The sequence below is a fragment of the Triticum urartu genome, chromosome 7A (genome assembly GCF_056163025.1).
Source record: "Triticum urartu cultivar PI428250 chromosome 7A, HENAU_Tu73, whole genome shotgun sequence".
Taxonomy (NCBI): Eukaryota; Viridiplantae; Streptophyta; class Magnoliopsida; order Poales; family Poaceae; genus Triticum; species Triticum urartu.
Window position 1 is genome coordinate 233852160 of NC_141879.1, and position 144179 is coordinate 233996338.

Below are 144179 nucleotides of genomic sequence, written 5' to 3' on the forward strand. Positions count from 1 at the left end.
CCAATGGGGGCACGCTGAGTGCACCCACTGGGTGTAGTCCCCGAGACCATAGTTGGCTGCGGGTAGTCGACTGTGGTATGAGAATCTGAACCTCTCTCTCTTCCTTTTTTTACAACATCAGTGGGGACACGCTAAGTGCACCCACTGGGTGTAGTCCCCGAGACTGCCATTGAATGTTTGATTCGGTGGTAGTCTTAGAGTAGCTATCATTGTGATGTCTTTTTATCTCTGTCGACTGATATGGCTTTAACTGCAGAAATCTTGTGATCTTGGGGCTCAGCTTTCTGCAATGAACAAACAGCAAATCAGCCTCAACCTTGATCTAAAATTGGCCAGGAAGAATCTCAAGACCGCTCGTGACGAAGTAGCTGCCATGGGAGGTAACCAATCGCTAGCTGTATATCCCACTAATGGCACTTTTCCTTTCTATTTTTGAACTGAGTGACTCCACTCGAGCAGATGTATGTAGAGAAAACCGCCAACTCCAAGCCCATCTGAAGAATATTATTTCTTTAGAGAAAATGAAGCAGGCTTTGGAGAAGAAGGATCTAGATCTTGCTGCAGCACAGAAGGAGGCGCGAGATAAAACAACACTTGCTGACAAGAAGCTTGCTTCAGTCGGCAAGTTAGAAGAAGAAAACTCCAAGCTGAAGACTGCTGTTTCTGACGCCAATCGTGAGGTCGAGCAACTTAAGAAGGACAAGGAGAAACTGACCGACGAGCTTGGGAGTCTCAAGGCCAAGAATGGCAAGTTGGAGTCTTATCTGGGCCAGCTTGCTGCAAAGCTGGTTTTGAAACTTGAAGGTACTGATTAATCTGTCTTATTTCTGTCGACCCCCAAGTCTAATTATACCATCGGCTCACCATTCACTCGACTGTGCAGAATTTTCCCAAGACTTTGAAGGAGAAACTGGGCGGGTCGAGATGGGTCTTGATCCCATAAACTGTCCAGTCAAGGATGATGTTGCGATGAATGTGCTGTGGTTGGAATCTCGTATGGACAGCGCGGTTGCTTTTCTTGCCCGCCTGAAAGCTGTGATGACTCGGGTTGATGACGAACTCTGGCCTCAGGTGGAACTGTCTCAAGATCTCGAGTCCCTGATGGCTCGACTAAATGAACTCCCTGAGCGAGTGCAAGAATGGAAGAAGTCATCTGCTCGCTGTGGTGCTGATGTCGCGTTGTCTTTGGTCCGAGTGCACTGCAAGGACGTCAAAGAAGACAAGCTGGTGGAACTCAAGGTTGCTAACACGAAGAGGCACACTTTCTAGTCTTTCATGGACACCTTCCTTGATGCCGCCAATCGCATTGCAGACAGCGTTGACCTTGACAGTTTTGGCGACCCAGCCAGTCCTTCTCCCGACGCGTGACCGAAAAAACATTATGCATCACCTTTATTTGCCTCGGAATGCTGAGTGATTGTGTAACCGTTAAACTTCTTCGGGCTTTATGCTCGAATACTTTTGATCCGTCATCCAATACTTTAGGATTTATCCGAACTTGGTTTGTTTCCGAATATGCTTGCGTTTGCCTTCGAGTGGACTTTGTTCTTCACTCGGAATAATCTTTGTGCTTGAGATGCAGCTCCGAGGTGGTGACTCCAGTCGACCTGCACTTCATCGTCGTTGCGGATAGGGACGGAGCACGCATTGCAGTCGACCTGCACCCCGTCGTCCTTGCGGATAGGGATGGAGTGCACGTTGTATTTGTGGCGTAGTTCCGAAGGGAAAGGTTACAGTCGACCTGCACCTCGTCGGCCTTGCGGATAGGGATGGAGCGCACATTGTACTTGTGGCGTAGCTCCGAAGGAGAAGGTTGCAGTCGACCTGCACCTCGTCGTCCTTGTGGATAGGGATGTGTTTCAAACTTAGGCGAGTACTGGTCTGCAACTAAGCCTCCGAGTGGGAGGGTTGCTCAGGATTTTTCAAACTTAGGCGAGTACTAGACTGCAGCTAAGCCCCCGAGTGGGAGGGTTGCTCTCCACTCGGTAGGATTTTTCAAACTTAGGCGAGTACTGGACTGCAGCTAAGCCCCCGAGTGGGAGGGTTTCTCACCACTTGGTAGGATTTTTCAAACTAAGGTGAGTACTGGACTGCAGCTAAGCCCCGGAGTAGGAGGGTTGCTCTCCACTCGGTAGGATTTTTCAAACTTAGGCGAGTACTGGACTGCAGCTAAGCCCCCGAGTAGGAGGGTTGCTCTCCACTCGGTGGGATTTCTCAAACTTAGGTGAGTACTAGACTGCAGCTAAGCCCCTAAGTGAGAGGCTTGCTCACCACTCGGTAGGATTTTTCAAACTTAGGCGAGTACTGGACTGCAGCTAAGCCCCCGAGTGGGAGGGTTGCTCTCCACTCGGTAGGATTTTTCAAACTTAGGCATGTACTGGACTGCAGCTAAGCCCCCGAGTGGTAGGGTTGCTCTCCACTCGGTAGGATTTTTCAAACTTAGGCGAGTAACTGACTGGAGCTAAGCCCCCGAGTGGGAGGGTTGCTCACCACTCGGTAGGATTTTTCAAACTTAGGCGAGTACTGGACTGTAGCTAAGCCCCGGAGTAGGAGGGTTGCTCTCCACTCAGTAGGATTTTTCAAACTTAGGCGAGTACTGGACTGCAGCTAAGCCCCCGAGTAGGAGGGTTGCTCTCCACTCGGTGGGATTTCTCAAACTAAGCCCCTGAGTGGGAGGGTTGCTCTCCACTCGGTAGGATTTTTCAAACTTAGGCATGTACTGGACTGCAGCTAAGCCCCCGAGTGGGAGGGTTGCTCTCCACTCGGTAGGATAATTCAAACTTAGGCGAGTACTGGACTGCAGCTAAGCCCCCGAGTGGGAGGGTTGCTCTCCACTCGATAGGATTTTTCAAACTTAGGCGAGTACTGGACTGCAGCTAAGCCCCCGAGTGGGAGGGTTGCTCACCACTCGGTAGGATTTTTCAGACTTGGGCGAAACGGATTCGCAGCAAAGTCACCCACTGGGGGATTTCAAACAGAAACAAAAGCAACAACAATCGTTTAGAAGGATTATAAAGCTCTTGTCTTTGATAAATAAACTACAAAGGTATTTCTTGTTACATCTCATCCGAGTGAGTACTTAAGTATAAAAGGGGTGGAGCAGCTCCACATTCCAAGCTCGTGGCTCGTCTTTCTGATGCTCGACATTGTAAAGATGTTATGCTCCATTGTGGAGAACTCTGGTGATAATGAAGGGGCCTTCCCAAGCAGGGGCGAGCTTGTGTGGCTTCTGTTGATCCACTCGAAGAACCAAGTGTCCCTCTTGAAAGGCTCGACCCCTCACGTTTCTGGCGTGGAATCGACGCAAGTCTTGCTGATAAATGGTCGACCGGATCAAGGCCATCTCTCTTTCCTCCTCTAAGAGATCGACTGAATCCTTCCGGGCCTGTTCTGCTTCTTCTTCAGAGAAGAGCTCGACTCGGGGTGCGTTGTGGAGCAAGTCACTTGGCAGAATAGTTTCGGCTCCATAGACCAAAAAGAAAGGAGTTCGTCCAGTCGACCAATTGGGAGTTGTCCTCAAACCCCAAAGATCTGATGGAAGTTCATCGACCCAAGCGCCTGCTGCGTGTTTGAGATCACACATCAGTCGGGGTTTCAGTCCCTTGAGAATTAGGCCATTTGCTCTTTCTGCTTGTCCATTTGACTGCGGGTGAGCGACTGAAGCATAGTCGACTCATGTGCCTTGAGAAGCGCAGAAAGCTCTAAACTCATCAGAATCAAAGTTTGACCCGTTGTCAGTGATGATGTTGTGTGGAACTCCATATCTGAATGTGAATTCTCTGATGAAACTGACAGCGGTGCTGGCTTCAAGATTCTTGATAGGTTTAGCTTCAATCCATTTGGTAAACTTGTCGACTGCTACAAGCACATGAGTGAAGCCGCTCCTACCAGTTATCAGTGGTCCAACCATATCCAATCCCCAAACAGAAAAGGGCCAGACGAGGGGAATGGTCTTCAGGGCTGACGCTGGCTTGTGAGACATGTCAGGGTAAAACTGGCAGCCTTCACATTTGTCGACTATATCTTTTGCCATTTCATTTGCACGCGACCAATAAAACCCGGCTCGGTATGCTTTAGCCACAATGGCCCGAGAGGACGCATGGTGACCACAGGTTCCCGAGTGGATGTCATTGAGGATCATTCGACCTTCTTCTGGCGTTATGCATTTCTGACTGACTCCAGTCACACTTTCTCTGAACAGTTGTCCTCTTATCACAGTGAAGGCCTTGGATCGACGAGCGATCTGTCGAGCCTCTTCTTCGTCCTCTGGGAGTTCCTTCCTAAGGATGTACGCAATGTATGGCACCGTCCAGTCGGGAGTGATGACTAGAACCGCCACGATTAGGTCGAACACGGCTGGGATCTCGACTTCAGTCGGATCTGTGGTGCTCTTAGGCTGCGGGGGCTCTTCAGTGAAAGGATCTTCCTGAACTGACAGTGTGTGAATATGTTCCAAAAACACATTGCTGGGAATGGCTTCACTCTTGGAACCTATCTTTGCCAAACATTCGGCTGCTTGATTTTTTAGTCGGGGTATATGATGGAGCTCTAACCCCTCAAACTTCTTTTCCAACTTCCTCACCGCATTGCAGTAACCAGTCATAGCTGGGATTCTAACATCCCATTCCTTCATCACTTGATTGACCACCAAATCTGAGTCGCCGTAGACCATGAGGCGACGGACGCCAAGTGAAATGGCCATACGTAACCCATATTCTGCTTCGTTATTGGAGGAATCAAAGTGAATCTGGAGGACGTATCTGAGCTTGTCTCCTCGGGGGATACCAGCACCACCCCAGCACTAGAACCATTCAGCATCTTGGAACCATCAAAGAACATGGTCCAGTGCTCCGAGTGAACTTGAGTCGGCAATTGTTGTTGGATCCACTCGACGAGGAAATCCGCTATTGCTTGGGACTTGGTAGCTTTCTTTGCCTCAAACTTGATATCTAAGGAAAGGAGTTCAATCGCCCATTTTGCCACTCGACCAGTTGCATCTCTATTGTGCAGAATCTGCGACAATGGAGCGTCGCTGACGACTGTAACTGAGTGATCAGAGAAATAGTGTGCAACCTTCTTCGTGCTCATGTAAATCCCATAAACAAGCTTCTGATAGTGTGGATATCTTTGCTTTGACGGAGTCAGAACTTCAGAAACATAATAAACCGGGCGCTGAACTTTATAGGCTTTTCCCTCTTCTTCCCGCTCGACCGTAAGTACTGTACTGACGACTTGTCCAGTGGCTGCTATATAAAGCAGTAAAGGCTCTTTGCTGATTGGAGCAACAAGCACCGGCTAGGTGGAAAGCAGGGCTTTTAGCTCTACAAATGCTGCATCAGCTTCAGGAGTCCACTCAAACATATCTGACTTCTTCATCAGTCGGTAGAGAGGCAGTGCCTTCTCGCCGAGTCGAGAAATGAAACGACTTAGGGAGGCCAAACAACCAATAAGCTTCTGGACATCATGCACACGCACAGGGTGTTTCATCCGAAGTATGGCACCGAATTTATCGGGGTTAGCGTCGATCCCTCGTTCGGAAACGAGAAAACTGAGTAATTTTCCTCCTGGAACTCCGAACGTGCACTTCGATGGATTAAGCTTGATAACATACCTTCTGAGGTTGGCAAAGGTTTCAGCAAGGTTAGCCAGTAGGTCGGAACCTTTACATGACTTGATCACAATGTCATCCATGTACGCTTCCACATTCCGACTGATTTGAGTGAGTAAACACTTCTGAATCATCCGCATGAATGTGGCTCCAGCATTCTTTAGGTCGAATGGCATAGTGACATAACAGAAGCACCCGAATGGGGTGATGAAAGCTGTTTCAATCTCATCGGGTCCATATAGACGGATCTGATGATACCCGGAATAAGCGTCCAAAAAGGACAAACGCTCACACCCCGTAGTCGAATCAACTATTTGATCGATGCGAGGGAGAGGAAAATGACCCTTCGGGCAGGCCCGATTGATATGCTTGAAATCAATGCACATGCGAAGTGAGTCGTCCTTCTTAGGGACCATGACAACATTAGCTAACCACTCGGAGTGGTAAATCTCTCGAATAAACTCAGCTGCCAAGAGCCGAGCCACTTCTTCACCGATTGCTTTTCTCTTCTGTACGGCGGACCGTCGGAGATGTTCTTTGACCGGTTTCACTTTTGGGTCGACTCGCAAACGATGCTCAGCCAGTCCCCTGGGAACACCTGGCATGTCAGAGGGTTCCATGCAAAGATGTCCCAGTTCTCACGGAGGAACTGGGTGAGCGCTTCTTCCTATTTGGAATCGAGTGTTGTTGAAATGTGAGTCGGAGCAGCATTGGGATCAGTCGGGTGAATATGAATCGGTTTCGTTTCACCGGACGACTGAAATGCTGAATCCATGGCAGGCTTCTTAGCTCGCAGCAAATCACTCGGATCTGCATTTTTCTGATATTCCTGCAATTCCACTACTGCCATCTGCGCATTAGCGATCTTCGAGCCCTTATGGAAGCATTCTTCTGCCTTCTTTCTATTGCCAGTGATAGTGATCACACCCTTAGGACCAGGCATCTTCAATTTGAGGTACACATAGCATGGTCGAGCCATAAAACGTGCATAAGATGGCCTGCCCAGAATAGCGTGATAAGCACTCTGGAAATCCACAACTTCAAATGTCAACTTTTCTTTGCGGTAATTCTTTGAATCACCGAAAACCACGTCAAGAGCAATCTGGCCGAGTGATTCAGCCTTCTTGCCTGGAATGACTCCATGGAAACTCATATTTCTCTCACTGAGTCTGGACATCGGAATGCCCATTCCTTTCAACGTCTCCGCATACAGTATATTCAGGCCACTGCCACCATCCATCAGAACCTTAGTCAATCGGGTGCCTTCGACCACTGGGTCGACCACCAACGCTTGCCTCCCAGGGGTGGCTATGTGTGCTGGGTGATCGGACTGGTCGAATGTAATGGCAGTCTGAGACCACTTCAAATAACTGGGCGTCACCGGGGCGACCATGTTTACTTCTCTGTTGATGACATTCAGTCGACTCTTACTTTCAACGTCAGCGAAAATCATCAGAGTGGGATTGATGTGGGGGTAACCATCATCGTCCTCCTCCTCATCCTCAACCTTGTCTGCTTCCTTCTCCTTTTCCTTAGGCTGTTTCTCTCGGAATTGCTAGATTAGGAGTCGACACTTTCGAGTGGTATGCTTTGGGTAAATGAAATTACCCTCTTCATCCTTCTTGGTGTGAATGTGGCATGGTAAATCCAACACATCATTTCCATCTTGATCTTTTACTTTCTTGGGGTTCCACGGTCCTTTGGATTTCCCCTTGAACTTCCCTTGAGTTACGGTCAAGGCTTCTCTAGGAGCAGCTGGCTCGGCTTTGCGCTTCTGCTTCCGACTGGAGTTCCCTCCTCCGGTTTCGTGGGCGACTGTTTTGTGCTTGCCACTCCAGAGTCGGTCGTCTTCTTCACCATTGGCGTACTTGGTGGCAATCTCCATCATCCGATTCAGAGTCATATGTCCTATCCAACCGAATTTTAGATTCAACTCCCGATATTAACGCCTTCTTTGAAGGCACAAATTGCTTGGTGATCTGACACATTCTCCACTGTGTGGTGCAACGTGATCCATCTCTGGATATAATCCCTCAAATATTCATTCGGTTTTTGAACGCAACACTGTAATTTTGTCAACCTTGCTGGCCACTTGCATGTACCTTCAAATGTTCTGACAAATACTCGAGCAAGATCTTCCCAAGTATAAATACTAACAGGAGCTAACTGATTCAGCCACGCCCTGGCCGAGCCCTCTAGCATCAAAGGAAGGTGCTTCATGGCCACTTCATCGTTGCCGCCACCGATCTGTACAGCCACTCGGTAATCTTCAAGCCAAGTGTCAGGCTTGGACTCACCAGTGAACTTACTGACTCCAGTCGTCAACCTGAAGTTGGGAGGAATCACTGCAGCCCTGATGGCTCTGCTGAAGCACTCTGGGCCTGAGACGTGCACTATGCTGCTGGTTGGAAAATCTCTGTCGGGGCCTTCTCTGTGCGCTCTGTTTCTGTTGACCAGACCCTGAACGAGAATAGATCTTGCATCAAAGCCCAGTTCCCTGGGGTCGACTGGAATGCTTCGCCCACCACTGTGAGGGCGTCTGTCATCCAGTTGCCAAGGCACGTATGATCCACTCCTTGGGGGAGGTGTGGGCACTCGACGACGATCATCATGATCGAGTCAATGATCATACTGCTCACGGTTTTTGTACTGATCTCGTCGGTCTCCACGTCCCTCACGTCTCGGGGGCGATCTTGGGTTGTGAGCCGACTGGACTGTGTCTGCAACAACGAATCTGCTGTGAATCCCATTCCGCGACTGAGATACAACTGTATTCTGCTCTCCCGCGGCTCGGAGCAAGGCCCAGATCTGCACCAAACCTCGACCAGCTTCTGACTGGGAAGGTTGGATTGACTCCATTATTCGGGCCGCAGCTGCGAGATTCTGGATTGGAGTTCGGTATACCTGAGTCGGAGGTGGAAAAAGTTAATGTCGACTGGATTCGGGAGCACGCTGTCGAGCACGCTCGTCGAATGCGCGCTGGAGGTTCTCTAGTCGAGTGCGCTCAGCCAAGTTGGCCAGGCGCGCCTCCTCTAAGTCCTGGGCCTCGGGGGTTTCTCCAACGATGGGAGTGTGAAGTGCATCCATGTTCCGACGGCGAAGTTCCTCCCTCCTCTGCGAAGAGAGGGGTTCGGGTCGGTACTCTTCGTGGACATGCAACGGATCACCGCCACCATCGCCTCCGTCTTCGCGGGTGAAGCCAGGAAGACTACGTGGTCCATTGACGATCAAAACTTCCGCCACGGGGTCGCTGCTGTCGCACTCGGATGCAGTCTCTACGGAGCCAGTCGAACAAGCCATAGAGACTTTCGTCAGGCTTGATTGCCGCGACCTGGGGGGTGGCTGATTGGTGAGCCACCGCATGGCTCACCCACCGCTGAAGCCTCGACCGACCGGAACATTTGCTCCGGCGGGCTGCAGGGAGGGAGGTCGGCACAGGAGCCGACCGATACTGAGTCGACGGCTTTCGTAGGAGAACGCCACGGACGCACGCGCGAAAGTGCGTTGCTCCGCGGACGGGGAGCGCCTCGACGTCGAGTGGCACTTCCTGGAGCCAAGCAGAGTCGTCGACGGTGAATATGAGCGCACCGAGGCGGATCTTGTGGCCCTTGGCCAAACCTCCGCCTGAAACCATATTGACGAGGATCGGAAAAAATCACAACTTCTCCAACAAGTCGCTAAGACACCTGACCCATGGTGGGCGCCAACTGTCGTGGTTCTAAGTCTGACAGTAGAATGGGGGGTAGGAATGTAGAGGCAAGATCCTAGCTATGGAGGAGTTGTACGCGCAAGTTTTACGAGTTCAGGCCCTTCTCAGAGGAAGTAATAGCCCTACGTCTCGGAGCCCGGAGGCGGTCGACTGGATTATGAGCGTGTGAGTTACAGGGGTATGAACCCTTGTCCCAGAGGAGGGGTGGCTTATATAGAGTGCGCTAGGACCCCAGCTCCCCTCCGTTACATAGGATTCAATGTACATAAAGAGGTGGCGTTACAGGTAACACATGTATTGAAGCACTACAAATGATCATTAAATATATGAGTAAATACCCGATGGTTGCTGCGTAAAGCGGCTTTAGGTCTTCTTATATGTCGAGAGGTCTCCGAGTGAATGGTAGGTCGAGTGGGCTTCACTCGACACCTTTCCTGGATCCCTTCTTCTGATTCTTGAACTTCTTTGTTCTTAGGACAAGGACCTTATGTAACACCCACGATGCGGCTATATCTCCCACGTGTCGGAGCACGACTTAGAGGCATAACCGCATTGTAGGCAATGTCGCAAGAGGGGTAATCTTTACACATCCCATGTACTGAATAAGAAAGAGGTACATAGTTGGCTTACAATCGCCACTTCACACAATAGCATAAATATAGCATTACAATCATCCAGGTGCAATCAAGGTCCGACTACGGAACCAAAATAAAGACACCCCCAAATGCATAAGATCCCCGATCGTCCCAACTAGGCTCCACTACTGATCGTCTGGAAAGGAAACGTAGTATCGTCCTGAGTCCTCATCGAACTCCCACTTGAGCTCAGTCAAATCTCCTGGAGTGGAATCATCGGTCCCTGCATCTGGTTTTGAAGTAATCTGTGAGTCACGGGGACTCAGCAATCTCACACCCTCGCGATCAAGACTATTTAAGCTTATAGGTAGGGTAAAAGGTATGAGGTGGAGCTGCAGCAAGCACTAGCATATATGGTGGCTAACATACGCAAATGAGAGCGAGAAGAGAAGGCAAAGGCACGATCGATAAACTATGATCAAGAAGTGATCCTAGAACAACCTACGTTCAAGCATAACACAAGATCGTGTTCTCTTCCCGGACTCCGCCGAAAGGAGACCATCACGGCCACACACTATGTTGATTCATTTTAATTAAGTTAAGTTTAAGGTTTTCTACAACCGTACATTAACAAATTCCCATCTGCCCATAACCGCGGGCACGGCTTTCAAAAGTTTAAATCCCTGCAGGGGTGTCCCAACTTAGCCCATCACAAGCTCTCACGGTCAACGAAGGATATTCCTTCTCCCAAGACAATCCGATCAGACTCAGAATCCCGGTTACAAGACATCTCGACAATGGTAAAACAAGTCCAGCAAGACCACCCGCTGTGTCGACAAATCCCGATAGGAGCTGCACATATCTCGTTCTCAGGGCACATCGGATGAACACTACGTACAACTAAAACCAACTCTCAAGTTGCCCCGAGGTGGCGCTACAAGTGGCTCTATTTTGGACCAACACTCAGAGGAGCACTGGCCCCGGGGGGGGGGGGGGGTTAAAATAAAGATGACCCTTGAGTCCGCGGAACCTAAGGGAAAAAGGGGCTAGGTGGTGAATGGTAAAACCAAGGTTGGGCCTTGCTGGAGGATTTTTATTCAAGGTGAACTATCAAGGGGTTCCCATTATAACCCAACCGTGTAAGGAACGCAAAATCAAGGAACATAACCCCGGTATGACGGAAACTCGGGCGGAAAGAGTGGAACAAAACACCAGGCATAAGGCCGAGCCTTCCACCCTTTACCAAGTATATAGATGCATTAAAATAGACAAGATATAATAATGATATCCCAACAATAAACATGTTCCCACAAGGAACAAACTCCAATCTTCACCTGCAACTAGCAACGCTATAAGAGGGGCTGAGCAAAGCGTAACATAGCCAAACAACGGTTGCTAGGACAAGGATGGTTAGAGGTTTAACATGGCAATATGGGAGGCATGATTAGCAAGTGGTAGGTATCGTAGCATAGGCATAGAAAAAGAGTGAGCATCTAGCAAGCAAAGATAGAAGTGATTTCGAGGGTATGGTCATCTTGCCTGCAAAGTTCTCCGAGTTGACGTAAGCTTGATCCTCGTAAACGTACTCAACGGGTTCCTCGATCACATACTCGTCTCCTGGCTCTACCCAAAGCAAGAACACATGCAAAGGGAACCACGATCAACCACGGTGCAATGCGCAAGCAACATGATGCAAAACATGGCATGATATGCGGGACATGATATTCGATGCATATGCATGTCTCGGGAAGGAAAGATTCAACCTGGCCTTAACTTGGCAAACCAAGTGCGCCGCTGGAAAGATGAGTTGATTTCGGTCAAAATCGATATAAAGATCACCAGAATCGGATGCACGGTTTGCAAATGGCAAGCAAAACAATAATGGCACAAAGCTGCGATTAACAGCACGATGCCATCTAAATGCATCAAGGAAAATAAGCTACTGCACTCTAACATAGCAACAAAGCACATGGTAGTGATCCACTCAAGATGCTTGACAAAATATGAACACTGAGCTACGGATAAATCACACAATAGCAGGTTCAAACAAGCATGGCAAAAGTGCAAAAGATATCAGGTTCACAGACTTAGTGAAAATAACATCTCAGGATTTAACATCAGGAAGCAATGTTTAGAGCAAGATAACAACATGCCACAGGAACATATCACGGCAAAGCAAGGCACGACATGAAACTACTCAAAACATATAACAAAAGTCCCTTACTGACCATAAGCCAAAAAGGATCAGAAGATACAATGGCAACCATGTGAATGTAGCAACTTTCGTTAACAGATTCAGACTTAGTAGAAAACTGGAACATGGCAAAAACAGATTCACGTAGGCATGTTTACAAGCTCGATGCACTCACCACAAGGCATTTCATGACAAACTAAGCATACACCCAGCAAGTAGACATGGCATAGAAGCTAAACATGGCAATAATAACTTCATAGCATGCACGAATCAACTACAACAACCTCGACAAAATTGCTTAACATGTAAACAATATGCCAGGAACATTTTATAGCAAAAGTAGAGCTCGATTGAGTCATGCTAGGATACTCCATAATTGCAAACAAAGACATGGATGGATAGAGCATAACAATAACTCAAAATCATGCTTACTGAACATGCTCAAAAGAGGCATGGATCACTATGTGGCAACAAGAATACATGGCATAAAAATATCATCAGGGAAATGACTTAGAAGAATTCTAAGTCCCTGAAATCAGCAACATCACAAGAGCTACTTTGCATGCTTGTGCTAGTCACCACATTGATCAAAAAAATACATGGAATACACCCTTGTAAAGATGGCATGGCATAGCCCAAAACACATGTAGGGATCAAGTTCATAGGAGGCACATATTAAACATGGCAAAAATGACAAATGTCCATAATCTGTTAAGAATCAGAACCTAACGTTACATAGCACTCTTGCAACATCATTTAGGGCATCAAGATGAACTCAAATGAACATGGTGCAATGGAATGAAATGAAGTGCACATCCATATGAACAATTTGATATGCTACACGCCCAAAACGGAGCTACAGATGCAAAGATATGAAATGATGAAGTTGCCTAAAAATAATGCAAACTGGGGACTTAGAGACAACGAAAGTCAACCCTAATCCTGGATCTAGATCTGATTCATGCGAACCGAGGTCCGACGGCGCGAGCTCGCCGGAGTTGCGTCGCGGTGGCCGGGACTTGCCGGGGAGGAGGAAGAAGGCCGGAGTTGAGGGGACGCCGGATCCGGTGGAGGCGGCGGCGGCCGGTGGTGACGGGGCAATGAGGCGGCGACCGGGCGGCACGGCGAGGCGGCGGTCAGAGCTACATACCACGGAGGTGAGGGTCGCCGGCGTGCGGAGGCGGCGAGGTCGCCAGGCGGCGAGGCGAGGGAGCTCGGGCGGAAGCTCTCCCGCGGGCGGCGGCGGCGGAATGGGCCCCGCGGGCCGGATCTGGACCGCGCGGGCCCGCGGCTGCGCGCGGTGGAATCGGCGGCGGTGGGGACACGTGTCATGCGTCCATTGGCTGCGGGTGGCGGTACAAAGACGTCCAATGGCGGCGGGAGCGATTTTTAGGGTCTGGACTGCGGGAATTTCGGAGGGGAGCACCTATTTATAGATTCTGGGAGTTAGCAGAGTCCAAATGAGGTGCGGTTTTCGGCCACACGATCGTGATCGAACGACTGAGAGGATGGAGGGGGTTTAGGTGGGTTTTGGGCCACTTTGGAGGGGTGTTGGGCTGCAACCCACACGAGGCCTTTACGGTTCCTCGGTTAACCGTTGGAGTATCAAACAAAGTCCAAATGTCATGAAACTTGACAGGCGGTCTACCAATAGTATACCAAGGCCGCTTGGCAAGTCTCGGTCCAATCCGAGAATGTTTAACACTTGCACACGAAAAGAGGCAAAAGGGGGCGCCGGAGGACATAGGAGTGCCGGAATGCAAAACGGACAACGGGGAAAATGCTCGGATGCATGAAACAAACACGTATGCAAATGTGATGCACATGATGACATGATATGAGATGCATGACAAAGGCAAAAACAAAAGGAAGACGAAACCCAACAACAAGGAAATACCATAACTTAGTGCCGAAAATGGCAAGAGTTGGAATACAAATATAGCAAGTTACATATGGGGCGTTACACCTTAGGTAGGACGTATAGGTCAGGCCTATTACCCTACCCCAGGTTCGTGTCCTCATCACTATGTCCATGGCTCACGCTCATATATTGCGTGAAAGTTGAAAAAGTTTGAGAACATCAAAAGTATGAAATAATTGCTTGGCTTATCATCGGGGTTTGATACGTCTCCAACGTATCTATAATTTTTGATTGCTCCATGCTATATTATCTTCTGTTTTGGACATTATTGGGCTTTATTATCTACTTTTATATTATTTTTGGGACTAACCTATTAACCGGAGGCGCAGCCCAGAATTGTTGTTTTTTGCCTGTTTTAGGGTTTCGAAGAAAAGGAATATCAAACGGAGTCCAAATGGAATGAAACCTTCGGGAACGTGATTTTCTCAACGAACAAGACCCGGGAGGCTTGGACCCTACGTCAAGAAATAAAAGAGGAGGCCACGAGGTAGGGGGCGCGCCTACCCCCCAGGCGCGCCTTCCACCCTCGTGGGCCCCCTGTTGCTCCACCGACGTACTCCTTCCTCCTATATATACCTATGTACCCCCAAACAATCAGATACGGAGCCAAAACCCTTAATCCACCGCCGTAACTTTTTGTATCCATGAGATCCCATCTTGGGGCCTTTTCCGGAGCAATGGGAGAATTGCTTAGATTTGGGTTCAATCTCCCGGTGTCCTTTCCGAGTGATAGTAGGGGCAGCAAGGCACGTATTGTATTGTTGCCATCGAGGATAACAAGATGGGGTTTTCATCATATTGCATGAGTTTATCCCTCTACATCATGTCATCTTGCTTAAGGCGTTACTCTATTTTTTAACTTAATACTCTAGATGCATGCTGGATAGCGGTCGATGAGTGGAGTAATAGTAGTAGATGCAGGCGGGAGTCGGTCTACTTGTCTCGGATGTGATGCCTATATACATGATCATACCTAGATATTCTCATAACTATGCTCAATTCTGTCAATTGCTCAACAGTAATTTGTTCACCCACCGTAGAATACTTATGCTCTCGAGAGAAGCCAGTAGTGAAACCTATGGCCCCCGGGTCTATCTTCATCATATTAATCTCCTACTACTTAGTTATTTCCTTTTGCTTTTACTTTGCCTTTATTTTACTTTGCATCTTTATCATAAAAATACCAAAAATATTATCTTATCATATCTATCAGATCTCACTCTCGTAAGTGGCCTTATAGGGATTGACAACCCCTATTTGCGTTGGTTGCGAGGATTTATTTCTTTTGTGCAGGTACGAGGGACTCGTGCATAGCCTCCTACTGGATTGATACCTTGGTTCTCAAAAACTGAGGGAAATACTTACGCTACTTTGCTGCATCATCCCTTCCTCTTCGGGGAAAACCAACGTAGTGCTCAAGAGGTAGCAGGGTTGTACATAATTTGAATATTTTGTGTGATGAAGATGGAGCATAGCCAGACTATATGATTTTGTAGGGATAACTTTCTTTGGCCGTATTATTTTGAGAAGACATAATTATTTTGTTAGTATGCTTGAAGTATCATTGTTTTTATGTCAATATTAAACTTTTGTTTTGAATCATATGGATCTTAACATTCATGCCACAATAAAGAGAATTACATGGATAAATATGTTTGGTGGCATTCCACATAAAAGATTATGTTTTTATCATTTACCTACTCGAGGACGAGCAGGAATTAAGATTGGGGATGCCTGATACGTCTCCAACGTATCTATAATTTTTGATTGTTCCATGCTATTATATTATCTGTTTTGGATGTTTTATATGCATTAATATGCTATTTTATATGATTTTTGGGACTAACCTATTAACCTAGAGCCCAGTGCCAGTTTCTGGTTTTTCCTTGTTTTAGAGTTTCGCAAAAAAGGAATACCAAACGGAGTCCAAACGAAATGAAACTTTTGCGATGATTTTTCTTGGACCAAAAGACATCCAGATGACTTGGAGTGCAAGTTAGAGAAGCCACGAGGCGACCACATGGTTGGAGGGCGCGCCTAGGGGGTAGGGCGCCCCCACCCTTGTGGGCCCCTCGTGACTCCATCGACCTATTTCTTCCGCCTATATATTCTCAAATACCCCAAAACCTTCTAGGGGAGCCACAAAACCACTTTTCCACTGCCGCAACCTTCTGTACCCGTGAGATCCCATCTAGGGGCCTTTTCCGGCATCCTGCCGGAGGGGGATTCGACCACGGAGGGCTTATACATCAACACCATTGCCTCTCCGATGAAGCGTGAGTAGTTTACCACAGACCTACGGGTCCATAGCTAGTATCTAGATGGCTTCTTCTCTCTCTTTGATTCTCAATGCAAAGTTCTCCTCGATGTTCTTGGAGATCTATTCGATGTAATACTTTTTGCGGTGTGTTTGCCGAGATCCGATGAATTGTGGATTTATGATCAGCTTATCTATGAATACTATTTGAATCTCCTCTGAATTCTTATATGCATGATATGATATCTTCGCAAGTCTCTTCGAACTGTCGGTTTGGTTTGGCCAACCAGATTGGTTTTTCTTGCAATGGGAGAAGTGCTTAGCTTTGGGTTCAATCTTGTGGTGTCCTTTCCCGGTGACAGTAGGGGCAGCAAGACACATATTGTATTGTTGCCATCGAGGATAACAAGATGGGGTTTTTCATCATATTGCTTGAGTTAATCCCGCTACATCATGTCATCTTACTTAATGCGTTACTCTATTCTTATGAACTTAATACTCTAGCTGCACGCAGGAGTCAGTTGATGTGTGGAGTAATAGTAGTAGATGCAGAATCGTTTCGGTCTACTTGACACAGATGTGATGCCTATATTCATGATCACTGCCTTATATATCTTCATAACTTTGCGCTTTTCTATCAATTGCTCGACAGTAATTTGTTGACCCACCGTAATATGTTCTATCTTGAGAGAAGCCTCTAGTGAAACCTATGGCCCCCGGGTCTATTTTCCATCATATAATCTTCTATTTTCCATCATATAAGTTTCCGATCTACAATTTTAGTTTCCTATTTACTTTCTTTGCAATCTTTAACTTTCTGATCTATAAACTAAAAAAACCCAAAAATATTACTTTACCGTTTATCCATCTATATCAGATCTTACTTTGCAAATAACCGTGAAGGGATTGACAACCCCTTTGTCGCATTGGGTGCAAGTTGGTGTTTGTTTGTGCAGGTATTCGGTGGCTAGTTGTGTTGTATCCTACTGGATTGATACCTTGGTTCTCAAAAGCTGAGGGAAATACTTACTCTACTTTGCTGCATCACCCTTTCCTCTTCAAGGGAAAAACCAACACAAGCTCAAGAGGTAGCAACAAACTACAACAAAGAAGACTCCAAAAACATTAGCAACGTCATGTTTATGTTGACGATTCAAGGCACTTGCCCGGGTGGTAGTTATCGTGGACTTCATACCAAGCTGCCTGGCAGCGTAGAAGTACGAAGCCTTGTGATGCTCCGACCGTGGCGGCTGATGTCTACTACGCAACTTTATTCTTGTAGACATGTGTTGGGCCTCCAAGCGTAGAGTTTTGTAGGACAGTAGCAATTTTTCCTCAAGTGGATGACCTAAGGTTTATCAATCCGTGAGAGGTGTGATAATCCCCAAGTGCAGGGAATCATCGTAGCAATTTACAAAGGTGGAAGTGATAAGTATGGAGTGTCGAACCCACAAGGAGCTAAAGGTAAGATCAATATTCTCTCAAGCCCTATCTGCCACTGATACGACTCTACGTACACCGAACGTTTGCTTCCAACTAGCAACGAGAAATAAAACTATGTTGTGGGTATGAAGTGGATAACTTTGTATGATATCAGAGAGATAAAATATAAAAGTAGGTGATGTTATCATAAAGTTAGAATATATTACTAAATATTATAAATAGCGAGTGTGGAATAATGGTGGATCAGTGTGCGGAATTGTCCTAGGCAATTGTTAACAAAACCGGTAATCACTATTGCAGATTCATATGAGGGAGAGGCATAAGCTAACATACTTTCTCTTATTGGATCATATGCACTTATGATTGGAACTCTAGCAAGCATCCGCAACTACTAAAGATCATTAAGGTAAAACCCAACCATAGCATTAAAGCATCAAGTCCTCTTTATCCCATACGCAACAACCCCCTTACTCGGGTTTGTGTTTCAGTCACTCACGCAACCCACTATAAGCGAATCATAAACATATTGCAACACCCTATAGTGGGAATCCCTCACGCTTGCGCGACACGGAGGGCACCATAGGACATCACCAAAGTAAAACATACAACTCATACCAATCTAGATCATCAATCATCCGAAAGACAAGGGATATCTACTCAGAACATCATAGGATGGCAACACATCATCCGATCATAATATGTGGCATAAAGCACCATGTTCAAGTAGGGATTACAGCGGGGTGCGGGAGAGTGAACCGCGTAAAAGAGATGAGGATGGTGATGATGATGGTGACGTTGATGAAGACGATCACCTCGGCGATGATTCCCCTCCCGATGGCACTCCGGTGCCACCGAGAGAGAGGAGGATAAGTTCTCCCCCTTGTGCTTCCTCCTCCATGGCCTCCCCCCTGGATGGGGAGAGGTGCCCGAGGTGTCCACGAGGCAGGCCCACACGCCTGGGGGGCACCCTCGTAGACGCCCCGGGACTCTCCTGGCCCAACTCTTTTACTCTGGGGTCTTCTTCTTTTGGTACATAAAAAATTATCAAAAATTGGCACGTCAATTGGACTCCGTTTGATATTCCTTTTCTGTAAAACTCAAAAACAAGGAAAAAACATAAACTAGCACTGGGCACTAGGTTAATAGGTTAGTCCCCAAAATTATATAAAATAGCATATAAAACATCCAAGGTTGATAATATAATAGCATGAATACTTCATAAATTATAGATACATTGGAGACGTATCAGCATCCCCACGCTTAATTCCTGCTTGTCCTCGAGTAGCTAGGTAAATGATAAAAGAAATAATTTATGAAGTGTGAATGCTAGCAAGTGCATATGTTTCATCAATGATAGTTTCAATCACTTTTTATAGCATCATTATATATCATAACAGTAGCTCATCTTCATAAAACTTTTCATGATCAAGTAACAAGCTATTCACATGTTAAAGTATAGATCATAAACTTTCTTGAAACTAACAAACTATATTCTCAGTCATCAAACAACTGCAATTCATCTTATTTTTAGGAAGGGTCTATGTCAGAGCTTTGATTTAGCAAACTCCACATACTCAACTATCATTTAGTCTTTCACAATTGCTAACACTCACGTGATATTTATGGGTTCAAAGTTTTAATCGGACACAGAGAAAGATAGGGGCTTATAGATTCGCCTCCCAACCTTTTACCTCAAGGGTAATGTCAACAATAATAGTTCATGATACTTACATCCAATTGGATATATATATCAGAATCTTTCCAACACAGTGTGCATTCATCGATGACAACTTACTTGAAGGATCTTACTCAATCCATAGGTAGGTATGGTGGACTCTCATGGCAAAACTGGATTAAGGAATGTTTGGAAGCACAAGTAGTATCTCTACTTGGTGCAAAGAATTTGGCTAGCATGAGGGGGAAAATCAAGCTCAACATGTTGGATGATCCAAGACAATATACTTTATTTCGGATATAAGAAAATATAACCCATTACGTTGTCTTCCTTGTCCGACATCAACCTTTTAGCATGTCATATATTAATGAGTGCTCACAATTACGAAAGATGTCCAAGATAATATATTTATATGTGAAATCTCTCTTCCTTCAATATTCTTTCAAAAATTGTTCAAGTGACCAATTCTACGTTTGCTAATTTTCAATAAGTTTACTACATATACTTATTCTATGTGAAGTCATTACTCCCCATGGTATAAGCATATGAAACATATATAAATTCAGATTTATGATATTCAATTATTCAACCATTTACTCATAGGATATACGTGAAGCACGTGAGTAAATGACAAACTACTCCCAAAGATAATAGTGAAGGACACTGAGTGGTCAAATAATTAACTAGCCATGGGAGGATTCTTTTTCATTTAATATTTCAGATCCAATTATTTTATTCAAACATCAAGTAAAAATGAAAATACGCTCCAAGCAAAACACATATCATGTGACGAATAAAAATATAGCTCCGAGTAAGGTATACCGATAGTTTTGAAGACGAAAGAGGGGATGCGTTCCGAGGCATCCCCAAGCTTAGGTGCTTGAGTCTTCCTTGAATATTACCTTGGGGTGCCTTGGGCATCCCCAAGCTTAGGGTCTTTCCACTCCTTATTCTCCTCATATCGATATCTCACCCAAAGCTTGAAAACTTCAATCACACAAAACTTAACGGAACTTCGTGAGATAGGTTAGTATGATAAAGAGTAAACCATTCACCTTGGTACTGTAAAAGACAAAGATAATAATTGTTCTCACACAATTCCTACTGTACCATATCATTTCTACAATTTATATTGAGGAATATAAGTCATAGAAACTAGAAAACAAGCAAACTATGCAATGAAAACAGAATCTGTCAGAAACAGAACAGTCTGTAATGATCTGAACACTAACCATACTTCTGCTACTCAAAAAGTTATTAAATAAATTGGTTGACGTGAGGAATTTGTCTATTAATCTTATTCAAAAAGAATCAGCACTAAATCACTCTTCTGTAAAAAATGGCAGCTAAACTCGTGAGCGCAAAGTTTCTGTTTTTACAGCAAGATCACATTAACTTTCACCCAAGTTTTCCCAAAGGTCTTACTTGGCACTTTATTGAAACAAAAGCTATAAAACATGGTTACTACCGTAGCTTAATCATGTAAACACACAAAAACATTAAGGGTAAATATTGGGTTGTCTCCCAACAAGCGCTTTTCTTTAATGCCTTTTAGCTAGGCATGATGATTTCAATGATGCTCACATAAAAGATAAGAATTGAAACATAAAGAGCGCATCATGAAGAATATGACTAGCATATTTAAACCTAACCCACTTCCTATGCCTATGGATTTTGTGAGCACATGATTTATAGTAACAAGGATCAACTAGCATAGGAAGGCAAAACAAGTATAACTTCAAAACTTTAAGCACGTAGAGAGGAAACTTGATATTATTACAACTCCTACAAGCATATATTCGTCCCTCATAATAATTTTCAGTAGCATCATGAATGAATTCAACAGCATAACCATCACATAAATCATTATTTTCATGATATACAAGCATAGAAATTTTTCTACTCTCCACATAAGCAAAATTCTTCTCATTCGGAATAGCGGGATCACTAGTTCCTAAAGTTGACACTCTTCCAAACCCGGTTTAGATGATAGTATTATTCATACTCCAAAAGATATAACTGAAGTTCATGGAGCATTCTACAATTAATATAAAGTAACCAATATCCAAGCTCAAAATGTATAAGTGAAGCACATGAAGCATTCCATAAAACTATACTCAAAAGATTTAAGTGAAGCTCACAGAGCAATTCTATAAGATCATACTTAAAAGATATAACTGAAGCACATGAAGTATTCTACAAATTGATGAAGTGACATTCTCATACTAGCATGGTTCTTAAAGAAAAATAAAAACACAAAGGACACAAATCATGTGAACAAAACAAAAACCGAGGTATACCGATATTTGTTGAAGAAGAAAGATGGGATGCCAACCGGGGCATCCCCAAGCTTAGATGCTTGAGTATCCTTTGAAATATTTACTTGGGGTGCTTTGGGCATCCCAAAGATTGAACTCTTGCCTCTCTTTATTCTTCTCATATTGATAGCTCCTCGATCTTCGAACACTTCATCCACACAAAACTTTAACAAAAACTTTGTGAGATCCGTTAGTATAATAAAGCAAACCACTACCTTTAGGTACTGTTTAAAACTCATTCCAATTTCATATTAGAACTATATCTACTGTATTCCAACTTCTATATGGTTCATTCCCTCCGATACTAGCCATAGATGCATCAAAATAAGCAAACAACACACGAAAAACAGAATCTGTCTAAAACAGGACAGTCTGTAGTAATCTGGAGGTTTAGTAAACTTCTGTAACTCCAAAAATTATGAAATAAATTTAACAATTTGAAAATTTTATACAGAAGTAATTAGCAAAAAGTTTCAGACCCATTTGACCTTCCAGTAAAAAATGTAAAATCACGCGCTACAGCCAAAGTTTCTGTTTTTGTTCTGCACATAGTAAACAAGCAATCTAATCATCCTAAAACCAAAGCTTGGCACATTATTTTTATAATACAATGGATATATATAAGGGGATAATTATTTACAGAGAAACTTCCATGAAAAATTCTACATTGTTTCCGTGAGCATGAACACGAGTGCTCAAGGTCGACCCTCACTTCTTCAATGCATAACTTCCAATCACTTCTCTTTTTGAAAAACTTTTTAGGCATGAGAGGCAAGTAATTTTTTCTTTGTATTTTCATTCTTTAAAAAAACGTATGTTTCACCCACAACTAAACAGAAACAAAAAGGAAAAAAAATATACTTAGTGAAGAAAGAAAACAAGCACACACGAGAATATTAACCCCATGCTATTGCTCCTCGCAATGGCGCTAGAAAAGAGCTTGATAATCCCCAAGTGCAGGGGATCATCGTAAAAATTGCCAAGGTGGAAGTGATTAGTATGGAGGTTCGAACCCACAAGGAGCTAAAGGTAAGGTCAATATTCTCTCAAGCCCTATCTGCCACTGATACGACCCTACGTACACCGAACGTTTGCTTCCAACTAGCAAACGAGAAATAAAACTATGTTGTGGGTATGAAGTGGATAACTTTGTATGATATCGGAGAGATAAAATATAAAAGTAGGTGCTGTTATCATAAAGTTAGAATATATTACTATATATTATAAATAGCGAGTGTGGAATAATGGTGGATCGGTGTGCGGAATTGTCCTAGGCAATTGTTAACAAAACCGGTAATCACTATTGCAGTTTCATATGAGGGAGAGGCATAAGCTAACATACTTTCTCCTATTGGATCATATGCACTTATGATTGGAACTCTAGCAAGCATCCGCAACTACTAAAGATCATTAAGGTAAAACCCAACCATAGCATTAAAGCATCAAGTCCTCTTTATCCCATACGCAACAACCCCCTTACTCGGGTTTGTGTTTCAGTCACTCACGCAACCCACTATAAGCAAATCATAAACGTATTGCAACACCCTACAGCAGTAATCCCACACGCTTGCGTGACACGGAGGGCACCATAGGACAACAACAAAGTAAAACATACAACTCATACCAATCTAGATCATCAATCAACCCAAAGACAAGGGATATCTACTCAGAACATCATAGGATGGCAATACATCATTGGATCATAATATGTGGCATAAAGCACCATGTTCAAGTAGGGATTACAGTGGGGTGCGGGAGAGTGAACCGCGTAAAAGATATGAGGATGGTGATGATGATGGTGACGTTGATAAAGACGATCACCGCAGCGATGATTCCCCTCCCGATGGCACTCCGGTGCCACTGAGAGAGAGGAGGAGAGGTTATCCCCCTTGCGTTTCCTCCTCCATGGCCTCCCCCCTGGATGGGGAGAGGTTCTCCCTCTGGTCCTTGGGCTTCATGACGATAATGGCCCCTCCGGGATCCTCCATGCCCTCCGGCGATGATGGCCCCCTCCGGCAGGGTGCCAGAGAGGGCCTAGATTGGTTTTCGGTGGCTACGGAGGCTTCTGGCGGCGGAACTCCCGATCTAGGTTAATTTTCCGAGGTTTCTGTATTTATAGGAATTTTTGGCGTCGGTCTCACGTCAAGGAGGTGCCCGAGGCATCCACGAGGCAGACCCGCGCGCTTGGGGGGGGGGCACCCTCGTGGACGCCCCGGGACTCTCCTGGCCCAACTCTTTTACTCCGGGGTCTTCTTTTCGTCCATAAAAAATCATCAAAAATTGGCACATCAATTGGAGTCCATTTGATATTCCTTTTCTGTAGAACTCAAAAACAAGGAAAAAAACAGAAACTGGCACTGGCACTGGGCACTAGGTTAATAGGTTAGTCCCAAAAATCATATAAAATAGCATATAAATGCATATAAAACATCCAAGGTTGATAATATAATAGCATGAATACTTCATAAATTATAGATACATTGGAGATGTATCAAGGTGCAAGATGAGGATGGTCTCTCTCAAACGACCCTACAACCAAATACAAGAAATCTCTTGTGTCCCCAACACACCCAATACAGTGGCAAATTGTATAGGTGCACTAGTTCGGCAAAGAGATGGTGATAAAAGTGTAATATGGAGGGTAGAAATATATTTGTATAATCTGAATAAATAAAATCAGCAAGGTAGCAAATAGTAAACGGGCATAGAAACGGTATTTCAATGTTTAATAACAAGGCCTAGGGTCCATAGTTTCGCTAGTGCAATCTCTCAACCATACTAAATAGTTGGATCATATGATTATCCCTCAAAGTGTAACGAAGAATCACTCCCGAGTTCCTATTAGCGGAGAACAAAAGATAGGAATTGTTTGTAGGGTACTAAACCACCTCAAAGCTATTCTTTCCGTTCGATCTATTCAAGAGTTCGTACTAAAATAATGCAAAGCTATTTTTTCCGTTCGATCTATCCTAGAGTTCTTACTAGAATAATACCAAATCATATTCATATTCATAATAGTCAATCCACACAAAGAACTACAAGAGTGCCCCAAGATTTCTACCGAAGAAACAAGGACAAGAACGTGCATCAACCCTATGCATATATAACCCCAATGTCACCGCGGGAATCCGCAAGTTGAGTGCCAAAACATGTATCAAGTGAATCAATACGATACCCCATTGTCACCACGAGTATTAAATTGCAAGACATATATCAAGTGTTCTCAAATCCATAAACGTATTCAATCCGATAACAACGAAATCTCAAAGGGAAAAACACAATTCATCACAACAAGATAGAGAGGGGAAAACACCATATGATCCATCTATGCTAACAAAGCCCATGATATAGATCATGAGAGATAGAGAGAGAGAGAGAGAGAGATAAAACACATAGCTACTGGTACAAAACCTCAGACCCGAGGGTGGACTACTCCCTCCCCATCATGGTGGCCACCGAGATGATGAAGATGGCCACCGGAGATGATTCCCCCCTCCGGTAGCTTGCCGGAATGGGTCTCGATTGGTTTTCGGTGGCTACGGAGCCATGCAGCGGCGGAACTTCTGATCTAGGTTAACCTCGAAGGGTTTAGGAATATTTGGGAATTTATAGTGCAAAGAAGGGGTACGGGAGGCCATCGAGGTGGGCGCGCCAGGGGGCCCTGGCGCGCCCTGGTGGGTTGTGCCCCCCTCGGGGCACCCCCAGGTGCAGCTCTGGCCCATTGGGTTCCTTCCGGTCTATAAAAAATCCACAAAAAGTTTCGCGGTGTTTGGACTCCGTTTAATATTAATTTTCTGCGATGTAAAAAACAAGCGAAAAACAACAACTAGCACTGGGCACTGGGTCAATAGGTTAGTCCCAAAAAATGATATAAAGTTGCTATAAAATTATTGTAAAACATCCAAGAATGATAATATATTGGCATGAATACTTTATAAATTATAGATATGTTGGAGAGGTATCAGCGACATCTGTACGGTGGGTGACACTATCAGTACGCCCACCGCCACCAGCACGCCCTCTGTCGACCTTTTGCTTCTTGAGCCTCTCCTCCTTTGCGGCCTTCGCTTTGACGCAGCGATTTTGCCGTGATACGTCTCCAACGTATCTATAATTTATGAAGTATTCATGTCATGTTTACAACAATTCTATATGATTTTGGTATGATTTGATTAGAACTAACCCGGACTGACGTTGTTTTCAACAGAACTACCGTGGTTTCGTTTTTTGTGCAGAAATAAAAGTTCTCAGAACAAGTTGAAAATTTTCGGAGAATATTTTTGGAAAATATTAAAAATATTGGAAGGAAAAGATATCGGAGAGGAGTCCCGAGGCAACCACAAGGGTGGGGGGCGCTCCCCTAGGGCGCGCCCCCCTACCTTGTCGCTGACTCATGGACCCCCCTGACATGAAACCGACGCCAAAAATTCCTATAAATCTAGAAACCCCCAGAAAGAAACCTAGATCGGGAGTTCCACCGCCGCAAGCTTATGTGGCCACGAAAAACCAATTGGGAGCTCGTTCCGGCACCCTGTCGGAGGGGGAAACCATCACCGGTGGCCATCTTCATCATCCCGGTGGTCTCCATGACGAGGAGGGAGTAGTTCACCCTCGGGGTTGAGGGTATGTACCATTATCTATGTGTTTGATCTCTCTCTCTCTCGTGTTCTTGATTTGGCATGTTCTTGATGTATCGCGAGCTTTGTTACTATAGTTGAATCATATGGTGTTTCTCCCCCTCTACCTTCTTGTGATGAATCGAGTTTTACCTTTGAGGTTTCACTATTATCAGATTGAATACTATTAAGGATTTGAGAACACTTGATGCATGTCTTGTGTGGGATACCCGTGGTGACAATGGGGTGTCCTATTGATTCACTTGACGTATGTTTTAGCACTCAACTTGCGGATTCCCGAGGTGACATTGGGGTAATCTATGCATATGGGTTGATGCACGTTTTCGTCCTTTTTTCTCCGGTAGGAATCTTGGGGAACTCTTTGAGGTTCTTTGTGTTGGATTGAATATTATGATTATGAAGTTGTTTGATGCATATCGTATAACTGACCCACATATACTTGTGGTGACATTGGAGTATCTAGGCGACATTAGGGTTGATTGATGTGTAACATATGGTGTTATTTTACTAAGAACTCTAGGGCTATTTGTGACACTTATAGGAATAGCTCAATGGATTGACCAGAAAGAATAACTTTGAGGTGGTTTCGTACCCTACAAGAAATTTCATCTTATATTCTCTGTGATAGGAACTTTGGATTGACTTTTGTCACACATGGAGGGATTGTCATATGATCTAGTTATGTTATCATTGTTGAGAGAACTTGCACTAGTGTAAGTATGAACCCTAGGCCTTGTTTTCAAGCATTGCAATACCGTTTTTGCTCACTTTTACCACTTACTACCTTGTTGTTTTTATATTTTTCATATTACAAAAACCTATATCTACTATCCATATTACACTTGTATCAACATCTCTTCGCCGAACTAGTGCACCTATACAATTTACCATTGTATTAGGTGTGTTGGGGACACAAGAGACTCTTCGTTATTTGGTTGCAGGGTTGTTTGAGAGAGACCATCTTTGTCCTACATCTCCCATGAATTGATAAACCTTAGGTCATCCACTTGAGGGAAATTTTCTACTGTCTAACAAAACTCTGCGCTTGGAGGCCCAACACGAGTCTACAAGAAGAAGGTTGCATAGTAGACATCCAGCTCTTTTCTGGCACTATTGCCGGGGAGGTGAGTGATCTTGCAATCGAATATTTTAGTTTCTTGTTTCATCACTAGTTTAGTCTACAAAGGAAAGCAACAAAAAATGGAATTGAGGCTGCCTCATATGCTTCATCTTTTTAATATCTTTCGTGAAAATGATGGAGAGGAAAATTGTGCTCAAGTGCTAGAAGAGGAAGTCAATAAAATGTTTGGCACTAAATCCTTGTATCATGAGCATGATTGCAATGTTGTTAGGATGAATTCCTTGAATATCCATGATGGTAATGATATGCGAAGCTACAAGCTTGGGGATGCTATGCTTGATGAAGATGATATTTTTAGTCTCCCAAGTTTTGATGAGGAAATTTATTATGATGAAAGCATGCCGCCTATCTATGATGATTATTGTGATGACATGTATGCTATAAATAGTAATGATAACCATGAAACTTGTCATCATGATTTTAATTTTCAATTGGATTATGCCTCCCATGATAGTTATTTTATTGCATTTTCACCCACAATTCTGAATGAGAAGAATTTTGCTTGTGTGGAGAGTAGTAAAATTTCTATTCTTGTAGATAATGAAAATAATGCATCATGTGATAGCTATATTGTTGAATTCATTGATAATGCCACTGAAAATTATTATAAGAGAGGAACTTTTGCTTTTACATATTGCAATAATATCATGTTTCTTCTTCATGTGTTGAAAATCTTGAAGTTATGCTTGTTTTGCCTTCCTATGCTAGTTGATTCTTGCTCCCATAAATTGTTTTCTCACAAAATACCTATGCATAGGAAGTGGATTATACGTAAATGTGCTAGTCATATGCTTCATGATGCTCCCACTATGTTTCAATTCTTATCTTCTATGTGAGCATCATTGAAATCATCATGCCTAGCTAAAAAGGCATTAAAGAAAAGCATTTGTTGGGAGACAACCCAATATTTTTAACTACTGTTTTCGTGTGTTCACATGATTAGTCTACTGTATTAATCATGTTTCATAGCTTTTGTTTCAATAAAGTGCCATGTAAGACCTTTGGGATGGTCTATGGTGATAGTTGATTTGATCTTGCTAAAAAACAGAAACTTTTGTGCCCAATAAAATAATTTTCATTTATTACAAAAGCATGATAAAATACTGATTCTTCTTGCACAAGATTGATGTACAAATTCCCCAGGTTGTCCTAATTTTTCAGAATTGTTCGAGTTACAGAAGTATACAAAGTTTCTGGATTACTACAGACTGTTCTGTTTTCGACAGATTCTGTTTTCATTGTGTTGTTTGCTTATTTTGATGAATCTATGGGTAGTATCGGAGGGTATGAACCATAGAGAAGTTGGAATACAGTAGATGTAATACCAATATAAATTTAGAATGAGTTTGCAACAGTACCTAAGTGGTGATTTGCTTTATTATACTAAAGGAGCTTACGAGTTTTTTGTTGAGTTTTGTGTTGTGAAGTTTTCAAGTTTTGGGTGAGATATCGATATGAGGAGAATAAGGAGTGGAAATACACTAAGATTGGGGATGCCCAAGGCACCCCAAGGTAATATTCAAGGAATATCCAGGCAACTAAGCTTGGGGATGCCCCGGAAGGCATTCCCTCTTTCGTCTTCAACATTATCAGTAACCTTACATGGAGCTATATTTTTATTCGTCACATGATATGAGTTTTGCTTGGAGCGTCATTTTCTTTTATTTGTATTTGCTTGCTAATATTTACAGTAATGTTTTTCATCTTTTAGTTCAATAAAAAGGTCAAGTATATCCTTTACCATGCTTATTTTGCAAGTCTATATGTTGCTATTTAAAAACAAAAAGTTTGTTGTTGTGTTTTGAATATTGATGAATAGTCAGAACACGATAAAATCTTGAAATTTTTACACAATGAGTGACAAAAAATTATCTACAGTGTGGTAATGTTTCAGAATTTTGGAGTTAAAGAAGTATGATTCCTCTTGCATTCTTTACAGACTATCCTGTTTAGACAGATTGCTGTTATGTTTGCATTGTTTGCATATGTTTGCTTGTTTAATGACTCTATTTGAGAATAGGAGTATTAAATATGCAGAGGTATTTAGTATGCAATGTTAATTAATAATTTTAGTGATTTTCTATAGTAGACAATGATAAGGTTTTGCATTGATTTATACTAACTTATCTCACGAGTTCTTGTTGAGTTTTGTGTGGATGAAGTTTTTAAGAATTAGGGAAACCGTGATATAAAAGGAATTAAGGTGTAACACCCACAATGCGGCTATATCTCCCATGTGTCGGGGCATGACTTAGAGGCATAGCCGCATGGTAGGTTTTCCGCAAGAGGGGTAATCTTCACACAATCCCATGTACTGAATAAGAAAGGGATAAAGAGTCGGCTTACAATCGCCACTTCACACAATACATAAATAATCCATACATCATCCAAAATACAATCAAGGTCCGACTATGGAACCAAAATAAAAGAAGACAACCCCAAATGCTAGATCCCCGATCGTCCCAACTGGTCTCCACTACTGATCGACCGGAAAAGACACAAAAACAACGATCAAGATCTTCATCGAGCTCCCACTTGAGCTCGGTTGCGTCACCTGCACTGGCATCATCGGCACCTGCAACTGTTTGGAAGTATCCGTGAGTCACGAGGACTCAACAATCTCACACCCGCGAGATCAAGACTATTTAAGCTTATGGGTAGGATAGGGTAATGAGGTGGAGCTGCAGCAAGCACTAAGCAAATATGGTGGCTAACATACGCAAATAAGAGTGAGAATAGAAGCAACGCAACGGTCGTGAAGCTAGAAGTGATCAAGAAGTGATCCTGAAACTACTTACGTTCAAGCATAACACAAGAACCGTGTTCACTTCCCGGACTCCACCGAAAAGAGACCATCACGGCTACACACGCGGTTGATTCATTTTAATTAAGTTAAGTCTCAAGTTCTCTACAACCGAATATTAACAAATTCCCATCTGCCACATAACCGCGGGCACGACTTTCGAAAGTTTAAACCCTGCAGGGGTGTCCCAACTTAGCCCATCATAAGCTCTCATGGTCAATGAAGGATATTCCTTCTCCCGAGAAGACCCGATCAGTCTCAGAATCCCGGTTACAAGACATTTCGACAATGGTAAAACAAGACCAGCAAAGCCACCTGATGTGCCGACAATCCCGATAGGAGTCGCACGGATCTCGTTCTCAGGGCAACACCGGATCAGACAAGCTACGAGTAAAACCAGACCTCGAGTTTCCCCGAGGTGGCCCCGCAGGCGGCTCGGTTCGGACCAACACTTAGAGAAGCACTGGACCGGGGGGCTAAAATAAAGATGACCCTCAGGAGTGTGACTCCCAAGGGAAAAGTATGTGGTGGTGAGGCAAATGGTAAAACCAAGATTGGGCCTTGCTGGAGGAGTTTTATTCAAAGCGAACTGTCAAGGGGTTCCCATAACACCCAACCGCGTAAGGAACACAAAATCAAGGAACATAACACTGGTATGATGGAAACTAGGGCGGCAAGAGTGGAACAAAACACCAGGCGTAAGGTCGAGCCTTCCACCCTTTACCAAGTATATTGATGCATTAATTAAAAAAATAAATATTGTGATATCCCAACAAAACCATGTTCCAACATGGAACAAACTTCAACTTCACCTGCAACTAGCAACGCTATAAGAGGGGCTGAGAAAAAGCGGTAACATAGCCAAACAACGGTTTGCTAGGAAAGGTGGGTTAGAGGCTTGACATGGCAATATGGGAGGCATGATATAACAAGTGGTAGTTAGTGCGACATAGCGATAGAGCGAACAACTAGCAAGCAAAAATAGAAGTGATTTCGAGGGTATGGTCTTCTTGCCTGCAATGTACTCGGAGTTGACGAAAGCTTGATCCTCGAAAGCGTACTCAACAGGTTCCTCGTCACGTACTCGTCTCCCGGCTCTACCCAAAGCAAGAACACAAGCAAAGGACCAACAATCAATCACGCTGCAATGCACAAGCAACATGATGCAACACATGGCATGATATGCAAGATATGATATGTAATGAATATGCGAGCTACCGAAGGGAAAGAATGATCAAGGCATCAACTTGGCAAACCAAGTATGCCTCTTGAAACATAAGGCGATTTTGGTTGAAATCGATATAAAGATCACCGGAAACGGATGCACGGTTTGCAAATGGCAAGCAATACAAGAAAGATGCTAATCTGTGATTAACAGCATGATGGCACTTAGAATGCAACAAGAAACTAAGCTACTGCACTCCAACATAACAACAAAGCATATGGCAGTGATGTACATGAGATGCTTGACAAAACATGAACACTGAGCTATGGCCAAATCACAATAGAATAGGATCAAACAAGCATGGCAAAAGTGCAAAAGATATCAGCTTCACAGACTTAGTGAAAATACTAACATGTCAAAACAACATCAGGAAGCACTGTTTAGAGCAAGAAAACAACATGCTAAATGAATATATCATAGCAAAAAAAGGCATGGCATGATTCTATTAAATGCATAGAACAAAACTCCCTTACTTATCATGAGCGAAAAAGGCACATAAGATATGATGGCACCCATGAAAACGTAGCAAGTTCTTTTAACAGTTTCAGACTTAGCAGAAAAATAGAGCATGTCATAAACAGATTTATGATAGCAACTTTGTGAGCTCATGCCACTCAACACAAAGCATTGCATGACAAAATAATCATACCAATAGCGAGATGACATGTTCATGAAGCTAACCAAGGCAAGATCAAGTACATAGGATGCATGGATCACTAGCAACAACCCAGGCAATATTGATTAACATGTTGATATTCTACCAGGAACATTTTATAGCAAAAGTAGAGCAAGCAAAATACATGCTAGACAACTCCATAATTGCAAACAGGGGCATGGATGGATATAGCATAACAACGTGTTCAAAACATCCTTACTGAAGTATCTCAAAACAAGCATGGATCTCACTGTAGGATCAAGTTTACATGGCATCAAAATAACACCAGGAAAAGACTTGGCAAAATCATAAGTCCCTGAAAACAGCAACATCACGAGCCTAGTTTTCATGCTTGTGCTAGTTACCACATAGATCACAAAAATACAAGAGAAGCACCCATGTAAAGATGGCATGATGTAGTTCAAAACACATGTAGACCTCATACTCATACGATGCACACATCAATGCAACAAAAATGACAAAACCTCGTGATCTGGTAATCACCAGCAGCTAACATTTTATAGCACTCTTGCTTCAATCAAAAAGGCATCATAATGTATAGTAACATGCATGGAAATGCTACTGGCATGAAGATCTCAACGGTACGAACAATTCGACATACCATATGCATGATTCGGAGCTACGAGCACCAAGATGTGACATGATGAAGTGAGGCACATGATATGAGCATTTCGGGACTTAGCAGAAAAAAACAGGTGAGCGTAGAATAGTAAATGCCGCACGGGGCGAGAGATAAGGGCATCAACGGTGGGCTCACCCCAGGAAGGAGGAGGAGGCAGGCGGGCCTTGGAGGCCGGTTAGGCTGGGCCGAGGAGAGGTCCGGGAGCTGGGCCGGCTCGAGGTGCGGCCCATGTTGCTGAGGCACCGACCCATGCGTGAGGTCGGGCCCCTCTGTCCAACATGGTGAGCGGAGGCCGATGGTGGCGGACGACAGGACGGCGGCGCCGGTGATGAAGAAGACCGGGGATGGAGGCGCAGGGCGGATCCGGTCGCTGGGGCCGGATCTGGAGACAGGGTCGACGACAGAGCTCCATAGGGTGGCACGGAGACGGTGGTCGGCGGGGAAGCTTCAGATGGCGGCGGTGGCTGGTCGCAGGGCTCACCGGTGTGGCTGCCTGAGGTTGAGCGGTGATGACACTGGCGCTCGGGCGCGGAAGGAGTTGCTGGCGGCGCGGGTTGCCCGCGGGGTCCAGCAGGCGGAGGCCAACGACGGCGCTGGAGGTGCGAGGCGGCGGGGATGAGAAGTCGGCGAGGTAGACGGTCTCCGGTGAGGCATGGGTGGCCGGCGGGAGCTCGAGCGGCGGCGGCGGAGCGCTCGGGCTCACGGGGCGTGGCGACGGACACGGTCAGGTTTGCGCAGGCCCTGGATGGGCTCGGCGGGCCGCGCGGTGGTGGGAGGCGGCGGCGACAGGTGGCGGCACCAGATTGGATGTGGGAGGCGGCGGAGGTGAAGTGGAGGCGTCTCGTTGGTCAGAGCGACGTGGCAGCGGCGGTGGACGCGTCCGATGGCGGACGGACATGTCCGGTGGCGCGGTGGAGGTGAGATCTAGGGTTTGGACCCGAAATTTCGAAGGGGGAGGTGTTTATATAGGTAGAAGGAGCTAGGAATGCCCAAATGAGGTGCGGTTTTCGCCCACATGATCGTGATCCGACGACGGAGGACATGGAGAAGGTTTAGATGGGTTATTGGGTGGTTTTGGAGGGGTGTTGGGTTGCAACACAAAAGAGGCTTTTGCGGTTACCCGGTTAACTGTTGGAGCATCAAACGGCCTCCAAATGAAACGAAATTTGACAGGCGGTCTACCCGTGGTGTACCAGGGCCACTTGGCAAATCTCGGTCCATTCCGAGAACGTTTAACACCAGCTCACGAAAAGAGACAAGAGGGGCGCCGGTGCATGTGGGATAGTCGGATTGTGAAACGGACAACGAGGAAAATGCTCGGAAGCATGAGACGAACACGAATGCAAATGTGATGCACATGATGACATGATATGAAATGCATGACATGAACAAAATGCAAAACGAAAGACAAAAACTCAACCACGAAGGGGAATCTCAAATCGCTTCTCCGGAAATGCCATGAGTCAGAGTTACAAATATGGAAAGTTGTATCCGGGGCATTACATAAGGAGACACAAAAGCTCAAGCTTGGGGATTCCCAAGTCATCCGTAATTAATATTTCAAGAAGTCTCAAGCAGCTAAGCTTGGGGATGCCCCGGTTGGCATCCCACCCATGTTCTTCAATAATGGTCGGTCAGTTTTGGTTGAACCTAAGTTTTTGCTTCTTCACATGATATGTCCTATTCTTGAAATGTCATTTTATTTTGTTTTACTTGTTGTTTGAATAAAATATTAATATCTGAAATTTTTAAATGAGAGAGAGTCTTCACATAGCTACATAATTATTTGACTACTCATTGATCTTCACTTATATCTTTTTGGAGTAGTTTGTCATTTACTCTCGTGCTTCACTTATATCCCATGAGTAAATGGTTGAATGAATTGAATATCATAAATCTGAACTTATATATGTTTCATATGCTTATACCATGGGGAGTAATGACTACACATATAAGAAGTAGAGGTGGTAAATCTATTGAAATTTAGCAAACATAGTATTGGTCACTTGAACAATTCATGAAAGATTATTGAAGGAAGAGAGATTTCACATATAAATATACTATCTTGGACATCTTATATGATTATGAGCCCCATTAATTATTTTCAAACTCTAACAAATTAGTTGAAGTTGGACAAGGAAGACAACATAATGAGTTATGCTTGGGTATATTTGTATAGGAGTTATATTGTTATGGATCCTCCAACATGTGGTGCTTGCTTTTTAGAATATTTTACTGGCCAAAAATTCTGTACTAAGCGGGAATACTACTTGTACATCCAAAATCCTTGAACCAAGTTTCTTCCATGAGTGTCCACCATATCTACCTATATGCGGTATTTATCTGCCGTTTCAAGTAAATTTGCATGTGCCAAAGTCTAAACCTTCAAATAATAATCTGTTTTGTATGTCTGAATCGCTCATGTAGCGACCAGGGGCTGTTGGTATCTTCTATGCTAGGTGGGTTATTCTCATGATGAGTGGACTCCACTCATCATTCACGAGAAAATGGCCGGTGACCGGGATGCCCAGTTCCATGCTCAAATCAAATCAAAATATAACCAGGATTGTTGATAGTTGGACGATACCCGTTGTTTCCGACCATCCATGGAATGTGCTTGTTGGTGGTGGGGGAGTAAAAACTTTACCATTCTATTTCGGAACCGCCTATAATGTGTCTAGCATGGAAGATAGTGAGAACTCTTGGTTGTTATGCTGACAATGAAAGCATACCACTCAAATTATTTTCATCTTTGTTTTAAAAGCTTCGAGCTCTGGCACCTCTGCAAATCCCTGCTTCCCTCTGCGAACGGCATATCTTTTACTTTTATGCAAGAGTAAGTAGTATTCCTTCTCATTCCAACCTACTCTTTAGTTGGCAAGCAACATGTGATGGGGAAATATCTAAGCATATATGGCCATTCAAATATATTTCATCATGAATTATTATTGTTGACAACTATCTATATGATAAGTTGGGAGGCGAAACATTAAGCCCCTATCTTTCTCTGTGTGGTAGAAATCATGGAAGACTATATGATAGTTGAGTATGTGGGATTTGCTGAATCAAAGCTCTTACATAGACCCTTCCTGAAAATAAGATGAATTGCAATTGTTTGATGACTGAGAACATAGTTTGTTAGTTTTCAAGAAAGTTTATGGTCTATGCTTTAACATGTGAATAGCTTGTTACTTGATGACGAGAAGCTTTTTAATATAAGATATTGTTATGATATATAATGATGCTAGAAGAAGTGATTGAAATTATCAGTGAATCAAACTTGTGCACTTGCTCGCATTCACACTTCATAAATTATTTCTTTTATCATTTACATACTCGAGGACGAGCAGGAATTAAGCTTGGGGATACTAATATGTCTCCAATGTATCTATAATTTATGAACTATTCAAGCCATATTTACATCAATTCTATATGATTTTGGTATGATTTGATTAGAGTTAACCCAGACTGACGATGTTTCCAGCAGAACTACCGTGGTGTCATTTTTGTGTGCAGAAATAAAAGTTCTCGGAACGAGTTGAAAATTTATGGAGAATATTTTTGGAAAATATAAAAAATATTGGAACCAAAATATATCGGAGAGGAGTCCCGAGGCAACCACAAGGGTGGGGGCACGCCCCCTGCCTTGTCGCTGACTCGTGGACCCCCCTGATGTGAAACGAACGCCAAAAATTCCTATAAATCTAGAAACCCGCAGAAAAAAAACCTAGATTCGGAGTTCTGCCGCCGCAAGCCTCTATAGCCACGAAAAACCAATCGGAGCCAGTTCTGGCACCCTACCGGAGGGGGAAACCATCACCGGTGGCCATCTTCATCACCCCAGCAGTCTCCACGATGAGGAGGGAGTAGTTCACCCTCGGGGCTGAGGGTATGTACCATTAGCTATGTGTTTGATCTCTCTCTCTCCCTCTCTCTCTCTCTCTCGTGTTCTTGATTTGACACGATCTTGATGTACCGCGAGCTTGGTTACTATGGTTGAATCATATTGTGTTTCTCCCCCTCTACCTTCTTGTGATGAATTGAGTTTTACCTTTGAGGTTTCACTATTATCGAATTGAATACTATTATGGATTTGAGAACACTTGATGTATGTCTTGCATGGGATACACGTGGTGACAATGGGATGTTCTATTGATTCACTTGATGTATGTTTTGGCACTCAACTCGCGGATTCCCGAGGTGACATTGGGGTAATCTATGCATAGGGGTTGATGCACATTTTTGTCCTTGTTTCTCCGGTAGGAATCTTGGGGCACTCTTTGAGGTTCTTTGTGTTGGATTGAATATTATGATTCTGAATTTGTTTTATGCATTTCATATAATTGACCCACGGATACTTGTGGTGACATTGGAGTATCTAGGTGACATTAGGGTTGATTGATGTGTATCATATGGTGTTATTTTACTACGAACTCTAGGGCTGTTTGTGACACTTGTAGGAATAGCTCACTGGATTAATCGGAAAGAATAACTTTGAGGTGGTTTCGTACCCTACAAGCAATTTCATCTTTTGTTCTCCGCGATAGGAACTTTGGAGTGACTTTTGTCGCACGTTGAGGGATTTCCATATGATCTAATTAATTATGTTATCATTGTTGAGAGAACTTGCACTAGTGTAAGTATGAATCCTAGGCCTTGTTTTCAAGCATTGCAATAACGTTTTTTCTTAGTTTTACCACTTACTACCTTTCTGTTTTTATATTTCAAATTACCAAAACCTATATATACTATCCATATTACACTTGTATCACCATCTCTTCGCCGGGCTAGTGCACCTATACAACTTACCATTGTATTGGGTGTGTTGGGGACACAAGAGACTCTTTGTTATTTGGTTGTAGGGTTGTTTGAGAGAGACCATCTTCATACTACGCCTCCCACAGATTGATAAACCTCAGGTCATCCACTTGAGGGAAATTTTCTACTATCCTACAAAACTCTGCGCTTGGAGGCCCAACACGAGTCTACAAGAAGAAGGTTGCATAGTAGACATCAAGCTCTTTTCTGGCGCCGTTGCCGGGGAGGTGAGTGCTTGAAGGTATATCTTTAGATCTTGCAATTGAATCTTTTAGTTTCTTGTTTTATCACCTGTTTAGTCTATAAAAGAATAGTACAAAAATTGGAATTGAGGTTGCCTCATATGCTTCATCTTTTTAATATCCTTCGTGAAAATGATGGAAAGGAAAATTGTGCTCAAGTGCTACAAGAGGAAGTTAATAAAATGCTTGGCACTAAATACTTCTATGATGAGCATGACTGCAATGTTGTTAGTATGAATTCCTTGAATATCCATGATGCTAATGATATGCAAAGCTACAAGCTGGGGAATGCTACATTTGATTTGGGATTTTCTCTCATTTTTTTATTTTGGGTCTTCTCTCTTTTTTTGGCCTCTTTTTTCTCCCGTAGTATCATCCCGGCTTGTGGGGGAATCATAGTCTCCATCATCCTTTCTTCACATGGGACAATGCTCTAATAATGAAGATCATCACACTTTTATTTACTTACAACTCAAGAATTACAATTCGATACTTAGAACAAAATATGACTCTATATGAATGCCTCCGGGATGTGCAATGAATCAAGAGTGACATTTATGAAAGAATTATGAACGGTGGCTTTGCCACATATACGATGTCAACTACATGATCATGCAAAGCAATATGAAAATGATGAAGCGTGTCATAATAAACGGAACGGTGGAAATTTGCATGGCAATATATCTTGGAATGGCTATGGAAATGCCATAATAGGTAGGTATGGTGGCTGTTTTGAGGAAGGTATATGGTGGGTGTATGGTACCAGCAAAAGTTGCGCGGTACTAGAGAGGCTAGCAATGGTGGAAGGGTGAGAGTGTGTATAATCCGTGGACGCAACATTAGTCATAAAGAACTCACATACTTATTGCAAAAATCTATTAGTTATCAAAACGAAGTACTACGTGGATGGTCCTAGGGGAATAGATTGGTAGGAAAAGACCAGCGCTCGTCCCCGACCGCCACTCATAAGGAAGACAATCAATAAATAAATCATGCTCTGACTTCATCACATAACGGTTCACCATACGTGCATGCTACGGGAATCACAAACTTTAACACAAGTATTTCTATAATCCACAATTACTCGCTAGCATGACTCTAATATCACCATCTTTATATCTTAAAACAATCATAAAGAATGAAACTTCTCATATTATTCAATGCACTTTATATGAAAGTTTTTATTATACCCCTCTCGGGTGTCTATCATATTAGGACTAAATTTATAACCAAAGCAAATTACGATGTTGTTTAGAGACTCTCAAAACAATATAAGTGCAGCATGAGACTTCACTAATTTCTACAAAATAAAGCTACCGCCGTGCTCTAAAAATATATAAGTGAAGCACTAGAACAAAATTGCCTAGCTCAAAAGATATAAGTGAAGCACATAGAGTATTCTAATAAATCACGATTCATGCGTGTCCCTCTCAAAAGGTGTGTACAGCAAGGATGATTGTGGCAAGCTGAAAAGCAAAGACTCATATCATACAAGACGCTCCAAGCATAACACATATCATGTGGTGAATAAAAATATAGCCTCAAGTAAAGTTACCGATAGACGAAGATGAAAGAGGGGATGCCTTCTGGGGCATCCCCAAGCTTAGGCTCTTGGTTGTCCTTGAATATTACCTTGGGGTGCCTTGGGCATTGTCGTGGTTCTAAGTCTGACAGTAGAAAGGGGGGTACGTATAAGGAGGCAAGATCCTAGCTACGATGAGGTTGTGCTTGCAAGATTTACGAGTTCAGGCCCTTCTCGAATGAAGTAAAAGCCCTATGACTCGGTGCCCGGAGGGAGTCGACTGGATTATGTGTGAAATTATAGGGGGTGCGAACCCTTGTCTCAGTGGAGGGGGTGGCTTATATAGAGTGCGCCAGGACCCCAGCAAGCCCATGTTACAAGGAGTTCAATGTACATTAAGGTGAGACGTTACTGGTAACGCCAACAATAAACACATATAAATGATCATTAACACTACGAAGTGAACGCCTGACCGTTGCCATCCTAAGTGACTTTAGATCTTCTATACTCATAGTGGTTTCTTGTACGGTCGATTGGTGATATACTGGTCGAATGGAATTGGGTTATCCGAGTGGAGTTGTTGGTCGAGTGAGTTGCACTCTGAGGTGATTCCAATCGATGGATGTTGCTGTACTTTAAATGTTGTTGATCTTAGGATAGTGTCCTTGGGAACGGCGTCTAGGTCAGGCCTATTACCCTACCCTAGGTACATGTCATCGTTATTAGCCCCCGAATGGATCGAGGTCCGAGGCGAGAAGAGGTTGAAGATGGTTCCGACCCAATTCTCATGCTTCGGAGGCATCTTACCTGGGTTGGTGAACCATGCTGGAACTTCAACTTTATTTTCAATCGCCTTGATCTATTCAAAATTTGTCGACTGAACTTATCCTGGTATGCTTCGAGTGTCGGATGGGTATGAAATCTTGGGCGTGACTGGTTGCGTTGTTGTTCCCGGATCTCACGGGATTCGAAATTTGGGGAAGTGCATGGAACGGAGAGTGCCGCAGTAGACGGGACGGATTAGGCAGGGGCGCCTCAATCTTCGCGCCACCTTTTTTGCCACGTACCAAGCGCGCGGCTGTTGCGGGATTGGACAGGATCTCTCGGGCCCGCATGTCAGCCACTCGGAAGTGGGCAAATAAAAGGCTTCGTGGCCGGTGCGTCTACACAGCGCATCTCATTCTCCTTCTCCTTCCTCTGTTTCTTCACCTCGTCCTCCGCCGCTCTCAACACAACTGCACCACCCGTGAGCAGCCCGCGACGATGGGGAAGGACAAGATGGCGGCCCCGGAGCGTGCCAAGAAGGCGACGGCGATGGTGACGGGGAAGCTGAAGGGCAAGAAGATGAGTCGGGGGGGTCTTCTTCTAGGTCCGGACTGCCGCCCGGCTGGATCCAGGGCGACTGGATTCGGTCCACGATTCAGTAGGAGGATGTGGAGGATCTGGCCGAAGGGGGCTTGATTGCCCACGGATCTTGGAGGCTGCCGGGCAACGAGACCGAGCCGCAGCCGCAGGAGGGTGAGTGCGCCCTCCTCGCGACTCACGTTGACCGTGATTTCTCTCCGCCCCCTCATCCTTTCTTTCGGGGTTTTCTGAACTTTTTTGGAGCCCAACTTCACCACTTTACCCCCCAACACCATCACGTACCTCGCTGCATTCGTTTCCATGTGTGAAAGTTTTCTGGGCTGTCGACCACACTGGGGTCTCGTCGAACACATCTTTACCTGTCATTCTCAGTCTATGAAAAAGGCTAATCCGAGTGATGAGAGGACGCACGTGATCTAGATGTGTGGAGGTCTAGGTATTCAGACGAGAGGCAAAAGTACTTTTTGAGCTATGATTCTTCCCGAGTCAGTTGGATGGTGGCAGTCGACCTGGTTTTACTGCAAGGACCAACCGACTCCTGGCCAGTCGACCAGCCTTCTTCCCTTCTCCATGGAGTGATTCCAGTAGCCCACTTCTTTGAAACTAACTCTAGCAGAGAAAACAGAGGTGAACATGCTGATGGAACGAGTAGTCCAATTAGTCTGCGATGGCGTAACTGGTATGGACTTGCTGGAGGTGTTTCTCAGTCGACGCGTCCAGCCAATCCAGGCCCGCGATCATCCTATGTGGATGTACTCGGGTATTGAAGAAACCAGTCGGATCCACCCGGAGGAGGTCACCGAAGAAACGGTGGAGCAGTGGTTGCAAGGCATCGCTAGAAACAAAGATAACCCCAGGGGGTCCAGAAGAGTCCAACCATTCGGCGCTGACCATGAACCTGAAAAGGTCTGTCTTTACTGTCGAGTGTTTCTTCATTCTGATTTGCAACTGTCTGTGTGTCCGAGTGATGTCTATGATATTCTTTGCCTTGCATGTTTACACTGAGATGTACTCGATGCCCAACGGAGAGCAGGACCAGGAAGGAGAGGTGAGTGGAGGCGAAAGTGACAACTAAAAATCCAGTGACGAAGATGGGGAGGAGAGAGAGGACTCAAGCGACGGAGAGGAGGTCGACTCCCCACCCCGCACTGAAAGGCGCTCCAAGAAGACCCATGACCCAGCGAGTATCCGTGGCAAGGCAGTTGCGCAGACCTTGAAGCGCACTCGGACTTCCTCCCCTGTTCCGACTAAGAAGGCCCTGAAGCAACCCAAGATTGCGGTTCCCAAGCCTCGGAAGACCCTGCCTAAGATCAAGGTTGACGTTCCCATCGCCTTCGGGTAAGTGTTTTGTTTTCTCTTTTTACGCAAGAACTTCTTAAGTAGCCGTCGACTCATTTTCTTACTTGACCGAGTGAGTTCGGGAACTTGCAGTGCTGCTACTTCTGGGACCTCCATGGATATTTACAGGGATGAAGATGATGCGGAAATGGAGGATGCGGCCACCTCCAAAGCAGGTGTGACTCTGCCATCTTGCCTCCACTTTGTCAATTAATTTGCAGGTCGATTGATATCTTACGGTCGAGTCTTTTGCAGCGCCGCAACATGTGATTGAACTTCCAAACGACGATGAAGATGTGCCCCAGAGGCCTACGGGAATGAGAGGCAGGAGCTCGGGCAGGAAGGCACCGGCCGGCAAGACAGCTCAGACGACATCAATGCTCGAACTGGTGATCCAGCAGACTGGAGACCTCAATCGGGCCTTTGTCACTTTTGCCGATCCTGTGTCGACTGAACGTCCTTCAGCGTCGACTGCTCAAGATCCTGCTTCATCTGTACAACTTCATACTTCAGATCCCCAGACTGCTGCGACTGTTCCACCGTCTCCGCTATTCGTCACGCATCATGTCCCGGAGGATCAAGCGAGCGCTGCTAAAGAAGCTATACGCCAAGCAGGCCTGATGATGGAGCGGATGAAGATGGTGCGTGAGCCTATGACGCTAATGCAGCTCTCCAAGCCAACGTCCAGGTTAGTTGATTTCCGACCGATATCCTAGCTTGACACTTGAAAACTGCTGCCTTATTATTTGTAAGATGTCCGTGGATGAGCGTTTTCAAACCTTTTCAAACTTCATGTGCATATGTTCACCCGCTAGGTGTTTTCTTTTATTTTGCAATCTTGTTCTCTTGAGTTGACTCTATCTCGTCGAATGAACTTTCAGATTTGTGGGGGCACACAGAGTGCACCCACTGGGTGTAGTCCCCAAGACCGTCGTCGAATGTTCGATTCGGCGAGGGTCTTAGATCTTGTTTATAATATATCCACTCGGTCTTGAACGGATCTCATCGAGTGAATTCTCGAACTAGTGGGGGCATGCCAAGTGACCCACTGGGTGTAGTCCGCGAGACCGCAGTTGACTGTGGGCAGTCGGTGGTGGTCTCAGAATCAATGTTGCAGTTGCTTTTCTCTTCCTTCTTCTTTTTTGCCGAATGGGCTGACCAAGTCGAGTACCGAACCGAACTAGTGGGGGCACGCCAAGTGCACCCACTAGGTGTAGTCCTCGAGACTACTGTTGGATGTTTGATTCTGCAGTATTCTTAGAACTCTTTTTGTCGTAATATCCCGAGCTTGTACCTTCATTTCCATCAACTGACATATCTTATTTGATGACTTCAGAAATCATGTGAGCTCATATCCCAATTTGCTGAATTCAAGAGGAAGCAGATCCAGCTCAATCTTGACCTAGACTTGGCCAAGCAGAACTTACAGAAGGCTAAGGACGAAACAATTGGTATGGAAGGTAAAAGCTTGCCGACTATGAGATTGGACTGTCTCTTGTGTCATCTTTCCGTTCTTCCTTCTGAACCGAGTGTTGTTTATTATTTTTTAGAGAAAATGAGGCAGGCTCTGGCATAGAAGGACCTTGATCTCGCAGCGGCACAGAAAGAAGCCCAAGAGAAAACAGCGCTCACCGACGAGAAGTTGGCTTCAGTCGGGACGTTAAAGGAAGACAACGCCAAGCTGAAGACTGCTCTTGTCGAAGCTAACAAGGAAGTGACACGTCTGAAGAAGGACAAGGTAGCTCTGAATGACAAGATTGAAGATCTCTCCCGGAAGAGGAATGAACTGGAGGCTTATCTCGGGGGACTTGCCAAGAAGTTATTCCTCATGCTTGAAGGTATTTTCTCCTCCTCGACTGGTTTCTCTAGACATTTATTGATTCTTCAGACGTCTCTTCGACTCATTATTTTCCTGTGCTGTGCAGAATTTTGCCAAAACTTCAAAGAAGAGACTAGGTGGATTGAAATGAACTTGGACCCCATCAACTCTCATGTTAAGGATGAAGCCGCCATGAATGTTCTCCGACTGGAATCTCGTCTTGCTAGCGTCGTGGATTATCTGGCTCGACTGAAGGTGGCGGTTTCCTGAGTCAATATGGAGCTCTAGCCAAAGGAGAGGTTCCAGAATGACCTCCAGTCTCTGATGACTCGACTCAATGAGATCCCCGTCCGAGTGGAGGCATGGAAGAAGTCATCTGCCCGATGTGGTGCTGATGTGGCTTTGTCTCTGGTTCATGTCCATTGCAAAGAGGCTAAGGAGGAGAATCTAGTAGCGCTCAAGGTTGCTAACACCAAGCATCACCAGTTCCAGTCCTTCATGGAGACCTTCATTGAAGCAGCCACTCGCATCGCAGACGGAATTGATCTGGACGAATTCGTCGAGCTAGCCAGTCCTCCTCCAGAGGAGTGAACAAACTTTATGCCTTAAATAAATTTGCCTCGGAATGCCGAGTGATTTTGTAACCGTTAAAACACGTTCAGGCTTGATGCCCGAGCGCTTTTATCTGTGGTTCTGAACCCTGCGAGATTTATATGAACTTGGTTTTTCTTTGGATATGTTTGTCTTCATCTTTACTGCTTTTGAATCTCTTGACTCTGAGTGAAACTTGATTCTTCAGTCGGAATTGTCATTGACTGTGTGGTGCATCTCTGTCGCATGGGTCATGGACAAGAGCACTAGGTGATGTGCACGACCTGCACTTTGTCGTCCTTGCGGATCCGGATGGAGTGGACATTGTACTTGTGGCGCAGCTCCGTCGAGTGGGTCATGGACAAGAGCACTAGGTGCTGTGCACGACCTACACTTCGTCGTCCTTGCGGACCGGGATGGATCGGACGTTGTACTTGTGGCGCAGCTCCATCGAGTGGGTCATGGACAAGAGCACTAGGTGTTGTGCACGACCTGCACTTCGTCGTCCTTGCGGATCAGGATGGAGTGGACGTTGTACTTGTGGCGCAGCTCCGTCGAGTGGGTCATGGACAAGAGCACTAGGTGCTGCGCATGACCTACACTTCGTCGTCCTTGCGGATTGTGATGGTTTTTAACTTAGGCGAGTACGAGACTGCAACTAAGCCTCTGAGTGGGAGGATTTCTCTCCACTCGGTAGGATTTTTAGAAACTTAGGCGAGTACGGGACTGCAGCTAAGCCCCGAGTGGGAGGATTGCTCTCCACTCGGTAGGATTTTAGAAACTTAGGCGAGTACGGGACTGCAGCTAAGCCCCCGAGTGGGAGGATTTCTCTCCACTCGGTAGGATTTTAGAAACTTAGGCGAGTACGAGACTGCAGCTAAGCCCCCGAGTGGGAGGATTGCTCTCCACTCGGTAGGATTTTAGAAACTTGGGCGATTACGGGACTGCAGCTAAGCCCCCGAGTGGGAGGATTGCTCTCCACTCAGTAGGATTTTAGAAACTTAGGCGAGTACGTGACTGCAGCTAAGCCCCCGAGTGGGAGGATTGCTCTCCACTTAGTAGGATTTTAGAAACTTAGGTGAGTACGGGTGGCGGTGTCAAAATTGGTGGATCTCAGGTAGGGGGTCCCGAACTGTGCGTTTAAGGCGGATGGTAACAGGAGGCAGGGGACACGATGTTTACCCAAGTTCGGGCCCTCTTGATGGAGGTAATACCCTACGTCCTGCTTGATTGTTCTTGATGATATGAGTATTACAAGAGTTGATCTACCACGAGATCAAAGAGGCGAAACCCTAGAAGCTAGCCTATGGTATGATTGTATGTTGTCCTACGGACTAGAACCCTCCGGTTTATATAGACATCAGAGGGGGCTAGGGTTACACAAGGTCGGTTACAAAGGAGGAGATATACATATCCGTATTGCCTAGCTTGCCTTCCATGCCAAGTAGAGTCCCATCCGGACACGGGACGAAGTCTTCAATGTTGTATCTTCATAGTCCAACAGTCCGGCCAAAGGATATAGTCCGGTTGTCCGGAGACCCCCTAATCCAGGACTCCCTCAGTAGCCCCGCACATAACGCAAGGCGGTTTCCTTGACACGTCTTGTCAAAGCAGAGATCGTGTTCCCCTTATCATGGGATTCTCATCAATACAAACATGGGTAACCCAACCGTGCCTGTTGGTATGACTCCTAGATATTAGGTAAGTCTCAAACGGCCATGAGGGGGACGCCTGATATTCACCCTCTTTATAAAGGGGACAAGGCTTTTTTTCTTTTTCCCCTCCTGCGCTCAATCGAATCCTTCCCCCGCCTCGAGTTCCAACGCCCAAATCTCGGGTCACGTGCTTCGGACCTTCAATCATGTCCAGATCCAACATTGAAGGCCGGTGGATGCCTTCCTCCATCATGGAGGAGGACATCAAGAAGTTGAGGGAGGCCAGATATCTGACCGCCGAAATTGCGCATAGGCTGCCCGCCCGAGGGCAGGTCGTCCCTACTCCTGAACGTAATGAGAGCGTTGTGTTCGTCTCCCACTTCCTCCGAGGACTAGGCCTCGCTCTGGATCCCTTTGTTAGGGGTCTTATGTTTTATTACGGGCTGGATTTTCACGATCTAGCCCCGGATTCCCTTCTTCACATCTCGTCATTTATTGTCGTATGTGAGGCCTTCCTCCGCATTACCCCTCACTTCGGCCTGTGGCTCGAGACCTTCGATGTGAAGTCGAAGACGGTCGAGGGGTAGTACGCAGCGTGCGGAGGTGCTTTAATAAGCAAAATTGCTGACGCTCCATGGCCAAAGGGTTCCTTCCCAGAGGTGTCCCGATTGTGGCAGCGGGAGTGGTTTTACGTCACAGCTCCCCGAAGTAACAAATGGGTGGCTGCCCCACCTTTCGCTCGGGCCCCCCACCACAACTGATGTCATGGATTAGCAGGGGGCTGAGCTGGGGTCCAGCCAAGGACGTGCCAATACTGCAGAGCCGTATCCGAGATCTCTTCGAGGGAGATTTCAGTCTGGTTATGGTAATGCAAGTTATGCTGGTTTGTCGAGTCCAGCCTTGCAAACGCCAGCCCCTCCGCATGTGGGAATTCAACTCGAAAGGACCACGCACTATTCAGCATTTCCTCGGCATGACGCACGAGGATATGTACAAATCGTTCTTCGGACCCCAAATAGAGTGTTCGGACACCACCGAGGACGTGGGCCTGAGCTGCAACCGCCCCGCTGCCCCAGTAAGTAATCCCATGGCCAAACACACTGTCCTTTTATTTATCATGACATCATTCTGAAGAATCGCTCTTTGACCAGGAGTCGATAACAAAGGTGAAGATGATCCGGTGTTCAGCCCCCTTCCTGAGGGCTTGGACAATCCGGTGCTGGAAAAGATGCTCGAGCCAACACCTTGTCTAGTGCCCTTAAAGGAAGATGAAGGGGGAATAAAGAGGGCGAAAGCGGGCCTCCTTCGCTACCTATTCCAACCAAGGGAATGAGCACCTCCGTGAGGGAGGATAACCAAGGGGAAGAATCTGACATTCTCTCTCCCCGGGGAAGGAAGAGGACTACCTCTGAAGATCCGGAAACTAAGTTTTCCAAACGGGAGAAGAAATCTCCGCCAGAGGGTCCTGCCTCGGAGGGTATTCTTGCCGCACAAAGTCTGCGCGGGGATCGGCCTCTACCGAGCTGTAAGTAATCAAAAAGTACTTAATAGTGAAGATATCCTACCTTACTTCCGAATACAATAACCGATGCTTATAAATTGTAGTCCGGATCGCAGCCCTTCTCGACAGAGTTCATCCTCGGGGGATCTTCTTCCGGAGATGATGGAGAGAGAAACGCCTCCCCCGGACTCTCCAGCTCAAGAAGCGGGCGACCACGAAGTGTCGTCGCGAAGGGTATCTCCGGATCCACTAGGGCCAGAGGATAACCCTTTGGCTGCCCAGAATCCCCAGTATCCGGCTCCTAAGGAGAGCGACAGCAGGGGTCCGTACAGTGTGCGGTCGGACGCACTGAAGGATCTTCTGGGGCAAGCTGCCATCTCGGAAGCGCATCGTACGCTAATGGGTACGGCAATGGAGGAGATTTCATCCGCTGAAAGCAGTTTGCATGAAGCTTTTATGAGTCTGCTGAAAGGCTATAAGGTACATGAAATAATGTGTGCTTTTAACAGTACCGCATACGTTAGGTATGCCCATGCAGATAGTAGCCCCTGAGACTCTGGTTGTCGTCGAGAACGGCGGCAAACAGAGGATCATAGTCCCAGGTAATAACCAGACCGCCTTTATGTACAGGTAGTTGAAGCTCCGGTGGCTAGCCGGACTGATGGGTTTGCCGAACTAAAGCGGCAACTGGATGTCCGCTGAAAGCAGTTTGCATGAAGCTTTTATGAGTCTGCTGAAAGGCTTTAAGGTACATGAAATAATGTGTGCTTTTAACAGTACCGCATACGTTAGGTATGCCCATGCAGATAGTAGCCCCTGAGACTCTGGTTGTCGTCGAGAACGGCGGCAAACAGAGGATCATAGTCCCAGGTAATAACCAGACCGCCTTTATGTACAGGTAGTTGAAGCTCCGGTGGCTAGCCGGACTGATGGGTTTGCCGAACTAAAGCGGCAACTGGATGCGGTAGATGCCGGCATCGTGCTTGTCAACAAGCGGCTTGACGAGGCATAGGGTGAGTGATTTTTCTGGTGATCGTCACATAATAAGAGCAGCATGATGCCAGTATCTTTAATATGTTGTGACTGCAGATGGAGCTGCCACCGTGGAGACCCTTCGGGCGGAGCTTGCCCGAGCCAAGGAGCAAGCGAGGAGTAGTAATGCGGCCGTTTTAAAGGCGGCCGAAGAGTTAAGGGCCGAACAGGCCGCGCATTGCGAGAGCAAGGAAAAGTTAGCCAAGATGGCTGTAGAGTTAAAAGATGCTGTTGATCGTTACCAGCTTCTTGAAGAAGAAAACCGGGCGAAGGCGACGGACCTGGAGAAGGCCCGGGTGGCTGCCAAGGAAGCCCGCTCCAAAATTAGAGCGACGAAGGGGGAGTTGAATCAAGCTGCAGATATCGTGTCTGGGAGGCCCTTCTTGTTGCGGACTAAGTTCGGAGATCCGAAGTATGCTCCTCTGGACCAGCTATGGAGTTTTGCGGACACCTACATGGATTTGGCTGCAAGTGCTGCTGATGCGGCCGAGTACTTCAAGGATCAGAAAGGTCCTGAAGTGGAAAAGCTGTTCTGGTCACAGTTTCACGCTCCAGTCCGCCCGCTGCTGTTGAATGAGTGATTGGCCGGGTGGGCCGAGCTCCATAGGTTGTCCGGACTTGCCATGAGGTCCGTTGTGGATCACTGTGGCCGGGAGGGCCAAGGACGAATAGCTACTTTAGCTTAGTGCAACAATTCCTTGGTGATGCGCCACGCATCGATGCTGTAAAGAGATCGACATGCATAGAAGGTGCGCAGATGGCCCTTGCCCGTGTCAAGACATACTGGGCGGAGATGGAGGCCACCAATGTTGCGGCACAGGGTTCGACCATAGGCCGAGTGGCTGCCGAGCACTACTTTGAAGAAGTCCTTGAAGGAGCTCGTTTGATAGAGGCTTAGTTCTCGAAGAATCTTATTTTCCAGTGACATGTAGTCCCATTGTACAAACAATGTTTTACTGAATTAATCAAGGCTATATTTATACTTTTGCCTGAAAGTACTATGATGCCTCCTATGCGGCCGTTTATGTATATATGTATATAACCTGAAAGTTTGCAGTCGTCGGCTTCCGCTCCCATGCATATAATGCGGGGGTGTTCGCAAAAGATGCATATCCACACTTTGATCCAACGTCTTGGTCCGTTAAGGAGGTGATAGCGTAGCGAACGAGGCAATAGGACTATATTGCTTTAAAACTTTCACTTAGCCATAGGAGTTTGACAGTTGGGCTACTAGATAGCACCTGGTACTTCTGCGCTCGTCCGAATACGGGGCGCGTACCTACATGACTGGGAAATGGCCCTTCTTTAATGCGGAAGAATCCCAAAGATTCCGATCAGTCATCGAGTGGTTGACCAGTCTCTCACTATATCATGACAGTCAGTTTTCGGCTTTCTCTACTGAGGTGCTCATCCGGATGAACCAGGGCACAATCGCAGCAGTTCTCCCAATGCTACCTTAGCCGATATAACGGAACGTAAGGTACCAAAATGTGGGAGCCGGGAAAACCCAACATTTGACCAAAGACATGATTCGAAGCTAATGCATATAGGGCCAAACTCACGACGTTGAACACTCCCCAAGGTCTTTGGTCTTTATAATCATATACCGGGCTAAACAATGCCCTTTATAAGAAACCCCATGTGTCCAGGTACGTGCAAAATCCTGGCGTGGCCACATGCCAATAATGCCGGCATCCTTATCGGTTGTGTGGAGTATCCGGAGGACGTGAGCAACAAGAGATAGTAAAAAAGGTTTGCGCAGGGTCATAATCTAAAAAGAAACCTTTGGGCGGGTCCCTGCTGCACGTCTGCACATGTATCTCCGTTGTGCCGTGTCCTGGACGGGTGTAGCACGATTGTCATCTGCAAAAGGAAAGAACTTAGGTGAAAGTTGTCGTGCCAAAAAGAAGAATGAATTATCAAAATTCCAGAGAGGCCTAGTTGAGCCGGGCTGGCCCTGATTACACGCGGGAAGCCCCTGGTATCATTTTATGAGGGTTCGAAAACCAATCTCATGCATGTATGATGGAATGCCGGACTCGTCTAACCGTGTCTGTGGTCTTGACGACCTGCCATTTTTTCTGGTTGGTGAGGCCGTCTCGTGTGCGGCTGTTAGAGCCGCCGCGTCCTCTTCCGTACGTAAAGGACGGTTGGTATTTCCGCTAACTGTGATGACGCCTCATGGACCGGGCATCTTGAGCTTGAGAAAAGCATAATGCGGTATTGCGTTAAAACGAGCGAAAGCCGCCCTTCCGAGTAGTGCTTGAAAATCACTTCAGAATGGAGTGATGTGAAAAGTTAACGTTTCACTTCGGAAGTTACCGGAGAACCGAATACCACCTCTAGTAGTAGAGAGCCCGTGCAGTGGGCCTCTTGGCCTGGTATTACTCCCTTGAAGGTAGTATTACTGTGGCTTATTTGTGTCGGGTCTATCCCCATTTTGCGGACTGTGTCCTAATATATTAGATTTAGACCACTACCGCCGTCCATGAGGACCCTTGTGAAATGGTACCCATTTATTATTGGGTCTAACACCAAGGCCGTCAGTCCTTCGCACCGGATATGTGTATCGTGATCCCTACGATCAAAAGTGATCGGGCAGGCCAACCAGGGGTTGGACCTAGGGGTGACGGGCTCTATGGCGCGTGTGCATCAGAGTGCGTGATTGCTTCTCCTCTTTGTCACATGGATCATGTTTACTGTTTTAACCTCTGGTGGGAACTTTTTCTGTCCTCCGGCGCTTTGCTGGCGAGGTTCATCCTCGTCTTCGCTTGGTGTCTCTTCCCCTTTGTGTTCGACATTTAGCTTATCGGCCTGCTTGAAGACCCAACATTCTCTGTGGGTATGATTTGCAGGTTTTTCTGGGGTGCCGTGAATCTGACAGAGTTTGTCAAGAATTTTTTTTAGGCCAGATTGTCCTTCTCTGCTGCCTTTGAAAGGCTTTTTCCGCTGACCTGGCCGGGAGCCCCAGAATCCGGCGTTTACCGCCGTGTTATCTGGGCTACCTTCTTTATTTCAACGCTTGTTTTTGTTGCGTCGGGGTTTACCATTGCCATCCCTGACTTCGGATGTGCTTGGGTCGCTGGTGCTGCTACGGGCCAACCAGCTGTCCTCACCCGCACAAAAGCGGGTCACGAGGCTTGTTAGGGCTGCCATTGTTCTTGGTTTTTCTTGACCGAGGTGTCTGGCGAGCCATTCGTCTCGGACGCTGTGTTTGAAAGCTCCTAAGGCTTCGACGTCCGGACAGCCGACAATTTGGTTCTTCTTGGTGAGGAACCTGTTCCATAGCTTTCGGGCGGACTCTCCGGACTGTTGGATTATATGACTTAAATCGTCTGCATCCGGAGGTCGGATATAAGTCCCTTGAAAATTGGCCCGGAAAACGTCCTCGAGCTCCTCCCAACTTCCAATTGAGTTTTCGGGGAGGCTTTTCAGCTAGTGCCGAGCTGGTCCTTTAAGCTCGAGGGGCAAGTATTTAATGGCATGGAGATCGTCTCCACGAGCCATATGGATGTGGAGGATGAAGTCTTCTATCCAGACTCCAGGGTTTGAATCCCTCTGGGAATTCGTGATCTAGCACCTCATCAGTGAAACATAAGGGGTGTGCGGCGCCCCTGTATTGGGATGCGCCATGGTGTTCGGACGGTTGTACTATTCGGTGTTGGTTGTGTACCGTAGCGTGCTTCCTAGATCCATAGATAGATCTGGTCGCGCCGGATTTTTTACACAAGTTCTCACGTAGATCGTGTGTTGACTTATGCGTGACTTTGTTAGCTGCTCTATCATGTTCACAGGGTGGTGGATCCGGCCGGTTGGCCGTATCACTTTTCGGTTGTATGGGCTCTAACGCCTCATCGTTGAATTCCGGTAATAGCTTGCGCTTTGGATAGCTATTTGTATGGTAACTTCCACCATACTTTGTTACTTTGTTCCACTTGCTGTTGAGCGTATCTTGTGCAACCTTGAGCCTTTGTTTCTATTTCTTCAGGCTCCTCGCTGTGGCAATAAGCCTTCTGCGGAGGTTTTCTTGCTCCAAGTGCGTTTCCGGGATGATGTGTGCATCTTCGTCCGGACTATTTTCTTCCCTAGACGGGGATTGATGAGGCTTATCTTTGGCGTCATCGTGTTCGGACGTCGGATCCGTGCTATGTGTGCAGTTTGCATCTTGATCGTGTTCTGCCACCGGGGTGGTGCATTTGTCGTTTCTTCCAGAGTCACGTGGACTATTATTATCGCTGTTTTTGCTATGGCGGGACTTAGAGCGGCGCAGTTGACGTTGACGCTTGGGTTGCTTCTTGGAGGGGTCATCCTCCACTGTCTCATCGCCATTGCCCTCTCAGGGTGCATCCACCATGTATATGTCGTGTGATGAAGTAGCGGTCCAGCGCCCTGTGGGCGGTGGTTCTGGTTCGTCTCCTGCATCGTCGTCCATACCGTTGATGTCTTCGGAGTCGAAGTCGAGCATGTCGGTTAAGTCGTCGACAGTGGCTACTAAGTGGGTGGTGGGTGGGCATCGAATTTCTTCGTTGTCCATATCCCGTCTTAGTCGGACATAGTTTGGCCAAGGTTCTCCTGACAGGGAAAGAGACCTTAATGAATTTAGCACATCTTCGAAAGGTGAGTGCTGTAAGATATCCGCAGAGGTGAACTCCATGATCGGCGCCCCGTCGGATTCGACGGGCATGGATGTAGGCGGCTCGGAGTCCATGGCCGGGGATAAATCCAATGGTTCGGCGAGACGGCTCTCGTAAGGGGTGAAGTCAGTATCCGGCTCTATCGCCACTGAGAGTGCGGCCTCCATGGCGGAGTCCATCCCTCTGCTATCGGATGGCGCGACTTGCTCCGGATTGATGGACGGAGTAGCTGCGGATGCGATCTCCCGAATACTGTCCGATGGCGGAGTTATGTCATAGTCCAACAGTCCGGCCAAAGGATATAGTCCGGCTGTCCGGAGACCCCCTAATCCAGGACTCCCTCAACGGGACTGCAACTAAGCCCCCGAGTGGGAGGATTGCTCTCCACTCAGTAGGATTTTAGAAACATAGGAGAGTACGGGACTGCAGCTAAGCCCCCAAGTGGGAGGATTTCTCTCCACTCGGTAGGATTTTAGAAACTTATGCGAGTACAGGACTGTAGCTAAGCCCTCGAGTGGGAGGATTGCTCTCCACTCGGTAGGATTTTAGAAACTTAGGCGAGTACGTGACTGCAGCTAAGCCCCCGAGTGGGAGGATTTCTCTCCACTCAGTAGGATTTTAGAAACTTAGGCGAGTACATGACTGCGGCTAAGCCCCCGGGTGGGAGGATTGCTCCCCACTCGGTAGGATTTTAGAGACTTAGGCGAGTACGTGACTGCAGCTAAGCCCCCGAGTGGGAGGATTGCTCTCCACTCGGTAGGATTTTAGAAACTTAGGCGAGTACGTGACTGCAGCTAAGCCCCCGAGTGGGAGGATTGCTCTCCACTCGGTAGGATTTTAGAGACTTAGGCGAGTACGGGACTGCACCTAAGCCCCCGAGTGGGAGGATTGCTCTCCACTCGGTAGGATTTTAGAAATTTAGGTGAATCAGGTTCGCGGCTAAGCCCCCGAGTGGGAGGATTGCTCACCGCTCAGATTAGTTTTTGAAACTTAGGCAAATCAGGTTCACAGCTAGGCCACCCACTGGGGGATTTGAACGTACAACTTGACAGGATAACAATTATTAAGGCACTACAAAAATCTTGTCTTTGATAAGCAAACTGAGCAATTCTTATTACAACTCGTCAACCCAAGTTCCTAAGTGTAAAAATGGCGGAGTAGATCCGCGTTCCAGGCGCGTGGCTCGTATTTCTTGTGTTCCACATTGTAAAGGTGATACGCTCTATTGTGGAGAACCTTGGTGATGATGAAGGGACCTTCCCAAGCAGGAGCCAACATGTGAGGCCATTGCTGATCCACTCGGAGCACCAGGTCTCCTTCCTGAAATTTTCGACCTCTCACGTTTCTGGCATGGAATCGATGGAGGTCTTGTTGATAAATGTTCGAGCGGATCAAGGCCATATCTCTCTCTTCTTCCAAGAGGTCAACAGTGTCCTACCGAGCCTGCTCTAATTCAACTTCTGAGAAAAGTTCCACTCGAGGTGCGTTGTGAAGGAAATCGCTTGGCAGCACGGCTTCGGCCCCGTAGACCATGAAGAAGGGAGTCCGACCAGTCGACCGATTTGGCGTTGTTGTAAACCCCCAAAGGACGCATGGCAACTCATCTACCCAAGCACCTGTTGCATGCTTGAGGTCACGCATCAACTGGGGTTTCAACCTTTGGAGGATCAAACCATTTGCTCTCTCTGCCTGCCCATTCGACTGCGAATGCGCGACAGACGCGTAGTCGACCTGAGTTCCTTGGGAGGCGCAGAATGCTCTGAACTCATCAGAATCAAAGTTGGAGCCATTATTTGTGATAATACTGTGAGGGACTCCATATCTAAATGTCAGCTCTCTGACAAAACTGATGGCAGTGCTTAAATCGAGACTCTTGATTGGCTTGGCTTCGATCCATTTAGTGAACTTGTCGACTGCTACAAGCAAATGAGTGAAACCACTTCGGCGGTCCTCAGGGGTCTAACCATATCCAATCCCCAAAAAGCAAATGGCCAGATGAGTGGAATGGTCTTCAGGGCTGATGCAGGTTTGTGGGACATGTTGGAGTAGAATTGGCAGCCCTCGCACTTGTCGACTATTTCCTTTGCCATTTCATTTGCTCGCGGCCAGTAAAAACCCGCTCGGCATGCTTTGGCCATGATTGTTCGAGAGAATGCATGGTGACCATAGGTCCCCGAGTGGATGTCATTGAGAATCATTCGACCTTCTTCTGGTGTGATGCATCGTTGAGAAACTCCAGTAACACTCTCTCTATACAGTCGTCCACCTATCACGGTGAAGGCTTTGGATCGATGGACGGTCTGAGGGGCCTCATCCTCATCTTCTGGGAGCTCTTTTCTGAGTAGGTATGCAACATATGGCACCGTCCAATCAGGGGTGATGACCAAAACCTCCATGATCAGGTCGACCACGGCAGGGATTTCAACTTCAGTTGGATCGATGGAACTTTTTGGTTGTGGGGGCTCTTCTGTGAAAGGATCCTTTTGAACTGACGGGGTGTGGAGATGCTCCAAAAACACATTGCTGGGAACAGGCTCGCACTTGGAGCCTATCTTTGCCAGATCATCAACTGCTTGATTCTTGACTCGAGGTATGTGGTGGAGCTCTAACCCCTCAAACTTCTTTTCCAACTTCCTCACCGAATTGCAATAGCCAGTCATAGCTGGGCTCCTGACATCCCATTCCTTCATCACTTGATTGACCACCAAATCTGAGTCACCGTAAACCATTAGGCGACGGACGCCGAGTGAAATGGCCATACGCAATCCATACAGAAGTGCCTCATATTCAGCCTCAATGTTAGAGGAATCAAAGTGAATCTGGAGAACATAACTGAGCTTGTCGCCTCACGGGGATACCAGGACTACGCCAGCACTAGAACCATTCGGCATCTTGGACCCATCAAAGAACATAGTCCAATGTTCCGAGTGAATTTGAGTCGGTTGTTGCTACTCACTCCACTCGGCAAGAAAATCTCCAATTGCTTGGGACTTGATTGCTTTCTTTGCCTCAAACTTGATATCCAATGGAAGGAGTTCAATCGCCCACTTTGCCACTCGACCTGTTGCATCTCCGTTGTTCAGAATTTTTGATAATGGAGCATCACTAACAACAGAAACCGAGTGATCTGAGAAGTAATGTGCAACTTTCTTTGTCTTCAAATAGATTCCATAAACCAACTTCTGATAATGTGGATATCTCTGCTTGGACGGAGTTAAGACTTCAGAAATAGAATACACTGGGCGCTGAACTTTGTAGGCTTTGCCTTCTTCTTCCCGCTCGACCGTGAGCACCGTACTGACAACTTGTCCTATGCCTGTGATATAAAGCAGTAAAGGCTCTTTGCTGATTGGGGCAGCAAGCACCGGCTGGGTGGAAAGCAGGGCTTTGAGCTCTGCAAACGCTGCATCAGCTTCCGGAGTCCACTCGAACTTGTCATATTTCTTCATCGGTCGGTAAAGAGGCAATGCCTTTTCACCGAGACGAGAAATGAATTGGCTCAATGTAGCCAGGCAACCAGTAAGCTTCTGGACGTCATGCACACGCACATGGCGTTTCATTCGGATGATTGCACCAACTTTTTCTGGGTTTGCATCGATCCCTAGTTCGGAAATGAGAAAACCGAGTAACTTTCCTCCTGGGACTCTAAATGTGCACTTTGACGGATTAAGCTTGATATCATACCTTCTCAGGTTGGTAGAGGTTTCGGCGAGGTCAGTCAGTAGGTCGGAACCTTGACGTGACTTGACCACGATCTCATCCATGTATGCTTCCACATTCCGACTGATTTGAGTGAGTAGGCACTTCTGAATCATGCACATGAACGTGGCACCAGCATTCTTAAGACCAAAGAGCATGGTAACATAGCCAAAGCACCCAAATGGGGTGATAAAAGCTGTTTTTATTTCGTCAGGTACATGCAGTCGTATCGGATGGTACCCAGAATAAGCATCCAAAAAGGACAAATGCTCACATCCCGCAGTCGAGTCAACAATTTGCTCGATGCGGGGCAGAGGGAAAAGATCTTTCGGGCAGGCCCGATTGATATGCTTGAAGTCGATGCACATTGGCAAGCCACTCGGAGTGGTATATCTCGCGCATGAACTCAGCTGCCAGAAGCCGAGCCAGCTCTTCACCAATTGCCTTCCTCTTCTCCACGGCGGGCCGACGGAGATGCTCTTTCTTGGGGACCATGACAACATTGTCAAGCCACTCGGAGTGGTATATCTCGTGGATGAACTCAGCTGCCAGAAGCCTAGCCACCTCTTCACCAATTGCCTTCCTCTTCTCCATGGCGGACCGACGGAGATGCTCTTTGACAGGTTTTGCTTTTGGGTCGACTCGCAAATAGTGCTCAGCCAGTCCTCTGGGTACACCTGGCATGTCAGAAGGCTTCCATGCAAAGATGTCCCAGTTCTCACAGAGGAACTAGATGAGCGCTTCTTCCTATTTGCTGTCGAGTGTTGTTGAGATATGAGTCGAAGCAGCATTAGGTTCGGTCGGGTGAATATGAACTTGCTTTGTTTCACCAGACGACTGAAATGCAGATTCTGAAGCAGGCTTCTTGGCACGTAGCAAATCACTCGGATCTGCGTTCTTCTAGTATTATTGCATTTCCACTGTTGCCATCTGTTCATCGGCAATCTTTGAGCCCTTCTGGAAACACTCCTCTGCTCTTTGTCGATTACCAGTGATTGTGATCACACTCTTGGGACCAGGCATCTTCAGCTTGAGGTATATGTAACATGGTCGAGCCATGAAGCGGACATACACAGACCTGCCCAAAATAGCATGATAAGCACTGTGAAAATCCACAAATTCAAATGTCAACTTTTCCTTGCGATATTTCTTCGAATCACCGAAAACCACATCAAGAGTGGTCTGTCTGAGTGAATCAGCTTTCTTCCCGGGGATGACACCGTGGAAGTGCATATTGATTTCATTGAGCTTGGACATCGGGATGCCCATCTCTCGGAGAGTCTCAGCATACAAAATGTTCAGGCCACTGCCACCATCCATCAGGACTTTGGTCAACTGAGTGCCCCCAATGACTGGGTCGACCACCAACGCTTGCCGCCCTGGGGTAGCAACGCATGCCGGGTGGTCAGATTGGTCAAATGTAATGTGAGTCTTAGACCACTTCAAATATGTTGGCGTTGCCGGGCCAACCATGTTCACTTCTTTGTTGATGACTTTCAGTCGACTTTTGCTCTCAACGTCGGCAAAAATCATCAAGGTGGCATTGATATTGGGGAAACCATCATCCTCCTCTTTGTCTTCATCCTTATCAAATTCCTTCTCTTTCTCATTGGTTTGGCCCTCTCGGAATTGCTGGATAAGGAGTCGACATTGTCGAGTGGTATTCTTGGGATAAATCAGGTTCCCCTCTTCTTCCACCTTGGTGTGTATATGACACGGTAAATCTAGCACATCATTTCTTGCTGAGTCTTTCACCTTTTTGGGGACCCATGGTCCTTTAGGTTTTCCTTTGAATTTTTCCTGGGTCACCACTACGGTTTCACCAGGAGCGGCGGGTTCGGCTTTGCGCTTTTGTTTCCGATTGGAATTACCCCCTCCGGTGTCTTGGGTGACTGGTTTGTTCTTGTCACTGCGGAGTTGGTCTTCTTCCTCACCGTTAGCGTACCGAGTGGCTATTTCCATCATTCGGGTCAGAGTCATATCTCCTGTCCGACCGAATTTCAGGTTAAGCTCTCGGTACCGAATGCCCTCCTTGAAGGCGCACACTGCCTGGTGTGGTGACACGTTTTCCACTGTGTGATGCAAAGTGGTCCACCTCTGGATATAATCCCTCAAAGTTTCATTCAGTTTACGAACACAATGCTGTAATTCTTTCAGCCCTGCAGGCCGCTTGCAGGTGCCCTCAAATGTCCTAACAAACACTTATGCCAACTCTTCCCAACTGAATATGCTGGCTAGAGCCAACTGATTCAGCCAAGCCCTGGCCGACCCTTCCAACATCAAAGGGATATGTGTCATGGCTACCTCATCATTACCGCCACCAATCTGTACAGCCACTCGATAATCCTCTAGCCAAGTGTCAGGTTTGGATTCACCTGTAAACTTACTTACCCCAGTCGCCAAGCTGAAGTTGGGAGGGATTTCCGCGGCCCTGATGGCTCTGCTGAAACACTCAGGTCCAGATACATGCACTCGGCTGCTCGTTGGATGATCTCTGTCCTGTCCTTCTCTATGGGCCCTGTTCCGGTCGACCAGACCTTGTACCAAAATTGACCTTGCATCAAATCCGAGTTCTCTGGGGTCGATTGGATGTCTTCGCTCATCACCATACAGATGCCTGTCATCGGGTCGCCGGGGTGCATATGATCCGCCCCTCGGAGGGGGCGTGGGCACTTGACTGTGATCTTCACGGCCGAACCGATGATCATATTGCTCATGGTTCCGACCCATGTACTGCTCTTGACGGTGCCCTCGACCCTCACGCCCCGGAGGCGATCTTGGGATGTGGACCGACTCGACGGTGTCCGCCACCACAGATCTACTATGGATCCTGTTGCGCGACTGGGAAACTGCTGTGTTTTGCTCTCCCGCTGCTCGGAGCAACGCCCAAATCTGCATCAAACCCCTTCCAGCGTTCGATTGGGACGGCTGGATCGACTTAGCTATGCGGGTCGCAGCAGTAAGATTCTGAATTGGATTGTGGTATACATGAGGTTCGGATGGGAACAATTGCCACTGTCGTCGACTATATTCTGGAATCAGTCGCCTAGCGCGTTCGTCGAGTGAATGCTGAAGGTTCTCCAGTCGCGCGCGCTCAGCCAACATGGCGAGGCACGCAACCTCTAAGGCCCGAGCCTCAGAGGTTTCCCCGATGATGGGAGTGTGGAGTGCCTTCGTACTGCGACGATGCAGCTCCTCCCTCTGCTGCGAAGTGAGGGCTTGAGGACGATATTCTTCGTGAACATGCGACGGATCAATGCCACCATCGCTGCCATCATTGTGGCGGAAACCAGGCGGACTGCGCGGTGTGTCGACCATCAGGACTTCTGCCGTAGGGTCGCTGTTGTCACACTCGGACAGGGTCTCGATGGAGCCAGTTGACAGGTTGAACAACCCGTAGAGAGATTCATCGGGCTCGATTGCCGCGACTTGAGGGGTGGCCGATTGACGAGCCACCGCATGCTTGATCCACCGCTAAAGCCGCGATCGACCGGATCGGTTGCGATGGTGAGCAGCGAGAAGCGAAGATGTTGTGGGAGCCTGCCGATATGGGGTCGACGGCTGCCACAGAAGGACGCCGCGGACAAATGCGTGGGAGTATGTCGCCCCGCGGACAGGGAGCCTCTCGACATCGAGAGGAGCCTCTTGGAGCTAGGTTGAGTCGTCGGTGATGAAAACGAGCGCGCCGATATGGATCTCGCGGCCCTCAGCCAAACCACCGCCGGAAACCATGATGATGGGAATCAGAAAAATTGCAACCTCACCGGAAGTTGCTAAGACACCTGCCCCATGGTGGACACCAACTGTCATGGTTCTAAGTCTGACAGTAGAAAGGGGGGTATGTCGAAGGAGGCAAGATCCTAACTACGATGAGGTTGTGCACACAAGATTTACGAGTTCAGGCCCTTCTCGGAGGAAGTAAAAGCCCTACGTCTCGGTGCCCGGAGGCGGTCGAATGGATTATGCGTGAAATTACAGGGGGTGCAAAACCCTTGTCTCAGTGGAGGGGGTGGCTTATATAAAGTGCGCCAGGACCCCAGCCAGCCCACGTTACAAGGAGTTCAATGTACATTAAGGTGAGACGTTACTGGTAACGCCAGTAGTAAAGACATATAAATGATCATTAACGCTACGGAGTGAACGCCTGACCGTTGCCATACTGAGTGACTTTAGATCTTCTATATTCTGAGTGGTTTCTTGTACAGTCTATTGGTGATATACTGGCCGAATGGAATTGGGTTATCTGAGTGGAGTTGTTGGTTGAGTGATTTGCACTCTGAGGTGATTCCAGTCGGTGGATGCTGCTATACTTTAAATGTTGTTGATCTTAGGGTAGTGTCCTTGGGAAGGGTGTCTAGGTCAGGCCTATTACCCTACCCTAGGTACATGTCATCGCCAGGCATCCCCAAGATAAGGCTCTTGCCACTCCTTATTCCATAGTCCATCAAATCCTTACCCAAAACCTGAAAACTTCACAACACAAAACTCAACAGAAAATCTCATAAGCTCCGTTAGTATAAGAAAATAAATCACCACTTTTGGTACTGTTGTGAACTAATTATTTATTTATATTGGTGTAATATCTACTGTATTCCAACTTTTCCATGGTTCATACCCCCCGATACTACCGATAGATTCATCAAAATAAGCAAACAACACATAGAAAACAGAATCTGTCAAGAACAGAATAGTCTGTAGTAATCTGTAACTCTCGAATACTTCTGTAACTCCAATAATTCTCAAAAATTAGGAAGGCCTATGAAATTTGTTTATTTATCTTCTGCAAAAATCATCAGTATTCTATCGCCCTTGTGTAAATAATGAAAATTATTTTCCTGGGCACAAAAGCTTCTATTTTTCAGCAAGATCAAATCAACTATCACCGTAAGCCATCCCAAAGGTCTTACTTGGCACAAACACTAATTAAAACACAAAACCACATCTAACTAGAGGCTAGATGAATTATTAATTGAAAAAAGGAAAGAAAAATATTGGGTTATCTCCCAACAAGCGCTTTTCTTTAAAGCCATTAAGCTTGGCTTTGAGATTTTGATGATGCTCACATGAAAGATAGCAATTGAAAAGCGAAGAGAGCATCATGTAGCATGTGAAAAACACATATAAGTCTAACATACTTCCTATGCATAGGCATCTTACAAGCAAACAAATACTAGCATATGCAAGGAAGAAAAAAGGAACAATAGCAACCTCAACATAACGAGAGGTAATTTTGTAATATGAAAATTTCTACAACCATATTTTCCTCTCTCATAATAATTACATGTGGGATCGTATTCAAACTTAACAATATAACTATCACATAAAATATTCTCTTCATGAGCCACATGCATACAAAGTTGACACTCTTCCAAAATAATGGGATTATCGTGAAATAAAGTCATGACATCTCCAAGCCCACCTTTGTCAAAAATTCCATAGGATTGATCGAACTCAGGTGGGATCATTATGTCCTAAAGTTGACACTCTTCCAAACCCACTTTCAATATTATTGCAAACGCTATTATCAATATCATATTCATCATGAGGCTTAAATAATTTTTCAAGATCATATGAAGAATCACCCCAATCATGATCATTGCAATAGGTAGTGGACATAGCAAAACTAGCATCCCCAAGCTTGGGGTTTTGCATATTATTAGAAAAATTGACATTAATAGAATTTATAATAACATCATTGCAATCATGCTTTTTATTCAAAGATCTATCATGAATCACTTCATCACAATTTTCAGATTCACGTATTTCAAGCAAAACATCATAAAGATAATCTGGTGCACTCAACTCACTAGAAATTGGTTCATCATAGTTGTATCTTTTAAAAACATTAGCAAGTGGATGAGGATCCATAAACGCTTTGCTTCCGATTTTCAATAAACACACAATTATACCAAGCAAATGAGCAAATAGACCAAGTAAGATAAGGGCAAACGAAAAGACGAATGAAAGAAGGGCGAATAAGAAGGCAAATATTTTCAAAAATCGTTTTAGAAGTGGGCGAGAGGAAAACAAGAGGCAAATGGATAATAATGTAATGCAAGAGATGAGAGTTTTATGATGGGTAATTGGTATGTCTTGACTTGGCGTAGATCTCCCCGGCAACGGCGCCAGAAATTCTTCCTGCTACTTCTTGAGTTTGCGTTGGTTTTTCCCTTAAAGAGGAAAGGGTGATGCAGCAAAGTAGAGATACATATTTCCCTCAGTTAGGGATCCAACATATCAATCCAGCAGGAGACAACGCACAAATTACCAATACCCGCACAAACAATCAAACAACTTCCACCCAACACGATAAAGGGGTTGTCAATCCCATCACGGTTACTTGCAAAAGTGAGATCTGATAGAGATAGATGAAACTAAACAAAAGATAAAGGAAATATTTTGGGGTTTTTTGGTTTATAGATCGGAAAGTAAAAGATTGCAAAATAGTAGATTGGAAACTAATAAGATGGAAAATAGTAGATCGGAAACTTATATGATGGAAAATAGACCCGGGGCCATAGGTTTCACTAGTGGCTTCTCTCAAGATAGCAAATAATACGTTGGGTGAACAAATTACTATCGAGCAATTAATAGAAAAGTGCAAAGTTATGACGATATCTAAGGCAATGATTATCAAATATAGGCATCACGCCCGTGTCAAGTAGGCCGAAACGATTCTGCATCTACTACTATTACTCCATACATCGACCGACTCCTCCCGCATCTAGAGTATTAAGTTCATGAAGAACAGAGTAACGCATTAAGTAAGATGACATGATGTAGAGGAATAAACTCAAGCAATATGATGTAAACCCCATCCTTTTATCCTCGATGGCAATAATGCAATATGTGCCTTGCTGCCCCTACTGTCACTGGGAAAGGACAACGCAAGATTGAACCCAAAGCTAAGCACTTCTCTCATTGCAAGAAAAAACAATCTAGTTGGCCAAACCAAACCGATAGTTCGAAGAGAATTACAAAGATACCAAATCATGCATAAAATAATTCAGAGAAGATTCAAATAATATTCATAGATAACCTGACCATAAATCCACAATTCATCGGATCTCGACAAACACACCGCAAAAGAAGATTACGTCGGATAGATCTCCAAGAACATCGAGGAGAACATGGTATTGAGAATCAAAGAGAGAGAAGAAGCCATCTAGCTACTAGCTATGGACCCGTAGGTCTGTGGTAAACTACTCACGCTTCATCGGAAGGGTAATAGAGTTGATGTAGAAGCCCTCCGTGATCGAATCCCCCTCCGGCAGGATGCCATAAAAGGCCCCTAGATGGGATCTCACGGGAACAGAAGATTGTGGCAGTGGAAAAGTGTTTTTGTGGATGCTTCTGGAGGTTCAGAAATATATGTGAATATATAGGAGGAAGAAGTATGTTGGGGGAGTCACGGGGGGGAGGGGCACAAGGCAGGGGCCATGCTCTCCACCCTTGTGGGCACCTCGTGGCTCCTCCGACTTGATCTCCAAGTCTCCTGGGTGTCTTCTGGTCCAAGAAAAATCATCGTGAAGGTTTTATTCCATTTGGACTCTTTTGGATTTCCTTCTCCGCGAAGCTAAAAACAAGGAAAAAACATAAACTGGCACTGGGCTCTAGGTTAATAGGTTAGTCCCAAAAATAATATAAAATAGCATATTGATGCATAAAACATCCAAAACAGATAATATAATAGCATGGAACAATAAAATATTATGAATATGTTGGAGACGTACCACGCATCCACCACCTCCATCTCAGGTAGGCTATCCTCCAGCTCCATGCGTCGGTGACAGGAGGGAAGAAGAGTGTTGGGAATCGTTGCATGGAAAACAAAAAAAGTCTACGCGCACGCAATGATCTATCCATGGAGATGCATAGCAATGAGGGGGAGAGTGTGTCTACGTACCCTCGTAGATCATAAGCAGAAGCGTTCCACAATGCAGTTGATGTAGTCGAACTTCTTCGCGCTTCAACCGAACACACGACACCTCCGCGTTCTACACACGTACAGCTCGGTGACGTCCCTTACCTTCTTGATCCAGCTAGACATCGAGGTAGTAGATGAGTTTCTTCAGCACGACGGTGATGGTGAAGTGATCTTCGCAGGGCTTCGCCTAAGCACTATGAAAATATGACCAGGGGTGTAAACGGTGGAGGGGGCGCCGCACATGGCTAGGCAATTGTCTGGAGTGTGCTAGGGCGCCCTCCCCACACACATATATGTAGGTGGGAGGGAGAGGGGAGGCTGCCAGGAGGCGCCCCAAGTAGGCCGAATCCTACTTGGGGTCCTCCCCTTCGCCGTGCTCCCCTGCCATGTTTGTCGGAGGGGAAGGAAAGAGGGGGGAGAGGGCAGGAAGGGGGAATCATGTTCCTCTCTTTCCTTTCCCTAACCCTCTTTCCTTCTCCTCCTAGGCTGGCCCATATGACGAGCACACCAGCCCCTTGTGGCTGGCGTGTTTCCCCTCTTGGCCCATAAGGCCCATATATTTTGCCGGGGGTGCCCGGAACCCCTTCCGGTGACCCGATAAGTACCCGATAACCCCCGAAACACTTCCAGTGTCCGAATACCGTCATCCTATATATCAATATTTACCTCTCGACCATTTAGAGACTCCTCATCATATCCGTGATCTCATCTGGGACATCGAACACCATTCGTTCACCAAATCACATGACTCATATAATACTATATCGTCATCGGACGTTAAGCGTGCGGACCCTATGGGTTCGAGAACTATGTAGACATGACCGAGACACCTCTCCGGTCAATAACCAATAGCGGAACCTGGATTTCCATATTGGCTCCTACATATTCTACGAAGGTATTTATCGGTCGAACCGTTATGATAACATACGTAATTCCCTTTGTCTATCGGTATTTTACATGCCCAAGATTCGATCGTCAGTATCTTCATACCTAGTTTAATATCGTTGCCAGCAAGTCTCTTTACTCTTTCCGTAATACATCACCTCGTGACTAACTATTTAGTCATTTGCTTGCAAGCTTATGATCTGTATTACCGAGAGGGCCCCGAGATACCTCTCCGATATTAGGAGTGACAAATCCTAATCTCGATCTATGCCAACTCAACAAACACCTTCGAAGATACTGAAAGTGCAACTATCCCTAGGTGGTTTTGGTAATTCATAACAACATATAGCTCATTGAGCTAATGCTATTCCAAGATGACTATTTCAGGAAAGCTCAATGATTGGCATGGCATGGATGTGAAAGTGGAACCCTCAAAATGCTAAGGACAAAGGATTGGCTCAAGCTCAAAAGCTCAAGACTCTTCATTTTATATTTTAGTGATCCAAGATCACATTGAGTCTTTAGGAAAAGCCAATACTATCAAGGAGGGATGAGGTGTTGCTTAATGAGCCTCTTGCTTCATGTGCTTAGTGATATGCTCCAAAACCCTCAACTACTTTCCCATATCCACATATGACCTAAACCCTAAGCCAAACTCGGTCCTACTGATTCTTTCTATCCGGCGCCACCGAGTTTCATTTGTCATAAGCCACTGCCAAACCCTAGCAATTCGGTTCTACCGATAGGGATCTTGGTCTCACCGAGATGGGATTGCAAACTCTCTGTTTCCCTTTCGTAACTTTTCTGTCTCACCGAAAGAGCGAATCGGTCCCACCGAGATTGCAATGTAAATTCAGTGTTTCCTTTTTGTAACTTTTCGGTCTCACCGAAAGAGCAAATCGGTCCCACCGAGTTTGCCTGACCAACTCTCTGGTTAGCTTATTACCAAAATCGGTCCCACTGAGTTTGGGTAATCGGTCTCACCGAGATTACGTTATGCCCAAACCCTAACCATATCGGTTCTACCGAGTTGCATGTCAGTCCCACTGAAAATCTCTAACGGTCACTAGGTTTACCTTTTTGGTCCGACCGAGTTTGTTGATTCGGTCCCACCGAGATTGGAAAACTGTGTGTAGCGGTTGGATTTTGTGTGGAGGCTATATATACCCCTCCACCTCCTCTTCACTCGTGGAGAGAGCCATCAGAACACATACACAATTCCAACTCATATGTTCCGAGAGAGAACCACCTACTCATGTGTTGAGACCAAGATATTCCATTCCTACCATATGAATCTTGATCTCTAGCCTTCCTCAAGTTGCTTTCCACTCAAATCTTCTTTCCACAAAATCCAAATCCTATGAGAGAGAGTTGAGTGTTGGGGAGACTATCATTTGAAGCACAAGAGCAAGGAGTTCATTACCTACACACCATTTGTTACTTCTTGGAGAGTGGTGTCTCCTAGATTGGCTAGGTGTCACTTGGGAGCCACCGACAAGATTGTGGAGTTGAACCAAGGAGTTTGTAAGGGCAAGGAGATCGCCTACTTCGTGAAGATCTACCGCTAGTGAGGCAAGTCCTTCGTGGGCGATGGCCATGGTGGGATAGACAAGGTTGCTTCTTCGTGGACCCTTTGTGGGTGGTTGCTTCTTCGTGGACCCTTCGTGGGTGGAGCCCTTCGTGGACTCGCGCAACCGTTACCCTTCGTGGGTGGAGCCCTCTGTGGACTCGCGCAACCGTTACCCTTCGTGGGTTGAAGTCTCCATCAACGTGGATGTAGGATAGCACCACCTATCCGAACCACGGGAAAAACATCCGTGTCTCCAATTGCGTTTGAATTCTCCAAACCCTTCCCTTTACATTCTTGCAAGTTGCATGCTTTACTTTCCGCTGCCAATATACTCTTTGCATGCTTGCTTGAATTGTGTGATGATTGCTTGACTTGTCCTACAATAGCTAAAATCTGCCAAGAACTAAAATTGGGAAAAGGTTAAGTTTTTATTTGGTCAAGTAGTCTAATCACCCCCCCCCCTCTAGACATACTTTCGATCCTACAGATACCTATAGAGCATCTTTATAATCGTCTAGTTACATTGTGACGTTGATAGCACACAAGGCATTCCTCCGGTATCCGGGAGTTGGATAATCTCATGGTCAAAGGAATATGTATTTAACATGAAGAAAGCAATAGCAATAAAACTGAACGATCATTATGCTAAGCTAACGGATGGGTCTTGTCCATCACATCATTTTCCTAATGATGTGATCCCGTTATCAAATGATAACTCATGTCCATGGTTACGAAACCTTAACCATCTTTGATCAACGAGCTAATCTAGTAGAGGCTCACTAGGGACATGGTGTTTGTTTATGTATTAACACATGTATTAAGGTTTTCGATCAATACAATTCTAGCATGAATAATAAACCTTTATCATGAATAAGGAAATATAATAATAACAACTTTATTGCCTCTAGGGCATATTTCCATGAGTCTCCCACTTGCACTAGAGTCAATAATCCAGTCCACATCGCCATGTGATTAACACCCATAGTTCACATCTCCATGTGACTAACACCCAAAGAGTTTACTAGAGTCAATAATCTAGTTCACATCGCCATGTGATTAACACCCAAAGAGAACTAAGGTGTGATCATATTTTGCTTGTGAGAGAGGTTTAGTAAACGAGCCTGCCACATTCAAATCCATATGTATTTTGTAATTTTCTATGTCTACAATGCTCTGCTTGGAGCCACTCTAGCTAATTGCTCCCACTTTCAATATGTATCCAGTACGAGACTCAAAGTCATCCGAATTGGTGTCAAAGCTTGCATCGACGTAACTCTTTACAACGAACTCTTTATCACCTCCATAATCGAGAAACATTTCCTTAGTCCTCTTAGGTACCTAAGGATAATTTTGACCACTGTCCAGTGATCCACTCTTGGATCACTTACCCCCTTGCCAGATGCATGGCAAGGCACACAACAGGTCTGGTACACAACATGGTATGCTTTATACAACCTATGGCTGAGGCATAGGGTATGACTTTCATTCTCTCTCCATATTCTGTCGTGGTCGGGTTTCGAGTCTTACTCAACTTCACACCTTGTTACACAGGCAAGAACCCTTTCTTTGACTGGCCCATTTTTAACTCCTTCAAAATCTTGTCAATGTATGTACTCATTGAAAATCTTATCAAGCATCTTGATCTATCTCTATAGATCTTGATGCCTAATATGTAAGTAGCTTCACTGAGGTCTTTCACTGAAAAATCACTGGTGCAACATAGGTCTGAAACAAATGGTTTTTAACCCCTTTTCATGACGACATTTGGAACCGTCACCAAGTGAGTGTGGGTGATAGGGGGGTCCTTCCCACACGACCCAGAAACCGTCGGGGATAGGGAGCCTTCATGCATACAGTTGTCCCTATATAACCGTTTTCGATATCTCGAATATTCCAAATGCTTCATCCTTGCTACTCGTTTGTGCTTGCATTGCCATCGCAGTCGGAGTTTTGTGGTTCTGCCTAAAACCAGGCAGATTCCAGGCACGGGAGTTTTACAGGCAGATTCTAGGCACGGGAGTTTTATGATGCCTGGCACATCACAAACAGTTCATGATTATAAACCGTGTACGATAGGTAGACAATCACACACATTTAGTTTTCCCGCACCGTATGTGATAGTGTCTGACATCACACACGCTTTGCAAACGGCAACTGTGTACATGCTTGCACACATTTCCTCTCTGTGAACCGTCTCGGATTATGGTGTATGTCGCAAATGTTTGTGTTTTACCAACCGTGTGTGCTGTAATGACCTGCACAACGTAATTTCGCCCTAATTTAATTGCTGCTATTTAAAATTGTACCTAATTTAAACTTGAAAGTAGGCTATCGCTTTATTCATATCCATCAGGTTCAAACAAGCAAAGCATTATTTGATTCATATGTACATATGTTTAAGAATTATAGAAGCGCCAAATAAAGAATGATGTACCAGGGTTCTATAGTTGTACTATTATATATGGTAAAGAAAGAGGCGACAAACATTCTAGCTACTGTATAAGGTGAAGCAGAATGGCCCTATTGTGCTCTCCTGGATGCAGAAGGCATGCAGGACTCTAGTCCAACCCCTTGTGATGGTCGGCCACCAATCATGTAGTTTCAGAGGTAATCTTGAGTAAACTGCTTCAGGATCCACTGCAAAAGAAAAAAGATTCAGATATTGTCATCTAACACAACTCATTACGGGCAGTAAAAAGAAGGCTACAGGGTTCTTACTTATCATCCTGCAGTTCACTGTTGTATTGCATAAAGTGTAAACAAATAGTTCGATTGACATCTTTTGACCCATTTTAGTAATAATCTTTATTAGTTTCCTCACTTGATGTTGGTTCATGAATATCTCATTGCCCCATATGCAGAAAGGGTCGAAGTGTGGATCTTTGGCAATGATATATGTACCTAAAAGCACCAAGTTAATATTAGAAGCTAAACGACAATTGATAAATGATGTAGTACAACACTCCATCCATCCCATTATATAAGATTTTATTACATGCATATCTAGACATCATCAGAACATTAAGGTAACACTCTTCCTTGTTGCTATGTAGCCTGGGATTGCATATTTAGCCATTTAGTACAATGCATGTTGCTAAACAACCATTGAAAAACAAAAAGGCATGTTAACTGCAATATCCTTAGCGGCAACCAAATATCGTAATTCATAGTGGTATTGTTGAAACTGTTATTGATGAAATTGAACTGCACGGCAAATAGTTTCACATATAGAGCAGCATCACATTGTGAAGAACTGAAATAAAGAAGTCATAAGGACATCTCCAGGCGATCCTTAAAAAGTTAAAGGACTAAAACCCTTAGTGGATATATATATATATATACTCCAGCAATTTTTGGCCTTTTCTAGTCGATCCCCTAAACTTAAGGTTGTAAACTTCAATTTGATCAAGTTCAAAGCAGGTTCAACCGAAACTAGCATGCATTCAAACATAAACATAGATAGTTTTGCATAACCGAACATAAAACATAAATTTAAACTAAGCTAAACTACTTTTGGTCGAAGTAGAGGTCGAGCCAATCCTTCCTCGTCATGTACGGTGTGCCGCGAGCTGGGTCCGGGCCAGTACCATCGTCGGGGTCGTTGGGGAAGGCACTCCTCCACTCGTCGATGTCGATCTCCTCGTCCTCAGGGCCCACCTGGACGCCCTCCGCGCCGCCGTCGCCGCCGCCATCGACCTCGTCATCAGAGGAGAGCGCCATAACCTCGCCGCCCTCCGTGCTTCCGTCCTTGCCGCCTTAGACCTCGTTATCGGAGGAGAGCACGATAACCTCGTCGCCCTCCGCGCAGGCAAAGATCGCCCGCTCCACCTCCACGAGCTCCGGGTGCTGCCGGCGGAGCTATTGCATGTAGGCCTCGTCGGCGGCCTCAGCCTTGAGACGCTCCCATGCCTTGCGGTCCTCCCGCGCCATAGCCGAGCTCACCACCACTGGCTCCGGCGAAACGAGGTGGACCGGACGTGTGCCGAAGGGGAAAAATTGAGCCTTGCCGCCACGCCGTGCTAGCGGACCTGCCAGCGGTCGTACTCCATGGCCGCGAGCACGGCCGTGTGGAAGCTACCGAGCCACCGGCGGGTGTAAGTCTCTTGATCTGTAATCTCGGTGACCCACATCCCCCACCGCCGCTGCCAGACCCCGAGGTAGGACTTCGTCGACTGCCGGGTCCGGGGGAGGACAAGGAAGTCCTCGAACCGGCATAGGGGCGCGGCGGCGGGTGGATCAGGGGATCGGGCCCGCGGACGATGACGGGGACACCTCGCCGGCGTTGGGCGAAAAGGCCGTAATAAACCTCTTTTTAGCCATTGGCTACTCGAGCTCCCCGGCACACAGTCAGAGGCTGAGGATGGAGGCGCCGACGATGGCGGCGACCTACCAATGGTTTCGAGGGTTGTGTGTGTCTGTGTGAGCGGAGGTTGTGTTTGAGGAAATACCGCGGCAACTAAAAATTTTACTAGGCGAGAGTAACAAGGCGGGGCTACTAAAAATTTGGATCAAGGGTGAGCAGATATTTTTGAGATTGTGAGGGATGCAGAGGCGGGAGTAAAATGCGGGGGCAACTAAAAATTTGAATCAAGGGACTGAAGAAGAGCGGGAGTAACAGACATCGCACACGGTCCGCACATACTAATCGTATGCTATCAAACATTAAAACCTTCCAGGCGGTAGATATTTTTGAGATTGCGAGGGATGCAGAGGCAGGAGTTTTGGAGGAGCGAGCTAGTGTGCTTGACACGCCGGCTGTGGACCTGTAGCCGACGCACCTTCTCGCTTAAGCCATAGGCATACTATACACCGACGGTGCTCCAAGATATTTTGTACTACATCTCACACGATTGGTGAGAATAAAGTGTGTGGGGTCTACTTGATTTGAATTACAAAATGGGGTCATAGCGGCAATGGACGTTGTTTGAATTGCTAGACCTTTTATCTGCAGTGAACATCCTCCAATGCACTAAATTTGGTTGAAAAATCACATGTGTGTCCTTGGGTGAATTTCTAGGTCCCATGCAAGAGATGGGAATGAATTTCAAACACCAGGGTACTGTTGATTGCCGGCAAAACATTGAGATACCTGGTTTTTAAATTATAGTAAATCCAAAACTCATCTAAAATTCATGAAACTTGGCATGCTTTCATGGAGCGGCATCAACATGTCGTGGTGAAAATTTGGTCCCATTTGGGGCAGGTTTGGGTATAAGCTTCTCACAAACCAAAGTTTCTCACAACAAGCATGATGGTTTCGATAGGAATGTACCACCTTTGGGGACGGGACGATATCCATTGCCTCTTATTGCTTTCAAAAATATTCTAGTGTCAACATAGAACAACATGCGTGTTGTGTTCAATCTTGGAATTTTTCGGGGTTCTTTTGGCCTTTTCTATACATTTACTGGGTTTTCTAGTCATTTTATGTGCATAATTCAAATTTGAACTACAAGCACATGCTCCAATGCACGAAAGGTGGTTGAAAAATCATATGTGTGTCCTTGGGTGAATTTCTAGGTCCCATGCAAGAGATGGGAATGAAATTCAAACACCATGGCACTATTGATTGCCGGCAAAACATTGAGATACCTGGTTTTTAAATTCTAGTAAATCCAAAACTCGTCTGAAATTCATGAAACTTGGCATGATATCATGGAGCAGCATCAACATGTCGTGGTGAAAATTTGGTCCCATTTGGGGCAGGTTAGGGTATAAGCTTCTCACAAACCAGAGCTTCTAACAACAAGCATGATGGTTTCGATAGGGAACATACAACCTTTGGGGACGGGACGAATCCATTGCCTCTTATTGATTTCAAAAAAATTCTGGTGTCAACATAGAACAACATGAGTGTTGTGTTCAATCTTGGAATTTTTTGGGGTTCGTTTGGCCTTTTTTATACATTTACTAGGTTTTCTAGGCATTTTATGTGCATAATTCAAATTTGAACTACAAGCAAATGCTCCAATGCACCAAAGGTGGTTGAAAAATCACATGTGTGTCCTTGGGTGAATTTCTAGGTCCCATGCAAGAGATGGGAATGAAATTCAAACACCATGGCACTGTTGATTGCTAGCAAAACGTTGAGATGCATGGTTTTTAAATTCTAGTAAATCCAAAATGCGTCTGAAATTCATGAAACTTGGCATGCTATCATGGAGCGGCATCAACATGTCGTGGTGAAAATTTTGTCCCATTTGGGGCAGGTTTGGGTATAAGCTTCTCACAAACTAGAGCTTCTCACAACAAGCATGATGGTTTCGATAGGGAACGTACCACCTTTGGTGACGGGACGATATCCGTTGCCTCTTATTGCTTTCAAAAATGTTCTAGTGTCAACATAGAACAACAAGAGTGTTGTGTTCAATCTTGGAATTTTTCGGGGTTCGTTTGGCCTTTTTTATACATTAACCGGGTTTACTAGGCATTTTATGTGCATAATTTAAATTTGAACTACAAGCACATGCTCCAATGCACTAAATTTGGTTGAAAAATCACATGTGTATCCTTGGGTGAATTTCTAAGTCCCATGCAAGAGATGGGAATGAAATTCAAACACCAGGGCACCGTTGATTGCCGGCAAAACATTGAGATGCCTGGTTTTTAAATTCTAGAAAATCCAAAACTCGTATGAAATTCATGAAACTTGGCATGCTATCATGGAGCGGCATCAACACGTCATGGTAAAAAATTTGTCCCATTTGGGGCAGGTTCAGGTATAAGCTTCTCACAAAGCATGATGGTTTTGATAGGGAACGTCCCAACTTTGGGGACGAAATGATATTCATTGCCTCTTATTGCTTTCAAAAAATTTATAGTGACAACATAGAACAACAGGAGTGTTGTGTCAATTTTCGTGATTTTTCGGGGTTCATTTGGACATTTTTATGCATTAACTGGGTTTTCTAGGCATTTTATGTGCATAATTCGAATTTGAACTAAAAGCACATGCTCCAATGCACTAAGGTTGGTTGCAAAATCTAATCCGTGTCCTTGCGTGAATTTCCAGGTCTCATGCAAGAGATGGGACTTAGATTCAAACACCAGGGCACTTTGATTGCTGGCAAAACATTGAGATGCCTTGTTTTTAAATTCTAGTAAATCCAAAACTCGTTAGAAATTCATGAAACTTGGCATGCTATGATGGAGCGGCATCAACATGTCATGTTAAAAAATTTATCCCATTTGGGGCAGGTTCGGGTATATGCTTCTCACAAACCAGAGCTTCTCACAACAAGCATCATGGTTTCGGTAGGGAACGTCCCACCTTTGGGGAGGAAACGACATCCATTGCCTCTTATTTCTTTTAAAAAATTTCTCGTGTCAACATAGAATAACATGAGTGTTGTGTCAACTTTTGGGATTTTTCGGGGTTCGTTTGGACATTTTTATGCATTAACTGAGTTCTCAATGCATTTATGTGCATAATTCAAATTTGAACTACATGCACATGCTCCAGTGCATATAAATTGGTTGAAAAATCAAATCTTTGTCCTTGGGTGCATGCTTTGGTCCCATGCAATTATTGGGAATGAATTTCAAACACCAGGGCACCGTTGATTGCCGGCAAAACATTGAGATGCCTCGTTTTTAAATTCTAGTAAATCCAAAACTCGTCTGAAATTCATGAAACTTGGCATTCTTTCATGGAACGGCATCAACATGTCGGGGTAAAAAATTTGTCATGTTTGGGGCAGGTTGGGTATAGGCTTCTCACAAACCAGAGCTTCTCACAACAAGCATCATGGTTTCGATAGGGAACGTCCCACCTTTGGGGACAAAACGATATCCACTTCTTCTTATTGCTCCCACAATTTTCTCATGTCAGCATAGAACAACAGGAGTGTTGTGTCAATTTTTGTGATTTTTTGGGGTTTGTTTGGACATTTTTATGCATTAACTGAGTTTTCAATGCATTTATGTGCATAATTCAAATTTGAACCACATGCACATGCTCCAGTGAATATAAATTGGTTGAAAAATCAAATCTGTGTCCTTGGGTTCATGCTTTGGTCCCATGCAAGAAATGGGAATGAATTTCAAACACCAGGGCACCGTTGATTGCCGGCAAAACATTGAGATGTCTTGTTTTTAAATTCTAGTAAATCCAAAACTTGTCTAAAATTCATGAAACTTGGCATGCTTTCATGGAGCGGCATCAACATGTTGTGGTAAAAATTTTGTCCCGTTTGGGGCAGGTTGCGTATAGGCTTCTCACAAACCAGAGCTTCTCACAGCATGCATCATGGTTTCGATAGGGAACGTCCCACCTTTGGGGACGAAATGATATCCACTGCTTCTTATTGCTCCCAAAACTTTTCTCGTGTCAGCATAGAACAACATGAGTGTTGTTCAATTTTTGTGATTTTTCGGGGTTCATTTGGACATTTCTATGCATTAACTGAGTTTTCAATGCATTTATGTGCATAATTCGAAATTGAACTACATGCACATGCTCCAGTGCATATAAATTGGTTGAAAAATCAAAGATGTGTCCTTGGGTGCATGCTTAGGTCCCATGCAAGAAATGGGAATAAATTTCAAACACTAGGGCACCGTTGATTGCTGGCAAAACATTGAGATGCTTGGTTTTTAAATTCTAGTAAATCCAAAACTCGTCTGAAATTCATGAAACCTGGCATGCTATCATGGAATGGCACCCGACATGATGTGGTATTTTTCATGTCCATTTTGAGATAAGGCGCACTCGAATAGTGACAGCCAACAAAGCCATTCTGAAAAAATAGCTACACCTTAATATCTCAAATGTTTGTATAATTCAAACCATGTGTGTTCTGTTAACCATTCACATGACGCCACGTGTCTTGGTTTTAATGACTGTAGGAGGTGCCGTGCAGACAGCTGCTTGACCTTCACTGAATGGGAGGTGTGCGAGTGCAGCCCGGTGCGCAGGCTGATTGAGAGGCGTGCAAGCTGTCCTCCTATGCGCAGGCTCACCGAGGAGTGTGTGAGTTGTACGCTGCGCATGCTCACTGGGAAACGAGCCCTTTGACTTCCATGGACGCCCGACTTCCTCTCCATTAATGGCGCCCGAGCCGCTATTTAATACGGGCGGCCTTACTGTTCGCCTCCCATTCCCCTCCCCCCCGCAGACCTCCACCGCCATGGCGCGGAATGGTCATCTGCCGCTAGTCTTCAAGTTTGGTGAAGTCGACTCCGAGCCGGAGGAGATAGAAAATAAGGAGGAATGGAGCCTCATGGACATGGCCCAGAACGAGCTTGCCGCGGCGGTTGCTGCCCCCGCTCCCGTCCCAGCTCCCATCCCCGCGCCCGCGTCAGCGACCATTCCCATAGCATTGACGGGCTGGTCGCCGAGCACTATCGTAGAGCTGGAAGCCGCGGGCGTCAGCGAGGTCTCCGTGGACCCGCGCGAGCTCATGTACATGCCAGCCCTAGCGCCCGTGCCCGTGCGCACCCCTCCACCCATCGTGGCACCGGCCCTCGTGCATTTAGTTGCACCCACCGCGCCCGTGCGCGCCCCTCCACCCACCGTGGCGCCGGTCCCCGTGTGTTTGGCGACACCCGCTGCACTCGTGCCCGTGCCCGTGCGTGCGCCCCCCTCAGCGGCATGGGACGCTGCCGTCGACCGCTACCTCTCAGTGGCGCCAGTTGTCGTCCTCCCGCGCCCCGCCCGTCGATCGCGTGACGACATGATGTTTGACTTACAAGTGAAGAACATTTTGTGCTGCCTTGAAGGCTTCAACAACGGCATCCCGGAGGATGACAACGACAATGACGACGTGGCACGCTGCCTCCGCCGCCGCCAAAAAATAGTTTTTTTGGGGTTTAATACTGTATCTCGAATTCTCGATCATATGAATATAAATTCGCAATGTGACTGAATGAAAGATATGGTTTGAACGAACTTGCATTTTTATCTCTTAATGTACAGACTTATCAAATGATTTTCTTTTGAAAAAAAATTCAATGGTTTTTAAATATAAAACACTCATCGCAAACGTTTTAGTTAGAACACCCATATGCAAACCGAAAACTTCCCCGGGAAGCCAAGGGAAAATGTGCCGAGCAGTATTTGTGCACCCCTTCAACGCAAACGGTTGTTTTGCATGACCTGTGTGCAACCACGTACAAACAATTGGGTAAGATTTTCATATCTGTCATTTTGGGTATGTTGCCATTTCTCAAACTGGAAAGATTGACATTTGTTTATCTAGTAAAATTGCCATTTGTCAACCTTGTAACACTGCGATTTTTCAAAATATGCAGCTACAAATGACTAGAAGTATCTAATTTTTGCAACTAAAATCACTAGCACTGTTCATATGGACACCACTAGCAGGCGTGAGTTCATGGACGCATATGCAAATGTACCATTGATTACATACAACAAGTCATCAACCCACAACGACAACGAGGATACACATTGGATTATAGATCATTTCCAACAAAACATTCTAGTAAAGTTTTTCTCACACAACAAATAACAAGCGATGAATGAACTTCAGCTCAACCATTCGTCGGCGTTGGAAACACTTGCTTTGAACCAGAAGTGATTCTCTGGGAAGGGCCAGCTACTGTCATTCTCGAGACCGACGCAGGACTGATCATCGAGGCTGAAGCAGCCTATGTCAGGACCCATATTGGGACGGTAGGGATGCATATTAATGTCCGAGGTATAGATATAGTTGCTTCTCATAAATGGTAGTAACGTTGTGTCAACAGCAGCTGTATCGCCTTCCACCATCATTGGATAGTTTTGTCCAAGGAAGAGCGAGTTTCCTCCAAGACATTCAATACTGAACCAGGGAGAAGGTGTTGGCGCTAGTACACTAGTATCCATCCCGAATACCTTGTAACGGATGTTGGAATAGGTCCATAGAGTGCAACCATACGAGACAACACCTGCTTCCTTAGTAACATCAGCAGTGCCCTATATATAGACAAGAAGAGGTGATCCATCGGAATAAGTTGCCCGGCGCCACTGAGTATGTGGGTCCTGCTCATGCTCATGCTCGTGAATAAAATTTTCAAGTATAGGTGGTGGAATGTTCATAGGACCTTGGAAACACAAGAAGGTTAATTAGTAAAGGGAAACTAGCTAACCCGCATGCATGTGGATGAAACAATTATAATTACGGTGGAAGACAAACATACCGAAATCATGAGGATTCCATGCAAAAACAGTGCCACGGGTGGTGGCAGCAAACACAAGACCCTCGTATTGAATTGCATCACAGTACTCATCCGTGTATAGAAACTGATTTTTGAGCAATATCCATCGAGTCGAACCATGAAGGACGGCAACAAGCTTGTCGAACATAGTGACAACACAAGCATTCCTATAACCCCAAGAGCGGTTGGGAACTCGACAAATTCCTATCTTCCACAGACGACATTCAGCATGATCGTATTTGAACTCACGTAGAATACCAGTGTACTCAACCTCTGGGTAGTCGTCTGAGATTTTTCAAAGTGGAACCCAGTGACGAGTGTACACATTCACAAGTTCCCACTCGTACTTGTACCCAATATAAACAACCCAATCTCCATTTGTGCCTGCCCAAGCCTTGCCCTCAAGTGATGGCATCTTAACATCATACGTATCATTATCAAGCGGCATCAACTTACACAAGGCGAGGCTTCCCTCGTCCCCGCGCTAGTCAGCGGGGTCACGGTGAAGAAGATAGGGGAGATCAAACTGCTCTTGGACCCTTGGGTTCCTTGTAATGATGTTATTAGTTGAGTCGAGAATGGTCTTGAACGAACCTGCCATGCTAGCCGAGGTGATGATGTCGCACCGATCAATGAGTTCCTCCACCGCGTCATCATTCAGATCAGGGCAAGAATAACGGAGTCGTTTCCGGCTTGTTGCCTCCATGGAGAAGACGACCAAACAATGGCAGAAGGAAGGGTGAAGGCAAATGGAGGAGGGAGGAAGAGCTAGCGTGCGACAACAGTTCCAAATCGAGAGGGAAAGGCGAAAGTCGATGGACGATTGCCACGGTACACAAAGAGGCGCCTGGGGAACAAACAGTTGCCACAGAGGTCACACACTGACGACAAGGGCCGAGTGAACCGCATGCAATCCCATCGCGCAACACACACGTCTTGTTAAGTTGAACCATTTCTGTTCTCTTGTGTCAACGCAAATAGTTCATCCGAGTGAACCGCATGTCGTATATCACACACACCTTGATCCGGCTGACCGTTTCTTTTGTGTTGCCTAATCACAAACAATTAATCTGAGTGAACCGTATGATGTATATCGCACACACCTTCATCTGGATGCCCATTTATCTTGTGTTGCCTAATCACAAACAGTTCATCCGAGTGAACCATATGTTGTGTATCGCACACGCCTTCATCTGGCTGCCCGTTTCTTTTGTTCCTCCTCATCGTAAACAGTTAATTGAACTGAACCATATGCCCTTCATCGCACACACAACTAAAATCTAAACCATGTTTGATGCATTCGTCATCGCAAATGTTTTACACATTTTTGACGGTTTCATACACCACAGTTTGCGATTATTGCATCGCACACAGTTTCTCAATGGGTCTCTGATCGTAGTGTCGCCTTAGCAGCATCCTGCAGTACTGAATTCTTATTCAAATATCCTTTTATGCTATCCAAAAATTCTATATCATTTCCAATCAACAATATGTCATCCACATATAATATCGGAAATGCTACAGAGCTCCCACTCACTTTCTTGTAAATACAGGCTTCACTGTAAGTCTGTATAAAACCATATGCGTTGATCACCTCATCAAAGCGTATATCCCAACTCCGAGATGCTTGCACCAGTCCATAGATAGATCGCTGGAGCTTGCACACTTTGTTAGCACCTTTAGGATCGATAGAACCTTCTGGTTGCATCATATAAAACTCTTCTTTAATAAATTCATTAAGAAATGCAGTTTTGACGTCCATTTGCTAGATTTCATAGTTATAAAATGCGGCAATTGCTAACATGACTCAGACCAACTCAAGCATCGCTACGGGTGAGTGATACGTCTCCAACGTATCTATAATTTTTTATTGTTCCATGCTATTATATTATCTGTTTGGATGTTTAATGGGCTTTATTATGCACTTTTATATTATTTTTGGGACTAACCTAATAACCGAAGGCCCAGTGCAAATTGTTGTTTTTTTGCCTATGTCAGTGTTCCGCAGAAAAGGAATATCAAATGGAATCCAAACGGAATGAAACCTTCGCGAGGATCTTTTTTGGAACAAACGTAATCCAGGAGACTTGGAGTGGACGTCAAGGAAGCAGCGAGGCGGCCACGAGGTAGGGCGGCGCGCCCCCCACCCTCGTGGGCCCCTCGTAGCTCCACCGACCTACTTCTTTCGCCTATATATACTCTTAGACCCTGAAAACATCCAGGGGGCCACGAAACCACTTTTCCACCGCCGCAACCTTCTGTACCCGTGAGATCCCATATGGGGACCTTTTCCAACGATCTTCCGGAGGGGGATTCGATCACGGAGTGCTTCTACATCAACACCATAGCCTCTCCGATGATGTGTGAGTAGTTTACCACAGACCTTCGGGTCCATGGTTATTAGCTAGATGGCTTCTTCTCTCTCTTTGGATCTCAATACAAAGTTCTCCTCGATGTTCTTGGAGATATATTCGATGTAATTCTTTTTGCGGTGTGTTTGCCGAGATCTAATGAATTGTGGGTTTATGATTAATATTATCTATGAACAATATTTGATTCTTCTCTGAATTCTTATATGCATGATTTGATATCTTTGCAAGTCTCTTCGAATTATCAGTTTGGTTTGTCCTACTAGATTGATCTTTCTTGCAATGTGATAAGTGCTTAGCTTTGGGTTCAATCTTGCGGTGCTCGATCCCAGTGACAGAAAGGGAACCGACACGTATTGTATTGTTGCCATCAAGGATAAAAAGATGGGGTTTATGTCATACTGCTTGAGTTTATCCCTCTACATCATGTAATATTGCCTAATGTGTTACTCTGTTCTCATGAACTTAATACTCTAGATGCATGCTGGATAGCGGTCGATGTGTGGAGTAATAGTAGTAGATGCAGAATTGTTTCGGTCTACTTGACACGGACATGATGCCTATGTTCATGATCATGCCTAGATATTCTCATAACTATGCGCTTTTCTATCAATTGCTCGGCAATAATTTGTTCACCAACCGTAATGTATGCTATCTTGAGAGAAGCCACTAGTGAAACCTATGGCCCCCGGGTCTACTTTACATCATATAAGTTTCTGATCTACAACTCCACTTTACTATTTATTTTGCAATCTTTACTTTTCAATCTATACAACAAAAGTACCAAAAATATTTATCTTATTATCTCTATGAGATCTCACTTTTGTAAGTGACCGTGAAGGGATTGGCAACCCATTTATCGCGTTGGTTGCGAGGTTCTTGTTTGTTTGTGCAGGTACTAGGCGACTTGCATGTAGTCTCCTACTAGATTGATACCTTGGTTCTAAAAAACTGAGGGAAATACTTACGCTACTTTGCTGCATCACCCTTTCCTCTTCCAGGGAAAACCAACGCATGCTAAAGAGGTAGCAAGAAGGATTTCTGGCGCCGTTGCCGGGGAGATCTACGCCAAGTTAAGATACCAAGTACCCATCACAAACTCGTATCCCTCGCATTACATTATTTTCCATTTGCCTCTCGTTTTGCTCTCCCCCACTTCACCTTTGCCGTTTTATTCGCCCTCTTCCGTTCGTCATTCTGTTTGCATGTGTTACCATGTGCCTTCTATTAGCTTGCATCTTCGCTTGCTAAAATATCTATAGTTATGGATCCTCATGCTCTTGCTAATCTTTTTAAGAGATCTAATTATGAGGAACCAATTGCTAGTGAGTTGAGTGCACTAGATTATCTTTATGGAGTTTTGCTTGAAATCCATGAATCTGAAAATTGTGATGAAGTGCTTTATAAAGTGATTCATGATAGATCTTTGAATAAAAAGCATGATTGCAATGATGTTATTATAAATTCTATGAATGTCAATTGTACTAATAATATGCAAAACCCTAAGCTTGGGGATGCTAGTTTTGTTATGTCCACTACTTGTTGCAATGATCATGATTGGGGTGATTCTTCTTATGATCTTGAAAATTTAGTTAAGCCCCGTGATGAATATAAGAATAATAATAATGTTTGCAATATTGAAAGTGGGTTTGGAAGAGTGTCAACTTTAGATCCCACGTATTTGGAGAATGTTCAATCTGATGCAATTTTCGATAAAAGTGGGTTTGGAGAGGTCATGACTTTAGTTAATGTTAATCCCGCTATTTTGGAAGAGTGTCAACTTTGCATGCATGTGGATCGTGTTGAAATTATTTTATGTGATAGCTATTTTGTTAAATTTGCTTACGACCCCACATGTAATTATTATGAGAGGAAAATATGATTGTAGAAATTTTCATATTACTAAATTACCTCACGTTATATTGAGATTGCTATTGTTTCTTTCTGCTTCCTTGCATATGCTAGTTTTTGCTTGCTATGCTAATTTGTTTGACTATAAGATGCCTATGCATAGGAAGTATGTTGGATTTAGATGTGTTTGTCACGTGTTTCATGATGCTCTCTTTGTGCTTCAATTCTTGTCTTTCATGTGAGCATCATTGAAATTATCAATGCCTAGCTAAGGGCATTAAACGATAGCGCTTGTTGGGAGGCAACCCAATTTTATTTTTGTTCCTGTTTAGTAATAAATAAGTCATCTATCCTCTATTATGATTGTGTTTTTTATGTTTTAATTAGTTTTTGTTCCAAGTAAAACCTTTAGGATCTTCTTGGATGATTGTTATTTGATCTTGCTGGAAAAAAAACAGAAAGTAGGCGCTCATGAGAATAATTTTCGTTTTTAACGAGAGAGCGATAAAATACTGATTCCAACGGCAGGAGATCAATATACAAATTATTTAGGACATCCAAATTTATCAGGATTTTTGGAGTTACAGAAATATTTGAAACCTACAGATTACTACAGACTGTCCTGTTTTTGATAGATTCTGTTTTTCGTGTGTTGTTTGCTTATTTTGATGAATCTATGCCTAGTATCGGGGGGCCATAGAGAAGTTGGAATACTGTAGGTTCAACACCAAAATAAATAAAGAATGAGTTTATTACAGTACCTTAAGGTGGTGATTTGTTTTCTTATACTAACGGAGCTCATGAGATTTTCTGTTGAGTTTTGTGTTGTGGAGTTTTCAAGTTTTTCGGTAAAGATTTGATGGATTTAGGAACAAGGAGTGGCAAGAGCCTAAGCTTGGGGATGCCCAAGGCACCCCAAGGTAAAATGCAAGGACTACCAAAACCCTAAGCTTGGGGATGCCCCGGAAGGCATTCCCTCTTTCGTCTTCATCTATCGGTAACTTTACTTGAGGCTATATTTTTATTCACCACATGATATGTGTTTTGCTTGGAGCGTCTGGTATGATTTGATTCTTTGCTTTTTAGTTTACCACAATCATCCTTGATGTACACACCTTTTGGGAGATACACACCTGAATCAGAATTTATTAGAATACTCTATGTGCTTCACTTATATCTTTTGAGCTAGATAATTTTGCTCTAGTGCTTCACTTATATATTTTTAGAGCACGGTGGTGGTATTATTTTATAGAAATTATTGATCTCTCATGCTTCACTTATATTATTTTGAGAGTCTTTTAGAACAGCATGGTAATTTGCTTTGGTTATGAAATTAGTCCTAATATGATAGGCATCCAAGATGGATATAATATGATAGGCATCCAAGATGCATTAAATGTTATGAGAAGTTTGATTCTTGATAGTTGTTTTCGATATAAAGATGGTAATATTAGATTTGTGCTAGTTGAGTAATTGTGGAATTGAGAAATACTTGTGTTGAAGTTGGCAAGTCCCGTAGCATGCACGTATGGTAAACGCTGTGTGACGAATTTGAAGCATGAGGTGTTCTTTGATTGCTTTCCTTATGAGTGGCGGTCGGGGAAGAGCGATGGTATTTTCCTACCAATCTATCCCCCTAGGAGCATGCATGTAGTGCTTGGTTTTGATTACTTGTAGATTTTCGCAATAAGTATGTGAGTTCTTTATGACTAATGTTGAGTCCATGGATTATACGCACTCTCACCCTTCCATCATTGCTAGCCTCTTCGGTATCGTGCATTGCCCTTTCTCACCTCGAGAGTTGGTGCAAACTTCGCCGGTGCATCCAAACCCCGTGATATGATACGCTCTATCACACATAAGCCTCCTTATATCTTCCTCAAAACAGCCACCATACCTACCTATTATGGCATTTCCATAGCCATTCCGAGATATATTGCCACGCAACTTTCCACCGTTCCGTTTATTATGACACGCTCCATCATTGTCATGTTGCCTTGCATTATCATGTAGTTGACATCGTATTTGTGGCAAAGCCACCTTCATAATTCTTTCATACATGTCACTCTTGATTCATTGCATATCTCGGTACACTGTCAGAGGCATTCACATAGAGTCATATTTTGTTCTAAGTATCAAGTTGTAATTCTTGAGTTGTCAGTAAATAAAAGTGTGATGATTTTCATTATTAGAGCATTGTCCCATGTGAGGAAAGTTCTTCGAAAAAAAGAGAGAGAAAGGCCATCAAAAAAGAGAGGCCAAAAAAGAGAGAGGAAGAGAGAAGGGGCAATGTTACTATCCTTTTTCCACACTTGTGCTTCAAGGTAGCACCATGATCTTCATGATAGAGAGTCTCTTATGTTGTCACTTTCATATACTAGTGGGAATTTTTCATTATAGAACACAGCTTGTATATTCCAATAATGGGCTTCCTCAAAATGCCCTAGGTCTTCGTGAGCAAGCAAGTTGGATGCACACCCACTTAGTTTCTTTTATTGAGCTTTCTTATATTTATAGATCTAGTGCATCCGTTGCATGGCAATCCCTACTCCTTGCATTGACATCAATTGATGGGCATCTCCATAGCCCATCGATTAGCCGCGTCAATGTGAGACTTTATCCCTTTTTGTCTACTCACACAACCTCCATCATCATATTCTATTCCACCCATAGTGCTATGTCCATGGCTCGCGCTCATATATTGTGTGAATTTGTAAAAGTTTGAAAAGGCTAAAGTATAAAACAATTGCTTGGCTTGTCATTGGGGTTGTGCATGATGGGAGAATTTTGTGTGACAAAAATGAAGCATGGCCAAACTATATGATTTTGTAGGGATAAGCTTTATTTGGCTATGTTATTTTGATAAGACATGACTGCTTGGTTAGCATTGCTTGAAGTATTATTATTTTTATGTCAATATTAAACTTCTGTCTAGAATCTATCGGATGTAAACATTCATGCCGCAATAAAGATAAATACATTGAAAATTATGTTAGGTAGCATTCCACATCAAAAATTCTGTTTTTTATCATTTACCTACTCGAGGACGAGCAGGATTAAGCTTGGGGATGCTTGATACGTCTCCAACGTATCTATAATTTTTTATTGTTCCATGCTATTATATTATCTGTTTGGATGTTTAATGGGCTTTATTATGCACTTTTATATTATTTTTGGGACTAACCTATTAACCGAAGGCCCGGTGCAAATTGCTGTTTTTTGCCTATTTCAATGTTTCGCAGAAAAGGAATATCAAACGGAATCCAAACGGAATGAAACCTTTGCGAGGGTTTTTGTTGGAACAAACGCAACCCAGGAGACTTGGAGTGGACATCAAGGAAGCAGCGAGGTGGCCACGAGGTAGGGCGACATGTCCCCACCCTTGTGGGCCCCTCGCAGCTCCACCGACCTACTTCTTTCGCCTATATATACTCTTATACCCTGAAAACATCCAGGGGAGCAACGAAACCACTGTTCCACCGCTGCAACCTTCTATATATACTCTTATACTTGTACTAGGCAACTTTCATGTAGTCTCCTACTGGATTGATACCTTTGTTCTCAAAAACTGAGTGAAATACTTACGCTACTTTGCTGCATCACCCTTCCCTCTTCAAGGAAAACCAACGCATGCTCAAGAGGTAGTAGTGAGAAGGTATCATCGTAGTCAACCCCTTGAACTTGTGGAAAACCTTTCGCAACAAGTCAAGCTTTGTAGATGGTGACATTACCATCAGCATCTGTCTTCTCCTTGAAGATCCATTTATTCTCAATGGCTTGTCGATCATCGGGCAAGTCCACCAAAGTCCACACTTTTTTCTCATACATGGATCCTATATCAGACTTCATGGCCTCAAGCCATTTATCGGAATCCGGGCTCATTGTAGCTTCTTCATAGTTCATAGGTTCGTCATGGTCTAGTAACATGACTTCCAGGACAGGATTACCATACCACTCTGCTGCGGAACATGCTCGGTTCGACCTATGAGGTCCAGTAGTAACTTGATCTGAAGTTTCATGATCATCATCATTAACTTCCTCTCTAGTTAGTATAGGCATCGCGGGAGCAGATTTCTCTTATATGCTACTTTGCAAATTGAGAGAAGGTACAATTACCTCATCAAGTTCTACTTTCCTCCTACTCACTTCTTTCGAGAGGAACTCTTCTCTAGAAATGTCCCATTCTTGGCAACAAAGATCTTGCCTTCGGATCTGTGGTAGAAGGTGTACCCAATTGTTTCCTTAGGGTATCCTATGAAGACGCATTTCTTTGATTTAGGTTCGAGCTTATCAGGCTAAAGCCTTTTGACATATGTGTCGCAACCACAAACTTTAAGAAACGACAACTTAGGTTTCTTGCCAAACCATAGTTCATACGGTGTCGTCTCAACAAATTTAGATGGTGCCTTATTTAACGTGAATGCGGTTGTCTCTAATGCATAACCCCAAAATGATAGTAGTAAATCGGTAAGAGACATCATAGACTGCATCATATCCAATAAAGTATGGTTATGATGTTTGGATACACCATTACGCTGTGGTGTTCCAGGTGGCATGAGTTGTGAAACTATTCCACATTGTTTTAAATGAAGGCCAAACTCGTAACTCAAATATTTGCCTCCGCGATCAGATTGTAGAAACTTTATTTTCTTGTTACGATGATTCTCCACTTCACTCTGAAATTCTTTGAACTTTTCAAATGTTTTAGACTTGTGTTTCATCAAGTAGATATACCCATATCTACTCAAATCATCAGTGAAGGTCAGAAAATAACGATACCCGCCGCATGCTTCAACACTCATCGGACTGCATACATCGGTATGTAATATTTCCACTAAGTCATTAGCTCGCTCCATTGTTCCGGAGAACGGAGTTTTAGTCATCTTGCCCATGAGGCATGGTTCGCAAGTATCAAATGATTCATAATCAAGTGATTCCAGAAGTCCATCTGAATGGAGTTTCTTCATGCGCTTTACATCAATATGACCTAAACGGTAATGGCACAAGTATGTTGCACTATCATTATCAACTTTGCATCTTTTGGCATCAATATTATGAATATTAGTATCACTACGATCTAGATTCAATAAATCATTCACATTGAGTGTATGACCATAGAAGGTTTTATTCATGTAAAGAGAACAATAATTATTCTCTAACTTAAATGAATAAACATATTGCAATAAACATGATCTAATCATATTCATGCTCAACGCAAACACCAAATAACATTTATTTAGGTTCAACACTAATCCCGAAGGTAGAGGGAGTGTGCGATGGTGATCATATTGTAAGTGCATCTAGTGCCACCCCTAGTTGGTTTTGGAGTATTGACGACAAACTTGGTTGAGGGACTAATGTGTTTGTGAGAATTGCAGGATAACACAGGTAGTAGTCCCTCATTGATGTAGTTTACCTACCAAAGATGACCCCTAAAAATGTATGAAGACTTTGAAGACAATGGTGGTTCGTGAAGACATTCACGATGAAGATAATGACATGTGAAGACATTCACTTGAAGACTATGGAGTGCAAAGACATAGTTGTTTTGCAGTTTCCTTTTCTTCTTTATTGAGTCATAGGAACCATCGTACTATTAAGTGGGGTCCAAGTGAACAAAGTCAGATGACTGATGTGATGCTCAACCAAAATCCTATGTCTTTGAGCGAAGACAATGAGAGAAAATCTTATCTAGAGTAGGATGAGTCATCTTTTCTTGTAGCCCAAGCCAAGCTGCCGCGTGTGTTTGAAATCCGACCGTTGGACACGTGTTAGTTCCTTAGTGACCCAGGGTCATTTCGGACATATCATGTCGGGTTGCCTCCAGGCTATAAATAGCCCACCACCTACACCATAAATTGGTGGCTTCTCAGAGTTAGTGAACGATTTTATCGTTTGAGAGCAACCCAGCTCCGAAGCCTTTGAGAAAGAGAGAGATCCTTGCGAGGACAAAGCCCAAACACCCAGAGCCAAAGAGTGTTAGGCATCACTAAAGTGTTTTTGTTGTGTGACCCGAAGACTTGTTACACTTGAGGACTGTGAATCCTCCAGCCGGTTAGGCGTCACGTTCTAAGCATCCAAGAGTCATTGTGGACCGCCGGTGAACGAAGTCTGTGAATGTTTGGAAGTATACCTTGAAGACTTTACCAGAGTGATTGGGCGAGGACCGGGTGTCCTTATCTCAAGGGGAATAAGGAGAAGACGCTATCTTCTAAGTTCAATCTCAGCCTCCCTAACCAGACGTACAGTTGTCACAGCAACTGGAACTGGTCTGCCAAATCCTTATCTTCACCAAGCTACCAGTTCCATCCCTTACTTCCTTTACATTTCAGTTTTGTCTTCGTGAAGTCATTGCTTGCTTGCCTGATCTGTTTGACTTCACTGTGTGAAGACTATTACCTGTTTGGCTTCATACTATCTTCCGTTCTGATCCATACTACCTAGCTATTGTTAGTCTTCGTACTTTCATTATACTGTTACTTGACTATGGCTTGTCTAGTGTAGTTTCATCTTCCGCTGTATATCATATAGGCTCATTCCAACAGTTTGTCTTCAAAGACCTCGTGTTTTGAAGACTGATACGTCTCCGTCGTATCTATAATTTTTGATTGTTCCATGCCAATATTCTACAACTTCCATATACTTTTTGGCAACTTTGTATACTATTTTTTGGGACTAACATATTGATCCAGTGCCCAGTGCCAGTTCTTGTCTGTTGCATGTTTCTGGTTTCGTAGAATATCCATATCAAACGGAGTCCAAACGGGATAAAAACAGACGGAGATACTTTTCGGAATATTTGGAAAATCTGGAGGAAAAATCAACGCGAACCAGTGTCCGAGGTGGGCACGAGGTAGGGGGGCGGCTCCCCCCCTAGGGCGCGCCCCTGACCCTCGTGACCCACCTGTAAGGCGGTTGACGCCCTTCTTTGGTCGCAAGAAAGCTAATTTTCAGAAAAAAAAATCATGGCGAAGGTTTCGTTCCAATCGAAGTTACGGATCTCCAGATATAAAAGAAACAGTGAAAGGGCAGCAGAACAGAACGCAGAAACAGAGAGAGAGAGAGAGAGAGAGAGAGAGAGAGAGAGATCCAATCTCGGAGGGGCTCTCGCCCCTCCCACGCCATGGAGGCCAAGGACCAGACGGGAAACCCTTCTCCCATCTAGGGAGGAGGTCAAGGAAGAATAAGAAGGAGGGGGGCTCTCTCCCCCTCGCTTCCGGTGGCACCGGAGTGCCACTGGGGCCATCATCATCACCGTCATCTTCACCAACAACTCCACCGCCTTCACCACCAACTCTCCCCCCCCCCCTCTATGCAGCGGTGTAACCTCTCTCTTACCCGCTGTAATCTCTACTTAAACATGGTGCTCAACGCTATATATTATTTCCCTATGATGTATGGCTATCCTATGATGTTTGAGTAGATCCGTTTTGTCCTAATGGCTATTTGATGATCAAGATTGGTTTGAGTTGCATGTTTTATTATTGGTGCTGTCCTATGGTGCTCTCTGTGTTGCGCAAGCGTGAGGGATTCCCGCTGTAGGGTGTTGCAATATGTTTATGATTTGCTTATGGTGGGTGGCGTGAGTGAACAGAAGCACAGACCCGAGTAAGTAGGTTGTTTGCGTATGTGATAAAGAGGCCTTGATGCTTTAATGCTATGGTTACCACAACAAATGTCCCTACCAGCTGTTGCCAGTGAAGCTGAAACCATGGCTTACCTTAATGATCTTTAGTAGTTGCGGATGCTTGCTAGAGTTCCAATCATAAGTGCATATGATCCAAGTAGAGAAAGTATGTTAGCTTATGCCTCTCCCTCAAATAAAATTGTAATAATGATTACCGGTCTAGTTATCGATTGCCTAGGGACAAATAACTTTCTCGTAACAACAAGCTCTTTAATAAAACTAACTTAGTTGTGTCTTTATCTAAACAGCCCCTACTTTTTATTTATGTACTCTTTATTATCTTGCAAACCTATCCAACAACACCTACAAAGTACTTCTAGCTTCATACTTGTTCTAGGTAAAGCGAACGTCAAGCGTGCGTAGAGTTGTATCAGTGGTCAATAGAACTTGAAGGAATATTTGTTCTACCTTTAGCTCCTCGTTGGGTTCGACACTCTTACTTATCGAAAACTATTGCGATCCCCTATACTTGTGGGTTATCAAAGACTTTCATAAAGATCGCCTATTCACCCCCTCTAGTCGATAACTAGAACTTTCAATTGGTATTAGAGCAATGTTCTCCCTTGTTATGTGTGATTCGGTTTAACCACCTGGAATTTTAGCTATGTCGACTGCAGGGATAATCAAGGTCTCCACTGCATGCTCAGTCTTCAATGGCACTGATGACCCCTATTGGAAGAATAAGATGCCCATGCATCTTGAAGCCATTGATGTTCACCTCTGGTATGTTGTCAAGGCATGTGTTCCCGAGGTCGGTGAAGGTGTCACCGCTGCTGATGTCAAGAGGTTCGCACAACTGGACTCAACCGCCAAGAACATCATCTGTGGTCATCTGACCAAGGGACGGTATGGCCATGTGAGTGCACTGTAAACTGCGAAGCTAGTCTGGGACTGGTTGTCCAAGGTCAACAAAGGCGTCTCAACTTGGAGAGACTCAAGTATTGATGTTCTTTGCAATCTCTTCAACCGCTTCAAGAGAAATGACAATGAGAATGTCCAGCTCACATTTGATCTTCTCACTGATATCACAAATGAGCTTCTCGCTCTTGGCGCCACTGATATCACCAAGCACGAAATCGTGAAGAAGCTTCGGAGATCACTTGAGAGCTCATTTGACACCCTAGCCCTGATGATACAAGAACGTCCTGACTTCAAAGATCTTGATCCATCTAACATACTTGAGAGGCTCAACACACATGAGTTCCAGCTATCTGAGAAAAGAGACATGTATGGCCCCAACTATGGCCGAACTCGTGCTTTGAAGGGAAAGGATATTTCCCTATCTGAAGAAGAATCTGACTGCAGTTCTGAGGATCATGAAGACATTGGCAGTGAACTAGCAATGCTTGTGAAGAAGTTTCAAAAGTTATTCAAGAAGAATCGCTTCAGAAAGTCTTCAATATCCAGCTCAAGAAATGATGAGGCTTCCTCTCATGACCACAAGAAGAGAACATGCCACAAATGCAAGAAGCCAGGCTACTACATCTCAGAGTGCCCCCAATGGGACAAGGAATCTAATAATAATAAGAAGAAGAAGAGCAAGGAATATGATTCTGATGACAAGAAGAAGAAAAAATCATCAAAGTCGTCTTCAAAGTCTTCTTCGAAGTCGTCATCTCATAAGAAGAGCTCATCTGGCAAGGCTCGTGCGTTCGTTGGTAAGGAGATGGATTCAGAGGAGGAGTCTTCTTCTAAGGAGGTGGAGGTGGAGTCTGAGGAGGAGTCTGATTTAGGCGTGGCAAGCCTGGCTCTAGCTTCGACATTCATCGCTAAGTCCATCTTCAACACTGAAGACAATGGTCACGACGCCGACGCTGAAGCCGATGATGAGGACGAATCTGCTACGACCTACTGCTTTATGGCACGAGGTGCCAAGGTAAACTCACGCAATGCTTACTTCTAAACCTCCAGTGAAGATGACTCTGAGTGTGAATCCAAACCCAACTACAACACTCTTGCTAAAATTGGTACTGAACAACAAAATGCTATGGAACATATTCAAAAATTACTTGACAAAAGTGATGACCTATTGGACGCGGAAATGAATCGAACTCAGTCCTTCATCGAAGACATTAAAAATCTTCATGTTAAGTACGATGAACTTGAAAGTCGTCATGAAACACTCTCAGCTACTCATGAGAATCTTTCCTATGATTATCTTCAAAGGAAACAAGAACTAGAGAAACTGAGAGCGTCTCATGAAGATCTTCAAAAGGAGAACGATTCACTACTTGCCCAACAGATCAGTTCCACTCAGGAAGATTTTGAGCCACCATGTTTAAAATGTCTTAAGTGTGATAATGCTATCTCTATTGCTGGATGTTCTACTGCCTCTAATGTTGCAATATCTTCAATTGCTGATGTGGTAACTAACCCCTCTTTTGAGGATACCACTACTATTGCTAATGAGAATGCCAGGTTGAAGACATTGCTTGAAACAGGCATGTACAAAAGCCTCAAAGGGCATCAGACACTATGTGATGTCCTCAAGAAACAGATTCTGAACCGAAACCCTAGGAAAGAGGGTATTGGGTTCGAGAGGAAAATGAATGCTGATGGTTCTTACTGGAAGCTTGAGCAGTACCCCAAAACTTCATGGGTTGCTGCGAAGGGCCCTTCAGTGGACCCATCCACCTTATCTGGCTTCATTTGTACTAATCCCATTATCATTGATGAATCTTTTGAACTCTAGGGCTATTTGCCAGGTTTATTGGGACTAACTGCAGGAACGGGCCACCTTTGAAGAAGATCAGGGTGCCCAAAAGTTGTCTTGAGAAGCTTCACGTGAATGTCATCATGACACCACCTGGGAAGAAGACAAACCCCAGATCAAAGGCTTCATATGGCCCAAAGGCTTCATACAGATAGAGGACCTCACAAGGTAACCCTAACGCCAATGTTTTACAGGGAAACCATATTCAGACTCATGAATATGAGAGTGTTTCTTCAAACCGCTATGTTCATAAAACAAAGAACTTTTCTGCTTATTCTTATGAGTATTATTCACCTCCTGCAAGGCTATTTGCTAGGGCTCCAAAGCCAAAGTTCTCAGATGCCACACTTAGAATCATTGCTTCTAAGCCACCCCTGAAGATGTGGGTGGTTAAGAAGAATTAACCTTTTCTTGCAGGGAAAGGTCTCCAGCCGAAAATCAAAGTCTTCTGATGCTAATGCCGGGGACCTAAAAATCTCGTGGGATGCAAGATAAAATGCCAGGATGGTCTTACCATTTCTTTCATCTCGGGCTTTCTTGACAAGCATCCTATCTTACCTAACAAGAATCTCAACTTTGATAATATGCTTGTTCATTACATGTTTGTGCTTCACAATACTCTTGGTGAAGCCTATCGCGCTAACTGCACTGTAGGGTACGACTCCGAAAGCTACTAAGTGGATCATGGATAGTGGATGCACTAACCACATGACTGGTAATCGAAGTCTTCTCATGGATTCAACCCTACGACCATCTACTAAAAGTCACATCACGTCCGCAGACACTGGTAAAAGCAAGGTATTGGGCCTAGGTAGAGTTGCAATCTCAAAGGATCAGCACATTGATAAAGTGATGCTTGTTGAATCCCTTGGATTCAACTTAATGTCTGTCTCAATGCTTTGTGATCTGAACATGATTGTGATATTTGGAAAATATCGTCGCCTTGTGCTTATGGAATCTGACAAATCTCTAGACTTCGAAGGGTATCGAAGAGACAATCTATATATGGTAGATTTCTCCGCAAGACCACAGATTGCCATATGTCTTCTAGCAAAAGCTTCAGAGTGTTGGCTCTGGCATAAGAGGCTAGGGCATGCAGGCATGAGGAACTTGCACACTCTCGTGAAGAAGAAGCATATCATTAGCATTGAGGGCGTCAAGTTCAAGAAGGATCATCTATGTGGTGCATGTGAAGCTCGGAAGATGGAAAGGGCCAAGCATCCCTCGAAGACAATCATGACTACATCACGCCCCTTCGAGCTACTTCACATGGACTTATTTGGCCCTACTCATTAGTCCACCCTTACTACCACTTCATGTATTTATGGCTTCGTTATCGTTGATGATTATTCAAGATACACATGGGTGCACATAATTCTCTACAAGACTGAAGTGCAGAATGTCTTCAGATGTTTTGCCAATCGTGCCATGACCAACTATGGCATCAAGATCAAGGACATCAGAAGTGACAATGACACAAAATTCAAGAACACCGGCCTCGACACTTATCTTGATACATTGGGCATCACACATGAGTTCTCTACTCCATACACACCTCAGCAGAATGGCATCATGGAGTGCAAGAACAGAACCCTCATTGAGATGGCACGTACGATGCTTGATGAGTACAAGAATCCAAGGAAGTTCTGGCCTCAAGCCATTGATACTGCTTGCACATCATCAACCGTGTTTATCTTCATAAGTTCTTCAAGAAGACATCCTATGAACTTCTGACTGGTAAGAAGCCAAACATCAGCTATTTCAAGGTCTTTGGTGCTAGGTGCTGTATCAAGGATCCACATCAAACTTCAAAATTTGCACCGAAAGCACGTGAAGGTTTTATGCTTGGGTACGGAAAGGATTCGCACACCTATAGAGTCTTCAACCTCTTTTACTAAAAAGTGGTTGAAGCTGTGGATGTGCGGTTCGATGAGACTAACGGCTCGCAAAGAGAGCACCTGCCAATTGTGCTAGATGAAGCTACACCAAGTGATCTATTAAGCTAATGGGTACTGGAGAAATCATACCTTCTGAGGAACAGGCTGAAGAAGAAATCATCATTTCTGCACCTAACCAACATGAAGATAATGCTCAGCCTGAAGCCAATGCTCAAGATGAAGACAATGATCAGCAACGGCAAAATTTTCGTCCAGTACATCCTCATGTTGCAAATGAAGCTCAGATTGAGAAGATAATTGATAGTATCAATGCACCTAGTCCACTCACTCATTCCAGAGCAACACATCTAGCAAACGCCTGTGGGCACTTTGCCTTTGTCTCTATATCTGAACCCAAGAAAGTTGATGAAGCCTTCATGGAACCTGCATGGATTCAAGCTATGCAAGAAGAGCTTCAACAGTTTGAGCTGAATAATGTATGGGAGCTAGTAAGGCATCCCGATCCTCGCAAGCACAATATCATCAACACCAAATGGATCTATCGCAACAAACAAGATGAGAATGGTCAAGTTGTTAGAAACAAGGCTCGTCTCGTTGCTCAAGGATACACACAAGTGGAAGGAATTGACTTCAATGAAACCTTTGCTCCTGTGGCTAGGCTTGAAGCCATTCACATACTATTAGCCTATGCCAACCACAAAAACATTCTTCTGTAACAAATGGATGTAAAGAGTGTCTTCCTCAACGGCAAAATTGAAGAAGTGTATGTTGCACAACCACCTGGTTTTGAAGACCCAAAGTGTCCTGACATGGTGTACAAGCTCAACAAGGCACTGTATGGCCTCAAACAAGCACCTCGCACTTGGTATGACACTCTCAAAGACTTACTGAAGAGCAAATGCTTCAAACCTGGTTCTCTAGATCTCACTCTCTTCACGAAGACATATGATGGTGAACTGTTTGTATGCCAAATCTATGTAGATGACATTATCTTTGGCTGCACTGATAAGAGATACAGTGATGAGTTTGGGCATATGATGCAAGAGCAATATCAAATGTCCATGATGGGTGAGCTAAAGTTCTTCCTTGGTCTTCAAATCCGTCAGCGAAGAAATGGCATCTTCATATATCACAAGAGAAGTACCTCAAAGAGCCTGAAGAAGTTTGGAATGCAAGACTGCAAAGGGTACATGACGCCAATGCCAAGCAAAGGCCAATTGGGCCCCGACGACAATGGTAAAGAGTTCGATCAAAAGGTATACCGCTCCATGATTGGTTCTTTACTATACTTATGTGCATCTAGGCCTGATATAATGCTTGGCGTTTGCATGTGTGCCCGATTCCAAGAGACACCAAAGGAATCGCATCACTTAGCAGTGAAGTGAATTCTTTGATATTTGGCTCTCACACCCCAACACTAGGATTATGGTATCCAAAGGGCTCAGAGTTTGATCTAGTTGGATTCTCAGATGCTGATTATGCTGGTGACTGCTGCCTCTTGAGCATGTGTTGGTTTTCCCTTGAAGAGGAAAGGGTGATGCAACAAAGTAGCGTAAGTATTTCCCCCAGTTTTTGAGAACAAAGGCATCAATCCAGTAGGAGATAACACGCAAGTCACCTAGTACCTGCACAAACAATCAAGAACCTCGCAACCAACGTGATAAAGGGGTTGTCAATCCCTTCACGGTCACTGCGAAAGTGAGATCTGATAAAGATAGTAAGATACATATTTTTGGTATTTTTGTTGTGTAGATTGGAAAGTAAAGATTGCAAAATAGTAAACAAGATGCGATGTAAATAAGAAGAGATGCAATATGATAAGAAAGAGACCCAGGGGCCATAGGTTTCACTAGTGGCTTCTCTCATGATAGCATGTATTACGATGGGTGAACAAATTACTGTCGAGCAATTGATATAAGAGCGCATAGTTATGAGAATATTTAGGCAATGATTATGAATATAGGCATCACATCCGTGTTAAGTAGACCGAAACGATTCTGCATCTACTTCTATTACTCCACACATCGACCGCTATCTAGCATGCATCTAGAGTATTAAGCTTATAAGAACAGAGTGACGCTTTAAGCAAGATGACATGATGTAGAGGGATAAAATCAAGCAATAGGATATAAACCCCATCTTTTTATCCTCGATGGCAACAATACAATACGTGCCTTGCTGACCCTACTGTCACTGGGAAAGGACACCGCAAGATTGAACCCAAAGCTAAGCACTTCTCCCATTGCAAGAAAGATCAATCTAGTAGGCCAAGCTAAACCGATAATTTGAAGAGACTTGCAAAGATATCAAATCATGCATATAAGAATTCAGAGAAGAACCAAATATTATTCATAGATAAACTTGATCATAAATCCACAATTCATCGGATCTCGGCAAACACACCGCAAAAAGTATTACATCGAATAGATCTACAAGAACATCGAGGAGAACTTTGTATTGAGAACCAAAGAGAGAGAAGAAGCCATCTAGCTAATAACTATGGACCCGAAGGTCTGTGGTAAACTACTCGCACATCATCGGAGAGGCTATGGTGTTGATGTAGAAGCCCTTCGTGATCGATTCCCCCTCCGGTAGATCGCCGGAAAAGGCCCCCAGATGGGATCTCACGGGTACAGAAGGTTGCGGCGGTGGAAAAGTGGTTTCGTGGCTCCCCCTGATGTTTTTCGGGTATAAGAGTATATATAGGCGAAAGAAGTACGTCGGTGGAGCTCCATGGGGCCCACGAGGGTGGGGGTGCGCCTACCCCCTGGGCGCTCTCTCCTATCTCATGGCTGCCTCGCTGACTTCCAGACTTCCACTCCAAGTCTCCTGGTTTGCATTTGTTCCAAGAAAGATCCTCGTGAAGGTTTCGTTCTGTTTGGATTCTGTTTGATATTCCTTTTCTGTGAAACACTAAAATAGGCAAAAAAACAGAAACTGGCACTGGGCCTCCGGTTAATAGGTTAGTCCCAAAAATAATATAAAAGAGCATATTAAAGCCCATTAAACATCCAAAACAGATAATATAATAGCATGGAACAATCAAGAAATTATAGATACGTTGGAGACATAACAAGCATCCCCAAGCTTAATTCCTGCTCGTCCTCGAGTAGGTAAATGATAAAAACATAATTTTTGATGTGGAATGCTACCTAACATAATTTTCTATGTAATTTTATCTATTGTGGGATGAATGTTTAGATCCAAAAGATTAAAGACAAAAGTTTAATATTGACATAAAAATAATAATACTTCAAGCATACTGACCAAGAAATTATGTCTTCTCAAAATAACATAGCCAAAGAAAGCTCATCCCTACAAAATCATATAGTTTGGCCATGCTTCATTTTCGTCACACAAAATTCTCCCATCATGCACAACCCCGATGATAAGCCAAGCAATTGTTTCATACTTTAGCATTCTCAAACATTTTCAACTTTCATGCAATATATGAGCGTGAGCCATGGACATAGCACTATAGGTGGAATAGAACGGTGGTTGTGGAGAAGACAAAAAGGAGGAAGATAGTCTCACATCAACTAGGCGTATCAACGGGCTATGGAGATGCCCATCGATAGATATCAATGTGAGTGAGTAGGGATTGACATGCAACGGATGCACTAGAGCTATAAGTGTATGAAAGCTCAACAAAAGTAACTAAGTGGGTGTGCATCCAACTTGCTTGCTCATGAAGACCTAGGGCAATTTGAGGAAGCCCATCATTGGAATATACAAGCCAAATTCTATAGAAAAATTCCCACTAGTATATGAAAGTGACAACATAAGAGACTCTCTATCATGAAGATCATGGTGCTACTTTGAAGCACAAGTGTGGAAAAAGGATAGTAACATTGCCCCTTCTCTCTTTTTCTCTCATTTTTTTGTTTGGGCCTTATTTTTTTATGACCTTTTTTTCATCCGGAGTCTCATCCCGACTTGTGGGGGAATCATAGTCTCCATCATCCTTTCCTCACATGGGACAATGCTGTAATAATGAAGATCATCACACTTTTATTTACTTACAACTCAAGAATTACAACTCGATACTTAGAACAAAATATGACTCTATGTGAATGCCTCCGGCGGTGTACCGGGCTGTGCAATGAATCAAGAGTGACATGTATAAAAATTATGAATGGTGGCCATGCCACAAATACGATGTCAATTACATGATCATGCAAAGCAATATGACTATGATGAAGCGTGTCATAATAAACGGAACGGTGGAAAGTTGCATGGCAATATATTTCGGAATGGCTATGGAAATGCCATAATAGGTAGGTATTGTGGCTGTTTTGATGAAGGTAAATGATGGGTTTATGGTACCGGCGAAAGTTGCTCGGCACAAGAGAGGCCAACAATGGTGGAAGGGTGAGAGTGTGTATAATCCATGGACTCAACATTAGTCATAAAGAACTCACATACTTATTGCAAAAATCTACAAGTCATCAAAACCAAGCACTACGCACATTCTCCCAGGGGGATAGATTGGCAGGAAAAGACCATCGCTCGTCCCCGACCGCCACTCATAAGGAAGGCAATCAAAGAACACCTCATGCTTCAAATTTGTCACACAACGGTTACCATACATGCATGCTACGGGACTTGCAAACCTCAACACAAGTATTTCTCAATTTCAGAATTTCTCAACTAGCACGACTCTAATATAACCATCTTTATATCTCAAAACAATTATCAAGTATCAAACTTCTCATAGTTTTTAATGCACTCTATATGAAAGTTTTTATTATACCCATCTTGGATGCCCATCATATTAGGACTAATTTTATAACCAAAGCAAATTACCATGCTGTTCTAAAAGACTCAAAATAATATAAGTTAAGCATGAGTGATCAATAATTTCTATAAAATAAAACCACCACCCTGCTCTAAAAAGATATAAGTGGAATACTAGAGCAAAATTATCTAGCTCAAAAGATATAAGTGAAGCACATAGAGTATTCTAATAAATTCCGATTCATGTGTGTCTCTCCCAAAAGGTGTGTACAGAAAGGATGATTGTGGTAAACTAAAAAGCGAAGACTCAAATCATACAAGGCTGTAACATCCCAAATTTTCAATTTGGAATGTTATACATAGATCATCATGCATATCATATTTTCTTGCATTTTGGTTGATCCTACAAATTTCACGCAACTCAAGGACCACGGAGAGAGTTGGAGATTTCGTTATTGAGAGTTTTCTCAAATTTGAAAAGAGGATCATTTGATTTATTTATTTCATCTTCAATTATTTTTCCAATATCAAAAATATGAGAGAGGGAATAATATGACTTTCCCAAATTTAGGAAAAATGAAGATTTAACGAATAAGTCAAATTTTGGTTTTGCCGGAGTTTATTCGCATTTTATTTGGATAGGGAAAAATGCACGTTTTCAAAAATTGCATTTTAGGCCCGGAGTAAAGTTCATTTTGTTTGGCTCATTTTTAGGAGTCGGGGAAAAATTACTTTAGTAATTTTGGAGTTCATTTAGATTTTCTTTTCTGTGTTTTTCTGCGCGCGAAACCGATTAAAAAAAATCTCCGCAGCGCCTTGGGCCAAGGCCCAGCCAGCAGGCTGGCCGGCCAGGCCCCAGCCCCGCGCGCGCCAGGCGCCAGGCGCCAGCGCCCCAGGACGCCGCCTCTTGCTCGAAGCCGAGTCCCAGCGGGACTCTAGGCCGGGTTAGCCCCCCCCCCTCTTTCCTTTGTTTCATTTTCCTTTTCTTTCTCTTTTTCTTGTCCCCTACCCCAAGAAACCCCCTCCCCTCACCAATATAAATACCCCCATAACCCCCCCTCTCCCCACACCAAACCCCAAGCCCCTCTCCTCCCCAAAGCCGCGCCTCACCCCGCGCCCCTCACCATCGCCGCCGCCGCCCCTCACCCACGCCGCCGCCTTAGCCGCGCCGCCCCGCGCCTAAGCCGCCGCCGCCGCCCTATAGCCGCCGTCGCCGCCGTTCGCCGGAGCCCGCCTCCCGAGGTAGCCGCGCCTCTCTTTTTCTTCCTCGGTTCGGTTTTTCTTATAAACCGTTCCGATTCTTTTCTTCTCTTCCGATCCGTTTTCTCTCCGATTCTTTTCTTTTTCTTCCGGTTTCTAGATCGGTTTTTCGTTTTGGCCTTTTTCTCCGAAAACCCTAGATCGGTTTTCGTTCTTCTTTCGGACCGTTCGTCTCAACGAACGTGATCACTGATTATTCCCCGGTTAACGACGCCCATTCGTTTAATCGTTCTTATTTTTCTTTTTGTCGGATTTATTCCGCGATCGCGATCTCAGATCCGATCTTCGTTCTAGTCTTTCTTCCCGCTCGTTTATCGGAATCAGGTGATTCAAGCGCCTGGAGTTTCGTTGCGAAACCGCCGTTCCGTCTAATCAACTTGAACAAGTTTTTGCCCCGGTAAAATTTGACTTAGTTTCAACTTGCTAGAACCGAGTTGTTTTCTTCCGCCGTTTGTTTTTCCGTTTCTTTGTTCGGTTTTTTTTGTTTCTTTGCAACCGGAGTTCTTAAGTTGAACTTTCTGGTTCGTTCTCTTGTTCGAGTTTTACCTGTGCATTACCTGAGTTCTTATTGTGTGCTTGTTGTTTGTCTGCGATAGATCACCCGGATTGCGCCGCTTGTTCCTTCGAAACCCTAGGTCTCGCGGATCATCAGCAAGGCAAGTAACACTTTGATCATACCTTTTCTACAACCCATGTTTTATTGCATTAGATCAATCCTCACACATTGCATGAGTAGGATCTAATTAAATTGTGGGATGGGAAGTAGATGAGGTAGTACCTATCACCTGTATTATTATGAAACCTTTGGGAGTTACTTCTACGTTTGCTTATTATGCCATGCTATGCTAGTAGACGTGGATTGGGTGAGTGATATCCATGACAGATGTGAGTTGATAATTTTAATGGTTTATCTAAGGTGGCAACTTAAACACACATCTGGGTGGATTGAGGCACCTGATGTCTATCAGGACTTGCCTGTTTTATTTTGGACCGCCACCCAGGCTCAAAGGGATCATAAGATCTTTCAAACTAGAAACTTACGTGTGCAGCCACAAGCCATTATGGGCTCTGGCATAGTTGACTAAGTCGTGCGAACTCTTACGGGTAGACTAGCAGATGTAGGGGAAGTAGGTGTACCGGTCTACCAACATGTAAGGTGCTAGCGCTTCTGAAAGACTGTGTCTCGGTCATCCGTCTTCTCAAACACCATGTAGTGCGAGAAACCAAACGGAGGCGATCGAGTCTTGTGGGGAAAAGTGCGCAAACCTCTGCAGAGTGTACAAACTAATCATGATTAGCCGTGTCCCCGGTTATGGACAACTTGAGTATCTAGTACTTGAATATCATGTGAATCTCATCACGTTCCTTCTAATTAATGTTGTTGGGTTTTAATTATTTTTAATTGGGATTGAGAATGCTGTCAACCATTCTCAATGTTTCACAACCACCATGATAGTTAAATAAATTTATTCCTTTGCAGTAGGGAAAAACTGGCTTTACGCAAAACTGTAACCATAGAGCTTTCCACCAGCCATATATGCATATAGTATAGCTGTTTCATTCCATTACTCTCTATGTGTTACATTGCCAGCATATTCCATGTGCTGACCCGTTTTCGGGCTGCAACTTCTCATGTTGCAGACTTTTCAGACGACGAGTAAGGAGTTTTTAGGTCGTGGTTCTATACTCAGTGATGTCGTTGGAGTTGATGGACCCATTTATCTTCCAAGTCTTCCGCTGTTTTCGACACTAGATGGCCTTAAGTCATATTTATTGTAATAAGTTCTCTTTGAGACAACGATGTAATAAGTGTGTGATTGCCACTCTGCTATAAATCCTTCGATGTACTGTGTGGTGTCAGCATTACTGATCCAGGGATGACACCTAAGCACAGAGCACTTGATCCATTCGGGTCGGGTCGCTACAAAGGCGCTCCAAGCAAAACACATATCATGTGGTGAATAAAAATATAGCCTCAAGTAAAGTTACCGATAGACGAAGACGAAAGAGAGGATGCCTTCCGGGGCATCCCAACGCTTAGGCTTTTGGTTGTCCTTGAATTTTACCTTGGGGTGCCTTGGGAATCCCCAAGCTTAGGCTCTTGCCACTCCTTGTTCCAAAATTCGTCAAATCTTTACCCAAAAACTTGAAAACTACACAACACAAAACTTAACAGAAAATCTCATGAGCTCCATTAGTATAAGAAAAAAACCACCACTTTAATGTACTGTAATGAACTCATTATTTATTTATATTGGTGTTAAACCTACCGTATTCCAACTTCTCTATGGTTCATACCCCCCGATACTACCCATAGATTCATCAAAATAAGCACACAAAAAACAGAATCTGTCAAAACAGAATAGTCTGTAGCAATCTGGAGGTTTCGAATACTTCTGAAATCCAAAAATTCTGAAATATTAGGACGACCTAAATAATTTGTATATTGGTCTACTGCAGTTTGAATTGGTATTTTATCGCTCTCTGGTAAAAAATGAAAATTATTTTCGTGAGCGCATACTTTCTGTTTTTTTCTGCAAGATCAAACAACTATCACCCAAGAAGATCCTAAAGGCTTTACTTGGCACAAACACTAATGAAAAGATAAAAAACGCAATAATAACAGAGGCTAGATAAATTATTTAAACAGGAACAAAAAGTAATGAACAAAAATAAAATTGGGTTGCCTCCCAACAAGCGCTATCAGTTAATGCCCTTAGCTAGGCATTGATAATTTCGATGATGCTCACAAGAAAGACAAGAATTGAAGCACAAAGAGAGCATCATAAAGAATATGAAAAACACATCTAAGTCTAACATACTTCCTATGCATAGGCATCTTATAGGAAAATAAATTATCAAGACAAGCAAAAACTAGCATATGCAAGAAATAAGTAAGAAACAATAACAATCTCAACATAACGAGGGGTAATTTAGTAACATGAAAATTTCTACAACCATATTTTCCTCTCTCATAATAATTAAATGTGAGATCATATTCAAATTCAATAATATAGCTCTCACATGAAATTTTCTCTACATGATCCACATGCATGCAAAGTTGACACTCTTCCAAATTAGTGGGAATATCATTAACTAAAGTTGTGACCTCTCCAAACCCACTTTTATCAAAAACTTGATAAGATTGAACATTATCCAAATATGTGTGATCTAAAGTTGACACACTTCCAAACCCACTTTCAGTATTATTGCAAACATTATTATCAATCTCATATTCATCATGGGGCTTAAATAAATTTTCAAGATTGTAAGAAGAATCACCCCAATCATGATCATTGCAACAACTAGTGGACATAGCAAAACTAGCAGCCCCAAGCTTAGGGTTTTGCATATCATTAATACAATTGACATTAATAGAATTTATAATAATATCATTGCAATCATGCTTTTCATTCAAGGAGCTATCATGAATCACTTCATAAGTTTGTTCTTTCAACACTTCATCCCAATTTTCAGATTCACGAATTTCAAGCAAAACCTCATAAAGATAATCTAGTGCACAAAACTCACTAGCAATTGGTTCATCATAATTGGATATTTTAAAAAGATTAGCAAGAGGATGAGGATCCATAACAAAAGATTTTTAGAAAGCGAAGATGCAAGCAAATAGAAGGCACATGGTAACACGAGCAAACAGAAGGACGAACGACAGAGGGGCAAAGAAAAAGGCAAATCTTTTCGAAAATCGCTTTAGAAGTGGGGGAGACGAAAATGAGAGGCGAATGGAAAATAATGTAATGCGAGGGAGAAGAGTTTATGATGGGTACTTGGTATGTCTTGACTTGAGCGTAGATCTCCCCGGCAACAGCGCCAGAAATCCTTCTTGCTACCTCTTGAGCATGTGTTGGTTTTCCCTTGAAGAGGAAAGGGTGATGCAACAAAGTAGCGTAAGTATTTCCCCCAGTTTTTGAGAACAAAGGCATCAATCCAGTAGGAGATAACACGCAAGTCACCTAGTACCTGCACAAACAATCAAGAACCTCGCAACCAACGCGATAAAGGGGTTGTCAATCCCTTCACGGTCACTTGCGAAAGTGAGATCTGATAAAGATAGTAAGATACATATTTTTGGTATTTTTGTTGTGTAGATTGGAAAGTAAAGATTGCAAAATAGTAAACAAGATGCGATGTAAATAAGAAGAGATGCAATATGATAAGAAAGAGACCCAGGGGCCATAGGTTTCACTAGTGGCTTCTCTCATGATAGCATGTATTACGGTGGGTGAACAAATTACTGTCGAGCAATTGATATAAGAGCGCATAGTTATGAGAATATCTAGGCAATGATTATGAATACAGGCATCACGTCTGTCTTAAGTAGACCAAAACGATTATGCATCTTCTACTATTACTCCACACATCGACTGCTATCTAGCATGCATCTAGAGTATTAAGCTAATAAGAACAGAGTAACGCTTTAAGCAAGATGACATGATGTAGAGGGATAAACTCAAGCAATACGATATAAACCGCATCTTTTTATCCTCGATGGCAACAATACAATATGTGCCTTGCTGCCCCTACTGTCACTGGGAAAGGACGCCGCAAGATTGAACCCAAAGCTAAGCACTTCTCCCATTGCAAGAAAGATCAATCTAGTAGGCCAAACTAAACCGATAATTCGAAGAGACTTGCAAAGATATCAAATCATGCATATAAGAATTCAAAGAAGAACCAAATATTATTCATAGATAAACTTGATCATAAATCCACAATTCATCGGATCTCGGCAAACACACCGCAAAAAGTATTACATCGAATAGATCTCCAAGAACATCGAGGAGAACTTTGCATTGAGAACCAAAGAGAGAGAAGAAGCCATCTAGCTAATAACTATGGACCCGAAGGTGTGTGGTAAACTACTCACACATCATCGAAGAGGCTATGGTGTTGATATAGAAGCCCTTCGTGATCGATTCCCCCTCTGGCAGATCGCCGAAAAAGGCCCCTAGATGGGATCTCACGGGTACAGAAGGTTGCAACGGTGGAAAAGTGGTTTCGTGGCTCCCCCTGATGTTTTTAGGGTATAAGAGTATATATATAAGCGAAAGAAGTACGTCGGTGGAGCTCCGTGGGGCCCACGTGGGTGGGGGCGCGCCTACCCCCGAGCGCGCCCTCCTATCTTGTGGCCGCCTCGCGGACTTCCAGACTTCCACTCCAAGTCTCGTGGTTTGCGTTTGTTCCAAGAAAGATCCTCGCGAAGGTTTCGTTCTGTTTGGATTCCGTTTGATATTCCTTTTCTACGAAACACTAAAATAGGCAAAAAAAACAAAAACTGGCACTGGGCCTCCGGTTAATAGGTTAGTCCCAAAAATAATATAGAAGAGCATATTAAAGCCCATTAAACATCCAAAACAGATAATATAATAGCATGGAACAATCAAAAAAATTATAGATATGTTGGAGACGTATCAGTGACAAGGTTGATCGCAAGTCCACATCAGGCAGATGTCACTTTCTTGGACGATCTCTTGTCTATTGGTCTTCAAGGAAGTAGAACTGTGTATCACTCTCCACTGCTGAATCCGAATACATTGCTACTGGATCTTGTTGTGCTCAGCTTCTTTGGATGAAGAAAACTCTCAAGGACTATGGAATCAACACGAAGCATGTGCCACTCTACTGCGACAATGAGAGCGCCATCAAGATTGCTCATAATCTTGTTCAACACTCAAAGACAAAGCACATTCAAATCTGTCATCATTTTCTTAGGGATCATGTGTTGAACGAAGACATTGATATCATTCACGTCAACACTGAAGATCAATTGGCAGATATCTTCACAAAGCCCTTGGATGAGAAAAGGTTTTGCAAGCTGCGGTGTGAGCTAAATATCTTAGAATCCTAAAATGTCCAGTGGATGGACACACATCCTAACACTTATGCATGTTGATGACTTAGATGTGCAACACACAAAGTAACATATATCTCTAATTCATGCAGACTTACCCTCTAAGTGTGAATACATTAATGTGGAATTTGACTTCGGAGCGCCACAATAATTGTGCGCCGTGTCTGGGTCTAATACTTCCTATACGGTGGGTAACGCCACCACCAAACTTTCTCGAAGATTTTCATCTGGCGTCATGATTGCATTATCTTCATATTTGGTTTGTCTTCAACATTGATTTGACTTCAAAGTTTATTAAAGAGAGTGGTAGAAAAGGGCAGGAATTGGGTGAAGAGTTGCGAGATGGAAGAAGACATTGTGGATTTTGGCGCGGAAACAGGGCGGGCAGCTACAAAAGCGCAGGCTCCGCCTTGCTTTTGGGTGGGCCAGGTGTGTCAACGTCCAACGTGTCTCATGTATGGACTCTAGCAAAGCCCCCCACGGTTGGTTCCTGTTTGCAGGAAAATCGTGGTACAGACTACTATGCGGACGGATACAAGTCAATGTTGGATGGATTCCAGGGTCCGGACAGCTATGTCCGGATGAATACAAGTAGTTTGAGGGTCCGCATTGGAGATGCCCTTAGAGCATCTACAACCGGGCACCCCAATCCCCCCTCAAATGCCAGGGCGAATGGCTCGGTCACTGACTGTATAAAAAAACCGACCGGGACGAGTGCGTCAAACGCCTAGGCTGACCGGCACCCCTCATATCCAACCCAAAAATTGGCCAGATATGGGGATGCTCGGGTGCGTCCACCACATCAGATGAGACAGGCCTACCCGACCACAAACTACACCAAATCCACCCCTTGCCCTAGTGGATCAGTTTGCGCTCCCCTCTCTTCTTTCTCCTCCGCGGCGGATGTCTCGCCGCTCCGCCGCCACCCTTTCTTAGCAGCCGTTCTGAGCCTCAACGTCGCCAGCAGCTACACAATAGTCCTCTCTCCCGTGCTCGCCGTCACGGCATCGTCCCCGGCGCAAAAGCCATCACGGTACATCCGACAACTACCTAGCTGCCCCTTGCGCTCTATGTGTTCGACAGATTGCCCGTCCCAGTTTTTTGTGATTTATTTGTAGGGAAAACAGTGAATTCCGATGCTTTGTCAGAAAAGGAGTATGGACCGACGGAGTTTGATAAAATTATTGAAGATGCGTTCTTCAATTCGTCGGATTCAGATGAAGAATTGGACATGATCATGCTCATGAGCATGCAAGAGGAAATGGACCGGCAGGTGGAGCACATTCTCAATTTCAAGGGCTCAATCAAAGGAACAAGAGTGTTCAATTGAGATAGGGTCGCCGAAGCACGGCTACTGCACAAGGACTACTTTGCTCCGGACCAAACTTTACTGGATGACACATGGTTTCGTCTTCGGAGCAGTGGCATCGCACGACTTATGAATTTGGCATGCTTTTTTGGAATGTTGGATTCTCACAACAACACCAGCGTGCTTCAGCGACCCCCTTGTTCAGGAGGCTTTGTAATGGGGAATCATCACCGTGCAACTGCACTGCCCACGGTCATGACTACAACATGGGATACTATCTTGCCGATAGCATCTATTCTCAGTGGGCAGTATTTGTGAAGACCATATCCGAACCAGAAGGAAACAAACAAAGTCACTTTGCAACAATGGAGCAAGCAGCTGAAGGAAATATTCCCTAGAGGCAATAATAAAGTTATTATTTATTTCCTTATATCATGATAAATGTTTATTATTCATGCTAGAATTGTATTAACCGGAAACTTAGTACATGTGTGAATACATAGACAAATAGAGTGTCACTAGTTTGCCTCCACTTGACTAGCTCGTTGAATCAATGATGGTTATGTTTCCTAACCATAGACATGAGTTGTCATTTGATTAACGGGATCACATCATTAGAGAATGATGTGATTACCTTGACCCATCCGTTAGCTTAGCACGATGATCATTATAGTTTCATTGCTACTGCTTTCTTCATGACTTATACATGTTCCTCAGACTATGAGATTATGCAACTCCCGAATACCGGAGGAACACCTTGTGTGCTATCAAACGTCACAACGTAACTGGGTGATTATAAAGATGCTCTACAGATGTCTCCGATGGTGTTTGTTGAGTTGGCATAGATCAAGATTAGGATTTGTCACTCTGTGTATCGGAGAGGTATCTCTGGGCCCTCTCGGTAATGCACATCACAATAAGCCTTGCAAGCATTATGACTAATGAGTTAGTTGCGGGATGATGCATTACGAAACGAGTAAAGAGACTTGTCGGTAACGAGATTGAACTAGGTATGATGATACCGACGATCGAATCTCGGGCAAGTAACATACCTGTGACAAAGGGAACAACGTATGTTGTTATGCAGTTTGACCGATAAAGATCTTCATAGAATATGTAGGTACCAATATGAGCTTCCAGGTTCCGCTATTGGTTATTGACTAGAGATGAGTCTCGGGTTGTGTCTACATAGTTCTCGAACCCGTAGGGTCCGCACGCTTAAACGTTCGGTGACGATCAGTATTATGAGTTTATGTGTTTTGATGTACCGAAGGTAGTTCGGAGTCCCAGATGTGATCATGGACATGAAGAGGAGTCTCAAAATGGTCGAGACATAAAGATTGATATATTGGACGGCTATATTTGGACATCGAAAGGGTTTCGGATGATCTCGGAGAAAACCGGAGTGCTGGAGGGGTTACCGGAACCCCCGGGGGGCTAATGGGCCTTGATGGGCCCTAGTGGAGAGAGAGAGGGGCCGGCCAGGGCAGGCCGCACGCCCCCTCCCCTTGATTCTGAATAGGACAAGGAAGGGGGGCCTTGCCTTTCCCCTCTCCCACTCCTTCCTTCCCCTCCTAGTGGGACTAGGAAAGGGGAGTCCTACTCCCACTAGGAGGAGGACTCCTCTTGGCACGCCCTCCTAGGGACGGCCGGCTGATAACCCACAAGTATAGGGGATCGCAACAGTTTTTGAGGGTAGAGTATTCAACCCAAATTTATTGATTCGACACAAGGGGAGCCAAAGAATATTCTCAAGTATTAGCAGCTGAGTTGTCAATTCAACCACACCTGGAAACTTAATATCTGCAGCAAGTGTTTAGTAGCAAAGTAATATGATAGTAGTGGTAACGATAGCAAAAGGTAACGGTAGAAAAAGTAATATTTTGGGGTTTTGTAATGATTGTAACAGTAGCAGCGAAAAAGTAAATAAGCGAAGAACAATATATGAAAAGCTCGTAGGCATTGGATCACTGATGGAGAATTATGTTGGATGCGATCAATCATGTAACAGTCATAACATAGGGTGACACAGAACTAGCTCCAGTTCATCAATGTAATGTAGGCATGTATTCCGAATATAGTCATACGTGCTTATGGAAAAGAACTTGCATGACATCTTTTGTCCTACCCTCCCGTGGCAGCGGGGTCCTATTGGAAACTAAGGGATATTAAGGCCTACTTTTAATAGAGTACTGGACCAAAGCATTAACACATAGTGAATACATGAACTCCTCAAACTACGGTCATCACCGGGAGTGCTCCCGATTATTGTCACTTCGGGGTTGCCGGATCATTACACATAGTAGGTGACTATAGACTTGCAAGATAGGATCAAGAACTCACATATATTCATGAAAACATAATAGGTTCAGATCTGAAATCATGGCACTCAGGCCCTAGTGACAAGCATTAAGCATAGCAAAGTCATAACAACATCAATCTCAGAACATAGTGGATACTAGGGATCAAACCCTAACAAAACTAACTCGATTACATGATAAATCTCATCCAACCCATCACTGTCCAGCAATCCTACGATGGAATTACTCACGCACGGCGGTGAGCATCATGAAATATGTGATGGAGGAAGGTTGATGATGACGATGGCGACGGATTCCCCTCTCAGGAGCCCCAAACAGACTCCAGATCAGCCCTCCCGAGAGAGTTTAGGGCTTGGCGGCGGCTGCGTATCGTAAAACATGATAAATCCTTCTCTCTGATTTTTTTTCTCCCCGATAGTGAATATATGGAGTCAAGGTTGAGGTCGGTGGAGCATCAGGGGGCCCACGAGGCAGGGGGCGTGCCCAGGGGGTAGGGCGCGCCCCCACCCTCGTGGACAGAGTGTGGGCCCCCTGACATGGATCTTTTTCCAGTATTTTTATATATTCCAAAATAATTCTCCGTTGATTTTCAGGTCATTCCGAGAACTTTTATTTTTGCACAAAAATAACACCATGGCAATTCTGCTGAAAACAGCGTCAGTCCGGGTTATTTCCATTCAAATCATGCAAATTAGAGTCCAAAACAAGGGCAAAAGTGTTTGGAAAAGTAGAGACGACGGAGACGTATCAACTCCCCTAGGCTTAAACCTTTTCTTGTCCTCAAGCAATTCAGTTGATAAACTGAAAGTGATAAAGAAAAACTTTTACAAACTATGTTTGCTCTTGTTGTAGCAAAGATTATGAACTAACCACATTCACAATAACACTTAGGTCTCATGTTTACTCATATCAATGGCATAATCAACTAGCGAGTAATAATAATAAATCTTGGATGACAACACTTTCTCAAAACAATCATAATATGATATGACAAGATGGTATCTTGCTAGCCCTTTCTGAGACCGCAAAACATAAATGCAGAGCACCTTTAAAGATCAAGGACTGACTAGACATTGTAATTCATGGTAAAAGAGATCCACTCAAGTCATACTCAATGTAAACTAACAGTAATGGATGCAAATGATAGCGGTGCTCTCCAACTGGTGATTTTTAATAAGAGGATGATGACTCAACATAAAAGTAAATAGATAGGACCTTCACAGAGGGAAGCGGGAATTTGTAGAGGTGCCAGAGCTCGGTTTTGAAATAGATATGAATAAAATTTTGAGCGGTATACTTTCATTGTCAACATAACAACCAAGAGATCTCGATATCTTCCATGCTACACACATTATAGGCGGTTCCCAAATAGAATGGTAAAGTTTATACTCCCCTCCACCAACAAGCATCAATCCATGGCTTGCTCGAAACAACAAGTGCCTCCAACTAACAAGAGTCCCGGGGGAGTTTTGTCTGAAGTTATTTTGATTTGATTTGCATAAAGCATGGGACTAGGCATCCTGGTGACCAGCCATTTTCTCGTGAGTGAGGAGCGGAGTCCACTCCTCTTGAGAATAACCCGCCTAGCATGGAAGATACAGACAGCCCTAGTTGATACATGAGCTATTCGAGCATACAAAACAGAATGTTTATTTGAAGGTTTAGAGTTTGGCACATACAAATTTACTTGGAACGGCAGGTAGATACCGTATATAGGTAGGTATGGTGGACTCATATGGAACAACTTTGGGGTTTATGGAATTGGGTGCACCAGCAGTATTCCCGCTTAGTACAAGTGAAGGCTAGAAAAAGAGTGGGAAGCAACCAGCTAGAGAGCGACAACAGTCATGAACATGCATTAAAATTAATCAACACCAAATGCAAGCATGAGTAGGATATAATGCACCATGAACATAAATATCGTAGAGGCTATGTTGATTTTGTTTCAACTACATGCGTGAACATGTGCCAAGTAAAGCCACTCGAATCATTCAAAAGAGGATACCACCCTATCATACCACATCACAACCATTTTAATAGCATGTTGAAACGCAAGGTAAACCATTATAAGCTCCTAGCTAATTAAGCATGGCATAAGCAACTACAATCTCTAATTGCCATTGCAAACATGTTTCTTTCATAATAGGTTGAATCAGGAACGATGAACTAATCATATTTACAAAAACAAGAGAGGTCGAGTTCATACCAGCTTTTCTCATCTCAATAAGTTCATCATATAATCATAATTATTTCCTTTCACTTGCACGACCGAATAGTGTGGAAAATAATAATAGTGCACATGCATTGGACTAAGCTGGAATCTGCAAGCATTCAATTCAAGAGAGAAGACAAGGTAATATGGGCTCTTTGTTAGATCAACATTAATGCATATAAGAGCCACTCAACATTTTCATTATGGTCTTCTCCTCTCGACCCTCAAAGAACAAGAAAATAAATAAAAAAATTTACCCGGGAAAGCCCCCAACAAGCGAAATAAGAACGAGAAATCTTTTTGGGTTTTCTTTTTAATTACTACTAATACTACTACATGAAAAGTAACTAACTAAAAGCTACAACTAATTTTTTTTGGTTTTTTTCTTAAGGTTTATCAAACACACAAGAAGAAAGCATAAAAAGGGAAATAAACTAGCATGGATATTACAATGAAAAAGTATGAGCACCGACAACTAGCATGAGTGTGTGAACAGGAATGTAATGTCGGTGAGAAATACATGCTCCCCCAAGCTTAGGCTTTTGGCCTAAGTTGGTCTATGACCATGGCTGGCCTGGCGGATATCCAAAGTAATAGTTGGGGTCGTACTGAGAAGGATCCCCCTGGTGCCACTGGTTGGCAATCTCCTCCGGATTCCACTGATAAACAGACTGCCGGTGAGGATCAAATTGTTGTTCCGGCTCTGGCTCTGTAGCTGGTGTGGGGTTTCGGTAGGCGTGAATGGCCTCCGGCGAAACAAGGTACTTGCCTACAGCTAAGTCAAACAAGGAAGGAGCAGGCAAAGTAATAGTCTCAGGGTGATTTTTATCAAATATCAGCTTCTACTTAAGCATCTTTTCCTTATTCTTAACGATAAGATCATGTGCTACCATACTCTTATAGTCTAGAAAAATAGGAGGCAGCAACTTGTCTTCCTTCTCATAATGTCTAATAGGTATGTTAAAATGTGCAGCGAGGCGCGAGGCGAAGATACCTCCCAAGATGGGGACCTTAGTATGGTTAAGATTTAACCGCTTTGCAACAATAGCGCCCATACTAAATGTGTCATCACGGAACAAGGCATGGCACAAAATAACAATATCAGGGGCACTAAGGTTGCCACAGTTTCTGCGACCAATTAAGCATCTACTAGCAAATATTGCAAAGTAACGTAACAGGAAAATGAATGCTAGTAATTCTTGCATCGGAAACCTTCCTCGTTTCCCCTATAGCAATTGTATCAATAAACCCTTCCACATCATCACGATGTGGTTCCTCTACACTGCCCTCAAAAGGGATCAAACATACCCGACAAAAATCATGAAGTGACATTTCCTTATGCTCATCATATAAATAAAATTCCACCGTAGGTGGTGAGCTCCTAGCATGGAAATGAAAGTTTTGCACAAAGATATTGGTGAGTAAGAGATACTATTCATATTGGTCGTGGAGGAAGGCGGTGAGGCCTGCATTCTCAGCCAACTCATAGAAATCATCATAAATCCCGGCTGCTCTCAAGAAATCATCACAAGGCCATTCACATGGCCGAACCTCTGCGGTGCGAGGGATATTATACTTGGGCTTCTTGTTCTCTTCACTTTGTTTATCCTTCGAGCTTCGGCTCGATGAGCCCATCAAAAATCTCTTCATCTTTTTCTGAAATTTTCTGAAATTTTTAGCAACTCAAAATATAAGTGAACCAAACTCAACAAAATTGATAGAAACTACTCCTACAAGTGCCTAGAGGCAATATCATGCATTAAAACTACTTTTGACCAAATAAATTTGACATGCAAGCTCAAGAACAGGGTCACCTAAGCAGCAAAAATTTGCAATGAATAAAGCACTAGAACAAAAACTAATTGGACCATTGGAGGAGTCACATACCAAAGAACAATCCCCCAAAGCAGTTTTGTGAATGGAGCTTTGAGCTAGGAGATCGAAAATGGCAACAAGACGAGCTAGAACTCGTGCTTGAGCTGGTTGGTGATTTTTTTGGGAGGAAGAAGGAGTGTGTGGTGGCTGGAATAAGTGGAGGGGAGCCACCATGGGCCCACAAGGCAGGGGGCGCCCAGTGGGGTGGGTGCGCCCTAGACCCTCGTGGCTAGGTGCTTGCTCCCCCTGCTGTGTTCTCACTGCCAGATATTCTCAAATATTCTAGAAAAAATCATATTTAAATTTCAGGGCATTTGGAGAACTTTTATTTTCAGAAAACAGACAAAAAATACTATTTTTGCTTTATTTAATATAAATAACAGAAAGTAAAAAGAGGGTACACAGAGTTGTGCCTTCTAAATCCATCCATCTCATGCTCATCAAAAGGAATCCACTAACAAGGTTGATCAGGTCTTGTTAACAAACTCATTTCGAATAACATGAAACCGAAGAATTTTCAAATAACACTAGGTTACCTCAACGGGGATATGCACACCCCCAACAATAAGAATATCATATTTCTTCTTGACAGTAGGAAGAGGAAATTCATAACCTCCAATAGTGATTGTTGAAAATTTTCCAATAGAATTAATATTGTGGACTTGAGGTTGTTTCCTCGAAAAGTGTACCGTATGCTCATTACCATTAACATGAAAAGTGACATTGTCTTTGGTGCAATCAATAACAGCCCCTGCAATATTCAAAAAGGGTCTTCCAAGAATAATAGACATACTATCATCCTCGGGAATATCAAGAATAACAAAGTCCGTTAAAATAGTAACGTTTGCAACCACAACAGGCACATCCTCACAAATACCGACAGGTATAGCAGTTGATTTGTCAGCCATTTGGAAAGATATTTCAGTAGGTGTCAACTTATTCAAATCAAGTCTACGATATAAAGAGAGAGGCATAACACTAACACCAGCTCCAAGATCACATAAAGCAGTTTTAACATAGTTTATTTTAATGGAGCATGGTATAGTTGGTACTCCTGGATCTCCAAGTTTCTTTGGTATTCCACCCTTAAAAGTATAATTAGCAAGCACTAGTCGCCAACCCATGCATTCGCACGGCTATCATATTATGAATATTTACTTTGTATATGTTTAGTTAACAATATTATTATACTATTATTAGTTCTTGATGGCTTTGCATTTACTAAATAGTTTTATTGCAGGGCAAACATAAATAAATATCATATGTTATTGCAGGCATGTCACAATTTTCCATGTACCTATATATTACGGTACACATACAAAGGAATTATAGCCATTCGCTAATGTAAGTATACTTTTTAGAAGCTTTAGAAAAAGGTCTTGATTTATTTCGCATTTGTAAAAATTGCATGAAACATGAGTGAATAATTTCAAATGTGGTTGACTCTAGGATATACAAAATGCCAACTTTGTGTGTTTGGAGAGTATTAGGATTTTGTTTATCATGGGAAGATTACTTGCTATTTTCCGTGGGGTTTCGAAAGCCTCTCGAAGGTCTTACTACCGCTAGTCCATCCCTTATTTCTGTGGACAAAAAAATTGAATCTGTAAGTGTTATCTGCATTCTCCCTATATTGATGCCATATATTTGTATTCTAGTTTTGTGGTTTTAGGCATGTAAATTACAGATTGTACATACAAAATGACTCTTTGTGTTTCCTCAATGCTAAGAGTTCCTATCACGAATATGCACTATACCAGTAAAATTCATGCAAACCAAGAAATGAAAAGAGAAATGTGAGATCAGCATACAGTGCCTACACACTGCATCAAGTTTATGTGTTTGAAGGAAGGCCATGAAATGAAAAGTGGTAAAATGTGGAATGAGCAATAGCTATCTGACATAAAATTTCTTTCTCCCGCTATCAATATCTTTCAGGAGGATATCCATATGAGGAATAAATCAATTATTTGTAGTAACAAAGAACTTCTTGTAGGACTAAAAGTGCGCAAAGAAATTGAATCTATAAATAGTTCAAGTCTAGCATTCTATGAATGTAGCGGACCAGCTAATCTAACAAAATTTAGGAACAGTACAACGATTGTTTTTAACAACTGAACTAATATTCTCTCCACACTTGCATTCTGGTATCTTATGAAACTAATGATGCATAAACATTGAGAACCAATGCTGGTCGATACTAAGTGAAAGGGCATAACCTCTTCAGATCGAACTGAAATTTAAATTAAGTTTAATGACATTTTGGGGTGAAAACAAAAGAGCTACATATGCAATCACGATTACAATATAATTGCTGCACTGTTTGGTCGCGTCAAGATGCTGTTATGTAAAAAATATAACACTTTTAGATGAAGAAAAAAGTGTTTAGGCGAGTGCTATTAAGAGATAGGTATCAATGTTCAGAAAATATTTAACTAAAGAAGAACAACACGGTGAACAAACAATAGTGTAGTCCACTGTTATACTTGATATGCTGCTACTGTTAACCATACCGTAGCAAAAAACTTGATTTCCTCTCATGTTAAGCATAATTTTAGTTCACAATTTCGGATGCGCTTACCAATGTAAGGTTGTTATATTTGGACCTAAACCAAAGTCAGATCAAATTCAGTTACCTTTCTATGGTTCATGTCATACTTATAAATGATTTGATTGGCTGTAGAGTATATATGCTCCAATTTTCACCACCGGGATACCAAAGTGACCACAAACCGATGGTTTGTAGTGTAGGGTGCTAGATGCTGACTCCAGGTTTCCTGTCGAACAACGGCTATTTTCTCATTTATTTCATTGCAACAGTAAAACTACATCATGTTAGACCATCTCTAATATGCAGAGTGCTTGTATATAGGTGCTTAAATGCCAATATGAAAAAAAACAGCTACATACACTAAGGGTCCGACGCAAAGAACTATTCAATAGGCGCTTATATAACTTGAAAAAAACTAAGAGACAACCTAATCATCTGTCTGCGGCAATCCAAATAACATAAGCGTTTAGTTCCAGAAAATGTTATCTCTAAGCTGTAATTGAAATAGAACCCATCTAGCTAGAGCTAGTCGCTTGCCATGCGAGCGAATCGGTTGAAGCTCCTGATTTTTTATACAAAAAACTATTAGTTCTGGAAGACCTACTGACAGCACACATGATCAAATTTCCCTCCTAGTGAGGACAGCCTGCACGTAAATTCTTCTGCAGAGGAAATCAACTCAAAGAAATTGCATGAAACATAGGATTCTTATCCAATCGGGCATGATTATAGTATTATACCTCTTAACCGCCATGACCAAATCAGGGGGCGTGGGGAAGAGGATGCTTGCACCGAGGTAGTGATCCCCAAGACAGAATCTGCTCAATATTGGGCCGGCTATCCTGCTGCTCCTTTCTGTCCTTTCTACCCCGCGGCATGGAGATCCAAATTAATACCATGGATATCTGTTCATGTGCCTTATGAGATACCTTGCAACTTACAAAACAACCAACTGTAGCTAGGCATGACACCAAAGAACTCACTCTTTTTCATCTAAGTCAAGGCCAAGACACGGTCAGAACAACCTTGGTAGCAAAGCAATAACACTTGTTAGATATAAAATTTGATAGGTTTACGCCTAGAACTTGATAAGAGATAGATGATGAAGAGAAGCACGAACCTGGGAACCATGAAAAGGGGACCAAACCACTAACTATTTAGGAGTAGAACGTGAGAAGGTATCATATCCATGCATAACAGGGGAAAATGAACTGACCTTTCTACTGTTTTCTCATGTAAGTTGGCAAGAAATAAAACTAAAATGTAAACCCATAATTCTGGACATGCCGATGTCGTATCCACAGAACTATGGACTTACCTGCACCAAATTTGTAGCAAAAAATTTGAGAGATGAGGGTCTATAAGAAAACAATGGCCAGTACACAAATTTTTTAACCTGCATACAACACAAAAGGTACTGGTACTTAATCAGTACACCGAATCTATACAATAATTTACTTGCAGAATAAAATCTGCATAACATATAGCATGTATAGAAAAGATATCGATATGCGCAACAGTACCTACTGTTGGATAATATACTATGTATTTCACCGTATCCTAAATTAAATTCAGGACCTTGTGCATTGATTCAAAGGATATATTCGTTGCTTATATATATATATATATATATAATTTTTTACATGTAAAAGTATAAATCACGGGAATCATCTGAAAAGAAAATAACACATGTGTAGCAATTTCTCTAAACATTATCTTAAACACATGGCGAGCATGTCCAACAGGTAAACGACTAAACGGAGGAGGGATGATTTGAACCGGCCAGAGAAAAGGTTACTTTACAAACATTTATTCCACTCTGCTGAGAGTAGTAACACATGTAGACGGTGATCGATTTGGTCCTTGTTATGTTATTGATGGCAAAGTCATGCTGCTGCTGCTTGCAAGGAACATGCATGGCGGGTGTCTTGTTGTGGTTGCAGACCACCCTGACCTTTAAGTAGCAGCAGTCTCACACCTTCTTGACCAACCTTCATGACACATGCAACTGCAATAGAACACTCACAGAGATGACATGAGATAACAGAAAAAAGCAATCAACAGTACAAACCTCGTAGAAGAGATTGAAGCACGCCACCTACCACTTCCTTGCTGATCTTCATGGTCTTCTCCTGCAGCGTGCTGATGTTCTTGATGCCACACTTCACGGTCTATTGTATGCCTAGTTGAGAGATCGTAATAGAACATTGGAGTCGCGGAGAGGTTGTCCTCAACAAGTACGTGGCCATGGTTGTTCCGGCTGGGGCATTGAGAGGTACACACTAAGCAGCTCGGATTATGGCGTAGGCATCGGCCCGGCTCAAGTGCCTCATAGCGGATGGAAATAAATCAGGCTATATCATCTGTCATCCTCATCAGCCTTACATAGTCACCACAAATGCAAGTTTACGTGGACACACACTTTCCATAAATCAGCCTTTCAAAATTGCAGAGCTAGCACCAACCTTGTGGAGAGTATTAGAGATAAATTTTAGGAGTAGAAATTATCCAAATCAGGAAATTCAAGGATACCGAGTTACTTGCGTGCTAACTGGATGCAGGGATGATCAACACAATCTGCTTGAAACTGTTGTGGTACATGGTACACCTCCTCCGATGCATCAACCATATTGGACAGATTCCATCCTGAGAATATATATTGGATTACTGCATGGCCAGAAGTTAGAATCTGAATCACAGGCAGCGGTGGATAATGGATCGAACCATATACCTAACAGTAGTAGAGGTAGTAGAGGATGGATTGGATCGTGTCGTAGTGTCGTACCTAGTTATTTCAGATCGATTCCAGCATGTATGAAAGACCGAAGGGAGAAACGTCCCAAAGATAAGACTCATCAAGAAAGAGGATTAGGAAGAGCGGCAATTGGGGTGCTGGATGCTGCTGCGGTTGGGAACCGCGGCGTCTGAAGGAGACCTACGGGAGCGATGGCCTGATCCGTTTTTCATGTGGGGAGGAAGAGAGACATTAGATTTTTTTTTAGGCAAAGAGAGACCTGAGATAGAAAGAGAGACGTGAGAGATTGAGAGAGACTACGTGCGTAAGAGTTTTGGGCTTCAAAGATGTTGGTCTTTGTAGTGTATTTATTTTTGGACGTACTAATCTCGCTGAAAGGTTTGTCATTTTTTTAACAAAAGTTAATCTACACCGTAATAACTTAGTCCCATCTCAGATCTACGGCTCGTAATTTCTAATTAACGGTGCAATTTCTAGGAAGTCTGTAATTAGTATAGGTATAGATGGTGGAAATTTCAGCTTCTGATATCTTTCTTTTATTAGTAACAATTTCCTTCATATATTTAGCATAAGGATTCATTCTAAGCATATCAGTCAAACACATATGCAAAAAGATAGGTCTAATCATTTCAGCAAAGCGCTCAAAATCCTCATCATCCTTTTTCTTGGATGGTTTAGGAGGAAAAGGCATGGGTTTCTGAACCCATGGTTCTCTTTCTTTATCGTGCTTTTTAGCAACAAAGTCTCTCTTATCATAACGTTGATTCTTTGACTGTGGGTTATCAAGATCAACAGCAGGTTCAGTTTCTACATCATTATCATTAGTAGGTTGAACATCAACATGAACATCATCATTAACATTATCACTAGGTTCATGTTCATTACCAGATTGTGTTTCAGCATCAGAAATAGAAATATCATTGGGATTCTCAGGTGTGTCAATAACAGGTTCACTAGAAGCATGCAAAGTCCTATCATTTTTCTTTTTCTTCCTTTTAGAAGGACTAGGTGCATAAATATTAATTCTCTGGGAATCTTGCTCAATTCTCTTAGGACGACCCTTGGGATACAAAGGTTCCTGAGTCACTTTACCTCCTCTAGTTGCAACTCTAACAGCAAAGTCATTATTTTTACTATTCAATTCATTGAGCAAATCATTCTGAGCTTCAAGTACTTGTTCTACTTGAGTGGTAACCATAGAAGCATGTTTACTATTAAGTTTAAGTTCACCTTTAACATTAGCCATATAATCACTCAAGTGTTCAATCATATAAGCATTATGTTTCAATTGTCTACCCACATAAGCATTGAAGTTTTCTTGTTTAACAATAAAATTATCAAACTCATCTAAGCACTTGCTAGCAGACTTATTATGAGGAATATCACCTTCATCAAATCTATAGAGAGAATTTACCTTTACTACCCGTGTCGGGTTATCAAGACCGTGTGTTTCTTCAATAGGTGATGAATTAAGACCATGTATTTCTTCAACAGGAGGTAAATTCTTAACATCTTCAGCTTTAATACCCTTTTCTTTCATAGATTTCTTTGCCTCTTGCATATCTTTAGGACTGAGAAATAGAATACCCCTTTTCTTCGGAGTTGGCTTAGGAGTTGGTTCAGGAAGTGTCCAATTATTTTCATTAGTCAACATATTATTCAATAGAATTTCAGCTTGATCAACAGTTCTTTCCCTGAAAACACAACCAGCACAACTATCCAGGTAATCTATGGAAGCATCGGTTAGTCCATTATAAAAGATATCAAGTATTTCATTTTTCTTGAGAGGATGATCAGGCAAAGCATTAAGTAATTGGAGAAGCCTCCCCCAAGCTTGTGGGAGACTCTCTTCTTCAATTTGCACAAAATTATATATTTCCCTTAAAGCAGCTTGTTTCTTATGAGCGGGGAAATATTTAGCAGAGAAGTAATAAATCATATCCTGGGGACTACGCACACAACCAGGATCAAGAGAATTAAACCATATCTTAGCATCACCCTTTAATGAGAACGGAAATAATTTAAGATATAATAGTAGCGAGTTTTCTCATCATTAGTAACAGGGTAGCTTTATCATTTAATTTAGTAAAATGTGCCACAACAGTTTCAGATTCATAGCCACAAAAAGGATCAGATTCAACCAAAGTAATTATCTCAGGATCAACAGAGAAATCATAATCCTTATCAGTAATAAAGATAGGTGAAGTAGCATAAGGAGGATCATATTTCATTCTAGCATTTAGAGATTTTTCTTTCAGCTTAGCTAATAGTTTCTTAAGATCACTTCTATCATTGCAGGCAAGAAAGTCTCTAGCAATTTCTTCATCCATAACATAACCCTCAGTCACAACAGGCAATTCATATCTAGGGGAGAATCTTCATCATCACTTTCATCAATATTATCAGTTTCAATAATTTCGTTCTCTCTAGCCCTAGCAAGTTGTTCATCAAGAAATTCACCAAGTGGCACAGTAGTATCAAGCATAGAAGTAGTTTCATCATAAGTATCATGCAAAGCAGAAGTGGCATCATCAATAACATGCGGCATATCAGAATTAATAGCAAAAGAAGGTTTAGGTGTCGCAAGCTTTCTCAAAACAGAAGGTGAATCAAGTGCAGAGCTAGATGGCAGTTCCTTACCTCCCCTCGTAGTTGAGGGTAAAATCTTGGTTCTTTGATCTTTCAAGTTCTTCATAATGATAACCAGATATATATCCCAAGTGACTCAAAGAATAGAGCTATGCTCCCCGGCAATGGCGCCAGAAAATAGTCTTGATAACCCACAAGTATAGGGGATCGCAACAGTTTTCGAGGGTAGAGTATTCAACCCAAATTTATTGATTCGACACAAGGGGAGCCAAAGAATATTCTCAAGTATTAGCAGCTGAGTTATCAATTCAACCACACCTGGAAACTTAATATCTGTAGCAAGTGTTTAGTAGCAAAGTAATATGATAGTCGTGCTAACGATAGCAAAAGTAATATTTTTGGGTTTTGTAATGATTGTAACAGTAGCAGCGGAAAAGTAAATAAGCAAAGAACAATATATGAAAAGCTCGTAGGCATTGGATCGGTGATGGAGAATTATGTCGGATGCGATCGATCATGTAACAGTCATAACATAGGGTGACACATAACTAGCTCCAATTCATCAACGTAATGTAGGCATGTATTCCGAATATAGTCATACATGCTTATGGAAAAGAACTTGCATGACATCTTTTGTCTTACCCTCCCATGGCAGCGGGGTCCTATTGGAAACTAAGGGATATTAAGGCCTCCTTTTAATAGAGTACCAGACCAAAGCATTATCACATAGTGAATACATGAACTACTCAAACTACGGTCATCACCAGGAGTGGTCCCGATTATTGTCACTTCGGGGTTGCCGGATCATAACACATAGTAGGTGATTATAGACTTGCAAGATAGGATCAAGAACTCACATATATTCATGAAAACATAATAGGTTCAGATCTGAAATCATGGCACTCGGGCCCTAGTGACAAGCATTAAGCATAGCAAAGTCATAGCAACATCAATCTCATAACATAGTGACTACTAGGGATCAAACCCTAACAAAACTAACTCGATTACATGATAAATCTCATCCAACCCATCACCGTCCAGCAAGCCTATGATGGAATTACTCATGCACGGCGGTGTGCATCATGAAATTGGTGATGGAGGAAGGTTGATGATGACGATGGCGACGGATTCCCCTCTCCGGAGCCCCGAACGGACTCCAGACCAACCCCCGGGAGAGATTAGGGCTTGGCGGTGGCTCCGTATCGTAAAACACAATGAATCCTTCTCTCTGATTTTTTCTCCGTATCATAAAACGCAATGAACGTGTGTAGATCGCGGAGGTGTCGTACCTTCAGTACTAGGATCGGTCGATCGTGAAGACGTACGACTACATCAACCGTGTTGTCATAACGCTTTCGCTTACGGTCTACGAGGGTATATGGACAACACTCTTTCCCTCTCGTTGCTATGCATCACCATGATCTTGCGTGTGTGTAGGAAAATTTTGAAATTACTACGTTCCCTAACAGCAACTAGGAAGGATGTGGAGAGGGCAGTCAGAGTGCTTCAAGCTCGTTGTGCAATTGTTCGTGGAGCTGCAATAATGTGGGAATCAAAAACTTTATGGTAGCTCATGACATGTTGTGTTATTTTGCACAATATAATTGTTGAGAATGAGGGTGATGGTGTAACCCGAACTAATGATTTTGAAGTGCCCGGAGAACAAGTTTAAATCCCGGAAGATCAAGATGCAAATCAGCTTATGAACTTTCTACAAATACATCAAAATCTTCAAGATCATGAGGTGCACGCGCAGCTACTCATTGATCTTGTGGAGCATGTGTGGACTCATAATGAAACCAAAGAGTTAATGTTTGAGTAGTGCATTAAAAATAAAATTTATGTAAGAACTACTCCCTCCGTCCTAGAAAGGTTGTACTTCCAACTTTGTTGGAAAGTCAAACTTTTTTATCTTTGACTGTATTTATACAATAATAGACCAACATCTATGCCATAAAATTATTAGCATTAGATCCATGATAAAATATATTTTCGTCATATACCTATTTGGTTTCACAAGCATTGACATATTTTTGCACAAACTCGGACAAACTTTGGGATAGTTTGAACCTCCAACAAAGTTGGAAGTACACTCTTTCAAGGATGGAGGGGGTATATATTTTCGGTACCAAATACTACCTCTGTCCTGGTTTATTGGTCCCCTTTGTAATTTATACTAAATTTTGATCAATGATTTAACTAATGAAATGTTAATACATGTCACCAAAAACGATATCGTTGGATTCGTATTTGAACATAGTTTTCAATGAGATAATTTTTTATGACATGCATGAACATTTTGTTAGTTAAATCTATGGTCAATGTTTAGCATAAAATATAATGGGGACCAATAAACCAAGACAGAGGTAGTACTTGTTATTTATGTGCGACATTGGCGTGTATAATGGATATGTATGAATTTAATGCATTTGAGAGTCCGGATTTAAGGTATTTGGATACCCGACATAACATATGAGGGATCATCCAGCTGCGTCGGCAAACGTGTGTGACACGTTCATAGATGTATAGGGCGTGTTTGGTTACATTGCCAATCGAGCCTGGCCCGGCGAGCCTGGCTCTAGTGAGCTGGTTTGAGGGGATGCAGGCAAAAAGACCCCAGATGCACATAGTTTGGTTGCCTGCATGTACATTAGTTGCATGAGACAACCATTTTTGACCCCGCGTTTGGTTGCCCGCATTGCATTAGGCGCACATATGACATGGTGTTTGGTTGCAACCCGCATAAGGTGTTGTCATCACTTCTAACTAGTGGTGAGCTTACCACACACAATCTGAACAAGTAGTGCCGGCTAGTTAAACAAATGACAGTTCATCCTAACTACTATCAAATGATAGTTCAAATTATTAAGAGCCATTGGCTAAATAGAAGATAGTTCATCGGTGTTGCTGCTACTAGATCTTCCTCTTCTTTTGCTTCTGCTTTTGCGGTTGCTTCTTGTTCCTCTTCTTCAAATCCTGCACTGACCTCTTTTAAGACACATTGCCTCTATCCACCTCAACGTTTTGTTCTTCCAAGCGTCATTGTCAAATGCCTCCACATCATGGCCGGAGCTAACAACATCGTCAGGCTCGACCTCTTCCTCCTTAGGCACGTGTTCATCAAAGCCCCAGTGGAGGATCCAGCTATGCAAAATGCAACAAGCAAGAACAAGCTTAACCTGAGTGGAGTATGGGTGGAATGGCTTCTGGTCTAGGATCTTAAACCTATTCTTCAGAGCTCCAAATGCCCTCTCAATAGTTACTCTAAGGCTGGAGTGTCTGGGATTAAAAAGCTCATGTGTAGTCCTAGGATAATTCCTACCAGAGAACTCGTTGAGATGGTACCTGGTTTTCCTAAATGGTGGAAGAATACCCGGCCGACATGCATAGCCAGCATCTCCAAGGTAGAACTTGTCGTCGGGGATGTTGATCCCATCAGGTCGACTCATGCTGTCACAGAGAATGTTAGCATCATGCGCTGACCTCTGATGTCGCTTGAAGCTACGTCGGTATTTCCCCAAAGAGGAAGGGATGATTCAGCACAACGGCTGTAGGTATTTCCCTCAGATATGAAACCAAGGTTATCGAATCAGTAGGAGAACCAAGCAACACAATGTAAACAGCCCATGCACACAAATAACAACCACTCACAACCCGACGTGTTAAAGGGGTTGTCAATCCCTTTCGGGTAACGACGCCAGAAATGGCACGTGGACGGGAGATAGTTGTAAATATTGATAGATCGAACGCCAAATAAAATAAATTGCAGCAAGGTATTTTTGGGTTTTTGGTTTAATAGATCTAAAAATAAAAGCAAATAAAAATAGATCGCGAAGGCAAATATATGAGAAAGAAGGCCCGAGGGCCGTAGGTTTCACTAGTGGCTTCTCTTGAGAAAAATAGCAAATGGTGGGTAAACAAATTACTATTGGACAATTGATAGAACCTCAAATAATTATGACAATATCCAGACAATGATCATTACATAGGCATCACGTCCAAGATTAGTAGACCGACTCATGCCTGCATCTACTACTATTACTCCACACATCGACCGCTATCCAGCATGCATCTAGTGTATTAAGTTCATGGAAAAACGGAGTAATGCAATAAGAATGATGACATGATGTAGACGAGATCCGTTTATCTATGGCGGTAGATATAGATCCCATCTTTTTATCCTTAGTAGCAACGATACATACGTGTCGGTTCCCTTTCTGTCACTGGGATCAAGCACCGTAAGATCGAACCCACCATCGGGCACCTCTTCCCATTGCAAGATAAATAGATCAAGTTGGCCAGAAAAAACCCAAATATCGGAGAAGAAATACGAGGCTATAAGAGATCATGCATAAACAGATCAAAGAAGCTCAAATAGTTTCATGGATATAAAAAGATAGATCTGATCATAAACTCAAAGTTCATCAATCTCAACAAACACACGGCAAAAGAGTTACATCATATGGATCTCCAAGAGACCATTGTATTGAGAATCAAGAGAGAGAGAGAGAGAGATGAAGCCATCTAGCTACTAACTATGTACACGAAGGTCTACAAAGAACTACCCACGCATCATCAGAGAGCACCAATGGAAGTGGTGAACCCCATCCTAGATCTGAGCAAAGAACTACTCGCGCATCATGCAATTTTCTAGGAATTGAAACTTCCTATTCCAATCTTTCTTCAAGAGCTTTCATCATAGCATCAATAATATGTTTAGTAAAAGCTTTATTTTGTTCATAAGCATGGTTTGAATTTATCATGGATTGGAACAAAGAAATACAATCAATCAAAGAGAAACTATCATAATTAAAGTCTTTGTAATCCAAAAGAGTGGGCACATCACTAGCTAAAGTTTTGACCTCTTCAAACCAACTTTCATCATTTTTCTCAACAAGATTTTCACCCTTTGAAATATGGGGACGCCTTCTACCTAAAGTTGACTATTCTCCAGTCCCTTCTTCATCATTCTTAACCTTACTAAACAAATAATCAATAGAAGAAACACCAATCATTTTAAGATGTTCATCATCTTTGCAAGGATAATCACTAGAAAATGCTTTTTCTAAAAATTCTGTTTTAGCTCTAAGCATAGCGGTTCTTTTCTTACTTTCATCCATAGAAACATAAAGAGATTTAATTGATTCATCTACTTTAGGCACAAATTTTTTTATCTTGAGATTTTCCACATCATGAGCAATTATATCAACACTTCTAGACAAATCGTCAATCTTACTCAACTTTTCTTCTATGGAAGTGTTGAAAACTTTTTGCGTCTTGATAAATTATTTAATATTATTCTCAAGATCAGAGGTGTTCCTATTATTATTATAAGATTTATTTCCATAGGAATTACCATAATTATTAGAGGAATTTCTAGGAAAAGGCCTAGGATTAAAATTACCTCTATAAGCATTGTTGTTGAAATTATTGCGAGAAATAAAATTCACATCAATGGCATCACTATTTTGCTCAATCAAAGTAGACAAAGGCATATCATTAAGATCAATAGGAGCACTTTTACTAGCAACCAATTTCACAAGAGCATCAACTTTTTCACTCAAAGAAGAAATTTGTTCAACCAAATTAACTTTTTTACTAGTAGGAGCCCTCTCGGTATGCCATTGTGAATAATTTGACATGATATTATCAAGCAATTTGGTGGCTTCACCCAAAGTAATTTCCATAAAAGTAGCACCCGCGGCGGAACCTAAAAGATTACGAGAAACAAAATTCAACCCCGCATAAAAGATTTGTATGATCATCCAAAGTTTTAACCCATGAGTTGGGCAATTCCTTAGCATCATTTTCATCCTTTCCCAGAATTGTGCAACATGCTCATGTTCAAGTTGCTTGAAATTCATGATCTGGGTTTTAAGGGAAATAATTTTTGTGGGAGAAAAATACTTAGTGATAAAAACATCTTTGCACTTATTCCAAGAATCGATACTATTGCGAGGCGAATAAGAGAACTAATTTTTTGCAGAATCACGCAAGGAAAATAGAAATAGTTTCATTTTGACCACATCATTGTCCATATTTTTTTCTTCTGCATATCGCATAATACCACGAAGGTATTAAGATGGGACGCGACATCCTAATTAGGAGTACCGGAAAATTGGTCTTTCATAACAAGATTCAGCAAAACAGTATTAATCTTACAGGTCTCCGCACTAGCGGCTGGAGGAGCAAGCGAAGTGCCAATAAAATCATTGTTGTTGGTATTTGAGAAATCACATAACTTGGAGTTCTCTTGAGTCATGATGACCACACAACAAGATTGTACTCAAAAACAGATCCGGTAAGAAAACAGCGAACGGAAAAAGAGAGGCGAATAAAACGGCAAATTTTGTGAAGTGGGGGAGAGGAAAACGAGAGGCAAATGGCAAATAATGTAAATTTCGAGGAGATGAGATTTGTGATTAGGAACCTGGTTAATATGAAGATTCTCCCCGACAACGGCGCCAGAAATTCCTTTTGATGTCGCTTGAAGCTACGCCGGTATTTCCCCAAAGAGGAACGAATGATGCATCACAACGACGATAGGTATTTCCCTCAGATATGAAACCAAGGTTATCGAACCAGTAGGAGAACCAAGCAACACAACATAAACAACCCCTGCACACAAATAACAGCCACTCGCGACCCAACGTGTTAAAGGGGTTGTCAATCCCTATCGGGTAGCGGCGCTAGAAATGGCATGTGGACGGGAGATAGTTGTAAATATTGATAGATCGAACGCCAAATAAAACAAATTGCAGCAAGGTATTTTTGAGGTTTTGGTTTAATAGATCTAAAAATAAAAGCAAATAAAAATAGATCGCAAATGCAAATATATGAGAAAGAAGACCCGGGGCCGTAGGTTTCACTAGTGGTTTCTCTCGAGAAAAATAGCAAATGGTGGGTAAGCAAATTACTGTTGGGAAATTGATAGAACCTCAAATAATTATGACGATATCCAGGCAATGATCATTTCATAGGCATCACGTCCAAGATTAGTAGACCGACTCCTTCCTGCATCTACTACTATTACTCCACACATTGACCGCTATCCAACATGCATCTAGTGTATTAAGCTCATGGAAAAACAGAGTAAAGTTTCATGGCATTTGGACTCCGTTTGGTATTGATTTCCTATGATGTAAAATACATGCAAAAAACAGCAATTGGCACTTGGCACTATGTCAATAGGTTAGTACCAAAAAATGATATAAAATGATTATAAAACATCAAGATTGATAACAAAACATCATGGAACAATCAAAAATTATAGATACGTTGGAGACGTATCAACCCCTCCCAGCCAGCCAGCACATATGTGAATTTCAGATCGAAGTCAACAGCAGCAAGCACATTCTGCCTTGCGTAGTGCTTCCTCCCCCTGTATGTTGTAGACTGTGACCTAGGAACTCTGTCAGTGACGTGAGTACCATCTATTGCCCCAATGCAATCCTGAAAATGGCATCACAATCATGTGCTAATGCTCGACTGGAACGATACAAACATATCAAGCCATGAAAAGTGTATATTGTCAATGCTCACCTTGAAGTATGGATACCATCTTGCGCTTCCGCGAATCTTGGGTGGAGTCTGGCCAAATGGTCTCCTGATTATCTCTCCTCTAAGCTCCCAACAACAAAAAAACTCCTGCTTTAAGTACCTAGAGATGGTCTCCATTGATCTCCTGAATGTGCTGTGAATGACCCTGAACCTCTGGTTATGGCCAACAACATGGAGGAACATGGCCACTTGCTCTTCCACACTGGTGTTGATGTTATCTTGTAGCAGCCCCCTGCTCCTGAAGGTCTCGACAAGCCTGACAAATGGTGCTCTCTTCATTCAAAGCATCTACAAAGCCTCGACATCATTGCAGTTGTAGATGTAGTTCAGATTTTGGATCCTCTCCTGTTTCTGGATAAACAATGAACCATAGCGGATCAAAGGTCTCCCAGCACGACGAACAACTCTCTGATGCATGAACATGACCCATGCCTGAATCACACTTATCAGTGTTGTTCCCTGAATTATCAGCCCCATTCGTGCGTCCATAATCTAGTCGACATCGACGGTTCGTTCACTGGGAAATCGATTCTACACCTCACCTAATGGCCTAACCACCGACCTAACAAGAGGGGAGGGGGTGCTGCTTACCGGCATCAGAGACGAGGACAGCGTAGGGGGAGCCATGGCACAAACAAGGTCGACCAGACGGTGGCCAACAGCAAGGGGAGCACCAGATCCGTCGCGAACGCCGCCGCTTCTTCAGCCGCCGCCGCCTCTAGCGCAGATCTGAAATCGCATTGGCGGTAGGGAAGAAAGGGGGTAGGGAATGGTTATGGGTGAGCGAGTAGAAAGGGGGTGAGGCTAGATTTGGCGTCGGGATGGCGCGCCAGATTTCCCATCTCCCGCCATCCCCCTCGCCCTCGCGTCTCGCCCGCTCGTGCGACCTCGCGCCGCACTCAGCCCGGCTCGCGAGAAACTGCCGATCCGAGCATTTCCAGCGAGTCAGGCTCTGGACTACTTTGAGAAGCGTGCGATGCAGGCCCAACAGTGAAACTAGACAACCAAACAAACCTCTTTCTTCTCGCGCGGACCTGATTGGACTCGATGCAGACAACCAAACACGTTCATAATGAACCGGATTTGCCAAGTTTGGCTATAAATGCCCTTTGGCCATGAGAGAGGGTAGCGTGGTGTGGCATGTGCGGCGGCCCGGCAGGCAGGCCTGGGGGCACGGCCACACAGGCGACTCCTGGAGTCCGTCCTGCCAGCCCGGCCTCTCGGCATTAATACGATCCTTGATCTAAGGTAAGTGGGGATACCACTCGTAGTACGTATAGTACGTGGTCCTCTTCTGTCCCAAACTGTAGGGTTCAGCTCAGCTTTGGTTAGTATAGTAGATTTCTTTCCTTAACGAACTGGGATTTAAATGGGATGGCGGAGGAAAACAGCATGGTTTAATGGGCCGCAACACATGCCGCAAAATTCAGACCCGCGTTAGTGCTGCAAACACGTGAGGTCAAAGTTAACCCTTGTAAAAAATGCACCGCAGAGCTGCAGAATCGTTCAGGCATACCTAATGTTAGCTGCCCACAGAGAACACAAAATGTCGCTGTCGCCACAAAATGCCACTCCCTCGCAAGCCACTGCTACTGGAAATATGCACACCCACTAGCCGTACGAAGAGAGTGCAAAACTTGACGACTCCCCCGTACTGTACCGTACCGTACCGTAACGAGGATCCTCGCCAAAAAGCGACTGTCCTGTCACCACGGCCATGGAAACACCGTAACGGAAATGGGCACCAAGTACAGCGCCATCCGTCCATCCCACGGGGATCCCCGCGTTGGCATCGGATGCCGCGGCCGGGCTGGAAGCGAATCAGGCAGCGACGGGACGGACGACGTGCATGTGCAGGGACGCAGGCGAGGCAACAGGGCGGGGGACGCGACAGCGCAGGGGCCGGCGCCGCGCCATGGCGCCAGGACGCGTGCTGGCGCCGAGCAGCGCGGCCGGCCCAGAGATCTCTCTGTAGAACGGTACAACGGGCTCTCTTGGTCGTATCCGTACGCGATCCGTCCCCGTCCCGTCCCGTTGTTCACGGATCGGCGCCTCGCCCCTACGTACTCGACAAACTACGGTTCAAATTTTTACTGCTGCTGGTATACTATAGACGGAGTACGTTGTAGCGGAAGATTTAATTCGCAAAGGGTGCTTCGGTGTAAGCAAAAAGATGGTGCAGGCAATCTGACCCCCTGCCTGGCCGCCTGCGGCGACCAACAGTGCACGAGTAAATTCGATCCCTCCCTCGAGCTCTTCATTCTCTGCTCGAATTGCGAATGCACGCAGTAAATAACAACTCAGGCAAAAGGGTGATGAAGACGACAGACAGGGACGGAGTAATTTATCACGGAGAATGTAAGGCCAACTCCACCGCATGATCCCAAACGGATGTTTGTTTTGTTCGGTTTTTGTCTTTTTGGGTAAGGATTTGGAGTCGTGTACGGGCCTGTCCTGGGATGCAGTGGCCGTGCGCCCAGCGCGCGGCCGCATCCTTTTGCCCCATCCTGTCCGCGTCTATTTAAAAAAAAGAACGTTTCAAATGCCAAGCCCCAGTTCACGACCCGAGTTCATCGCCGGTAACAAAGCCAGCGGCCTACACGACCATCGCCGGCAACACAGCCAGCCTCCAAAATGAATAGTTGTCCTCGCCGGCAACACAGCCAGCGGCCGGCAACACAGCCGGCCTCCAAAATGAATGTTTTTTCGCCGGCACACTGCCAGCGGCCCAGCGGGCGGGCGACACCCATGCCAGCCTCCAAAAAGAACGGCCACGCCGATCGGACGACCTAGTTCAGGCCTTCGGCGTCGAGCATCTCCTTCTGCTTGGCCTCGAACCAGGCCCTCATCTTGTCGCTCATCTTCGACAAGTCCACGCTCATGATCGCAAGGGCCACCTCCTTCGCTTTGGTGGCGGCATTGGTGGCCTCGATGTCGAGCTGCCTCTGCCTGGCTTTGACGTTGTCGGCCTCGATGTCGAGCTGCCTTTGCCGGGCGGCCTCTTCCATGTCGAGCTGCCTTTGCCGGGCCGCCTCCTCCATGTCTATCTTCCTCTTTTTGGCCGCCTCCTCCATCTCAAGCTTCTGTCGTTGGAGGTCTAGGTATTGCTTCATTTGCTCATCCTTACTTTGCCGCTTCTTCTCGTCCCTCACATCCTTATGTGACATCATGCCATGCAAAGTCTCATGCAAGGCCATGGATGAGGCGTCACGTATGTCGTCCACCTTTGAGTTGGTCTTGCCCCTCGGCCTCTTCAACGCCTCGCCATCCCCACCTCCGGCGAACTTGGCCGTCTTCTTGCCTCTCTTCCTTTGAAGTTCACCGTGTTGATCCTTGAACTTAGGGCAATTGTTGATAATCGTCCAACAATGCGTAAGAGTGAATGGCTTGTCATTGTGTCGGGCCTTGAATACCTCCAAAGATTGAAATGCCTACACCACATGATCAACAACAAGTGAACATGCAAATATACACGGCCGAAGTCTCATGGCCGTAGCAAGGGCTAGAAAGAGAAGAGCATACCATGTCTCCAACACCGAGACTACTCACGGGCCGTGTTTCAACGCTCTCAATGCGGCACAATACTTGTTGCATTTTTGTTGGATGAACAACCATCTTTTTTGAATCGAACCGATGCCACGGTTGCTTGTAATTTGGTAGGGCTCAAACATCTTCCTTTCATGGAATGTTTTGTGGACTCTCGTTCAAAAAACAATGCCCTTTTGTTGCGCGCTGGTCCTTGGATCTTGGCTAATCTCCATCCAACATTGGCAAATCAACTTGTCCTCATCTTGTGTATATGAACCGGTGCGAATGTTCTTCCGCTTCTTTTGTGCTTCCGCTCTTTGGGTGAGCTCGTCTATGAACAATGGAGCGCCAGTAATATCAACATTATTGGCTTCATCTTCATCTTCACCTTCGACATAGATGTCATCGTCTTATGCCACGAATCACCATGGTCGTAGTCAGCACGGTCGTCGGCCTCTTCATCGGGCACGTACTGGGCGCGGCCATCCTGACTTTGGGTCTCATCGGGGCCGTAGGCACGGCCATGCCCACCCTGGAAGATCACGTCCTCCATGTACTGGTTGTAGAAGGGGTCGTCCACCGTCGGCGTTGAGGTTGGCATTTCGTCAAACAACACGCGGGGGGCCGGCATGGTGCCCGTGAACGGTGCACGCGCCTGCTTTTTTTGCATCTCGACGGAAGGCCGCCCGCCGCTGCTGGACCCAGGCGTCACGTTAAGGTCGATGACGGCCGTGGGGCGTGGTGTGGACGGCGCGAACAAGCCCACGTCCGGCGACGCCGAGAAACGGGTCTGGCCGTCGTGCCTGGGTGGAGGAAAGCCGGGCGACATAGGCGCGGCACGCGACGTCGGCGACTGGCAGTGCGTAGGCCGGGCGATCGACGAGCCTGTGCTCGCCGGGCCGACGGCCGCTGCATGGAACCCCGCCGGACGGCCCATGCCAAGCATGAGGATGGCGTGCGTTTTGTTGACGAGGTCCTCCTTCTCGTCGGCAGCGGCCTTGCGCCGCGCGGCCTTGCGCCGCGCGGCCTCCAGCTCCTCGCGCTGGGCGGCGAACTTGGCCGCGGCGGCATTCATCTTGAAGGCCGCTCTCCGTTCCCTCCTCTTCGCCGATTCCGCGTCCAACTTGGCGATCTCCTCTGTCGTGTACTCCGACCGCGGCTTCCTTGGCGCCTTCTTCTTCACCTTTGCGGTCGGGTCGACGGCCAGGCCGCCGGAACTCGGCGGGGCGTCGGCCATGGACGAGGGAGAGAGGGGGGGGGGGCGGCGGGAGGGACGTGGGAGGGTTTGGGGGAAATGGCGCCAAATGACCGTCGGGGGGTTTTTGGTTTCTCCCACCGACAGACGGGCCAGGGGAGGACAAGCGCGCACGTCCCGCCCGTCCGCGCGCTGTCCGTTTCACCCCAAAACCGGCGCAAATTTGGGCCGGGATGGATCGAAAGCGGATACAAAGCGGACAAAAGTTCGTTTACTCCCACGCGCTGGACCGCCTTTTTTGTCCCTTTTACCCCAAACGGACGGAACCGGACATGATAGGATCGCCCAATGAAGTTGGCCTAGGAAGCATTCACAACGACTAGCTGCGCGGCGTGCGCATGCACGCGCGCGCTCGATCCTGCTCTAGGCTGCAGGAGCGTCGTCGGATCCCGTGCCGCTGGCAGCGCGCGCACTGTGTTCGCACGAGCTTCTTCCTCAAATTAAATTCCAACCCTACCGCGATGGTGTAGCGTTACGCTCGCGTAGAGCATTGATAAACCGTGAGTACAGTACTCCGTGGCAGCGCCACCGCTCGCTATACGGTGACGCGATGCGTGCGCGCAGTCAAGCTGTTGGGGGCCGGAACTGTTTGCGTAGACGTTTCCACGTCAGCTGTAGTGATGGCGCTCGCCGCTGGGGTTCTCGAAGAACTGTGGTTCAGGCTGCTAGTAGAATGCTTGCTGCATACACCTCATTTCGTTGAAGTTTGCCCGTTGCAGAGCTTGCTGAATGCTAATTAAAAAGTTGCTGCTGATTTGATTCGCTTGCTTATCCACGCCGATTGAGTAAATAGGGGTACTCCGCGTGGCAAATTTGTGATTGCAAAGCTGCATTGCACACTCCCCACTATATTTGTGTCTGACCGTCAATGCTCAACGTGTTTTTACCCCGCAAGGAGAAGATAGAAGATGGCATCGCAGGTTGAGCTATGACGCGCCTAGTTTGTGATGGCTTCTAGCCCTTTTTGTGGGCTTTTCCTTTTCACTTTAGCTACATTTCGGTCAGCTGACTTCTCATTTTATGGTCAGTCGATTTTCTGTTCGTTGAATCGTGCTTTAAGATCTGTGTTGTTTTCACTTTTTTCTGTTTAATTCTGTTGTTGGGCTGGGCTGGAAGGAATCGATTTACTCGTTGTTTTGGTCAGTCGAATTGGTACCAGGCCGATTTTTCTTTGTCTTGGTTGCACCCGTTTAATTCTGGGTTGCATATTTTCTTTTTCCTTTTTTCTTTTCTTTATTGGTTATATTTTGTTTTTTGGGGTTTTTTGCCTAGGTGTAATTATATACATACAAATATTATATAATATGTGCAAAAATTTCATAATTATACGAATATTTTTACATATTATGAGAAAATGCAATTTCTGTGTAAAGTTGTGTGTAAGTTTTTGTTATAAATTTTATTTTTTCTTAAGGGAAATACGAACCCCACTATTTTTTTAAAAAAATCCCTTATTTTGATATTGTTTTAGTCTTTACTTAATATTCATTCTACTTTAAGTTAATACCAATGCCACTATTCATTTCTTCTTAGATTTTTTTTGCAAAAGTTCCACTTTTATATGATTATTCTTGCATATTGTAAAGAAGCGTAATTTTTATGTATATTTCGTACAAATGTTGTCAATGTTTGTTTTAGATTCTTTTTCCTATGTTTTTGTTCTTAAATGATAATACCAGTGCCGCTCATTCATTCTTCCTTAGGAAATTTAACTCTTTCTTTTATGGGTATTTTGCTTCATTTTTTATTTATGTTTTTTTGTTTCTATGCGTTTTCCTTTTTACTATTGGTTATTTTTTGTTTTTTGTGGCCCAATATAATTATATACAAACAAATACTATATAATATGTGCCAAATTTCATGATTATATGATTATTTTTACATATTACAATAATGTACATTTTCGGTGCAAAGTTATGCGTAAGTGTTTTATTCTTCTTCTTAAAGGAAATACATTATTGCAGTTACACTACGTGTAAATTATAGTAGAATGCGAATAATGCATTATTATATGGTTATTCTTTGCATATTAAAAAAATGCAATTTCAGTGCGAATTGTGTGCAAGTTTTGTATTTTTCATTTTGTTTCATTCATTTTTTTGTAACTTCATTATTTTGATTTTGTTTTAGTTTTTTTTCTTCTGAAAGGGTAATACCAATGCCACGAATTCATTCTTTCATAGAAAACTTCATTTTTTATTTTGATTTAGTTTTCACTATTATATATTTACTCTTGCGTATTATAAAAAATGTAATTTTCTGTGTAAGTTGTGTGATTTTTTTATCATTTGTTTAAACTATTTTTCATTTTATATTTTTCAATGGTAATACCGATGCCAATAATTTATGAAAATTTAATTCGTTTCTACTTTAAAAAGTTCTTTTAATTTTGTGTGTGTTAGTATTAATTATGCTCGATCCGCACAATAAAAAAGCTAACGATGATTGTCTGTGATGGATGTGTATATGCATGTGGGCGTGTCTACATGTTTATGTGCGGGTGGTGCAAACATGTACATGCTCTTGCGTCACAGTTTAGCATAGTTTTAGTTGCCAAAGCCCACGGTTTTCATGCATGCTTTGAGATGAATATATATTATACTCACTCAATTTTTATGAAATGTGTGTGCGGTTCATACCGCTATTTAAAATAATGCAATTTCTACAACAATCATGTTCTGTCAATATTTGTTTTATGTGCTTCTACATTTTTTTCTCTTCTTTTGTGCAATGCAATACCATGCCATTAACCACGGCCAGCCGGAGCTAGCTAGGTCATAGAGGGACGCGGCAAGCCGGAGCAAGCTATGTCACGCATGGACACGGCCCGAGCTAGCTAGCTCACGCGCCACGGCGAGCAAGAGCTAAGCTAGGTCATGCGCACACGCACACGCCACATCACAACACACGCTGCATGTCTACAAGAAAGGATGACTGCCCCAAATCTAATTCAATCGACTGACTAGTCAGTCATTTTCCTTTTATTTGGAGAGAGACAGAGCATTTCGTGGAAATCCCTACATGACGCTCGTTGCGTCATAATGTGAAACAAGGCCATTCCTATTCGGCGCCTAGGTCGCTGTCTAGCGAACTAGCACATAATCCATTTCCCGTCTGTCTACAATATGGGCCGGCTCAGTGTGGTTTTCTGCAACCGTTTTTTTCTTTTCTTTCTTTGTTTCTTCTTCTATTTTTTATATGTTTCTCTTTTTTCTTTTCCTTTTAAATATCCTTCATTTTCGCTTTTCCTTCTTCATTCTCCCAACAACTTTTTCTATTTCCTTTTATTTATTACTTTTTTATTCTTAGTTGTATATTTTTCAATTTTTCGCCTTTTTCATTTTTTGTAACATTTATTTCAAATTCGCAATTGTTTCTTGACATCGTGAACATTTTTTGAAAATAAACAGCATTTTTTTAAATTTTGAATATTTTCTATCAAATCGTGAACATTTTTCATATACGATTACTTTGTAGAAATGTACGAACATTTTTTTAAATGAACGAATACTTTTTGAATAAACAAACATTTTTCTGAAATGATGAACATTTTTGAATCGGTGATCATTTGTTGCCTTGGTCGTATCCATACGAGATCCGTCCCATCCAGTCCTGTTGTTCACGGATCGCCTAGCCCCTTGCCTATGTACTCGACAAACTACGGTTCAAATTTTTACGGCTGCTGCCGCCGCCATAGGTGGAGTAGTACTCCCTCCAGTCCTTTTTACTCTGCATATAAGAATTGTTTAAAGTCAAACTTCGTAAAATTTGACCATATTTATATGAAAAAATATTAACATCTACAATGCTAAATTTATACAATATGAAAATTAAGTCATGACGCATCTAATGGTGTTGATTTCACATTCTGAATGTTGGTATTTTTTTTATAAACTTGGTCAAAGTTTACGAGGTTTGACTTCAGACAAATCTTATATGCGAACTAAAAAGGACCGGAGGGAATAATTTGTTGAGGATACTTGGGTGTAAGGCTGGTCGTAGTGGGAAGTACCATATACTCTAGTATCATGCATATTATACTAGTGCATAATAGTACTTCGTAATGCATAGTATCGTAGACTAGTATCTAAGACTGGTCATAGTGTGAGTAACTTAAGTAGTAACATAACACATCATAAGATATGTTTGCTTATGTGACATGTAGTTAATAAACACAAAGGTGTTTAGAGTAACATAATATGTTACTATCACATAACACTTCCCAAAACAAAATGTGTCTACAAGCTAATAAATAAAACCACCTATAACACTATCTCTATGTTACTCCCCACTATAAAGATAGTAGAGTAGTGCCATATGCATGACACTAGTCTAAATTACTCTCCACTATGACTAGCCATAAGGTGGTCTCATTTATTGTCATGCATAACACATAATAGCATAGATTTATTATGATACGGTATCATAATATGATACTTAACCCTCCCTTTCTTCATTTAATTCTACGCCATCTCATTAAAATTGTCTAGTTGGCATGCATGATATTAACTATGATACTCCCATTACGACCATCCTAAGCAAAAGATGGTGCAGGGAATCTGCGGCGACCAACAGTGCATGAGTAAATTCGACTCCTCGAACTTTTCATTCTCTAAAGCGTCGAAGCCTCTATTCGAGTTGCGAATGCACGCAGTAATAACTCACGCGAAGGGTGGAGGCGACACAGAGGAACGGAGTAATTTATATGGAGAATGTAAGAAGCATTCATGACGAGTAGCTGCGCGGCGCGCATGCACGCGCGCACTTGATCCTGCTCTAGGCTGCGACCCCGCGGCATGGAGAGCAACAAAATGGACAAATTTGACCTCCAGATGAAAGTATTTCACAAACTAAACTGCTTTCAAAAGTATTTCACCCAGCTGACCCATTTTCGTAGCGCCCGGCAGGTGTTGCACTACACTATGCAGTGCCTACCCCTTAGGCGCTACACATCTGGCCAGAGTGGCACCCTGGGCCAGGCTTGGTCCCACCCCCTGCATGCAGCACCTAGCCGACAGGCATTAAGCTGTTGTGTGCAGTGCCTGACCATAAGGCGCCACACAGTAATGTGTCACGCCTATACGCTAGGCGTTGCATTATGACTTAGTAACTGGTGCGCGCTGACCCTCCCCCACCCCACCCCCATTCGTTCTAGATCCAAAACAGAGAGCGCGGTGGCGGCCCTCTCCTCTCCCCCTCTCAATCCCCTCTCCAAAAATCTTTAGATTTGACGATTTCTTCCATGGATTTTTTCGCGAATCCCTCCTAGAAGGTAATCTCCTCCGGTTCCCTTCTTTCTATCCGGAAAATCTTACCCGTTGTTCAGATTTGTGGAACCCTTGTTTTGCTTGGATTAGAAATTTGTATGTAATGTTGAAATAGCTTTGTGTGATTAGGATTTGTAGATGATTTGTAATCATTGTGGAACCCTGGTATTGTTGATTTGTATTGACAATATATGCTTCCGTAGTAGTGAAACCCTAGATTGTTGAGATGAAACCATATACATGATGAGATGTTTGTGTAGATGATTTTTGAGATGAGTATTGTAAATGCTTTCGTTGTGGAACCCTAGATTTTTGAGTGAGTGTTGTAAATCATGCTTTCATTGTAGAACCCTATATTGTTGTGAATACATATGATTTTTGTGATGATTGTTGACATGCTTCCATTGTATATCTTAGATTAGTATCCAAATTTCCTTCTAGTATATATCGATTGTTGAGATGAATACATATGAAATAATGCTTACATGTGAAATAATGCACAGGAAGTATGGTACTTTGCTCATATATGTTTATTGTTTGAAATATGTAGGATGGTTTGGCTTCTCGATGATTATTATGACGTTCAACACCGGGCCTACATAATGTCGGAGAAGAAGCATGTAATATTGAAATTTGTGTTTTGTTCAAACAGAGGCTTCTTGTTTGCAGTCGCTTTTACCTCTGAAGATTCGGTCTCACAGGGCATCGTCGAGTGCCATGCCCTATGATGAGTGGTACACACCGTACATCAGACATACATGACTCCTCCCGTTCATTCAGCTGGTCAGACGGTCGACGCAGAACCTCAATGCTCCAGGAATCACCTCACTTGTTGATCGGTGGAGGACGGAGATGCACTATTTCCATGTTCGGGCCGGGTAGATGGCCGTGACGCTTCAGGATGTTTGCATGATCACCGCACTTCCTATCTAGGGGAAGCCTCTTTGTATGAGCACCGATTCTGATGGGTGGCGCCAGCAGATGGAGGCCCTTACCGGTATGGCTCCTGCAGAGGCTCTGGTAGATGGAAAGAAGAAGGAACGAGTCGCAGCCGGCGTGTCAAGACCCCGATCCTAAGTCACACCGATCTAGCATGTAACGCATCATATCACTTTGCGGCCTCATGCACGGTAACCCACGGCTGCTGCCTTTACCTCGGCCAGGACCGTTTGCGCCTTTTGGCTCACATATATGATAGTGCCGCTAGTATCCATATGACAGAGAACCCAGGCCGACATGACTAGTCGTAAACCCAAGGTGGCACATGAAGGAAATATGCCCTAGAGTCAATAATAAAGTTTTTATTTATATTTCCTTATATCATGATAAATGTTTATTATTCATGATAGAATTGTATTAACCGGAAACTTAGTACATGTGTGAATACACAGACAAACAGAGTATCACTAGTTTGCCTCTACTTGACTAGCTCGTTGAATCAATGATGGTTATGTTTCCTAACCATAGACATGAGTTGTCATTTGATTAACGGGATCACATCATTAGGGAATGATGTGATTGACTTGACCCATCCGTTAGCTTAGCACGATGATCGTTTAGTTTGTTGCTATTGCTTTCTTCATGACTTATACATGTTCCTATGACTATGAGATTATGCAACTCCCGATTACCGGAGGAACACTTTGTGTGCTACCAAACGTCACAATGTAACTGGGTGATTATAAAGGTGCTCTACAGGTGTCTCCGATGGTACTTGTTGAGTTGGCATAGATCGAGATTAGGATTTGTCACTCCGATTGTCGGAGAGGTATCTCTGTGCCCTCTCGGTAATGCACATCACATAAGCCTCGCAAGCATAGTTCTCGAACCCGTAGGGTCCGCACGCTTAAAGTTCGGTGACGAACGGTAATATGAGTTTATGTGTTTTGATGTACCGAAGGTAGTTCGGAGTCCATAATATGACCACGGACATGACGAGGAGTCTCGAAATGGTCGAGACATAAAGATCGATATATTGGATGACTATGTTTGGACTTCGGAAGGGTTCCGGGCAAGTTCGGACAAATACTGGAGTACCGGGGGGTTACCGGAACCCCCAGGGAGTGTAATGGGCCTATTGGGCCTTAGTGGAGAAGAGGAGGGGCGGCCAGGGTAGGCCGCGCGCCCCCTCTCCCTCTAGTCCGAATTGGACAAGGAGGGGGGCGGCACCCCCCTTTCCTTCCCCCTCTCTCCTCCTTCCCTCTCTCATACTCCTACTCTTGGAAGGGTTGGAGTCCTACTCCCGATGGGAGTAGGACTCCCCTTGGGGCGCGCCTAGGAGGGCCGGTCTCTCCCCCTCCTCCACTCCTTTATATATGGGGGCAGGGGGCACCCCAAGACACACAAGTTGATCAATTGATCTTTTAGCCGTGTGCGGTGCCCCCCTCCACCATAATCCACCTCGGTCATATCGAAGCGGTGCTTAGGCGAAGCCCTGCGTCGGTAGCATCATCATCACCGTCATCACGCCATCGTGCTGATGGAACTCTCCCTCGAAGCTCTGCTGGATCGGAGTTCGTGGGACGTCACCGAGCTGAATGTGTGCTGAACTCGGAGGTGCCGTACGTTCGGTACTTGGATCGGTCGGATCGTGAAGAGGTACGACTACATCAGCCGCGTTCTCATAACGCTTCTGCTTACGGTCTACAAGGGTACATGGACAACACTCTCCCCTCTCTTTGCTATGCATCACCATGATCTTGCGTGTGCGTAGGATTTTTTTAAAAAATTACTGCGTTCCCCAACAGTGGCATCCGAGCCAGGCTTATGCGTAGATGTTATATGCACGAGTAGAACACAAAGGAGTTGTGGGCGTGGGTATATACATATTGCTTGCCATCACTAGTTGATTCTTGATTCAGCGGCATTGTTGGATGAAGCGGCCGAGACCGACATTACGCGTACGCTTACGCGAGACTGGTTCTACCGACGTGCTTCGCACATAGGTGGCTAGTGGGCGTCTGTTTCTCCAGCTTTAGTTGAATCGAATTCAATGAACAGGGTTTTTTGTGAAGATCAAAAGGCAATCACTATACCGCGTTGTGGTTTTTGATGCGTAGGTAAGAACGGTTCTTGCTCAGCCCGTAGCAGCCACATAAAACTTGCAACAACAAAGTAGAGGACGTCCAACTTGTTTTTGCAGGGCATGTTGTGATGTGATATGGTCAAGACATGATGCTAAATTTTATTGTATGAGATGATCATGTTTTGTAACACAGTTATTGGCAACTGGCAGGAGCCATATGGTTGTCGCTTTATTGTATGAAATGCAATCGCCATGTAATTGCTTTACTTTATCACTAAGCGGTAGTGATAGTCGTGGAGGCAATAGTTGGCGTGACGACAATGATGCTTCGATGGAGATCAAGGTGTCAAGCCGGTGACGATGGTGATCATGACAGTGCTTTCGAGATGGAGATCACAGGCACAAGATGATGATGGCCATGTCATATCACTTATATTGATTGCATGTGATGTTTATCTTTCATGCATCTTATTTTGCTTAGATCGATGGTAGCATTATAAGATGATCTCTCACTAAATTTCAAGGTATAAGTGTTCTCCCTGAGTATGCACTGTTGCGAAAGTTCGTCGTGCCGAGACACCACGTGATGATCGGGTGTGATAAGCTCTACGTTCACATACAACGGGTGCAAGCCAGTTTTGCACACACAGAATACTCGGGTTAAACTTGACGAGCCTAGCATATGCAGATATGGCCTCGGAACACTGAGACCAAAAGGTCGAGCGTGAATCATATAGTAGATATGATCAACATATTGATGTTCACCATTGAAAACTACTCCATCTCACGTGATGATCGAACATGGTTTAGTTGACATGGATCACGTGATCACTTAGATGGTTAGAGAGATGTCTGTCTAAGTGGGAGTTATTAATTAATATGATTAATTGAACTTTAATTTGTCATGAAATTAGTACCTGATAGTATTTTGCATGTCTATGTTGTTGTAGATAGATGGCCCGTGCTGTTGTTCCGTTGAATTTTAA